Here is a 121,896-nt window from a genome sequence, read left to right on the forward strand (position 1 = left end):
GCAAATGAGATGAGCTATGTGGCAGTTTCATAACATTAAATAACAGTAACCTAATTCAGACATCACCTTCAAAATCTCTTACTAGAGTTACTCCGCAAACAACACGACTAAAGCCAAACTAGCAAGGAGGTGGCAAATCCTCTGCTCTGGTCCCATCCTTTATGTTCAGGAGGTCCCAGACTTGCATGCAGCTATTTCCAGTTTAAACCATTAACAGATAGCTGTATCCCCAGTCAGGCTAACACAATCCAAGCAGCTCTCACACTCCTAATCACCTGGCCTGTGCAGCTGTTAGAGCAGGTGACATTAGCTGCAAAGCTGTGGCAGTGTCACCAGGCCCACTCTGCCCTCTTTGACACCCCAGTGAAATGTGTGGTCCAAGCACCAAGCCCAGCACACGCTAAACTGGCCAGGCTCTGGGGACAATGGGAGCAGGGGTGGTTCAGCCTGGAGGATGGAAGGTTCAGGGGAGACCTTAGTGCTCTCCACAACTACCTGAAAGGAGGTTGTAACCAGCTGGGTTTGGTCTCTTCTTCCAGGCACCCAGGGACAGAACAAGAGGGCAGTCTCAAACTGCACCAGGGCAGGTTTAGGCTGGACACTAGGAAGAAGTTCTTCATGGAAGTAGTGATTGCTCATTGGAGTGGGCTGCCCAGGGAGGTGGTGGAATCCCCATCCCTGGAGGTGTTTAAGGGAAGGCTGGATGAGGCACTTAGTGCCATGAGTTAGTTAATTAGAAGGTTAGATGATAGGTTGGACTTGATGATCTTAGAGGCCTTCCAACTTGGTTAATTCTGTGATTTTGTGCCTCATGCAGGGGTTCAGCAGTGACTAAAACAGCAGCCATGCTCCTCAGACCTGGGCCAGCTCCTCACTGGCAGTGACCATCAAGTCTCAACCTCCCATGAAACAGCACAGGACATGAGATTGTGAGAGCTTGGTCCTCAGGCAGAAGGGGGGGTGGATGAATGTGCAGAAGGCTGCTCACAAGAAGGCAGGATACCTCCAGGCATGAGGAGGTGCACTCTTGGGCTCCTCAATTCAGGAGAGATGTTGAGGTGCTGGAAGGTGTCCACAGGAGGGCGACAAAGCTGGGGAGGGGCCTGGAGCAGAGCCCTGTGAGGAGAGGCTGAGGGAGCTGGGGGTGTGCAGCCTGCAGCAGAGGAGGCTCAGGGCAGAGCTCATTGCTGCCTGCAGCTCCCTGAAGGGAGGCTGTAGCCATTCAAATCTACAGAAATAATGACATTTAACCCCCTTATGCCTCCTATCTAATGCCACCAGGCATTAGCACTTCCCACTGCTCTCCAGAGGCAGTTGAGGAACTGGGTATCTGTGTGTTCCTTCCTACTTCTGTCTTCCCTTGAGACCAGCACCAGTGGAGCTCTGCAGCCTGAATGCAGTGGGTGACAACCTCCAAAGAACAAATTCTTTCAAGATCCTTAAGCACCACTGTGAAATCAAGACTTTGAAAACTCTGACTGCAGCCACAAGCAGCAATCACAATTTTGCCAGGTTGACTACGACCTCCCTTCTGAAGTGTCCTCAGCAGGGACCCCACTGCTGTCTACTGCTACCTGAAGGGAGGCTGTGGCCAGGTGGGGTTGGTCTCTTCTCCCAGGCAAGCAGCAACAGAACAAGGGGACACAGTCTCAAGCTGTGCCAGGGGAGGTCTAGGCTGGATGTTAGGAGGAAGTTGTTGTCAGAGAGAGTGATTGGCATTGGAATGGGCTGCCCAGGGAGGTGGTGGAGTCTGTGTGGCTGGAGGTGTTGAAGCCAATCCTGGCTGGGGCACTTAGTGCCATGGTCTGGTTGGTTGGCCAGGGCTGGGTGCTAGGTTGGGCTGGCTGAGCTTGGAGGTCTCTTTCGACCTGGCTGATTCTATGATTTTGGCTGAAGGGCTGGAAGCCCACATCTCATGTGAGATGCCTTCACACCTCTACCAACCAGCCTGCTGTCCATAGCAAGACCACCTCCTGTTAATCAAAGGAGAATGACACTGGCAAACAGTCAGCTCTGAAATTCCCAAGGTCTGCCATTTATTAAATCCAGGTATTAGAGTGAAACTGTTTAGAATCCTTATTGCAGGTTGCAAACCCAACAAAAAGCCCAAGCTCCATGCAGACAAAACCAGACATATTTCACTTGAACTCTAAAAACAATGGCCCCATCAGCCTCCTGTTCATTCCAGAGGAATGCATCCCATTCCACACAGGTCTCAGTGTTAAACTGGGACTCACTATGGATAAGCATTAAGAAAGACCAGCACCACTTGACTGCAACTTCAGACAGAAGACAACTTCTCTCCTTTCCAGGGAAGGAATCTGCAGAGGGAGGATGATGAAGGTGATCCAAACCTCACAAAAAGCTTTACTTATTTATATGTATAGATATATAAAAGGCATATTTAAAGTCTGTAACTAAATTTGCAGATCAAATGACATGAGGAGATTTCTGGTATATATAGATGGGATCAAAAGGAAAAAGTAAAGTTCTGGTGCTGTCCAAATCAGAGGGAGAAAGGCACTGTGAAAATAAGGAGAAAAGAACACGGAATTATGCTAAAAGGTGCCAATAAGTTGGGCTTGGGGTTTTTTTTTAAGCCATCTCTGAACAACACTGAAACCTGTGACAACCAAACTAGGTTTTAAAATGACTAAGATCAGCCTTAAGTATGCCATAGAGATAACCATTATAAACATCTGGAGAATACTCTCCTTGGGGAATACAACCTCAGGAAAAGGCAAATTCAACTTTTGCATCTTGTGCCTTGGTGTGTTTGGGTTCAAAACCTAACTCCTTGAATTCGAGGTTCAGAGTTAAATACATGGACTGGCACTTCACACTGCACCTGTCTCCACCTCCTAGAGAGTCACACCAGGGCACCAAGCACGGCAAAGCCACTCTACCCAAACGGAGGTGACAACAGCTCAATGTCAGCCTTCAGAACGACCAAGCTGAGGCCCTGAGACATGTCATTGCTGTAGGACAGTGATCCTGCCCAGAGCCCAGCATCAGTGCTGCAAGATACCCGTGTCAAATCTGGATGTCCTACAAAGGAATGCATAAACTGAATTATTTCGACACCAACTGGGTGGCACCTGGAAGAATACAACCTGAAATCACTACTTACTAACCCACCAGAACTAAAACATAACAGAGGCTGGTCTGCCAGATGGGGAACCCAGCACCTCAGTAGAGGAGCAGCAATTTGATACAGCAGTGCTCTTCCTACACGGACAGGAGAGGGGTTCGGGCCAGCAGGGCAGTAGCGGTGTCACCAACGCCAGTTTCCCCAGGGCTGCTGAGTTACACAAAAGACATGAAACATATAGAAATAAATAATCGGTGCGACCGAATGAGCTAACACTGCCTGCCAGGAGACAGGCCTGGGGGAGTGGGCAGCCTCTGCCCGAGGACCCCCAGCCGCAGATGGGAGCAGGCCCTCAGGGGCAGCTCGGGAGAAGGCTCTGCTCTGCTCCACCGAACTGACACTGACTCCGCTACAGCAGCCCCGAGCCGTAACTGGGGTTACCCTAGCAACGACTGCACTTCCAGCAGGGCTCCACAGTGCAACTTCTCCCCATGTGCCCAGCCTCGGGGCCGGCGCAAGGAGGTGAAAACAGTACACAGGAGGCGAAAACACCGCACAGGAGGCGCCGCGGCCGGTACTCACCCCCGGTGCGGCCGCGCTCGGCGCTCCGGGCAGCCCAGGCAGGAGCATCAGGTGCCGGCCCAGTGCAGCGGGCAGGGGCTCAGGGCGGCCGGCGGTGCGGCAACGAGGGCTCTCGGACCGCCTGGCCCCGCCGCGCCTCCTGCCCGAGCCGGGCCGACCCGGCGTAGGGAGCGATCGCATCTCCCGCCAGGCTGAGTCGGACCCGGCCGCGGCAGCTCGGGCCCCGCCGCACCTACTGGCCGAGGACCGGGCGGGAGCGGGACTGCAGCGCCAGCCGAGTGCCCGCTCCTCCGGCCGGCGCCGCGGTGCCGCCGTTCCCTCCTCGGCCGCGAGAGGCCGGGCGGCGCGGGGGGCGGTGCCGGGCCGCGCCCCTCCTCCCTCCGCCCCTCGGCACCGGCAGCGCGGAGGGCTGGGCCGCGCCGCTCGCTGCAGCGCTCGGCACCGCTCCGCCGTCGAGCAGGGAGAGGAGAGAGAGAGGAGAGGGACGGGACCGCCTCGCCCAGCCCCGCCGCCCGCCGCCCGGCCCGCGCCTCGCCGCCCGCCCCGCTCGCCCGCACCGCCGCCCGCGCGAAGATGGCCGGCTGGCAGAGCTACGTGGACAACCTGATGTGCGATGGCTGCTGCCAGGAGGCCGCCATTGTGGGCTACTGCGACGCCAAGTACGTCTGGGCAGCCACGGCCGGCGGCATCTTCCAGAGCATCACGGTGAGGGCGGCGGCGGGGCAGGCGGGGAGACAGCGGGGAAGGGAGGGCGAGCCCGCCCGCCACGCCAACCCGGCCCCGCGGGAGCGGCCCTTAGCGGCGAGGCGAGGCGGCGGGGCCCGGGGGCACCTTGTGGGGCGGCGGGGGAGGGCGGTGGCGGGCCCGGCGCCGGGACTGGCGCGGCGGGGGGGGCGGTGAACACGGGGCAGGACGGCCGCACCGCCTTTTTGTCTGCGGCTGCCGGCCGCGCCGCGGTCGCGGGGGCCCTGGCCGGCGGCGGGGGCGGGAGCGGCGCTGCGGCCCGATGCGGCGGCGCCCGCCTGTGGGGCCGCCGAGGCCGCCGCGCGGGGGCCGCGGGAGCCGAGCGGGCGGCGGGAGAGGCCGCGCGGGGCGTGCGCGGCGGGGCTTGCGTGGGGCCGCCCGCGCCCGGGCCCGGCGCTGCGGCGAGGCTTGCGTGCGCGGCGTAGGAGGCGCTGGTGAATGCCCCGCTCGCCTCGCCGCTGGCTCCATGTTCTCCGCCGCCAAGATGGCGCACTGCCATTGATTCCTCCCTCCCCTCCCCCGCCCTGCCCGTCCTTCGCCGCCGCCCCGCGCCCGCCGGCCCCGCGCCCGCCGCCCGGCCCTGCGGAGCCCGCGCCGCCGTTACATAAGGGCCGTGCGGGGCGGGCAGCGTGCTGCGGCAGTGCGGCCTGCCTCGGCCGAGCGGCCGGCCGGCGCCCCGCCCCGCCCGGGCTGCGGCGGGGCCCGGGCCCGCTCCTAGTCAGGGGGCTGGGGTGGAGCGGGCACGAGTAAGGCCCTGCGTGGCCGGGCGGGCCCGTGGCGGCGGCGGCGGCGGCCGCGCAGTGCAGGGCCGTGATTGGGGCGGCCGGGCCCGCCGTGACGCTGCACTTTGAGGCCGCCGCGTCCGGGCCCGCCTGCCCCTCCCTGCGCCTTCCCGGGGCGCCTCGCCGGCCAGGCCCTTGTGCTCAGCCTCAGCAGGGGCGGATGGCGGCGCGAAGCAGCTGCCCGTTCACCCCAGGGGCCCGAAGGCCGCCGCTGCTCGGCGCGGCGTCGTGCGGAGCCGTGCCGCGGAGGGGCCCGGCGCTGCCGCGGGCGGCTCAGCCACCGCTCGTTGGTGCAGCCTCAGTCGCGGCGGAGGCGCCGCAGCTGCGCTGCCGGAGCGGGGCTCGTGGGCCGCCGCAGTGGGCCGATGCGGCCGGTGGCATCTGCGCTGATCTCTCGGGGACAGGTGCGGGCGGGCTGCTCCCCAAGGCACGGACTTGCGGTGTTTAACGGGCCTGTGTCGTGCAGAGGCCTGCCCGTTAACGAGAGCTCGGCTCCGAGGGGAACCGTAGGCTCGGCTGTGGAGTGTCCTGAGGCAGCGGTTCCGCTGCCGGCAGGGGCAATAAACCGGAGCAGTGTAACGTGACTAACAAAGCCTTGTGTTCTGGAGCACTTCCTGGAGGGGGCAAAGGGAAGTTCTCTGTCTCATCTTCTCCACATGAGACAGGATGCTCATAAAGAGTAATTAAACAGTAAACCACTGCCCTGCTAACTCTGGACTTCTTTTCTTTGACAGCCAGTAGAAATAGATATGATTGTAGGAAAAGACCGAGAGGGTTTTTTCACCAATGGCCTGACCCTTGGTGCAAAGAAGTGCTCTGTGATCAGAGATAGCCTGTACGTGGATGGTGACTGCACAATGGACATCAGGACAAAGAGTCAAGGTGGTGAGCCGACGTACAATGTTGCTGTAGGCAGAGCTGGCCGAGGTAAGCATCGTGTTCCTCACCCTCAGATCACTGAGCTAGGGCTGTGACTCGGGCATCGGCTCAGCTGTGCGGGGAGCCAGACTCCTGAGTGCTATGGCTGATCTCAGGAGGCAGTGTGAGAGGCAAGCTGGCAGTGGTCTGGCTCAGCACCAGCTCTCTGCTTGGGGATCACCCTGGTCCCTGCTACTACCTGAGAGCGCAACTGGGCTGCAGGACAGCATAACAGTGTCTTGGACAGGCAGGCCTATGGGTACCTTCATACCTAAATCTGGGCTCTGCTAGTGACTGGCAGTGAAAGTAGCTCTTTCACTGTGAGCCTCTCATCAGACAGTCTGTTCTGCAGGGATGGGAATTCCTTGTATGAGCTGCTCCTACCTGCCCTCTAGCAAGTCCTGCACTAATTCTCCTCACACTCCTGTTGAGCTCTCTGAAGCCACTCTAGGCAGAAAAGCCTGTCCCATTTGTGTCACTGGGAGACTTGCTGTGTGCTGGGACACCTGTCCCCTGTGCTTCTCTCTTTAGTCAGACCTGTTACAGGGAAGGCACAAGGTTGGAGTACAAAAATCGTACCTCAGACACTGGCTACAAGTAGCCTCTTGTCAAAATATCTGGCCCCACATCTTTTGTCTGAGTGTGTAACAAATTAGTGACCATGGGGCTCTTACTTATAAACCCAAAACCAGAGCAAAATGTCTGGTCAAAGCTGGGTGGCAGTGACACATGAAGAGTGTTTGCAGTGCTGAGGGGAAAGAGCAGAGTTCAGACCTTGCCAGCCAGAGGTGTCTGAAGCATTAGTGAGGAAATGCTCTGAAGATGCAGTCACCTGTAGGCAGGCAGGCAAGCTGGCTGGCTGCAGCGCTCAGCTACAAGCATTGCTGCTGTGCCTGTGGCAGCCGAGCCTCATTGTGTCCATCTACCTGCTGGTGACATCTGCTGGCAACTCACAAGTGAGACCTCTGAACGCTCTTGTTCACCAAAACTGAGGGCCAGCAGTAAAATCTTTCCTGTGTTTTGTCTCTTGTAAGCAGCTTAGTTTGGAGCTGTGCTTTTGCATGGAAACTCCTGGCCCAAGCCTGAGCCCGTGAGGTTTTTCCTAACACCAAGGCTCTGGGTCCTCTGGTTCTTACCCACCAATAGTGACCACTGCACATAAGAGTATTTTGTCTCCTGCTCCTTAGAGTCACAGTCCTGTCACAGAGGACTGCTGCTGTCCCTGAGACACTTCTTTCTTGCCCGAGGCTTCCAAGACACACCAGAATGTCCTCACCGAGCGCTGGCAGCGCAGTGGCCCTGCCATGCTCTCCAGAGCCAGCTGGTGCCATTTGTCCTAGCAGCCAGCTCTCCTGCCCCAGGTGGTTGGGCGGCACACTGAGGATGGCACACGCCTGCTGCAGGCGCTGCGCTGTTGCAGCACGGAGCTGAGCCAGCTCAGTCCCCCAGCAGCCCTGAGTCAGAGTGTTCGTTGCACCGCCTGAAACTTGCATTATGTCCTCGTCTAACACACTCTTGTTAAAACTTCTGTTTTTTTCTTTTCTCTTTCAGTCTTGGTCTTTGTAATGGGCAAAGAAGGGGTCCATGGAGGCGGATTGAATAAGAAGGCATACTCAATGGCAAAATACTTGAGAGACTCTGGGTTCTAGTTGCTAGGCAGACTGTTAAGTATTAGGGGAAGATTGCTATTAAACTTTCCTGGCGGTGAGCTTTAAACCTTACATTCTGGAAACTTTATTAGCAATGCAGGGTGATGGGGTATGAACCTGTGTCTCCTTTGTATCCCTTTGTTGGTGGGGAAAGGTGTTCTCTTTTTTGTTTTCTTTTTTTTTTTTTCCCTTTAATTCTGTTCATTTCTGTTTTGTTTCCTTGTGTACTCCAGCATTGGTTATAGTCATGGGAAAAGAAGGTGTCCATGGAGGGACACTCAACAAGAAAGCTTATGAACTGGCTTTATACCTGAGGAGGTGTGACTTCTGAGCAGCCTCTCCCCATCCACCTAGCAACTGTCTTCACCACCACCCAGTTGTGTTCAGTGCTACCAGACCCTAGGTGGTAGTTTGTGTTTTTTATTTGCCCATCTCCTGACGTTGTAACTCCAGTTCCCCTCCGTTCATCTATGTTAACCACTGTATGTAACCGAGTCCCCTATCTGGCACCACACTGCATCACACAGATGATATGCATGATACCTTGAGAAACTCCTGGGAGGGGGAACATGCCAAGTGTAGGCTTTGCTTTGTCTTAGGGCTTAGTGTGACACTGACAACTAAACCAACTCAAACACTAAACAAGGTGCCGGTGTACAATCGCGTTTGCCCAGCGCCTCTCCAGCACTTTGAGCAGCGACACGGCTCACAGTCTTCCTTCATGAGCATGGTTGGGAGGAAAACAGTGCATGCATATCTTGACTTCTGTCCCTCTCTCTTTGTGGAAACCCACGTGTTTGCTTGCGCCCTTTTTTATAGTGCCTGGTTTAACCAATTTGCCACTCAAAGGCTGTTAAAGTGACATCAGTTTTGTCGTTGCACTTCACTCTAGGCTGAAGTCTTTGTTTTGCTTTGTTTTCCTCATGATGTCTGAAGCTTGTACTGCTTGACAAGTGCAATCACAAAACTATGGAAGGGTACAGATGCACGTCCTCCCATGACCTTAAAGCCACCACCCTGCCCAGCTCCCCACAGACATTCCATCCTTGCAATAGCTCAGGCACCTTTTTTTTTGTTGTTGTTGTTTTTTTCTTCTTATTGCCAGCTCCTGTTCTGTAGTTGCATTGTGAAAGGCTGCCTGCCATTCTGGACATCAGCTAGCCCAACATAACCATCTGGAGTCTTGTCTGCTTTCAGTTTTTCATAGGACCAATTTTAATTTGCAGCTTGAGGGTCGTGGGAGGGGTTTGGGGTTGTTTTTATTTTTGTGAGGGTTTTATGTTGTTGTGTTTTTTTTTTCCTTTTGTTTTTGTTCGTTGTTTTGGGTTTTTTTTTCAATCTGAAACTGCAATGTCATTGTGGAAAACTGCCACCTTCAGCTACACTGGGAGAGCTCTTGACTGATTCCAGTCTTTCTGCCAGCTCACTTCCTGGTAAAGAGTCTCACCGCTCTGAAGCCACTGTTTGGATGAAGGTCAGCAGTTTGAAAGCTTAAAACTGTTCCCCCCAAAACCCCTTAAAACCCACAAAAACGATGCCATTTCAAAAATATCAAATCCTCCTTTGGCCTGTCACCACCCTCGCTGCAGAGTGATGGAGGGAACTGCCTGGTGCCCTAGCCCACACCTTGCCTGTAACCCAGCGCAGCCCAGGCACGGTACTAACCTGTGTGTCCATGTAAACAAAACAAAAAAAGCACTGCAGAACCTGTGTACAAAAGAATAAAATGGGAGATGGTGTTGGTTGGAATAACTGACTTGGCTGTCTTTGTGATGAATTTTTTTAATGATGTATTCTGTGCCATACTATTGTTTAAAAAAGAAAAAAAAAACAAAAAACCCAAAAAAAAAAGAAACTGTTGCTATTGTGAGCTGGGTTTGAACCGACTTGGAGGTCTCTGTCCAACGGCACCACTTAGGGACATTCTAGTATTTGCTTCTATTGTTGGGCCTTGTGGATAATGTACAGATTGAAACATTCTTGTTGCTGATTTGTCCATTTCTTTCCCTGCACTTTGTTACATCTGGGATACAGTCTAACTCATCTGATTTAATATGCATTTCAAAAAATGCCATAACTATTAAAAAAAAAAAACAAAAAAACCAACAAAAAAAAACCAACCACCTTGTTTACAGACAGATGAAATAAATTTATTCCAACCAAACGAAAATCGAGGCTTGTTGAGAATTTTTTACCTCCTCAGGAGTCCAGTTCTGGGCCCCCTTGTTCAGGAGGGACATAGAACTGCTTGAGAGAGTCCAGCACAGAGCTGCAAAGGTGCTGAAGGGAATGGAACAGCTCTGTTAGGAGCAGAGCCTGAGGGAGCTGGGGCTGTGCTGCTCAGAGGAGACTGAGAGGTGACCTCAGCAATGGTTATCAATATGTAGTGCCAGGAGGCTGGAGCCAGGCTCTACTAGGTGATGCCCAATGGGAGAAAGTTGTGTGGCAAGTTCCATGGAAACGAGCAATTTTTTCCCTGTGAAGGTGACACAAACCTGTAACAGGCTGCCCGGGCGGTTGTGGAGCCTCCCTTGAGATAGTCAAAACCTTCCTGAGTGTGTTCCTGTGTGATCTGCTATAGGAGATCTGCTCTGGCAGGGGGGTTGGACTGGATGAGCTTTGGAGGTCCCTTCCAGCCCCTGAGAGTCTGTGCTTCCAGGGGTCTTCCTTACCTGGGCTGACTATGCTGACACCAGACAGAAGCGCAGCTGTATGCTTTGTGGGACAGCAACAGGACGATTGTACGGCTTTGGGGTAGATCTGCTCAGAGTAGGAGGCGATTTATTGTCACTCTGCATTTGTCCTACTCCATGGTGAGGGGTTCCTCTGTTGGGGAACGCCTCACGAGCAATCCTTGAGCCTGGAGCTACAGGAGACCTTTGCCACCAGGTCTGTTTGTTGGGGTGTGGTTGGCTAACTGCAGGATAAGGATGTGCCCTCCCCAGGAGGGAAAGGAGGGACTGAAAAGCCTCTTTCAGTCCAGACGCATTCTCACTGTTGGTGCTTCTGCTGCCCAAGCACTCTGAACACATGGCTCTGCAAACAAACTGATGAACAAAGGGAACTGGGGGATGGGGGAAGGAAAGCTCAAACCAGAGGAGGTTAATCTCTAGCTAAGGCTCTGCTCTTCTTGGCCCTGACAACACCAGGTCTACTAAAATGCCTTTGTTCTCCCCACCCTTCACTTACATCTTAACCATTGCAAGTGTCGTGCCCCCTCTTTTGCCTGTCACCAGGTCCTGGTCCAGCTAAACCTTTGTTTTATTCTCCCTGACTGCTTGCGTTCAGTGCCTGACCTGTGCCTCCCTGCTCAGTGCTCCAGACAGGAGACCAGAACCAGCTGGCAGCAGCACCAGGCAAGGTCACATTTAGCAGTAACTAGTGCCGAGGCTAAAAGCCTCTTGCTGCCCCCATCACGAGGTGTCAGTGTGTGAGCCTGTTTGCTGCATCTAACCCTAACACACAGCTGCACTCACATTCTGCCTGCAGGATTCGCTTGTTTCCCTGGCTGAGGGGATGTGAATCCCTGAAGCCTTTCTGGAGGAAGGCCATCACTGGAATTTGCATCTCCAGAGTCAGGACTGGCCCTTGCCAGTCACACCAAGTCCTCTTCATTCCACTCCTTCTGTAACATCATCTTGTCTGACCAGGTGCCCCCTCAGCAGCTCTCTCTACATCATCACCTTTCTGGGTAAGAATGAGTTGCTTCAACTACTTTTCCAAATGCATTTGTGGTTGGATTTCCACAGCAGAATGGTGCCTGTGGGGCCCTGATTTGCTGCAGCTTACCTAAAATATCTTTCTTGAGTCACCTGGGCTCTCAAAACACTTTGCTCTCTGGAAATGGGAGCTGAATGCAGATGATCCAACCACAAAGGGCTATTTTTCAGCACTAAAGGTCTGGAGGCTGCACTGTGGTAGTGCTCAGCAGCTGTTAGCTTTTGCTTGCAAAGTTACTACAAGGGATACAGTGGAACACTGTAACATCCGACATCAGCTCCACAGTAACACACTTCTGTCTGCCACAGTGGAGGCCCCTGCCGCCCCGGGTAGCTGCTGTTCCCTCCTGCCCCGGGCAGGATCCGATCACTTAAGGCCCCACCTGCCAGCCCTGCCACAGCTCCTCCAGCCATCACGGTCTAGACCCTGTCACCATTTCACCACTCTGAATTCAGTGACAGGATTGGTGAGTGAAGATCCCTGGCCTGTACAGTTCCTGTGCTCACAGGCTGTTCCTTTTCTACCAAAGGAGGTGGGTTTTGGAATGCTCACTTGCACACTACTGTCTCCAGTCCCTGCTGGCTCTTCTGCAGCTCCCAGTGCGCTCGGGGTGGGTCAGAGCCTGCCCTGCTACTGGGGAGCTCCCCCTGTGCTGACAGGCTTTGGAATCTTGTCTCACATCAGCAGTTCCCAGCCACGAGGAAGGCAAGCATCCCACCTCCCTTTCCCTGTTTGTTTGCTTTTGCAGCCAATGTTCTTTGTTTCAAGGCCTGGGTGAAGAACAGAACTGACATTAGCACAGAGCTGACGTTTGTGCCAGAAGCAGAGGTGGAAGGAGCACAGGGAGCAGTGAAGAGGCAGAACTGTGTCAGAGGCTGCTTCTGAGGGTAGTTCTCCAGTTGCTCAGCCCCACTTCCATCTCAGGACAGTTATTCACCACTTGCTAAGCACTCCACCTCCCTTCCTTGCCCAGAAGATTTCAACAGCAGCCCTTCAGAGGGTCTTCCCTCTGCAATGAACCTGTTCTTTAGGACTGTTAAAACTCAGCAGGAACAGCCAATCCTCTGAGCTGCTGACAGCACTGCAGCTGCTTGAGGCCTTAGCTGCTGTTTAACATTCATCTTACTTTGCATGTAGATCCCCATCATTACTGCTGTCCAAACATTGGACCTGGACCTCCCCCAGCAGCGGGGTGAGGAGGATTGTTTGGTTTGCTATTTGTCTGTTCCAGTCCTTCATTATTGACCTGTCAAGAAAAACCCTTGTCAGACCCATCCCTCTCAGTTGCTTTTCCCTGGATTATTCCCACCCCTCCCAACAAATGAAGCCTGCCCTTCCCCCTTGATGAGGGCACATTTGAATTCCTGTCCTCTCAGCTCCTTTTCCCAGCAATCTGCTCTCACTGTGCAGTGGAAGGTCGGGTGCAAGCTGGTCTTGTGAGGAGCTCTTTATACTGGTCACACCAGCACAGCACTTCCTGTAGCTGCCAGCAAGACCCGTGCAGTTCTACGCAGAGATGAAATGCTTCAGAAGGAAATCCTTTTCACTTCAGACACTGCTTACAATTCCTCACTAGAAGAAACTCTTTTCAGCTAGACACTCAAGGAGGAATCTCGTTAAAGCACCAACATCCTTTTGTCAAAGCCACTAGAGATTGATGTGACAACCAGAGAAAGCCCTGGGCAGCAGCTGCTCATGGCACATGGAGAGGGACTGCTGCTGCCTCCCCTGGGTGATGCAGGAGATCAGAGCCCAGAGAAAAATCCCTCCTCACTCTCTACTGTGGATTTGGACAGGTCCTGTCCCTTGAGACCAAACAATTACCCAACAAACTATAGTGAATTCCTCAGAGGGAAGTCTGCTGCCTCACTGGGGCCCGGGCCAGGAAACTCCCTAGGCTGCTGGGGCCCTCTGGTTATTGTCCACTCCTGGTCAAACAGGTTGGAAGTGGTGATGGTCAGTGCAGAACTGCACAAGCAATTAAAACAGACTCCAAGGCGCTGGGGCCACTGGTTGGAGGATGAGGAGCGCAGGTAGTGTTTCCTTCAGCCCCTTCAGTGGCAGGGCAGAGTGCACTGAGCAGAACAGGAAAACATAGCTGAAAACCGTGGCTGAGGGCCTGGTGCCACAAGTGGAACCCTGAGTTCTCTGATCATGGGAACACTGGGAATTTTGTGCACATTTCTGTGGCACTGGGCTTGCTGAGGAGGAGAGTTCAGCTGTGTCAAAAGGGGAAAAGGATTCTTGTGAGTTGGCAAGGGTCCACGACAGGGCTTTAAACTAGGTTCAAAGGCAGAAAGGGATAAAAACCAGAGAGATGAGCCTAGGGATGGTGTGCCCTTGTCAGGGGTGAAATCGATAGCTCAGCTCAAGGGCATCTATGCCAATGCACACAGCATGGACAACAAAGAGGAGGAACTAGAAGGCATAGTGCAGCAGGGCAGCTGTGACATAGTGGCCATCACACACCCATCTACAAAAAAGGCTGAAAGGAGGACCCAGAGAACTCCAGGCTCATCAGCCTGAGCTCGGTACTGGGGAAGATTGCAGAGCATCTATGGGTGTGCTCACATAGCAAGGGCAAGATAGCAGTGGGGTCAGGCCCAGCCAGCATGAGTTCATGAAAAGTGTGGGTCCTGCTTGATCCACATCATCTCTTCTGTGACCAGGTGGATGAGGGAAAGGCTGTGGATGTTGCCTACCTGGACTTAAGTAAAGCCTTTGACACTGCCTCCCACAGCATTCTCCTGGAGACCCTTGTGGCCCATGGCAGAGCCAGGTGCACTCCTTGCTCTGGTGCCAGAGAATGGTTTCTGTGGCCAGGCCGAGGTGAGGGGATGCAGCTGCACTGTCAGGTCAGAAACCACAAGTGGAAGCAGCTCACCTGCAATCACCTCAGCCCAGAATCTGGTGTCTTCATCTTTCCCAGCACTAGTCACAGCTCTGCGGGCACTGCCAGGTGAGCAGAAAACACCAACGGCATCAGCCTTGTCCTTCCCTCTCCCCACCACAAGTCACCTTTCCAAACCCAGACTGGCTCAAACCTCCTCCAAGTGAAGATTTCAGTTTTCCTGTGTACCCTGCTCCTCCAGCACCTCACACACACAGAATCCAGGTCAGCTTTTACTGAGAGGGTCTCACCAGGTCTGCATCCTGATCTTTAAACACACTTGAACCTTGGCAGTGCACCTAGAAGAGCACACAAGGCATGTCAGAGTACAAAAACTCCTTCTGCTAAAGTGGAAAACACGTTTATTAACATTCTTTCAAGCTTTCCTTGTTCAAGGCCATATAAAAAAAACTCTGCATGTTGATGACAGGTCTGTTTGTACTCTGCACAGCCTACAGCTTCGCTCCCCCTCGTCCCCCGGTGAGTACTGAGCTCTGTTAGCAGCTGAAGCATTTGTTGCAGCTCAGCTGTTTGAAAGAACAAATTCTCTATATACATTGTTTAGCAGACGAATGCAGCATCAAATGCTCTTTAGTAAGAGGTATATGAGTTGAGGATCAAGAGAATACTTACCTAAATCATCCCTCTATCTGGAACAACATCTCTGGCTTTGGTCACTGCCTCCCTCCTCCCCCCAACTCCCACAGCATCACTGGAAACCAGACTGCATCCTAGTGGCAAATGGGGATAGTTAATGTGCTCCTGGTGGATCTTAACCTCGTGGGTTGCTCAAAACTAAACATATATATATCCTAAGTTTCCTTACCCTAGGAACTGCTCAATGGAACAGCTGAAACTCTGCTACTGTGACAAACTCCAGAGGATTATTTGGAGTTGCTGCTCTGGGATCCAAGTGGAATTTTTTCTGCTTTGTTTGTCACACCAGCACATGGAATATTGATCTATGTTTGTCTTTTTTCCTTCCAGTAGTGGTGACAGCTTTTAGGAAAGCTCTCTACAAACATGCAAATACAGTTTTTAGTCGGGCTTAAGGGGTAACACATACCATACACATAATAAATATTGCTATCAGTATGACCCCCTCGCAGCTACAACATGGCAAAAAAAGGTACTTCCAGATAACCCCCCCCCGTTCAACAAGATACCTACAGAGTCTGTGATACTTCTATGGACAGAAACTACTAACGTTGTTCATTAGCATGGTGAAGTCCAGTTAACTGTTTTGAGAAGACAGAACGTGTGGCTGAATACCTGAATCGGAAATAAACCTAGCGGCAATGATTTAACCATAGTACTACTACATGAACTGCTGCTCCTACCAAAGAAACCAAAAGGATTACAGGTTAAAATATACTCCCTACGTAAAGGTTTGTGAAGCATAGCCTTAGGAACTCCTGCTCATACACTACTTGTGGTTAGTAGTCTCAGACAGTGTTGGCCACTCGGTACTCCCTGTCGTCGCCGGGCTGCAGCTGCACCACTACGCTCTCCTCGCTGGCTCCGTTCTCTGCGTCGCTGCTGTCGATGTTGTCGTTGTCATCCTCCTCGTACTCTGAGGACTCGGTCATGTTCTGGTGGGAGTGGGACTCTGAGAGAGCCCCGAAGGACTGAGTGCTGACTGAGGCCAAGGGCCTAAGCAGAGGAGTATTTTCAGACACTTCATTCTCTTCCTGGCTGCTGTCCGTCTCCGAGTCGGAGTCCCCCTGAGAAGGGACCACCTTCTGCTTGCACACAGGACAGGTCTTCTTTGTTTTTGTCAGCCAGGGGTCCACACACTTGCAGTGATAGGCTGTCAGAAGGCAAAATGCAAGCACGTCACTATCCCAGTGAGGGGGACAAGGAAACCTGCTAAGTTTTGCTGACCTTTAGCAACACAGGAGAATTTAACTCAGGCAGAGCATTTCAGCGGCAGATTTGCCAGCACTGCGCTGCCTACCCCAGATGGATGTATGCAAGAACCACTCATAGCCTCCCAGGGCACTCCTGCACTGACCACACTGACTCCAACAACTTCTGGAGGAACTACACTCCCCATGCAGCAGTCACACTCACCACCATCACCATCCTCACAGTGCTGCTGACCTCCACCAACACCTTGCTATCAATCAAACTGCCAGATGACTGATTGTGTGGATTTGAAATGAGGTCCAGAGCTGGCACTGCAGCTTACAAATGTCTGAAAGTCTTTCTTATGGCACTGAAAAGTGAGCCCTGCTCATTAACAGAGACTCCTGCCCGGCACAGAGCTAAGTGCAAGGGCAAGCAGGTTGTGGTTAGTGCCTGCTCACCCAGGTCAGCAGCACATTCCCCACAAGGACTGACTGTGGTGGCTCTGGTTTGTTTTCTTTATTTGCCAGCAATCTTTAGCGTGGTGATGCAGTCCCTAGGTGGGCCAGATGCTATGGATCTGTTCTTCCAAGAACACTCTCAACTGTTTTGGGATTGTTTTTAACAACTGAGGATCTGCCAAGCCCAGCACTCATTGGGGCTGTAAGGGTGTAACATCAGCTGCCTCTTCCTCACATCTCTTAGTGATGTGGTGCTTGGTGTTTGCTGCTGCAGTGCCTGGGCAGAGCAGGAATTTGCTGAGAAATACCTGGGTCAAACTGCACCCAGCCAAAATGGCTGTAACACAGTGAATGGACTGGGAGGGAGAGAGGAGGTCTCAGGCCATGAAGGATCAATCCTATTTTTCTTGACAGATTTTAACTGAGCTTTTACAAAACAGACAAAGTTCCAATTTAGAGACACTCTCAGGCCCAGGCTTCTCCCAAATTTCCAAATAGAAGCTCTTAAAATGCTCTCTGTGCTTGCAGGCAGCTAAAAGCAGCCTTGCCTTGGAGGCAGACACAGAGCTGGAGGTTTTGCAGCAGGCTGCACCTGAGAAAGGCCTTCAGGAAGTGCACAACTTGTGGCAGCAACAACATCCCACTATTCATTTCTGCACCCAGAGCACTGCCTATGCAGGGACACAGACCACCTCCCTCTGGGCCCCCCAGTTTAGGAGGGACATTGAGATGCTTGAGCGTGTCCAGAGAAGGGTGACAAGGCTGGGGAGAGGCCTTGAGCACAGCCCTATGAGGAGAGGCTGAGGGAGCTGGGATTGGTTAGCCTGGAGAAGAGGAGGCTCAGGGGTGACCTTATTGCTGTCTGCAGCTACCTGAAGGGTGGTTGTGGCCAGGGGGAGGTTGCTCTCTTCTCTCAGGTGGCCAGCACTAGAACAAGAGGACACAGCCTCAGGCTGCGCCAAGGGAGGCTTAGGCTGGAGGTGAGGAGAAAGTTCTTCACTGAAAGAGTCATTGGACACTGGAATGGGCTGCCCAGGGAGGTGGTGGAGTCGCTGTCCCTGGAGCTGTTCAAGGCAGGATTGGACGTGGCACTTGGTGCCATGATCTAGCCTTGAGCTCTGTGGTAAAGGGTTGGGCTTGATGATCTGTGAGGTCTCTTCCAACCTTGGTGATACTGTGATATACTGTGTGATCCTTACCTCTCTTCACTAATGGCTGAATTACATTCATGGTTTAATGGTCTTGGGAAAAAAGTAAAAGCCCATTTTTCATGCAAAACCAACTTTGGGATGTGTTTCCCTCTTAAATACAGGCATGCAGGGGACAGCCTCAAGCCCAGACTTTTTCTTTCATGTGTTCATCCAAAAAAAAAACCATCAAGTGGGACCTGCCAGCCTTTTGGCTTTTAAAATGAGAAAACCCAAGCCTGCTCTTTTCCCAATCTGTACACAGACTCCTGCGTATCAGCAAGAACAGATGTTAGAAATCAATCCATAAACACATTCACTGTGGGGTTCAGATGTGCTTTGTAGAAAGCTCTTTTAATACAAATACCAAAGCTGAAGCACAGCTGCTTACCATGAGAACATGGAAGGATTCTGAGCTTGTCTCCATCCTCATATTCATCCAGACAAATGGCACACACATCGTATTCATCTCCTGCAGCACAGAAATGACAGCATCACAGATCTGCAGCAGACCTCCAACACACAGAGACAGGTTCTCCTGGGCAGTTTCACAGGCTGAAGCAAACTGCTCTCTCCTCTCCATGCAAGGGACAGGTCCTTCGAAGTTCTACAGCTGACTGCTCCATTTCTCTCCTTGTTAGGACCACAACTCAGTCACCTTCCCTTAAGATTGATAAAAATGCTTTAAACTGCTCTGCAGTGCTGCCTCTGCCACACTCCTCTCCCAAACTGCTCTGCACTGCTGCCTCTGCCACACTCCTCTCCCAAACTGCTCTGCACTGCTGCCTCTGCCACACTCCTCTCCCAAACTGCTCTGCACTGCTGCCTCTGCCACACTCCTCTCCCAAACTGTCTGCAGTGCTGCCTCTGCCACACTCCTCTCCCAGACTGCTCTGCAGTGCTGCCTCTGCCACACTCCTCTCCCAAACTGCTCTGCACTGCTGCCTCTGCCACACTCTACCATTCTTATTAAAAGGATTTAAAAGACAAGATTCACTTTACTATGCAAGTGCTGAAAAAACACAGCTACAGACAACTGGGTAAAAACCAGAATCATCATCAATTATGACAGTCCAGTCTCAGGAGAAAGAGCCCTATTTTGTAACTCAGACCCCACAAATGAAACAGACATCACTGATGGCACTCACATCATGAACACTGTGCTGTGTTATACAGCCAAAATGCAAACATTTCTTATAAGCCAACATATTCCTGTTTAGTTCTTATTAACCATGGCTTCACAACACAGCCCTTTCACCAGCCCAAATAGTTCTTTCTCATCTCCTGGCAGTCACTGACCCACTGTTGGCTAGGGCTGCACAATCTCCTCACCATGAAGTCTTCTTTAGATGCCCAAACTACAGTGTCCCAGGAAAATAAAAACAAAAATCAGTTTGTTTCAGCCAACCTTTCCTCCTATAAAGCCCTCTCTGGCAGCAAACTGAACTGCAAGCCTTCCTATCACTTGACTAACACATGGTTGGGCGAAGGGCTGGAGAGTTAGAGGGTCAAGTGATCCAAAGTGTGTTTGTACATCCTATCATAAGGGCAGTCATCTGCTCAACACATGGTGCTAGGCTGCCTGTGCCCTGGTTACACACTTTGTGATGAGAGAAGTCACCAATGAGAAGTGTCTTAGGAGAAAAGGATGCCATGGGCCACCTGGCCCAAAAGACAGACACCACAGACACAGCCTGCTATGTCCTGGGGGGCTGGAAACAATATCATTCACTCTGCATATTTTGGCTAAGTATCCCTAAAAGCATTCCTGTGTCCAGCCTGCCCCATCTCCACTGCTTCTTCTTGATTTCCCAGCACACAGCAGTTTACATTCTCACCACCTTCAGGGCTAGCTAACATCCTGAAGTTTACAATACAGCAGAGGAGCTAAGGAAATAAGCTGCTGCTGATACCATCAAAAGGATGTTAGGACAAAGTTCCTCTCCATGAGGGTGGTGAGACACTGGAACAGGGAGGTGGTGGAAGGCTCATCCCTGGAGGTCTTTAAGGACAGGCTGAATGTGGCTCTGAGCAACCTGATCTAGTGTGAGGAGTCCCTGCTTATGGCAGGGGGTTTATGAACTAGACGATCCTTCAGGTCCCTTCCTGCCTTGCCAATTCTATGACTCTATGATGTGCAGAGAAATTCACTCTCGTACACCAAATACAAATGGGGAAAGGCTGACAGCACAGGAAGAGTCCATCTTGTTCCTAGTGCCCCTCAGAGAAGCTTTCTCTGTCACCTTCCACTTCTTCCAAAGTCTCCCCACCCCGAGCCCCATCCATCCCACAGGTGCTGCCTCATCAGTCACCCTTGCAACTCAATTCTCTAACCCACTTGAGTAAGGCAGCTGCCTTGCCCCCATTAGTCATTCATCATGTGTTTAGAAAGCCCTCAAGAGTGGCAGCACACTGAGGCAGTGAGGCAGCCCCTGGCAAGTGACCAAAACAACTCAGTGTGAGGCATCACATCCGTTGCTAGGCCAGGTCAGTACAGATCAAGTTCTCAGCGAGGTGGATGCTGAAGCTGTCACATGGAGGCCACAGATCCACCCAGCAGCAGACTGGCTAACAAAGGGATTGTTCTGACTCTGCCAAGGCCACCTCAGCCAGCTCTACAGCTTATCTTCCACTGCACAGTAATTACACAGCAAACCCTCAGCCCAACTGCTTCACCTGCCCCTGCTGGATCCACCAGCTGCAGCCCATCTGCTACCTTTCTCCAACAGGCCACAGCACAAATTAATTAAGGCTACTTCCCAGATTCCTGCTCTCCTGGTGGCTCGGGGAAGGGAGGCAGCCCAGGCAGCAGCCAGGACCAGGAACACAAACCCCCTGAGTGCTGAGACCTGCACAACTTCACCGTGAGCCCCAGAGTTTCCAGGTTAGCTTCACCTCCATGACCACACAGCCATCAATGAACAGGAGACTGAGTTTTTAAAAGGGACACTCTGCAGACATCTTTTTGTCAAATGCCCAGAAGCTGGCCCAGAACCACCAAAAACCAAGGAGGCAAAAAAAGCAAATAGGGAAATGGCTGCAAAACAAAGCATCTTGCTCAACTCCTCTGTGTAGCAAGCAGGATTTCCTCTCTCAACTCAGCACACAGCTGCAGTATTTTCAGAAGCACAGAAATGCCCATCCCCTGTCTGTGTTCTTCTGAACAAAGTAAAAGACAAACATCAACCCAGCAAGACGTGGGCAGACCTCTGTCAGACTGTAAGTGTACTGTGAGGCCAACAGATGGGTCAATAATGAGCAGTGATTAGATCAGTTATAATCTCATTTGCAGGGCAAAAAAAACCCCCAATAAAATAAATAATTACAGAACACATAAAACTGCAGAAGTCCAGAGCAGATTCTGCAGGCACACTGAGCTATTTCCTACTCCTGCTCCATGATGTGGAGGACTCTGCTCATAAAGAGTCAACCACAGAAATTCCATACAGGTGACCAAACAAATGTGTCTGTTTCAATGGACACATCCTCCTGCAGGCCACTCTGGCACACGTGCTGGGGCTTTCTCCCACCTCTACAACAAGCATTTCAAAGCTGGCTGGCCCAAGTTAAGCTCTTCTCTCCTACTTAAAACACATAACCAAACATGGCAATGATCAGGGGGCTGGAGCATCTCTCCTACGAGGACAGGCTGAGGGAGTTGGGGGTGATCAGCCTGAAGAAGAGAAAGCTCCAGGGAGACCTAACAGCAGCCTGCCAGTACCTGAAGGGGGCTGGCAAGAAGGCTGCAGAGAGATTGTTTGCAAAGGCTTGCAGGGACGGGATGAGAGCAGTGGTTTCAAACTAGAGCAGAGCAGATTGAGATTGGATGTTAGGAACAAGTTCTGCACCATGAGGGTAGTGGAGCACTGGAACAGGTTTTCCAGGGAGTTAGTTGGGTTCTATCCCTAGAGATACTGTCAGGCTCAACAAGGCTCTGAGCAGCCTGATCTAGTGGAGAATGTCCCTGCAGAGGGGTTGGACTAGATGATTTTTGGAGGCCCCTTCCAACCCAAACCATTTTTTGGTTCTATATTTTTCAGAAGTCTCATGGATGTAGCAACTCCACAGCTCTGGATTCTTTATCAGGTATCTAACCACTCATTTAGGATCCACACTTTTGACACTCCATGTAGAAAAAAAACCCTGCTCCATTGATTTTTAATTTCTTAATAGCATGCCCACACATCCTTCTTTCACAGCACTCCCTCTTCACTAAATTTAGGATGTTTTCTGCAGGAGTGAGAGCTTACACTGTGATTTTATTGCACTTAAGATCTTTTCAGCCTTGGCCCCAATTCCATTTTAGTCTAGAGTTAAGCTAGCTTGGGAATAATGTTAGACTTCTGCAAAGAAATGCTACAACATGTACCAATTCACAGCATTTCTAAGCTATTATTCCTCAGAGTCCTTGGATTTGCTAATGACCAAGTTCTAGGCACAGTGAATGGATCTGTTGGGGTGGGTTTTTTTCTGCTGTGTTCATTTTTGTTACAGACATCACACAAAAGGTATCAACTCCCACTGGCTGTTGTAAGGAACAACACACCACCTACCCCCAAACTCTGCCAGCCCAGAAAATGGGTATTCACACAGCAGGGTATGCTGCTTTCCGTGGAGTTATTCAAAGGCCAGGCTTGTTGATGAGGACTCTGCAAAGACAGCCACTGCCACAGCCTCTGCTCACCACAGAAACACCAAGTGCCTGATTACAGCCCACTGAGATTACTAACAAATGCCCACACTTTACAGTGGTGTTTGACTCAAATCCTGTTCAGAGCCAATTCAGGTATTTCCTATGTTAACAGCTTCTAGTTACAGAATCACAGAATGGTTTAGGTTGGAAGGAACCTCAAAGATCAGCCAGTTCCAACCCCCTGCCATAGGCAAGGACACCTCCCACTAGACAGGTTGCTCAAGGCATCATTCAACCTGGCCTTGAACACCTCCAGGGAGGTTGTGGAGCACAGAACCACAGAATGTTGTCATCAATCACATTCTGTGCTCCACAACCTCCCTGGGCAACCTGCGCCAGTGTCTCCCCACCCTCACTGCAAAGAACTTCCTAACATCCAGTTTGAATTTCCCCTCTGCCAGGTTAAATCCATTCCTCTTCATCCTGTCACTACCTTGTCAATAGTCCCTCCCCAGCCCTCCTGGAGCCCCCTTCAGATACTGGAAGGCTACTACAAGCTTTCCTCGAAGCCTTCTCTTCTCCAGGCTGCAGAGAACGTGCTTTTTGTTGCCTTTTCACAAGGCACTGAATGCAGAGGACACCTGAATGTTTACAGTCACTGACTGACTGAGGAAAGCAACCACAATATTTCTTCCTACAGTGGCTGCTTAGCCCTGCAGCTCTGGGAGAGTTACTGTAGATGCACAAAATTAACTGGAGAAGACAGTATCTGACTTTCCTGAAGCAGCCTTCCCTTTGCAAACTGCTTTTTCAAGTACAGCATCATTTACTTTGTATTTTTAGTCCGATTAGATTTCATAAGGCATCAATAAGAGGAGAAAAACAAATAATAGCTTTATTAGCTTAAGTTTTTGAGAAGTAATTTTAAATCCATAGCTACAGAAAACAGCAAGGTTCAGTCAACTCTGCAGAGGAAAACATTGCTTTTCCCTGGCCCACACCCCCAGGCTGACTACCACAGCATCAGTGCTGCATCCCCTCAAACTGAACACCTGCTCTGCACGAAGTGAGCAGTGCCATCAATAATGCAGGCTGGCTTTACCAAGGGCAAAGAACAGCAAATGGTCCTAGCCCTGCAGCCAGGCACAGCCCTCAAGGAAGCCTTTGGTCAATACATCCTCTGCTGACACTGTTCTGTAGTCACCAATCATTTCATTTAAATACTTTCCCCATCTGTTCTTCTCATACCTTGCAACAGGTGGGTGAATGAAAAATCAGATGGTAAAATGAAAATGAAAAGTAGATTTTTTCCTACTTATAAGGAGCAAACTACAACAGAGAAGGACTTAAGGCAGCTTTTCCACTCCAGTGAAGAACAGAACTTAATACAGCTTTATTTCTCACCTGTCATTAGATAAAGTTAACCACTACAAAGAATGCAGCAGCATTTTGGCAGTAAATCTGAACTGCTCTTGCCTTCACAGCCACATTGTGATGAATGAAAGGACCACTCCACTGGAGCAGCAGATAAATTACAGCCACAAAACAGTTTTGTTTGTATTGTTTCTACAGGTTCAAGCAACTTACCTGCTGCTAGCAGTCATCAGCTTCCAGACAAAGAACCACAGAATGGCTTGGGTTGGAAAGGACCTTTAAAGGTCACCTAAGCCAAGCACCCTGCAGCGTGCAGGGACACTTGCAATTAGAGTAGGTTGCTCAGAGGCCCAAACAACCTGGCCTGGGGTGCTTCCAGAGATGGGTATCTACCACCTCTCTGGCCAACCTGGGCCAAGGTCTCACCACTCCCTGTGTAAGAAATGTCATCCTTTTATCTAAATCTCCTCTCTTTTAGTTTAACCCATCAGCCCTTGTGCTGTCACAACAGGCCAGGCTCAAAAGTCTGTCCCCAGCTTTCTGCTTGGTCCCTTTAAGGCCTGGAAGCCCACCAGAAGGTCTCCCTGGAGCCATCTCTTCTCCAGGCTGAAAAATCCCAACTCTCTCAGCCTGGCCTCACAGCAGAGGACTTCCAGCCTTCCCATCACTGCTGTGCCCTCCTCTGCCCCCACTCCAACAGGTCCACTTCTCTGCTGTGCCAAGGACTCCAGGGCTGGCCAAAGCACTGCAGGAGGGAGTTCCACATAACAATGCATCCCAGAGACTGGCTGCTGTGGTCACCCTTTGTGCAATTTCTGTACTGATTCAGGGGTACAGCAAGAAACAGTTTAATTCCTAAGCACAGCCTGCTCTGCTGTCACTGAAGTAAGGTCACAACTCCTCTAGTTCAGTGAGGACAGGGTCAAGTCAAGCTTTCTGTGTGCTTTCAGTCCAAGCTCTACCATCTGTTTCAAGTGTACTCAAAAGCATCTGCAGAACTACAGACCTCCAGAGTGTAGAGTTTTTTTGGTCTGAAAACCAGGGGGGAGTAGTTAGACAAAGGATGATCCACTTGCCTTTCTTAAATTTATGTACAGGAAGTTTCTTCAGCTGATCCTTCCTAAGCCGATTCCTTCTTGCTCTGTGCCTGTCCTGCACGAATTTTGTGATCTGAAAACAGATGCAAGACAACCTGAACAGCAAGTTAAAGCAATAACACAACAAGAAAGGGTTTGGCTTACAAGTCTTCACAGTAAGGTAAATCTAAAGGGAACCCCAGCTCAAACTCAGTCACCTCTTCCCTGGTCTGCCCTCAACGATGAAGCCAAACAAGGCTAAAGATGTTCCTGACTTGGAAAATACACAGGATGGTTTTGGGGAAAGAAAATAAGAGAGAGGGGAAAAAATTAATTCTGTCCATACTATCTAAAATATTGGCTACAGCTGCAGTCTGCTCCCAGGGCCCATGCACAATGGGATGGCATGCTGCAGGGCAGAACACAACTTGTCAACTCTGCCTGGGTTTGCTTATTGGTTAGATCATTACAGTGCTGGCAGGATGTAGATGGTTGTCTGGGGAACAGCAACAGGGGTACTTCAAGCCACAGGTACTCTGCTGTCTTCAACTACACCACAGATGCTATTTCCATTTTCTTAATGGGCCCCAATGCTACTCCTGATTGGTTTCTAGTTGTAGTATCTGTGATGCGACTTTTTGTTTTGAATACAGTGACAAACCAGCCCCAAAATGCTCTTAGCCAAAGTACAGACACCAACAAGTCTGAAATTAGCAGAGCTGTTCTACACCTAACTGGGGAGTGGGTAAGGTACCCAGAGACAGTATTAATGTCAGAAACAACATTCATCTGTGCCCCTTGAGGAACCCCTGAAGGGCACTGACCTGCTTCCTAACAGGTTACTTTTTTGGTAAGTATGAATACCTGAATACTACAAATAAACCATCTGAGACTCTAACTGACTCCAGCAAAATAAAACATCTTTCAGCATCACACCTGGCTTCACTTTTTAAGCATCTCTGAATCTAAAAATGCTTGTTCAGGCTCTTTTCACACCAGCTAAGCAAAGAGCTGCATGCACCAGCTGCAGCTTTTCTGATGGGATTCAGTCTCACTTTTCATGCCACCCTACAACTTATCACTAGTGAGCCAAATTTTACCCTGTTCCCTCTTCTTACTTGTACTACTCTGGAAAATGCTTCCAGGTGTCTCTCCTCACTTTCACTCACAGTTTCACATGAGCTGTGTAGATGCAGTCTGAGATTTGCAACATTACACAACCTCTCTCCAAAACCCTCCAAATATCTGTCCCAAGTATCCAGCAGATCTAACTGTGACTTGCAGACATACTGTGCCAGTTCCTGTCTGGCTTTCCTCTACAAAACAACCCTAAGCCATGGAAAGAAGCCCCTCACTTCAGTCCTGACTGCCTACTGACACTAACAGAAGAAAAATTCAGGCATCTCAGAGCCTTTGATTTAATAACTGAGTCACATCTGCAAAAATAAACCCTAAATCCCAGTCCACAGACATGTCCTTTGTCTGTCCTCACAGCGTCCAAGCTCTGTGTTGTGAAAGGTTCTGAGCTTGCTGACTAATGACTGCTGAGACCTGCACTCTGGAACAGGACTACTCTCATTAATCAGAACAAGTTTGCTAAGCTGGGAGATGCTCTCAGTATACAAGAGCACAAGGACAAGTCATCACGGGGTGAGAAGGAGTGAGCTCATGCAACGGAAGAGTAGTAGGGAGGGCAATTCTTTCTAAGGAGTTGTATTGCAGGGAAAACATCCTAAGGGCTTCTGATAGCCTTTTGCCAAAATTCATAGAACCATAGAATCAACCAGGTTGGAAGAGACCTCCAAGCTCATCCAGTCCAACCTAGCACCCAGCCTTATCCAGTCAACCAGACCATGGCACTAAGTGCTTCATCCAGTCTTTTCTTGAACACCTCCAGGGACGGTGCCTCCACCACCTCCCTGGGCAGCCCATTCCAATGCCAATCACTCTCTCTGCCAACAACTTCCTCCTAACATCCAGCCTAGACTTTCCCCAGCACAACTTGAGGCTGTGTCCCCTTGTTCTGTTGCTGGTTGCCTGGGAGAAGAGCCCAACCCCCACCCGGCTACAATGTCCCATCAGTCAGGGTTGGAAGGGAGCACAAGGATCAGCCAGTTCCAACCCCATGCCTTGAACAGGGACACTTCACACTAGAGCAGGCTGTCCACAGCCTCATCCAGCCTGGCCTTAAACACCTCCAGGCATGGGGCCTCAACCACCTCCCTGGGCAACCCATTCCAGCCTCGCACCACCCTCATGCTGAACAACTTCCTCCTCACATCCAGTCTGAATCTCCCCACCTCCAGCTTTGCTCCTTTCCCCCCAGTCCTGTCACTGCCTGAATTCTGCACCTGTTTGCTGAACTGAGACAAAGGATTGCAGGTAAGCAGAGCAGGAGATGTGTACAGTACACAAAGCTTCTGCTGTCCCCTTACTGCATCCTTTCATTTATCAAACTTTGTCTGGAAGAAAAAAAAGGTTATGAAAAGAAGGAACTTACCATAAAGATGACAATGAGAATAAGACAGATGCCCACTATTATTAGGAAAGGGATTAGGTAGTACTCCAAAGGAAGACTGAACTCTGGGATCAACACGACATGGCCACTGTGGGGGAAAAATAAAGCACTTTCTAAACAGGTTAAAGTTTACTGAGCAGTGAATTAAAGGATAAATAGAATGAAATCCAACATTAAAATGAAAGATATTGCTAAAGGAATATAGATTTGGGCACACAACATAGAAACTTCAGCTGACAGCCACATGTGGTAAAGCCAATTAAACAAAAGGACAAAATGATGCCCTTAGAACATCTCTGGAGTTAAAACTACTCTGTGACTTCAATCTTAAGCAAATCTACAGCAACCAGAAAAACAACCTCATAGCTGCTTCCATGGCAGAATTAGAAAAGACCCCAAAATGAACCAGTGGCATCCTGGCCTGGATCAGGAACAGCATGGCCTGTAGGACAAGAGAGGTTATCCTGTCCCTGTACTCAGCACTGGTCAGGTTACACCTTGAGAGCTGTGTCCAGTTCTGGGACACTCAATTCAGGAGCGATGTTGAGGTGCTGGAATGTGTCCAGAAAAGGGCACCAAGGCTGGGGAAAGGCCTGGAGCACAGCCCTGTGAGGAGAGGCTGAGGGAGCTGGGGGTGTGCAGCCTGCAGAAGAGGAGGCTCAGGGCTGACCTCACTGCTGTCTACAACTACCTGAAGGGAGGCTGTAGCCAGATGGGGTTGGGCTCTTCTGCCAGGCACCCAGCAACAGAACAAGGGGACACAGCCTCAAGCTGTGCCAGGGGAGGTCTAGGCTGGATGTTAGGAGGAAGTTGTTGCCAGAAAGAGTGACTGGCATTGGAATGGGCTGCCCAGGGAGGTGGTGGAGTCCTTGGAGGTGTTGAAGCCAAGCCTGGCTGGGGCACTTAGTGCCATGGTCTGGTTGATCGGACAGGGCTGGGTGCTAGGCTGGACTGAATGAGCTTGGAGGTCTCTTCCAACCTGGTTGATTCTGTGACTATCAAGACACCATGATCTCATTCTTGCTTACTACAGCATTACATAGGTGGCTTCGTTTCAAACCACAAAGCATGACAAAGTGCATCCTTTGCACTCTGGGGAGGTGAAACTCCTCTTGAGTTTTTAGGGCATCTATATGGGCTTTAGACTGCTCATAAACCATGAAGCATGACAAAGTGCATCCTTTGCACTCTGGGGAGGTGAAACTCCTCTTGGGTTTTTAGGGCATCTATATGGGCTTTAGACTGCTCATGCATGGTTCCCTATAGACCTTTGCTATGTGCTTTTTCCTCTTTTAATTCCTCCTCCACCAGTCGAATGTTTCCTCCTCCTCCTCCTCCAGCAGTCGAATTTTTCCTCCTCCTCCTCCACCAGTCGAATTTTTTTCCCTCCAAGCATCAAAGTTTGTCCTCCTAAGTTTCAAATTTGACCTGTGCCCAGGCCACCACAGGACCTAAGACTGCTGTAGCCTCATAAAAGGCAGGGTCAAAACCCTCAGCTAATTTTTCTGTAACACTCTTTGGATTTTTACAGCTTTGCTGAGCCCAGATTAAATCAATTCCTGTGATCATGCAGCCCTTCTCAGGGAGAAATTCCCCAACTGAATTAGCCTGCAGTGGCTGTGCCAGAATGAGTTGGTTGTGGCAATTAACAAGGCAGGCATTATAAAACAGTTCCTAGGCAGCTTTCTTTTAACCCTCCTTCAGATACTGGCAGGCCACAACAAGGTCTCCTCAGAGCCTTCTTCCCTTCAGACTGAACAGCCCCAACTCTCTCAGTCAGTCTGCATAGCAAAGCAGCTCCAGCCTTCTGATCATCTTCACAGCCCTTCTCAGGGCACACTCCAGCACATCCAGATCTTTCCTGTAGTAGAGGACCCAGAACTGGACATAGTACTCCAAATAGGATCTCACCAGAGTGGAGTAGAGAGGGAGATCACCTCTCTCGAGCTGCTGCCCACAATTCCCTTGATGCAGCTCAGGACACAGTTGGCTTTCTGGGCTGCAGGTGCAAACTGACAGCTGATATTGAGCTTCTCACACACCAGTACCACCAAATCTTTGTCTTCAGTCTTCCTAAAGAACCTGACACAGAGATCCTGGCAACTGAGTATCTGAACACCAGTATCTGCTGATACTTAAGGAAGTAAACTCCCATTTCCTGCTCTGCTGGCACAAGCAGCCATAAGCATGCGAGTAGATACAACATGTAAAAGTGTTAGTAGCTGCACAACCACCACTCAGGTAGAGACATGTTTTATTTAGCAAGTAGTTTCATCAGCTAGGTGTCTACTTAAGGATGGCACAATCTAGTTCTTCTGGTTAAATCAGTGAAAGAACATCAGGGACCTGAAGAAGCAAGGTCATTAGACTAACAATCCAAAACACTTCCTTCTGTCCTACTCAAGGTAAATATTTTAACTCCCTTTTTCTTGCAGTGTTTTTCTTTCTAAAGCTTTAAACTCAAAATCAGAGCAGCAGCACTTGCAAACCTAACCACACATCCCATCAGAGCCACCATAAGTGCATCCTGTAGATTCATTTAGCACAGGAAGTTATCTCTGACTTCCTCTAGAACTACCAAAACAAATAAAGATTCATTCTTTATTGAAGGCCAGCACCTGACTGTGATAGGAATGGACACAATGCAAAAAGAACACTCTTAGATCTGAAGCACACATCCCCTTGTGCAAGGAATAAGACAGCTGTGACTTACCCCTTTTCATAAGTAAATTCTTCCTTCAGAGAATTGGCTGATGTCTCACCAATGAAGACAGAAGGAATGTCAATCTTCTTCAAAACCTCAACTGCACAAAATAGGCAAGGAAATAAAAATGTTATCATGTGGACACTCCATGGGCACTCTCAAGACATAGGACTTGAACATGATGAGACCATCACAATGCAAAGGCACACTGAAACAAACAGACTGATAAACCTGGGTCACATCATCAAGGTGCATAAGAAGTGGCATTATTTGTCCTATCTGAATACTCAGGGGCTTAATTGCAGGTCTAGAAACAAGTTGCCCAGGGAGGTGGTGGAAGCCTCATCCCTGGAGGTGTTTAAGGCCAGGCTGGATGGGGCTCTGGGCAACCTGATCTAGTGAGAGGTGTCCCTGCCCACGGCAAGGGGATTAGAAGTGGATGATCTTTGAGGTCATTTCCAACCCTGACAATTCTGTGATACCACAAAATAAGTCCTACCAGCACCACAGACCAAAAGCACATACTGTAAACCAGTGCCAACAGTTGGACTTGATACAAGGTGTTCTGAACATACTCACCCCAGGAACGATTAAAATCCTGACAGCATCAGAATCAAGCAGCAAACAGCACACTGGCCTCTACACACCAACTGAGAGTGTCATATGCACCCACAAGAGATGGCAGAGAGGGACCTGGCAGTGCTGGGTGACAGCAGCTGCGTATGAGCCAGCAGCGTTCCTGGGTGGCATGGAAGGCCAAGGGTGTCTTGGCCTGTATGAGGAATAGTGTGGCCAGCAGCACTGTGGATGTCATTCTGTCCTGTACTGGCTCTGCTGAGGCTTCATCTTGAGCACTGTGTGCAGCTCCAGGCCCTTCACTTCAAGGATACTGAGGTGCTGGAGTGGGTCCAGAGGAGAGTGATGAGTCTTGGGAAGGGACTAGAGGGAAAGTGTGATGAGGAGAGGCTGAGGGAGCTGGGGGTGTTTATCTTGTAGGAGACTCAAGAGGGGATCTCATCACAATCTACAACTACCTGGAGGGAAGTTGTAGTAAGGTGGGGGTCAGGCTCTGCTCCCAGGCAACTTGTCATAGGATGAGAGGGCATGGCCTGGAGCTGTAACAGGGGAGAGTTAAATTGGATGTTTGGAAGCACCTCCTCAGGGAAAGGGTAATTAGACACTGGGATGGACTGCCCAGGGAGGTGGTGGAGCTGCCATCCCTGAAGGTGTTTAAGGGAAGGCTGGATGTGGCACTTAGTGTCACAGTCTGGTCAATGTAGTGGTAGTAGGTCACAGGCTGGACTCAATATCAGAGGTCTGTGCCCACTTCAGTAACTCTGATTCTGTGAAACCAGAATCCATGTCCATGAGAACAACAGAATGTGCACAACAGTGCAAGAACAAAACAGAACCACTAACAAATACTAGGAAGTCTTAATTTAAAGCCTTGATTTCCTTCCAAAAGAGTAAGGGTTTTTTTTCCACTTTTCCTGCATTTCTCCTTAGTAACACATCAGCTACTTTGCACATCAACCATGTGAACCTATCTCATGCATTTAACCCCCAACAGCTGAACTCCAATGTAAAGGGAAAAATAAAACAAACCCAAAAGGAACACTCTGGAGAATGTACAAAGTTCACATCCCAAATAACATGGAAGTAGAGATTCATATTCTTCATGAATCTCTCCCACTTTTAACTGTTAAAACAGCAGGAGGATTGCTGGGTTGGGTGGGTGGGGGTTCAGTTTGGGCAGTTTCAAGGAGTGGTTTGGGTTTGTGGTTTTTTGTTTGGTTAGGTTTTGGGGTTTTTTTTTGTTTCATTGTTGGTTTTTGCTTGGTTGGTTTTTCCTGGGGGAGGCTGATGTTTTTCATTTTTAAGTGAGAACTGATTGTACTACTTGATAGTGCTTTCAGTCCTGTGGGTGGAATGGTTTTCAAACAGGAGAGAAGTGATACCTGTACTTACTGTCGTTGGATCCCATGCTTATGAGGTCGTCAGAATCGACATTGTGAACTATAGCTGCCTTGTATCCAGCTCTCTGTGCATTTAAAACCTGCCAGTCACACACAATACTTGTTAGAAAGACTTCTGCTTCAAGATATAGTGACTTCTCTGACCTACCCAAGCCAAGGTATGCTTTCAGAAAGCCATAAGTATTAGCACAACTTAACTTGCACTTGTAAAGCAAGCGTCACCTTTCCAAATAAAATCATCCCTGTACTTACACTCATGTCATTGTGTCATTTTCCCAGAAAAATCATTTAATATCTTCTGCAGACAGACAGCTCTTAGATATATTAAAATCAGAATGAAAAACTTCCCTGTGGCTATAGTTAAAAAATGTAATCCTAACTGAAAATAAAGGCACTGACCTTAGTAAACTAGAAATTACCACTGGCTAGCTCATGAAGTCACACAAGCAGTATCTCTTCTGTGCCTTTAGAGGTGTGTAAGTATCTTACTTGACAGCTCAGGTACCAGAAGCTTTTCCATGGCAAAACCCCACAAAACCAAAGACCTCACCTTGATATCAAAGTTGCACTCAAGCCTTCGGATTAAGACGATAAAAGCACTGGAGGAGTTGTCTTTCAGTGGAGGAGGGGCTATAGGCTCACAGGCATTCTCTGGCTTTGAATTTATTAGGAATCCCTAGAAACAGAACACAAACAGGAGTTTCACTTCTCTCTGCCTTAACAAAAGGCTTGGTAGACAAAGGTAAGGAAGTAAAACTGCACATTTTCTAACAACAAGCATGACAGCAAGGGTCTGCTACATCCCTGATGGTTTATCTTGACACATCAGAATCTTTAGGTCTGGAAGGCATTAAAAAAGTTGAACACTTCATCCAGTTACACCACCTGGAGGTTCTAACTCAGACTCTGCAGTATAACTCAGCTACATGAGCACTGTGGAATCATTGTTCACAGAATTTCATAGAAGCAGCCAGGTTGGAAGAGACCTCTAAGATCATCCCGCCCAACCTAGCACCCAGCCCTATCCAATCAACCAGACCATGGCACTAAGTGCCTCATCCAGGCTTTGCTTGAACACCTCTAGGGATGGTGTTCAGGAGGTTCCACCACCTCTGTAAGCAGCCCATTCCAATGCCAATCACTCTCTCTGCCAACAACTCCCTCCTAACATCCAGCCTAGACCTCCCTTGGCACAACTTAAGACTATGTCCCCTTGTTCTGGTTGCTGCTTGCCTGGGAGAAGAGCCCAACCCCACCTGGCTACAACCTCCCTCCAGGTAGTTGTAGACAGCAATGAGGTCAGCCCTGAACCTCCTCTTCTGCAGGCTGCACACCCCCAGCTCCCTCAGCCTCTCCTCACAGGGCTGTGCTCCAGGCCTTTCCCCAGCCTTGGTGCCCTTTTCTGGACACATTCCAGCACCTCAACATCTCTCCTGAATTGAGTGTCCCAGAACTGGACACAGCACTCAAGGTGGCCTGACCAGTGCTGAGTACAGGGGAAGAATAATCTCCCTTGTCCTGCTGGCCACACTCTTCCTGATCCAGGCCAGGATGCCACTGGTTCCATGTTGCACAAAGCCTATAAAAGAAAGCTGAAGTCTAACAGCCTAAGGAGCACCAACACAAACTTGGCACAAGTCAAAGGGAAAATCAAAGAAAGTGATTTCTGTGCTACCAGCAGTGAGTGAGCACACAAACCAGCTGGTTTGCTATAGTGAGCAAGGACTATACAGATCATCCAATCTGCCACTGGTGAAGGAGTCACAGAAGCAGGAAATTCTGGTGATACCAAACCTTTGGACTCTTTTCAGGTGACTGAGTTAGCACTGCACCACTGAAAATGTTTGGTGCAGAAGCTCTCCTAAGTTAATGCTTTAATATCTGCTGAACAGCTTCACAGCTTCTCTCAGATTACACATGGATGCACCGACACCAGCCCCTCTCCAGGACGTCGTTGCTTCAGAGTTGGCTGCCCCCTGCAGTGCCTTCCCTACCCCTGTGAGTGCTGTGCAAAGGCTGCTGGGACACACATTTATGCAAGGCAAGTGCCAAAAGAACATCATGCCCACTGCACAATGCTCTTTGTTCTGGCTCAGAAGAGAACAGACCTCCCCCTTTTCTTTGACTAGGATATGCCTGCTTCCTTGGTCAAGTCTCTAGACCACCTGAGAAGGAGCTTTGTTATTAATTAGTTAATCATTAGTGGTAATAATTAGTTTCCCTTCTATCAGTCTCCTCACAACAGATTTTCAATACCAAGAGCCAGAAAAATCCAGTCCATACACCCAGAGGAGACTTTTGTCTACCCTTCATCAGAAGTTTCTTCTATGTAAGGCCACAGTACGAGAAGGGCTTCTGGAGAGCAACACTATGGAAAATCATTTGGCATTCCTTTAGGATCCACACTCCTCTGAATCAGTTTTAAAGGTGGAGCACGTGAAAAAAAAGCAAACTGCCAGAAAATATGAACATAAGTAATTGGCTTTGTGCAAATAAAGATCATGAGAGCTGAGGGCTGAAGAAATCATTGCTCCAGTTCTACATCTGTCCTTGAAGCTTTAAAATCTGTTTTCACTGACAACTTTACATAAATAGAAGTCACCACCTGTGTGGAAATTACTACATGTAGCAATTCTATCATATAATTACATCTAAATACACATATAAACTGCCAGTTTAAATACCTATGCAAGCTTATACATGTACAGTTTATAAGCTGACAGTTTAAATGTACTTCATATAAAATCCCATATTTTGTCCCTGTAATAACAGAGAATTGATTCTGTTTTAAGGAACAGGTTTTTGCAGTGATAATATCCCTTTCTGGCAGAGAATCACAGAATCATTTTGGTTGAAGAAGACCTCCAAGATTATTGAGTCAAACTATCAAAGCTGCACCAGCAATCTGCCTTCTTGCCAAGTCTGTGGTGACAAGCAAAATACAGAATCATAGAATCAAGCAGGTTGGAAGAGACCTCCGAGATCAGCCAGCCCAACCTAGCACCCAGCCCTAGCCAGTCAAACAGACCATGGCACTAAGTGCCTGAACACCTCCAGGCACAGTGACTCCACCACCTCCCTGGGCAGCCCATTCCAATGCCAATCACTCTCTCTACCAACAACTTCCTCCTAACATCCAGCCTACACCTCCCTTGGCACAACTTGAGACTATGTCCCCTTGTACTGTTGCTGGTTGTCTGGGAGAAGAGAATAACCCCATCTGGCTACAACCTCCCTTCAGGTAGTAGCAGACAGCAATGAGTTCAGCCCTGAGCCTTCTCTTCTGCAGGCTGCACACCCCCAGCTTCCTCAGCCTCTCCTCATAGGGCTTGTAATATGACATAATCTATAATAATTAAATACAGTAGCCACTGAAAAGTGTGCACTGGTTTGCTGACAGCCCACTGCAGGTCCCTGATGCACAGAGCAATGCTCCTGCTGTTAGGTAGCACCACACAGAGCATCTATTCTTTCCTAACTGAAGTGGTATGTCTGGAGCCAACTGCACCCACAGAGGAGTTCCACACAAATCTCACATGGTCTGGTCATAGATACAGAAACCAAAACACAAGTCTTTAGCCTTTCTCAATGGTACCATATGTTCTTAAATCTCCTGAACTGAGGAGATGTTCTCTCAAGCACACAGACACAGATCACTGACCACTTCATGCTTAGAGAGCACACAAGCCAAAACCAAAAACACAAAAAAAGCAACAACTTTCATGCTTTGGCAGCAACCAGCACAGAATTTGGCAGGTAGTGTTCTAAAAGTTGTATATCAATATATTAATCTATCAAAGTAGTAGATAATTGTCAATCTATCTCAAGCAATATCATTAAACCCCAAGTTATTAAAAGCATAATGCAAGCAAAACCCACTTGCTACCCCATCCAGGACTAAAGATCACTATTATTTCTACATGGGTAATATCTACCCTAGCTAAGACAGAGCTAACAGCTGAAAAGACAGAGCTAACAGCTGAAAAGACAGAGCTAACAGCTGAAAAGACAGAGCTAACAGCTGAAAAGACAGAGCTAACAGCTGAAAAGACAGAGCTAACAGCTGAAAAGACAGAGCTAACAGCTGAAAAGACAGAGCTAACAGCTGAAAAGACAGAGCTAACAGCTGAAAAGACAGAGCTAACAGCTGAAAAGACAGAGCTAACAGCTGAAAAGACAGAGCTAACAGCTGAAAAGACAGAGCTAACAGCTGAAAAGACAGAGCTAACAGCTGAAAAGACAGAGCTAACAGCTGAAAAGACAGAGCTAACAGCTGAAAAGGTTAGAATTAAAGCTCCTTATATCTATTTTTGATGCATTAAACTGGCTCCCTACTTGGACAAATCATTTAATCGCCCTCTGCTTCTCAAAATAATCAGTAAGAAGTGTCCAGCTCCAACACCACTCCTCTCCAGGACAGAGCACACTGGGCAAGGAAATGGATTCCATTATGCAGAGGAATTCTCAGTCACAGGAATTCTTACAGTAGCTTATTTGCCTTTGGGACTGATAACAACAATGCAGTGCAGTCAAAGCTCCAACCTTGCACCTTTGCACCAGGTTCATTTCTTGCATGTTGTTTACTCCCAGGCACTGCAGCATCAGCAGAGCTTCAGAACCAGGCCTGGAGCCAGACAGGCTGCAGCAGAACAAACAGGACAGCTGCTCTCTGCCCCACAAGCTGTTCAGGGCCTCCAGAAGCGTAGGAAGGATTCTGGTATGGCTTACAGCCCTCCAGGTATATATTCAGAATAAATACATATCACTGAAATATTTTTTACCTTCAAGCCTTCTGCTGGCAGTCTGTAGCCAAATCTAGCAGGTAGATCATCGAAGGTCTGTGTTCCATTTTCAAGGTTATACTAAGAGAAATAAATTTTAAAAGCAAACTCAGCTTTGTAACAACAGAGAAAGAGGTCAGAGTCATTTAGGCTGGGAAACATCTTTCACATCATCAAGTCAACAGGTGTGGACAGAAACAAACACCACTACTTTTTAAGGTTAAAAGATTTATCAATGGATTTCTTGTGACTGTGTCAATGAAATCATAAAACTGCTTCTTCCACTCATGGAAAAACATTTTTATCTAGTCAAGCAAGAATTGATCATTTGTTATTTTATCTATATGTTAAAGCTTTCTTTCTGCTGTCTGCAATTCAAAGGTCATTGCATTTGCAGAAAAGTAACTGCAGACACTGGATTCAGTTCTAGAGCCACTGCACCCAGCTCCGGAGCCTATATTACAAGAGAGATGTGGATGTGCTGGAGTGTGTCCAGAGAAGGGCCATGAGGATGTTACTGCACATCTCCTGTGAGGACAGACTGAAAGAGTTGGGGTTGTTCAGTCTGGAGAAGAGGAGGCTCCCAGGTGACCTTATTGTAGCCTTCCAGTATCTGAAGTGGCTTAGAAAAACGCCGGGGAGGGACTTTTTAGGCCATCAGGGGGTGACAGGACTGGAGGGAATGGAGCAAAGTTGGAGGAGGGTAGGCTCAGACTGGACATGAGGAGGAAGTTCTTCACCATGAGAGTGGTGAGAGGCTGGAATGGGTTGCCCAGGGAGGTGGCTGAGGCCCCATTCCTGGAGGTGTTTAAGGCCAGGCTGGATGGGGCTCTGGCCAGACTGCTCTAGGGTAGGGTGTCCCTGCCCATGGCAGGGGGATTGGAACTAAATGATCCTTGTGGTCCCTTAAAAAAAAAAGCAACAATCTGAAGATCTGGGGGGGGTTGGGGATGGTGGTGCTCTTGCTTGTTTTTCTTGCTGTGAATGCACTTGCACACAGGGAAGAACAGCTCTTAACAGGTGGTTTACCACAGGCAAAGAATAGCCTCCACATGTTCTCACTTCTCAATCTCCTCCACCAGCAACTCAGGTTAGCAGCTGAAAACTCTGTGTTGTTTTTGGTTCATGCTGACTATGAGCTTTCATTTCAAAACAAAGGAATACTGTCAAGGTCTTAAATCTGTGGCAGCTTTGTTTGCCTTTTCATGGCTCATTTTTTGTAGCTCTATCATACACCTATGGAATGAAGAATCTATAGAACACAAAGTGAAAATTCGATGTTTGGTTTAATTTAAAAGCAAAATAAGTTGGTTTCTTGCAAAAAATTGTGACTGCCTCAAATCTCATCAACTGGTAAATTTTATCAGTTGAGTGATCAGAAATATTTGTCTATTCTCTGTATCATCCAACTGTCCTACACACTGGGTAAAGGCTGTGTTTATTTCAGAGCAACAGGACATCTCCTCACAGTCAGAATAAGACAGAGGATCTCAAACTCTACTTCAAAGGAAAATATGACCATGATTTATCTCAACCCTTTCAAGACAGCCTCCCTCCCAGGCTTTGGTAAAGTTGAGAGGAAAGAGATAAGACTGGAGCTAAATTCCAAGGAAGTGTTTTTGTTCTGTGCAATCAATCTGCTCCCCACAGCCTCTCCCCCAGTCTTCTACCCTATGGTTAGGCAGCACAGCTGTGGGCCTGTCCTCCTCCATCCTCACTAGTCACCCATCTGCCTGCTTCAAAATGTCCTTCCTCAGGTTCTGGTGCTCTAAGTTTACTTAGCATCACCTACCCAGCCCAAATTTAAGCTAGGAGTCAGACACAAACCTATTTTAGCCTTTATTTTACAAATAACCATCTGTGCTTCACGTATATATGACAGTATTGGCACAAACAATTCTTCACCTGAGGCTGGCACTATGCTAGACCACAGGATAAGACATCTACTTTGGCAGACCCAAAATTTCAGCCAGCATTTTGCTTCCCCAACAGGCAATCATAAAGCCATGAAGTCTCTGCAGACTGTGAGCTATCTGTATGCCTTCAGTTCCATGTGACACTGCACAAACACTCCCTCCTCCTATGCCTATCTCTTAAGCATTCTCCTGGCTCTGCCTCACAACAAAGTTTTAGTGTCTGGCTCATCTCCTCATTCCCTACTCCAAAGACATTCCCAAAACAGATCTGTAACTCTGAAATATCCAAGAATAAAGGACACTTAATGTCTAGATGGAATTATCTCACAATACTGCACATGAGGAGTTTAAACAGAAGAAATAAAACCAAAGCACCACAAAGTTTGTTGTTTGTTTTTTTAATTAAGGTTTGTGAAGTTCATTGGTTTTGTTTTGTATTCATTACCTTTCCTAAAGGAGGAAACCCCAACATAAAAGTAGGGTTTCTTATGTAAAGAGGAAGCACAGGCTTGGTGAAAAAGGGAAGAGAGGATGGGAAATCAGCTGACAGCCACTTTAAAATGTCACAATAGAGTGATTATGTCAGATCCATAATAAAGCAAACCTCTCTCTGCATTAATTGGATCTTCAGGTTGTTGCTATGCTATGCTGTTTACCAAACTGAATTGATTTACCAAAACTGAAACTACTGCCTGAACTAAGCAACAATGGAATTCTTTTCACACAGTTATAACATGCTAAATGATATTTGGTCAGGTTGAAACTTTTTTTTAATGACTAAGAGAATTAATTGCTTTACTGCCATGGTGTCTGAGCACACATCACCTGTAAGCTCACTTCAAAGTGCACTTTTTTACATCACTCAACTAAACATTAAGCCAATTACAGAATCACAGAATCAGTCAGGGTTGGAAGGGATCACAAGGATCAGCGAGTTTCAACCCCACTGCCATGGGCAGGGACACCCTACCCTAGAGCAGGCTGCCCACAGCCTCAGCCAGCCTGGCCTTAAACACCTCCAGGGATGAGGACTCAACCACCTCCCTGGGCAACCCATGCCAGGCTCCCACCACTCTCATGGTGAAGAACTACTCATGTTCAGTCTGAATCTCCCCACTTCCAGCTTTGCTCCATTCCCCCCAGTCCTGTCACTCCCTGATAGCCTAAAAAGTCCACCCCCAGTTTTTTTGTAGGCCTCCTTCAGATACTGGAAGGCCACAAGAAGGTCACCTGGGAGCCTTTTCCTCTCCAGACTGAACAGCCCCAACTCTTTTAGTCTGTCCTCATAGGAGAGGTGCTCAAGCCTTCTGCTCATCCTCATGGCCCTTCTCTGAACAGGCTTCAGCATCTCCACACACCTCTTGTAACATGGGCTCCAGAACTGGACACAGTACTCAGTACTCAATTCCATTTCAAACAACCTGCTACAACATTTATTGCCCTAACAGATTCACTAAGCAGAACAGTATAAAAGAAGATTAAATTATCTGGATATTTCATCTATGTAGAAAAATATACTTACTGCTAAAATATCTGCCTCCACAGGTAAAAGGTTCAGGAAAGCAAATAACTGAACAGTCAGGATAGTGTATATCTGAGTGGCAGACAGCATCAGCATTCCTATTGACAACAGCATATTTTATTGGATACCTGCAACAACAACAAGAAGAAGAAGACAGAGTCAGAGCACACAGCAAACATTTCCCTCTGGCATTTCACTAGGCTCTACCATTTGGCTAAAATCTTTCTTGTAAAGATGCAGACAAAATGTTACTTCATGTCCTCTTTTGAGAAAGAAGTCATTTTTAATTGGTATGATGATGTTAGAGATACAAACCCCTTTTCCTGAGAGCAAGTAGCCTCAACGGGAAGCACACAGAGAACACAAAAATCACAACAGCACTTCACTGATCTAGTGTGAGGTGTCCCTGCCCATGGCAGGGGGGTTGGAAGTACATGATGCTTGTGGTCCCTTCCAGCCCTGATTCTATGACACAGGAATGGGAAGGTACAGAGGAATGAACAGCCACATGGTATTAATCAACCCTAGCTATTCTCAATTTTAATCATCCCATGTTCTAACTTAAAATCTAAATCAGCAAAATTCCTCATGCACATGGAGCAGCTCTACTAAAACGATGTGTTGTAAATATACACTTGCAAACTCGGTGTGCCACCAACAAATACAAAATCGTTCCATCAGCCTCAGTGAAATTCCCAAGTGCTGCCGTGTGACTCATGGTCTGGACAGCAGATTTGGTCTCCTGTGAAGTGAGACCTTCAGAAAAAAAAGACACAAGTACCTCGCAAAGCGTGCTTGTATGCACTTCACAAGCTCCTGTCATTCAAAGGAGGTTAGTTTTGCTTTGTCAGTGAATTTTATTCACAAGCAGCAGCAGAAAGCAACAGCTTGTGTCTGGAAATACAGGAGAGTGTTTTGTAACAGAAACTGGTATTTAAAATAATTTATTTGTCATTAATCAAAGCAAAAAAAGAAACTCAAAGTTAAAAATAAATGTGGAGAGGGGTCAGAAGGAAGCACACCAAATACTTTAATGTTTTTCCTTTGGCACACAGATTTATGGTTTTTAGAATGTGTTAATAACATTAAAGGCCTGGATGCCTCCCTTGTATGAGCAGTGATACCTGCACCCTTACTGAAATCATTCAAAGTATTATGTGACCCTCAAAAACCCCTCAACAATCCCCCCTGCCAGAAATCACCACCGCTCACTCCCACAAAGAGAGACATTAGCATCTGTTTGCATGAGTAGAACTTTGTTCTCCTCTCCCTCCCAAAAGAAACACCTGCATTCACTGCAGTGGTAACAGATTTCACTCCCTAGCCCTCTTATCATAAACTGACCACTTTTACATCACCTATCTCCTGAAACCACAAACTTTCACCCAAATACAAGGCAAATATTAAAGACACAGTGTTTAAACACTGAGTATTTCAATTCTTTCCAGCAAAGACACGAGCTAACACTTAAGATAATAATCAACCCATGGTCCCTCTCATCTGAAACTCAGCATTCTTTGATTCTTACACATCACTTTCCACTTTGGCTCTTCCAGATCATTATTGTTCTGGCACCGATGAGACTCCCAATCTAGACAACAAACCTGACTTGGGTTATAATGTAATTTCCTCAGCTGATGAAGGCTGCTCCTTCAGAACACAGAATTTACTGAATGTCTGTGAAAAGCCAACTTCCCACACATTTTGAGAGGCCTGGAATGGACGCTCTGATGATCCACAAGCACACAAACAACACAGTGCAGATCTGCAGCGTTCACCAAGGGTTGTGTCTGACGTAACGAGAAACAGAGTATGGAAAGATTTAGTCTTTCAGCATTTTAACTTCATACCGTGTGCCACTCTCACTTCATCCAACACAGGTCTTTCAGCTCCTAACTAAAACAAAAGGCAGTTAAATAACACCCACCTACATGAAGGTAAAAGTTCTACTTGCTAAGCAGCAATAAACAGGCAACCAAAAACTTGGGCTGAGCAAGGGAGAGGAATTAGTTCCAGCCTTCTATGTTATTGACTTGTGTCTCCCAGTGCCTGCTACTCATATACTGAGCTAAGAAAGGTTTTTTGGGGGAAAAACATGCTGCCATTGCTAAAGAAATAGGCAAATGGGTAAAACTAAGTTTCATAAATAACCATAAAAGCAGCATTTCATCATTTCTGAGTCCTTGAATTTCCATGTAAACTGTACCTTTTAATGCTTCCTCATGTTTTAAAGGGACTTGAATTTCTGTGTATATATACATACCACAGCTTGTAGTAATGTGAAGGTTTGAGGTTTAGCCTGAATTTAGGCTGCTGAGAAATGAATGCCATCTGAACTGGAGGAATAGCTGGCTGACAGAGGCATAGAGATCTCCAGAGAGGAAAGATGTGGAGCTGGGTAAAAATAGTGGCCAGATGAACATGTCTTTTCTTCTAGCTCTCATGAGATGCATTTAGAAGCTCCTGTCCAGTACGACGTTCCCAAAATACAGTAAGGATTACTGACATGCCTTTGTCCCCCATTCCCTTTCTCTATCAAAACTGAAGTAAAATAAAAAGAAATAATTGCTTGCTGCCTCTACCTCCTCACTGACTTTACCCTTCCAAGAAATCACAGCCAAGACTACCACATGTTCAGAATCAAGAATCATTTAAGAATCCCTCTCTTCCTACCCTATCCTTTGTGAGATCTTTAAGCAGGAGGCACTGTCCCATGAGCTGAGGTCCTCAACAGCAAATGTAGCAAATATTGGGAGAGTTTGATTTGACTTAAACTGACACTAAGATGAAAATAGTTTAAAAATATGATTATTAATTGGAGAAAACAGCTGGAATTTTCAGGAACAGTTCTGATGATTCTGACTTGGTCATTCAGACCAAGTGAAACTTGTGACTGGTCAGCAAAACAGAAGTTACAATCACAGAAATTTCAGATGAATTATAAGATTCATGATTTTTTTACCTCAAGATTGACCAGTTTTTTCTCATGAGTATGCCCTAACAAAGGGGACTGTCAGTGAAACTGGAAGCATAAGGAACAATTGTTCAAAAAAGACAATACTTTTCATGGTGCCAGGAGCAACAACACACTCGAAGCTGCTGCTGTATTGTAGCTAATGGAGTTAATTCAGCACATACCTTACAACACAGAGAAAGCATTAAAATGGTATTGAGCAAGGTTAGAAAAGACCAGAAAAAATGCTGTCCTTGCAAAGAACATGTAGATACAAAGCACTCTTCTCTGTCAGTTACATGCAACCAGACACTTGTGGACCCAAGAATGACTGCCTCAAACACAAGCAAAAATGTCCTGCAATGCCTGAAGTGCCACGGCTCACTTGTAGCCTACCCTCCTCAATGACAAGGCAGCTCACAGCACACAGAAATACAGGCAGGTGTAATTAAAGTCTGCACTGCAAACAACACAAGAGAAGTTAAGCTTGACTTTGCACTCATGTTCAGCACTCTACACCTGATCTTTCAGTGTCTGTAGGTGAAGTTTCCCATAAGTAACTCCAGTCCTTTTGAAAGTCGTAGTTTTTCTTGCTGCTCTGGATCCTAGAGGTCACAAACCAGACTAAGCCTGAAGAACTAGATCCCTCCATCACAGGACTGAACAGGATCACCAGGCCGGAACTGAGGAGGGGAGAAGTTTGGGTGTGCTCTATCACAGCAACCTACAAACAACAAGGCAACCAGGAAGCAAATACACTCATGTACAATATATCAGAGAAGGAACCACCCACGAAGATAAGGCAGCAGTGGTACTGCTGTATCTACATCAGAAAGTGGACTTCTGATTATACTCTTGAAGAGAGCAGTATGTCCCTTCTCAGAGGGAAGATAAGGACAGCTGAATAAGCTTGGTACAAGAACTGACAGGACATGATGGATACATCTATCTGCTGTACCCGGTACCAAGGACACCTTGCTGACCTCTTCATACAGCACTGGCACTGTATCTAAGGTAAGGGTTATGAAACAGTTATTAACACCAACACATTGACCTGATCTGAAAACATCCTTCTGGATACAGTCCCTGCATACTGTCAAAAATACCATTTACAGTATCACAATATCATCAGGGTTGGAAGAGACCTCACAGATCATCAAGTCCAACCCTCCATATTGGACAACGTGCAGAAGCCTTGGGAATGTACTTAAGACAGATCTTGTGAGGAAGTTGTGTGGCCTGGGACACAGGTGAGAACATTCAGAGCTTCTGGCAACTATTCACAAACCAAGCTCCACAAAGTACACATCAGAAGCTTCTATCTCATTCAGTTCAAAACTTATTTGACAGAGGAAAACAACATAAAGCAACTCCTTGTCCATATGGTTATGCTTTGTGCTTCAACTCTCTCAAGGAAACAGCTCCTCCTCTTCCCACTGGAAAAGCAAAAAACAACCCCACACCTAATTTGCACATCTGTATTAAGCTTAAGATCTGTTTTACTGCCAAATAGGAACATGACACTTACAGCAACCATAGAATTCATACAGGCATTCAGAAACTTTGTCCTGACATAAGCTCAGTGACAACCATCTAAACATTTTGGTAGGCTGGGCTCCACTTTCCAAAACTCCACGAGCAAAGGATGAATAAAAGTCACACAGATAATGTCAAAAATTTTCATCCACATGCTCAAAAGCTCCAAAGTGTCCGTTTTTTTCGCACTTTGATGTCACTGTATGATTACTGATCTGAATCTCCTTCTAAGACCTAGCTGCAGAACTGGACAGGCAGTGTTCTCGGATCCGGTAAGATGCAGTAACCATCCCTCTCATTTTGTTTTCATCTTTTTACAAGCAACTTGATGGTCAGGTACAGATTCCACGCTACATATTCGTTTCCAAATATAATCAGTATCTCGGCACACAGCCAGACTCAGAGAGGAATCATCCACAGGCAGAACCGGGAAATACCAGAGCGAGAGTTCAGCTTTCATCAGTCTAAAAAGACGTCAGGAAAGGGTTCAGAGGCCTCTCGCTCCCTCCTGCCGAGGCAGATCTCCGCGCAGGCTGCAGCAAAGACTGCGGAGAAGGGAAGCGCCCAAGCCAGCGGCTGCCGGCAGCCGGGCACCGGGCGCGGGGCCGGCCGTGGCTCCGCCCGAGCCGCACAGGCCGTGCGAGCGGCCCCGCCTAGCTGCTCCGAGGGTGGAGGCAAATTAACGCTACGCAACGCAGCGACGGGCCCAGCGACCCCTTAACCGCCGCCGAGCCTGGGCGCCCGGCAGCAGAGGAGAGCCCCAAGGGAGCCCAGACGCCCGCGCTCCCCGCCCCAGCGGCGCTCACCTGCGGGCCCGGCACAGGGCCCGGCGCGGGGTGCCGAAGGCCGCGCCTACGCCGACTCCATGGCGCGCACGGTCCCCTCAGCCGCCACGGCGGAAGTCCCACCCTGCCGCCGCGCAGCACGGGGCGGAGGTCCGGGACAGGCCATTGGCTTCGCGAGCTGCCACTCAGGCGTGGAGCGTGGCGCGGGGCGGGCCTAGCCGCGCTGAAGGGAGGTGCCAGCCCCGCCCTCGCCAGGCCTCGCCCGCCAGCGGGCGGCGGGTCCCGGTAGTGGGCGGGGGGCGCATATATGCCTCTGCCTCGGCTCTCCGCTGCTGGCGGCTTTATCCGTGCCTCAAGTGCCGAGGCTTGCCGTCGCCTGGAAGCTGACAGCATGAGGGACAGCGGAGCGATCCGCGAATGTACTGGGCAGAAGCCGGTAACGGAGGTTCGTGTAGAAGTGTCCTGCTGCAGGAGTCGGCCCGGTGCTGGGCCGCCCCTCCCCGCCTCGCTGTTACTGCCAGCCCGCTCGTCTGGACTCGGGGTTCGCGGGCGCGGTGGCCGCTGCCCGCCTCCAGGCTGTGCGACAGCGCAGACGGCTACGCGCAGAACCAGGCGGGCTTTACAACGGACACCGAATCCCGGCATCGTGGAGAGAACAAGGGGCTTTTATTCTCCTCCGGTCACTTTAGCCCAGCTCCAGTTAAACCGAAACCAGCCACAACAACACACCAGCACTGCCCCCGAGCCTGCCACGGCCTACTGCTGGGACGGGGACTCCTACCCCCGGCTCTGGGAGCTCCCGCGCAGGCGCCGAGTCGGACCGCCCCTTCCTGGGCGGGCGGCCGCGGAGCGGGCCGGGCCGGCAGGGTGCGGGATGCTGCTGGTGCTGTCGGAGGAGCAGAAGGCGCACCTGGGCTTCCTGCCGCGAGCGGGCGGCGCAGGTCTGGCATCGGGCCCCAGACAGGCACCGGCTGCCCTGCGGCTGGCTCGCCTGGGCCCGCGGGGAGCCGAGGGCGCGTAGCCCGGCTGACGGGAGGGGGTGGCAGTCAGCGGCGGCCGTTCGGGGCCTAAGCGGAGTCCTCTCCTCTCGTTTCAGCCGTCGGCGAGCTGGGCCGTCTGGCGGTGGAGCTGCTGCGGCGGGGCGCGGCGCCGCGGGCCTGCGAGGCGGCCGCCAGTAAGAGCCGCGGCGGGAAGGCTGTCACGGGCCACGGGCGGGGACAGGGCAGTCTGGAGCCCGCGGGGAAGCCGGGAACGGGGGCTGGGCTCAACGACGCCCGTAGCAGTGCGAGAGCGGTGGTCGCGGCGGCGGCCCCCCAAAAGATGTCCCCGGTGCACGGCAGCAGCTGTACGGAGCAGCTTAGGGACTCGTTCCGCCTCAAGCTGCCGGAAGAGCGGAGGCAGCTGGCGGGCAGCATAAAGCCTTCTGAGCAGCTTTTGGTCAGGAGGTGCCGAGATCTGTTCGGTGCTGCCGGCAGGACCCCGCTTTCTGCGTACACGTCTGCAGATTCACCACTTGGCTCCGGGGCGTGGGCGTCCAGCTCCGTGCCGTGCCATAATTAGTCTGGGGTTTTCTTAGGGCTTTTGGATTGTTTGTTTGGGGGACGAGAATCTAACTTGCTGCTTAGTCTCCTCACATTATTATTTGAAGGGTGGCATAGCCCTCTGGTGGGTGTTTTTTTTCTTTTCTATGCTTATATTGCAAGTTAACTCTCTCTAAGTTTGCTGTTGCAGGTTAATATGACAGTAAAAAGTACTTTGTGCTTTCTTTGAAGGAAAACTTAACATCGATGTTGACACCGTTCAGCATGGAGTAGAAGGGCTATCATACCTGCTTACCGAGAGCTCCAAGCTTATGGTAAGGTAGCCTCAAGCTACGCTGGGGGAAATTTAGGCCTGAGGTGAGGAGAAAGTTCTTCACTGAGAGAGTCATTGGTTAGTAGAATGGGCTGTCCAAGGAGGTGGTGGAGTTGCTGTCCCTGGAGCTGTTCAAGGCAGGATTGGACGTGGCACTTGGTGCCATGGTCTGGCCTTGAGCTCTGTGGTAAAGGGTTGGACTTGATGATCTGTGAGGTCTTTTCCAGCCTTGGTGATACTGTGGATGCCTTTGCATCGTGAATTCAAAGACACACTCAAAAGAGGTCTTCTCAGCACTTACAGCTGTGAACATACTGATGAAAGAGGAAAACCTGGTTCCAATCAGAATTTTAAAAGTCTTCTCTTGTGTTATGCTGCTGAAATACTGAGTCTGCCTGCACTGACTGGCATTTGTGCTCAGTGTCTGCAGCCAAGGCTTGACAACGTTTAACAGCACATAGCAAGAACTTGCAGCAGTTTAGTCCATACCTCAGTATTAAGCTCTGTGTAAATAGCAAAGCTAGAGTGAGTGGGGTGTTCAGCTGTAGTATGGAGTGTGGTGCTGTGCTAGCCCTGTTCTATGTTCCTCATGTATGTCTGATAGGGTACATTTGAGAACTCTTTCTGCTCCTGACATCAGAAGTTTGGGTGGGTGTAAGCAGACATTAAATGAAAATGGTTAGATAATAACTGTTTCTATTGGAAGAACTTTTTGCTGTTGATGTAGTAGAATATTTGAGCAGTGAGGACATGGAGAAGGGATAGAGAGGCAAGTAATTTCCAGATGAGCTCAATCAGGAGATGTTCTGAAGGGCAGGAAGGAAGAGATTAAAATACCCCAGAATCTTTCTGTGAAGTAAGGTGACCCAAATGACAGAAATGACTGTGTGTTAGGGTAGAATATGGTGATCAGAGGGTGTGTTTATGGTGTAGATGTATTGGAGTGGTGTCATGTGTTCTGGTGAGTAAACTGTTTCCACAATGAGCCAAGCTCCTCCAGTTCAGGTAAAATCATAGAATCACAGAGTGAGTTGGGTTGGAAGGGATCTTTAAAGATCACATAGTCTAATCCCCTTGCAGTGAGCAGGGAGTTGTAGCACTGACCTACAGGAATCAGCTTCTTGGGGCCACTCTGAGTTACTGTAATGTGTAGTTGTGTCTGGTGCTCGTGTAGATGTGAAGACATTCAGACAGTTCAGAGTATTTATAAGCTGAGTATCAATATTAACGTATTGGTGACTGAATATGTACTTCCTCAAAACAAAGCTCAGATGCTTTCCTGTGCTGCATATTGTTCTCTTATGTGAAGGCTTGAATGTGAAGATGTTGAATGTTTTTGAACCAAGCAATCAAAAGGTGTTCCTGAAGCTCATGCAAGTCAGTGCAGTACCTCATTACCTGTAAATCACTTCAAACCTAGCCAGTTTGTTTCGTTCTAGCTATAGAACTGACCTCACATGTTCCTGCAGGAAAACAACTACCCTATACCACACTTACAGTTTTGTTTACAGCAAATAGTGATTCTTACATGGTTGTATTAAGGCCCAATTTGTTATTCCTAGATTTCTGAGATAGATTTCCAAGAGTCCATTCAAGTTTTGGGATTCTCGGATGAACTGAACCAGTTACTGCTCCAGCTGTACCTTGACAACAGGAAAGAGATCCGCAGCATCCTCAGTGAGCTGGCCCCAAAGCTTCCCAGCTATCACAGCCTGGAATGGAGACTGGATGTGCAGGTGACCTCCTTTACTTTTTCAGTAGCTGGTGTTTTACTCCACGTTTTTAAACATCTGCTAAGCAATTGATTTGTACTATTCCAAGGGAAGCGAGGCAGCACTTTTTCATGTGTTTAAAACTGACATAATTCTGTTACTGCATCAAAGATAGCTAGTTATGAGAAGAGCAGGATGTGTCATGATGCAGAGTAGTGAAAATTGAATTCATAGCTCCATAGGCCTTTTCATATGTGAAAATTGAATTCATAGCTCCATAGGCCTTTTAAAATGTAAGCACAGACTAAGCGTATTTGGTGTTAATTACTATCCAATTTTCAGAATGAAAGTATTGATTAAAGTCCATTAGTATTGCCTAAGGAGAAAAATAAATATGGATTGTGCCTGTCTTTAATGTGAGGGAAAAAAAATAAAAGCTCTTTAAACAGCCCTGCAAACTTGTGAATTGTCAGTGTTGTGAATTGTCCATACCCATCCTTTGTTTTCTGTTCCCATTTCGTTTCCGCTGCCTCACTCAGCTTGCAAGCCGAAGTTTGAGACAACAGATTAAGCCTGCTGTGACTCTAAAGCTACATCTCAATCAGAATGAAGATCAAACTGCTCAGGTGCTGCAAACTGACCCTTCCACTCTCCTCCATCTAATTCAGCAACTGGAGCAAGCACTGGGGGAAATGAAAACAAACCACTGCAGGAGAATAGTGCGCAACATGAAGTAGTGCTGGTGCCAGGCTGGGGGCTCACTTGCCTAAAGCAATGCTCACAAATACATTTTGAGGAGAAATAAACATCTGGATCAGATGAAATGCTTTCCTGTGCCAGGATCTTAAGCCAGTAATGACTGGTTGCATGTTCTCCAGTGCTAACTTTGCACCTCTGCCTGAGAGGAGGTAGGAAACTGGCTTTGCTTTGGTAGTAAATGCAGAAATTCAACATGCTATGCTGAGGGTTTCTTTAACTCGGTACAGTTCCACGTGAAAGCCTTTCCTACAGTAAGTAGAGCTCTCTCAGTATTATATGAGGCTGCACATTATGTTTATCAGGTAGTTTTTTCCCTGGGTTTTAAGGAGGTTTTTCGAAACCAGCTCTGTACTGGTGGGGCATGATAATTTACAGGCTGTTCCCTTCCTCTAGACTCATTAAGAGTACATGTGGGATTCACCCAGCCTGAGCTGGGTGCTGCACTGCCTTCCTACCCTTCTTTCATAAGGAAAGAAAGCCTCAGCATGTTGACATTGCCATTTAATAAAGCTGGGTCTAGCCCCTGCCAGGCAGGCTCAGTGGGCTGCAGGGAGCAGTCACCATAGAAAACCCAAACCCAGTGGCCTAAACATGTCAGCATGCTGATCATGGATAAAGGGGAGCTGGAACAGCACTACAGCCAAGTCATGGACTAGAGGGCAGATTGAGCAGGTAACTTGTGCTAAATCCCATTTTCATCTTGTGCTGGAACAGGTTTTGTTCTCTTCTTTGGATGGTGTGCTCATAAAAGAAAGGCTAGCTAAGAACTGCAGAAAAATCAATGATTCTTTCCCATTTCCTTAATAAAGGTTTTGTCCAAAGCCACTTTTCAATGGTATTTAATGCAATATTTGGTAGCTTTTGTGAATAAGGTTAAATACTTGTACTTGAAGGACATCTAACTCTCACATTTTCTTTTGCTGCAAATGTAACTGTGTTTTGCAGAGCTGCTCTTCCTGTCTATGTCAAGTCACTTTTATGAATTAAGCAGCTTGTAAGTGGCACCTTTTGTGACAGACCACCAAATGCTAATGCAAAGTGCATTAAACAACTAAATATCCACCTGGTTTAAGCATAAACTGGGTTATTTTCTTAGAAGCAGAGTTAGGTTCCTCCCTTAGCTATGCCCTTCTCAACAGATCGTTTCCCTGGTCTAAACAGCAGAGGGCAGAAAGTTTGGTTTTATAATCTACGAAGGAGAAGTTTTGCTGTGCAATCATTTTCAGGGTCTGGCTTCTGGTAAGAATTGTTCATGGTTTCTAGACACAGCCTGGAATGTATTTCACCTTATATTTTCCAAATTCATGATCAACTTTCAACTGAAAACTTCCAGTTTTGAAGCACTCTAAAGCACTGTTTCATGGATCTGCTAGTTAATTTGCTAAGCCACTTAGCAAAACCAGTAATCTAACCCAATTCTTAGAACTGAGTTCCTTTGCTATTGTGAAATGTTTGTATTCTTTTGAGCACTGAGTAAACTCAAGCAGCAGTGTTTTTCTTCCTCCTATTTGTTTTTAAATCCTTTTTGAGTATCTATGATCACTGTCCGTTTTGGAAAGTCTGTTGTTCAAGTTTCTGACCCAAGTTTTAATTCCCCATCTCTGAGGTGTGTTTTAGACTCCTACAGGCTTTATTTTGTTGTACTTTTGCTTGTCCCTGCCGTGCTTTCTTGTAAGCTTTTTTTTAATCTACTCACCTTTTAGCTGGCTAATTAATTAATGTTCCTTAAAATATGTGGGGAAAGTGTCCTCATTAAGCAGCTGTGGAATTATTTTAGATACATGCATAAATCAGTGTCTGAACTTTGGATTAGGCCAACAATTCTCATTCAACAAACTCACTGAACTAGGATTTTAACCTTGTATTTTGCATTTGATCTTAAATGCATTAGACCTGTCTTAATTTTAGTGCTGGTTATCAAATGTGCTTCTGTACAGGCTCAAAGGTGCAAGTGGAGCTTTTGTTCCAGTTGTAATGCCTGTTTGCTATACTGTGACTTTGTAATATTAACAATAGACAGCATGCAGGAAAGGAAGTCCAAGGTTAGGAATAACCTGGCAAAACTCCATGAGTAAAGCTCTGCTGTTTATTACTTGTCTAAGGAAAGGAAGTCTCCTGTCACACTGCTGGGCTTTGTGGTCAGGTACATGACAGCACAGTCACTCTAAATACTAGAGATGTGTAAATTGTGGTAGTTTTGTTACTGCAGTTGTATCAGATTGAGATTCCTCTCACCCATCATTGTATTTGTGTCAATAGAAAATGATGGTATTTGATTTAGGCTTCTGGGGTTTGATGTATTTGACCTGGCAGGTTATAAACCTTGCCAGCAGTTCTGCTAAAGGTGGAGCAGTGAGCAGATGCTCTTCCCTGATGACTGCTGCAAACTTTTGACATGTAATCTGACCTGGTTCTGATGTGGATGTGCAGCAAGTGCTGGCATGGCCCATTCCATGGGCTTTGATGCAAGGGGAATAACGGCTGAGACACAAACACTAGTGGAGTTGTCTGCTCAGCACAGCTGTTCCTGGAATGGATGTCTGAGCAGTCACCTACTCTATCTTCATGTATCTTTCTTGCCAGTAAAGTTACATCAGCTTGAAAAACAACATGAACTAAGCTGACAGAAATTCTTCCTTTTTTTCCTTGGAGATGTTGGCTGGGGAGGTGTGCTGACATAGCTGCTTTGGTGAAACTGCTACACACCAGCTCTTTGTTTGAAGCAAATCACATCACAGCTGGCTGCACAGGATACTCTTGGCACATATTCTGGAGTGCCAGCCAGAGTATAAACAAGAATTACTGATTTGCATTACAAACTAAGTAGTTTTTAAAGTGCAAATGTGTGTGTGATGCACATGCACACCTTTATGTAGTGAAACTCACACGATGTAATTTCATTCTGTTCTTTGCTCTCCCATTATCCTGGAGAAGGACAAGCTTTTGTTTCATACACAGCTCTTCCTCACTGAAGCACAGGAAAACCACCAGGTGTAGTCCATAATTGCTTGAAGTCTCTGCTTGGTACAAACTCAAACAGGACAGGAGCTGTGCTCTCTCTTCCTGATCAGCACATAATTGTGACTCATTTATCCAGAAAGCTGAGATTTTTCCAGGGAATCCTGAATGTTTTATGTTACAACAGGCATCACATGTGCATCTTTGTCACCTAACTGGGACTTCTCAGAAAAACTCTAATGTAGGCAGGGCTTTGGTGCAAAGCAGTGATGGCTCTAGATGAAAAATTACAACATGGGAGCTTGTTTTTTCAAGTCATTGCATGTGCATTGTCTAAGGGTACGTTTGAGAGCACACTTCCTTCTGATCTCTGCTTGGTCTTTCTATTCATTGGACTTCAGCAAGGCCTTTGACACCTTCTGCCACAAGCTCCTGGCAAAGCTGGCAGCTTGTGGCTTGGAGAGATTCACTCTGATCTGGGTCAAGAACTGGCTGGAGGGCTGGGCCCAGAGAGTGGGTGTGAATGGTGCCACATCTGGTCAGCAGCTGTTGCTAGTGGTGTTCCCCAAGGATCAGAAAGGGACCTGGGGGTACTGGTAGATAGTAGCTGAAGATGAGGCAGCAGTGTGCCCAGGTGGGCAGCAGAGCCAATGGCATCCTGGGCTGGCTCAGGAGCAGTGTGGGCAGCAGGACAAGGGAGGTTCTTCTGCCCCTGTGCTCAGCACTGCTCAGGCCACCCCTTGAGTGCTGTGTCCAGCTCTGGGCTCCTCCATTGCAGAGAGATGTTGCAGTGCTGGAAGGTGTCCACAGGAGGGCGACAAAGCTGTGAGGGGCCTGGAGCAGAGCCCTGTGAGGAGAGGCTGAGTGAGCTGGGGGTGTGCAGCCTGCAGCAGAGGAGGCTCAGGGCAGAGCTCATTGCTGTCAATGGCTACCTGAAGGGAGGTTGTAGCCAGGTGGGGTTGGGCTCTGCTGCCAGGCAGCCAGGGACAGAACAAGGAGACACAATCCCAAACTGTGCCAGGGGAGGTCTAGGCTGGATGTTAGGAGGAAGTTGTTGGCAGAGAGAGTGATTGGCATTGGAATGGGCTGCCCAGGGAAGTGGTGGAGTTGATGTCCCTGGAGGCGTTCAGGAAAAGCCTGGCTGGGGCACTTGGTGCCATGGTCTAGCTGATTGGATAGGGCTGAACTGTATGATCTTGGAGGTCTCTTCTAACCTGTTTGATTCTATGATAAGTATGGATTGAATTTGCTGCTAGAAAATGTACCCCACTAATAAACCCATCCCTTGAACAACAGAAATTTGGACTATTGGGCAACATTTGAACAGTACATGATACTGATATAAAATCATGTCACTCCTTTTTTTATAATGTGTTATCTTGCAATTGGAAGAAAGAAAGTAATGATAAAAGGCTTTCCAGGTCAGATGTGTGGTCTAGTTCCTTTATCACTCAGTCCCACCCCCTTGTGAGAAAGTGTCATTGTCTTCCATGGACTGAACATATTGAATCATTGTCTATAATAGCTGCTGGTTGATTAAAAATTTTGCATCCCAAGAAGGAAGTTGTTGTTTTCTAAACAACAAATAACAATACAATTAGACTTTATTCTTACAGTTTTAATCATTTTCAGGTTAGTGGAGAAAGATGCTTTAGCCTGCTGCAAGTGGTACAGCTGATTCCCTGTCACTGAGCAAAAATTGCAGCTGAAGTGTCATCTCACTGGAGAACAGCTCTAGCTGTAATAAATACTGTTTAAATTTAGAACAGATGTGCACATACTCAGGAGATGCCACACTCTCTTACAGAAGTGGTCTAATTGACCTAGAAGAGATGTCACCAATGAATGAGATTAGCAGAGCCTTGCCTTGAATGGACATGTCATGTGGAAAGGAATGTGAGGTAGATGGGTGTGTCGTTGTGGAGCCCTGGAGGAAGCAAAAGAAGCCCTTGTAAAGGCTGTATGGAAAATCACTCTGTTCAGATCATTATCTCTGCAAGAACCACACACAATCACCTAACATCCAAAGGTTTTATACAAGGAGGAATAATAATAAAGGTATGTAATATCTGCACAACTCTGGAGCAGGTGCTGTGTTAGCAGAGCTGTCTGGGCTAGTAAAAATGCTGGTGGGTACCCAGTAAGGAAGCAGGAGGAGAACTGTAGAGAAGACAGAAGCATGGAAAATTCCTGGGGAAGGGAAGCATCAACAAGTCCCCGGAGCACTGGGTTTCCTGACCAGAAGTACAGCAGCTGTGGAGAAAAAAAAAATAAAGGGAAAAAACAAGCAAGGAGATCTGCAGAGCCAGTGGAAACATGGAACAGGAAATGTAAGGAAAAATACATGACAGGGAGCGTTTGTTGAAGCAAGGGCATCAGGAAATACACAAGCAAGATCTGTTCCATGGAGATGCCTGATCCCCATCCAGAGTTCCTGTACAGGCACCAGTACTAAATTAACACTGATCATGCCCAGAGCATTCAAGAGTCAGGCTGAGAATGAAGCTGCAGAAGCCAAATCAAGTTCAGGATATTTCATGCTTCTTCTTAAGAAATAAAGAGTAAGAAGCCAATTAATTCAGCAAAGAAATTTACTTACCAATAGTTTTGTAATGTGGGTCCTGAGCAGGATGTACTCTTACTGACCAGCAGAGCCTGAAGTCTGTCCAAAATGCAAAAAGGAAATGAAGAAATGCATTACTAAAATACAGTTGTGTGTTTGTGTAGCCAATGTGTGGTATCTGTGTGCAGTTGTAACAACACTGCCTGCTTCCTACTTCAAAAGACAGCACTGAAGTTGGAAAGTGAACAAAACAATTCTTCATAGCTACTCAATTTAAGCAAATTCTGGTCACATCACCACTCAAAAGTTGTTCCAACTGCACCAAAAAAGGAGATGAGATTAAAAACCAAATCGTGTATGTGTTACATGTACTTCAGAGAGATTCTCAGGCATGCATTTTGAGGACAGCTCTGCCTTCTAGGATAAAGCACAAGCATCTGTGGAGGGGTGGTCAGGATAGAGCCCAGTGTCACCCCTGAGCAGTGAGCTGGGAAGATTGATGAGCCTGTGCTGCACAGCACTGGCACCTGCCTGCAAAAGGCTGAACCTTGCCCAAAGTGCCACACGGTATCTGCAGTCCATGTCACTGTCAGCGCTGCCTTCCCTTGTTCCCCATCGCTACTGCATCCTTGAACTATGCTGCGAAGCTTGTACGTGAGCTTATTTCAGCCTCGTTCTGCTTAATTGGCAGATCGGCATCACCCGCCAAGTTCCTGCAGCTGCGCCGTGACCGTGAGGTACAGTTGCTCAGTCTGCCCTGCGGCGGGGGCCGGGCCAGGCCCTCCCGGCTGGGAGCGCAGGGGCTCCGCAGCGCCCGTGGCTCCGCGGGCCGGTGAGTGGGGCCGCGGCCGTCGCCCTGCGCCGGGACGCCAGGCACAGCCTCCCTGGTGCCGCCTGCCCAGGCCTCCCGCCAACTTCGAGCGGCATGAGGGTGCGAGGAGAGGCCCTGGTGAGCCCCAAGGGATACCCCGGCGGGCCCGCGCCCGGGCCCAGCCCCGTTGGGTTCCAAGAACACCTCAGCGTGTCCGGACCACAGCCTCGCCGCCCCGAGGAACCCTATGCTGCGGAGAAGGCTACTCCGGCCCCACAACAGGTCCCAACTCTCAAACTTCTAGCGGCAGTTGCATAACTGCCAGTGGGGCGGGGGCGGGGGCAGGGCCTAGGCTGCCGGGGGCGGGCGGGAGGAGCCGGCGCTGCCCTCGTCCCGCCGCTGCCCGGCGCGGCTTGGCCCGGCCCGGGGGAGGGCACGGCGCTGCCCGGGGGTTGACCCGCTCGTCCCTCCGCCGGCCGCCCGGGACACCGACACCGCTGGCAGGGCCGCAGCGGCACTCCTCGCGCCGCCCGCTTCGCCGCCAGCCCCGGCAGAGCGGAGCTGATCGCGGAGAGCCGCCCGCCCGTCCTCGGAGGCGGCTTGCAGAGAGGCCGGCTCCGGCGAGCACCCGTCCTCCCGCTGGGACGTCTGCGCCCGCCGTCGGGGCCGACGAGTAGAAAATGAATCCCGCTCCGGCACCGCCGCCGGGCCAGCAGGTCATCCACGTAACGCAGGACCTGGACACGGAGCTGGAAGCTCTGTTCAACGCGGTGATGAACCCCAAGCCCAGCTCCTGGAGGAAGAAAATCCTGCCTGAGTCGTTCTTCAAGGAACCCGACTCGGGCTCTCACTCGCGGCAGTCGAGCACGGACTCGGGCGGGCCCCCTCCACGGCCCAGCGCCGCGCAACACGTTCGCTCCCACTCCTCGCCCGCTTCGCTACTGGGCACAGCGACCGCTCCTCAGCACGCTCACCTCCGCCAGCGCTCCTACGACGTGACGGACGAGCTGCCACTGCCTCCTGGCTGGGAGATGGCGCTCACGCACACGGGACAGCGCTACTTCCTCAAGTGAGTGCGGCGACGCCGGGGTCCCGGGACGGCAGAGGCTTACCGTGGCTCGCTCCGCACCGGGGCAGGCCAAGCTTGCGGCAGAGCTAGCGTAGAGCAGCGCGGGGTGGGACGGTCCGTCGGGCCGGTCGGGCAGCGCCGTGAGGCGGAGGGCGGCACCGGCGCGGAGGACAGCCGAGGCCGGGGGGCGGCTGGGGCGAGAGGCACTCCGTGAGCGGAGGCGTCCCCGAAGCGGGGAGCAGTATAGTGAACCGAAGGCGGCGGGGGGCACCCACTCGCGGGGAGGCGGCGGCAGGGGCCGCCGAGAGTGTCGCTGAAGCGGAGCTTTCCCGCCTCTGCCTCATAGTTGAGCGGAGTCGAGAGTACGGCGGCGACGCGGGCCGGAGGCCGCCGATGGCTGCGTTCAGCCGTGCCCGGCAGCTGCCGGCTCCGGTGTCCCTGCTGCCGGGTTACACCGCACCGCACCGCGCCGCCGGGGTTCAGGAGCTGCTCTTCACGGAGCAGTCTGATAGCAGCTGTTCCGGGGAGCTTTACAGAACGCGGAGCAGGGCACTGTGTGTCCGTGAGCTGCCGGAACGCGGTCGGTTGGGCTGCGGGCACCGCACAAGCTGGGCTCGCAGCCCGGGCCGTGCGGCTGGGGGCACGCAGGGCAGCGCGGGCCTGTGCGGGTATTTATAGCCCCCCAGGACATGGTGGAGGACGCCTTCGGTTAGTGACAGGTTCGGAGAAGCGTGGCCACACAACTGCCGAGCCTTCCTGGCCGGGAGTTGTGGGCAGGATGTTTTATTTGTGACATTTGGCATTTGACTCAAAGCAGTTGAGTGGGCTACGGGATAGCAGCAATAGGCGGTAAGGCAGCGGTGCCGTGTGTCTGAGCAGCTCCCGTATCTCCCCTCCGATTTACTAAGGATTAAAGGCGCTGTGTGAGCAAGGAATATACAGGGACAAAACATTTGCTAATGACAGTAAGCAGTGACTGAGGATGAGTTCCTGCCTGAGGATGCTGCAGGAGTTAAACTGCCCGGGCTGCAGGAGAGCTCTCAGCCAGGAGAGCTGTGCCGAGAGTTCACACTCGGCCCTGCCTGCGTATTCAACAGTAACAAACGGTGTATAGAGCATGCCTGGTGGGACACGGGACAGAGAGAAGGTTTGCTGTTCAGAAAAATGAATACATGCACAATTTACCTCATTCTCTAGTGACTTCTTGGCATTGTGGCCTTTGGAATCTCCACAGGGCTACTCAAGGGCCAAGTCTTTGGATTGCTCCACAGTTTAGATTATTCCCTCTTGTCCTTCTCTTGAGTTCCTAACAAAGCATGGAAATGGAGTTTGTTTCTTTCTGTCGTTCTGTTTGTAACACTGGGTGGACAAGTACCAGGGCCTAGGTCTGGAGGTTTTCATTAATCTATCACTTGTAAAGTCTGTATCAAAGAGATCTTATTCATACAATTTCTCAACAACAGGACAGAGGCGAAGCAGCTTTGTGGTGACTTTTAACAGTTCCTAAAGAAGTATTTGATGTAAATCTTTGCTAGGGTTTGGCCAGCAGGTGTTTGCAGATACCTCTGGCTAAATATTAGAGAACATAATCTCTGCCTGCTCTTTGGCTTTTGGCTAACATAAAAATGAGCTTTCCCGTCACACATTCCTGACATAGAGACAATTTACCAAGTGCACAGATTCTTGCTGCTTGGGCCAAAACTGCAGGTCCCTTACTTTAAAAATGGATGAAACCCCCAAAGTGTTTTTGTTTCTCCAGATCCTGTCAGCATTAACACTCTGATTATCAGCATCCTTTTTTTATAGATGAAGTTTTCGTTGTGTGTGTAATTTATTACCTGGGTTAGCCTTTGTTTTGTTTCCTGAATTTTAGTCGTCCAACAGAACATTTCTTATTTCTACCAACCCCCCTTATTACTGGAATAATGTATTTACACCTATCATGTATTTCTTTGTATCCTCCTGTTTTGGGGGAGTAATACTCGACTATAAAAGAAGCACATAGGAATTATAATGTTTTGCGAGTGATGTGATGATTTTTCAGGTGAAAATGGAATTTTCTGCATAAACTTGAGATGGTTCATGAGAAGCAGCATTTAAGACTCTGCAATAGTATGCAGGGTTCAGTCAAATGATGCACTTGAATCAAAGCTGTTTGGCCCAAGCAGGCACACAAGGTTATCTTTTCCTGCATTCGAGACCTGTCTCTCAAAAATAATTGGCATTTCTTTTCAGCTTATTGCTAAAGTTTTGTTTATAATCGTTAGCCAAAGAAAACTGAGAAGCAAATGAGGAGCAAATAGCCAAATGATGCCCTCTTGAAGCCCTGATTACCTGTCAAAGTTTCGAATGCAGTTTGTTGTCTTGTAATGTGTTTTCAAGAGTCGCTCAACAGAAGTGGTGATGGGACTGGCAGAGAGCAGTGAGCTAACCTTGCTGACCAGGAACCAGCCATAACTTGAAGCAGTCGCACTCCTGCATGTCAGTTCCTGCAGAAATTTTCTGGCTGTGACTGGAAGAAACATAAGTAGCCTGGGGACCACTCCACCCTGTAATTAAATACCAGACCGCTGGAGTGGGGGATGGAGCAGGGGCTAATGAGCACACAGCGCACTGTTATCGACAGCATTTTTCTCCGTGTGCCTGTGTAGAAAAAAATGTAAGTGTGATTTCTTTCTGATAAAAAGGGTTTGCTGAAAGACGGGCAACCTGCCTGGCGTAGCTCTTGTGCTGCTAAGTGGGGCTATCAGCCGCGTATCGATCCACATGCTGAGCTGTGTACACATGTCCTCCACAAAGAATGTTTCAAGTATTGCTTTCCATCGATGTGCTTTTAGCTTCGTATTTCAGGTGGAAGCCTCAGGTTTTGCTGCTTTCTCGGCGTGGGCAGAGTGCTTCTGCTCAGCCTGACTTGGATGCGGGCGGCAGAGAGCGCAGGCGGCGGGCGGCGTTTGCGCTGCACGGATTGGAGCACGTTGCCGCCGTTATCTCTCTCACACTGGGTTTTGAGAACCTTCCTGTGAAGGTTTGCCATGCCAGGACGTGTTTGCCAGTAAGAGAGAAGGCTAATTGCTCTCAGTGGTGAAACGACACGTTCAGGTGTTTTCCTACAGGTTTCTGGTGGTGAAGAAGCTTGATTTAACAGCTGATGAGTGCCATAGAAGGGCTGTGGTTAGTAGGTCAAGAGATGTTCTCCTGACCTTCTACTCTGCCCTAATGAGGCCATATCTGGAGTACTGTGTTCAGTTCCAGGGCCCCCCGTTCAAGAGGGACACAGAACTGCTTGAGAGGGTCCAGCGCAGATCCACAAAGATGATGAAGGGAATGGAACATCTCTCTTATGAGGAGACATTGAGGGAGCTCGGGCTCTGCTGCTTGGAGAAGGAGGCTGAGAGGTGACCATGGTCTGGTTGACTGGATAGGGCTGGGTGACAGGTTGGACAGGATGATCTTGGAGGTCTCTTCCAACCTGGTTGATTCTATGACCTCATCAATGTTTTTCAATATGTAAAGAGTGAATGCCAGGAGGATGGAGCCAGGCTCTGCTGGGTGATTCCCAATGAAATGACAAGGGGCAATAGGTGGAAGTAGAGGCACAGAATGTTTCATTTAAACATGAGGAGGATTTCTTTCCAATGTGAGTGTGACAGAACACTGGAGCAGGCTGCCATGGGGAGTTGTGGAGTCTCCCTCTTCGGAGATATTCAAAACCTGCCTGGATGTGTTCCTGTGTGATCTGCTCTGGGTGCTCCTGCTCTAGCAGGGCGTTGGACTGGATGAGCTTTCAAGGTCCTTTCCAGCCCCTGACATTCTGTGATGTTAGTGAGCACCTTCAGCAGGGTGACAGGAGAAGAGTCATGGAACTGCTGTGGAAGTAGTCCCTTTCAGAACCTTACAAAGATGGTCATATGGTGACAATTGAAGTGCTCGGACGATCTCCAAATGCAGCCTTTCCCTGGAGCCATTTGTGTTAATTCTGTAGAGATTTTTATTGTTTTATATTGGTGTACTTGGCACTGTGCAGTATTCACAACAGAGTCACATTTCTGCCTCAGGAATGCAGTTACACAACTAGAAATGGGGGACACTGCATCAGACAGTGGCTGTGTGTTAAGTTCTGGTAAAAACGTGGGGAACACCAACACCTTTGTATGACAACTCTGCAGTATTGTTCCACAGTTACTCATGGACATGATGCATGCTCTTTAAGGTGGGGCTTGCATCAATAGAGCCTTCTTTGGTCCTTGCAGAATAATGGTGCCAAGCAAGAGGCTGTGTGTTTTGGCTGTTCTTAGTGTTGTGCCTTTGGAAGAGACCTTGACAAAAGCATGTGGCCTTTGGAGCATCTAATCCATACTTTAAGGGATTTGTTTTGTCTTTATCTCCAGTGATTGTGAGACTTGGTGCTTGAACTCCTCCCTTTGCCAGCATCTCCTTGTTATAAGTAGGGTTTATTATAAGTGGGTAGATTCAGATTGGATGTTAAGGAAAGATTCTTTACTGTGAGGGTGGTGAGATACTGAAACAGGTTGCCCAGGGAGGTGGTGGAGGCCCCATCCTTGGAGGTTTTTAAGGCTAGGTTGGATGGAGCTCTGAGCAGCTTGGTGTAGTGTGAGGTGTCCTTGCCCACAGCAGGTGAGTTGGAACTGGATGGTCTTTGAGGGCCTTTCCAACCCTGACAATTCTGTGGTTCTGTGAAAATAAGTTCTAAGGTACAAGACAGTGTTGAGATGAGATGCTACTGACTTTTAGCTGGAATGAATGCACATATCTACAGGTGCAATACCAAAGCTGAATCAAGAAAAAAAACTCAACCACAAGCTCACCTTCAACTCATTTTACAGATGCAATAGACACATCAAAACTAAATTTGTAGCTGTGATCATCAGCATTAGGAATCTATCTGATTGCTCCTTTGACTGGAGCCTGTAGTTCAGATGCTGGTGGTAATGATGTAAATCCAGAGGTCTTCCTTAACTTTTGTGCAGTTGAAATCTTGGATTTTGGCTTTGCTAATGATTTGGGTGGCTCCAATTAAGGAAAATGAGCAGTGGGATTATTTTTATAATTTTTTGTGAGCTTCTGTAGACAGCTGCTAAGAAATACTGTGCCTGACCATCTTGACTCTGGTTAAGCAGATCATAGAATCAACAGGTTGGAAGAGACCTCCAAGTTCATCCAGTCCAACCTAGCACCCAGCCCTACCCAGTCAACCAGACCATGGCACTCAGTGCCTCATCCAGTCTTCTTTGGACACCTCCAGGGGCAGTGACTCCACCACCTCCCTGGGCAGCCCATTCCAATGCCAATCACTCTCTCTGCCAACAACTTCCTCCTAACATCCAGCCTAGACCTCCCCCGGCACAACTTGAGACTGTGTCCCCTTGTTCTGTTGCTGGCTGCCTGGCAGAAGAGACCAACCCCACCTGGCTACAGCCTCCCTTCAGGTAGTTGTAGACAGCAATGAGCTCTGCCCTGAGCCTCCTCTGCTGCAGGCTGCACACCCCCAGCTCCCTCAGCCTCTCCTCACAGGGCTGTGCTCCAGGCCCCTCACAGCTTTGTCGCCCTCCTGTGGACACCTTCCAGCACTGCAACATCTCTCTTGGATTGAGGAGCCCAGAACTGGACACAGCACTCCAGGGGTGGCCTGAGCAGTGCTGAGCACAGGGGCAGAAGAACCTCCCTTGTCCTGCTGCCCACACTTCTTAAGATGATAAACGTGTCCAGCTCTGAAGAGGTTTGACAAGGGAAGGGTCTGTAAAGCCCACCCAGCTTTTTACTGCTCACCTCTTCACACCACTCTGGAAGAGTCAGTGGTTAGGCTTTGACTTGCTGCTTCTTCAGATGCTTTGGATGAAGCTGAGAATTGTTTTTACCCACAGTTCCATCTCTTTGATTAAGGAGGTTATTGCAGGACAAGAGCTCCTTTGTCCCAGCATATTTCATGCTCTGGGCCCTAGCGTGACTAGCAGATACAAATTGTATGGAAGCAATTAAATCCAAAGGAAATGTCATGTGGGCTGAGTTTCAACATACAGTCCTGTGGCATTTTCCCCTTTTCTTTGAGAGCAAGGGAGCGAGCAGTGGGCGTGATGGAGAGTGGAGGTGGGGTTTTGGTCGGGTTTTTTTTTCACGTTGATTAAATCAAAGTCCAGAGCTAGCAGTGAATGCTAATGCCTGTGACTGCCGCATGAACTCTGCAGGAATGCAGACCTTGGGAGCGCTGCTCTCTGCTGTAGTATTCCCTACCTGTGCCTCTTTTCTTGGGACTGAAGAGACAGATACAGGCTTGCTTAGAGAACTGAGCAGAATGTGTTGTGTTCAGATCATTGCTTACTGTCACCACAAGTGACTGCGGTGTAAGTGGAGGTGTGGGGAAGGCTGTGGCTGTCTTACCGTTTCTCAGGACTGCCAGCATGCATGTGGCAGCTGCAGCCTCAAGCACAGAGCTGCAATTCCAGGGACAGCTTGCCCTCCAGTGACACGTTCCCCACCCATGCCCTGTGCAACCTCTGCTGGCCCCTCACTGTTTTTTCGGTCAGAATGATGGTCTCCGTCAGCAGGCTGGAGCACCTCTGCTATGAGGAGAGGCTGAGAGTTGGGGCTGTTCAGTCTGGAGAGAAGGCTCCCAGGGGACCTTATTGTGACCTTTCAGTATCTGAAGGGGGCTACAAGAAAGCTGGGGAGGGACTTTTTAGGCTGCCAGGTAGTGATAGGACTGGGGGGAATGGAACAAAGCTGGAAGTGGGGAGATTCAGACTGGATGTTAGGAAGAAGTTGTTCAGCATGAGGGTGTTGAGAGCCTGGAATGGGTTGCCCATGGAGGTGGTGGCAGCCTCATCCCTGGAGGTGTTTAAGGCCAGCCTGGATAAGGCTGTGGGCAGCCTGATCTAGTGTGAGGTGTCCCTGGCCATGGCAGGGGGGTTGGAACTGGCTGATCCTTGTGGTCCCTTCTAACCCTGACTGATTCTGTGACTCTAAACGATCTCCAGCCAAGAAATTCTTAACAGCTGTGTCAAGTGTTCCAAAATCACAAATGGTTTGAAACAGGAGAATTCTGTTTATGTGAGATTCCTAAAGGCCATCTCAGAACTTCTGGATTGATGTTTTATGCTTCACCTTCACTGTGACACCCTCAAAAGCAGCAGCAGCAGAGGAAGGGGAAGCACGAGTCACTAGGAAGCTGGCTGAGGTTGCAGGAAACCAGTGCAGGTCCTGCTGAGCTGCAGGGTGACTCTTAGGAAATCATGTCACCTCCCTGCCTTCACTCGTGGTGCATCCAACCAGAGCAGTTTGTTTTCCCACTTTGTAGGAGCTCATGTTGAAATAGCATGTTTAAAATTGAGGCACTGGCATGAAACTTGGAGCTGGGATTGTGCAGCCTGGAGAAGAGGAGGCTCAGGGATGATCTCATTGCTGTCTACAACTACATGAAGGGAGGCTGTAGCCAGGTGGGGTTGGGCTCTGCTGCCAGGCACCCAGCAACAGAACAAGGGGACAGTCTCAAGCTGTGCCAGGGGAGGTCTAGGCTGGATGTTGTTAGGAAGTTGTTGGCAGAGAGAGTGATTGGCATTGGAATGGGCTGCCCGGGGAGGTGGTGGAGTTGCTGTCCCTGGAGATGTTGAAGCAAAGCCTGGATGAGTCACTTAGTGCCATGGTCTGGTTGATTGGACAGGGCTGGGTGCTAGGTTGGACTGGATGAACTTGGAGGTCTCTTCCAACCTGCTTGATTCTATGATTTACCTTGTTACTTGTCTGCAGCCTGTCCCAGTGCCATTGCTCACCTGAGGAAGGTACCAGGGCACTCCAGCAAAGCATCTTTGCCTCAGGAAGTGGATACAGCCTGCACTCTCTGTACAGCTTTGTGGGGAACGGAGTAAAAGGTCAACATTTCTGAGCTTACAAGAGCAGAATTCAGTGTGGGAGTTCTCCACAAAAGGGAGTTTTTAATTTCACATTTGGTTTTGACCCTGCACGTTTCTAGTCACATTTATCATTGTACCCATTCTGCTGTATGTATTTAAAGAGAAATGGAAATGCTTGTGCTTTGAGAAGCTGGAGAGAATAGTTTTTGCTTAATTGCATAGCACATGGCTTAGGGTGATGGGATTGATGTGAAGTTAATGTGAAAGTTGTGGGTTAGATTTTAATGTAGAATAAATGTCTACACACCTCAATGTGTAACTCCTCAAGCAGATGTAACAGCCTTGCTGCCAGGGGAGTGTAGAGATGCCAGTGATTTTTAGCATCCCTTCTTACTGCAGAGGTGGCTCAGTGAGAACTTCCACCAGATGTGCTTGGCTTCTGATGCTGATTAAAATAATCCTCTTGACATGATGGGCTGCCCAGGGAGGTGGTGGAGTCACTGTCCCTAGAGGTGTTGAAGCAAAGCCTGGATGAGGCACTTAGTGCCATGGTCTGGTTGACTGGATAGGGCTGGGTGCTAGGTTGGACTGGATGAGCTTGGAGGTCTCTTCCAACCTGCTTGATTCTACAATTCATCTTGCCCATCCTGTTAAAAAGGCTCTTTTGGGGCAATATCTAGAATGTAGAGTTTTTTTTTTCCCTGGGTTCTCTCTTGTTATGAGAAAATATAATTCTGTTCTGCATGCCTCAGAATTTTCCTTTCTGGGGGGTTCTTATTCCTCAGATTTCCAGTGGATTTTCTTACCAGGGATGGAAAACCTAAACACTCCAAATAAAAAGAGCTGTTTCTTTGAAGTATCTCTGTGAGAACAGCATTCTTAGCTTAGGATATGCAAAGTACTTGGTGTGGTGGAACTGTTAGAATTCATGTAGTTATTCTAGGCCACTGAAAAGGGACTTTGAAAAAAAGCTTGGTCCTTTCCCTAGGTGTATTTAATAAGTAAAGACCAGGCTGAGAGGTGAGGCAGTAGAAAACATGCTCCAGTTGACTTTACCTTATTTTGAGCTTCTTATGGCTGTAAGATAAAGTATAAAGACAGAATAAAAATAGAAGGGAAAAGGAGCTAAAATATGTGTAGGAGTTTTGCTTTTCAGGTTGCAGAGCAAGTACCAGTCTAGTGCTGATAGAAGTGGTGTATGGAGTGTGGAGCCCTGCCAGCAACATCTTGAAACAGCCGTACAGGAATGTGGAGGAGTTTGTAGCAGACCCTGGGCTTGCAGCATGCATGGCCTTGGAAGGGCACCTGCAGGCCACAGGGCAGCCATCATGCTGCTTTTGTGTGAGGAAAAGAGAATAGAGGCTGCTCTGTTACTTAGTGAAAACTGATAAGCAGCAGAATGCAGCAGTTGCTAGTTGGTCTGAGTAACTTTGTGTTGCTGGCCCTGAGATTGGGTGTCCACGCTGTGACCAGGTACTTGCCTTTTCTGTTCAAGTTCTACAAGAAGTGTGAAATGACTGAACTGGGAGATTGAGCCAGCTGGAAAGACAGCTGCTTTTAAAGCAGAAATAATGCAAATGAAGCACAGAATCACAGAAACATGCAGGTTGGCAAAGCCCCTCAGGAGCACCAAGTCCAACCTGTAACTCTACAAGATTCACCATAAACCATATCCCTAAGCACCACATCCAAACCACCCTTAAACACACCTGGGGTTGGTGACTCCACCACCTCCCTGGGCAGCTCATTCCAGTGCCTGACCACTCTCTCAGTGAAAAACCTGTAACTAAAAAGCAGAAATGATCAGGTATATCTGCATGTTCTCTTCTCATGGTTTACTTAGGGCCATGAAGATGCTGAGAGGGCTGCAGCAGCTCTGGGAACAGGGTGAGAGAGTTGGGGCTCTGCAGCCTGGAGAAGAGAAGGCTTCGAGGAGACCTTGGAGTGGCCTTCCAGGATCTGAAGGGGACTACAGGAAGACTGGGGAGGAATTATTGACAAGGTCTTGTAATAACAGGATGAGGAGTAATGGGTTAAAACTAGATGTTAGAAAAGGGTTCCTTACAGTGAGGGTAGTGAGACACTGGCACAGGTTGCCCAGGGAGGTTGTGGATGGCCTCTCCCTGGAGGTGTTCAGGGCCAGGCTAGATGATGCCTTGAGTGACCTGTTCTAGTTGGAGGTGCCTGGCTATGGCAGGGGGTTGGAACTGGATGAGCTTTGAGGCCCCTTCCAACCTAAACCATTTTGTGATTCTGGGTGAGAGGTGCACCCACCAGACACTGAAGGCAGGGCTAAGACAGGAAGGAATTTATAGCTGAGTTTTACACTCATGGTAAAGTATCATCCAACTTCAAGTGAGTAGTTTCTCCCTCAAAAGTAATTGAGATCAGAATGTTGAGAGTCACATTTTTTTGTGTAAGCAAATGACAGGAGAGTGTTGTCACCCTTGTTTGTTTGTGACAGTGTTAGACAACTGAGTCATTGGTGCCTTCATAGTTTGGCCAAACATTTTTTTTGCCATGGGACTTCTTCATGTAAATTTCAGTTCACAGTGGCCTTTGTAGTAGTGGCACTTCATCAAAGATAGAAATTTGGAAGTAATAACATAGAGAAGATTTTGTTCCACTCAAACAGTCACAGACATGTTTTCAAGCATGAGCTTTAGTGGTGACATGAACACTGCCTTGATGAAGCTTATGTCAAAACATAGTTCTCACTTTACAGTGTTGGAATTGCTTTTTTTGTTTGGGTTGGGTTTGGGGTTTTTTTCTTTGGGTTGGGGTTTGGGGTTTGCTTGGTGGTTGTTGTTTTCTAACATATAAATACTGAGAGACCTCCAAGCTCATCCAGTCCAACCTAGCACCCAGCCCTGTCCAATCAACCAGACCATGGCACTAAGTGCCTCATCCAGTCTTTTTTTGGACACTTCCAGGGACAGCGACTCCACCACCTCCCCAGGCAGCCCATTCCAGTGCCAATCACTCTCTCTGCCAAAAACTTCCTCCTAACATCCAGCCTAGACCTCCCCTGGCACAGCTTGAGGCTGTGTCCCCTTGTTCTGTTGCTGGGTGCCTGGCAGCAGAGCCCAACCCCACCTGGCTACAGCCTCCCTGCAGGCAGCTGCAGGCAGCAATGAGCTCTGCCCTGAGCCTCCTCTGCTGCAGGCTGCACACCCCCAGCTCCCTCAGCCTCTTCTCACAGGGCTGTGCTCCAGGCCCCTCCCCAGCCTTGCTGCCCTTCTCTGGACACCTTCCAGCACCTCAACATCTCTCTTGAATTGAGGAGCCCAGAACCGGACACAGTACTCAAGGGGTGGCCTGAACAGTGCTGAGCACAGGGGCACAAGAACCTCCCTTGTCCTGCTGCCCACACTGCTCCTGAGCCAGCCCAGGATGCCATTGGCTCTGCTGCCCACCTGGGCACTGCTGCCTCCTCTGCAGCTTCTCTCTCCCAGCACCCCCAGGTCCCTCTCTGCCTGCCTGCTCTCAGCCACTCTGTCCCCAGCCTGTAGTTTTGGGTTGCTGTCTGGTTTGCTTTGCTGGATGTGTGCCCTTTGCTAGGGTATTGCCTAGGGAAGGTTTCCTTTTTCTGTTGGGATTGCCTCTACTAGAACAATATTTTCAGTAGTCTTTATCTTGCAAAAACAAATGTCTGATTCATGTCCTAGAAGAAAACAGGAAACTGTGGAGAAGACAGGCTGCAAAAGAAAGGCTTACTGGGATTTGCAGTTTCATTTGTAAAGGTATAAACCAAGCTGGAGGTAGCTCTCTGTTAAATACTGAGAGGCTATTACACTTCTCCTGATTTCCTTGCAGTAGCTGAGCTGCATATGAGGAACAATTCATGTTGAGCTTGCTAAAAACAACCTCTCAAAAAACACCTTCACAGTGGTGCATCCAGGTGGATTTTGAATGTCTCCAGAGATGGAGACTCCACAACCTAAGACCATAGAAGGGTTTTAAAGCTTTGACCTCAAATAAAACACAGCCTACCAAAAATATATAGAGTGTGAAATTGTAAAAGAGGGCAAGAGAAGAGGTGAAAGGAGTAGAGGATGTTGTGAGAGGAGTAGAGGAGGTGGTGAAAGGAGAGGATGTGGTGAAAGGAGTAGAGGAGGTGGTGAAAGGAGAGCATGTGGTGAAAGGAGTAGCATCTAAGGAACTTGGAGGATACTGAAGGGTCACCTCCTCATGGAGGGAGCAGAGGGAGGTGCTGATAACCCCCCAGAAGCCTGCACTGATGCTTCCTCCAGCGTAAAGCATCCCACTGCGGGTGGGTGAGAGGCAGCTATGCTGGTGAAGGTCTGATCTTTCTGGATGTGATTCTGCTGGTCTGTATTTGTAGCTGCCTTCCAAAAGGACAGATTTCCTGTCAAGCAGACTCTGTTGGACACTGTAGTAGTTCTCCAGTCAGAAATTCCTGGTGTTCAGCTAAATCTTGCTGAAGTTCTGGCCTCATTTTAAAGCTCTCCAGTTACGTACAGAGAGCACCAATGCAGAACTGTCACCCTGCCTTGCTGAGGTCAACTGTCAGCTACCAGACATTGTTTCTTTATTTTGGAAAGGTTTTGTTTGGGCAAAGAGTTGGTTTTTTAACCAGATCCTGCTTTTCATCTGTTTTCCATGGCAGACGATCACATTTCCCAACCACTTGCAAACAGTGACTGTCTGGCAGGATTTCCTGGATACACAGTAGTTTGAGACTGCAAAAGCCAACTTTCTGAACTCCAGTGATTAGCATGGTTATTTGTACTGCCTTTTCTTCCCTGGGAACTAAGCAGCTCATCATATGGAAGGTAGAAAGAAGGTCCAATGAAAGAAGAAAAAAAACCAAACAATCTTTTTGTCTGCCAGCTAATCACCTCCACCACAAGCTAGCGAGGGGAAAAGTAAGTCAGATATGACACCTCCTGACCTTTGCCTGTTGAAGCATTCTGAGGAGTCAGAACCAGTATTTTGGGTGACAGAAGCTTTGTAAGAAACTCCTGAAGAAAGTTGTTTATGACTTGATCCTGCTTTTGTCTAACAGAGCGAGGTACTTGCTGAGGACTTGTCCTGTGGACAAGTTGTGCATGGCACAGCAATGTGCCCTTGTGGCCAGAAGGGCCAAGGGGATCCTGGGGTGCATTAAGAAGAGGGTGTCCAGCAGATCAAGGGAGGTTCTCCTTCCCTTCTACTCTGCCCTGGTGAGCTCCCATCTTGAATACTGCCTTCAGTTTTGGGCTCCCCAGTTGAAGAGGGACAGGGATCTGCTGGAGAGGGTCCAGCAGAGGGCTATAAGGATGATTACAGGACTGGAGCACTGCCTGATGAGGAGATGCTGAGGGACCTGAGGCTGCTTAGTCTGGAGAAGAGAAGACTGAGAGGGCATCTAATAAATGTTTATCAATATCTGAGGGCTGGGGGTCAGGAGGGGGGGACAGGCTCTGCTCACTGCTCCCTGGGATAGGACAAGCAGCAATGGATGGAAGCTGCAGCACAGGAGGTTCCAGCTCAGCACAAGGGGGAACTTCTTGACTGGAAGGGTCCCAGAGCCCTGGCACAGGCTGCCCAGAGAGGTTGTGCAGTCTCCTTCTCTGGAGCCTTTCAAGGCCTGTCTGGATGTGTTCCTGTGTGCCCTGAGCTAGATTGTATGGTCCTGCTCTAGCAGGGAGGTTGGACTGGATGATCTCTTTGGGTCCCTTCCAATCCCTAACATCCTGTGAACCTGTGACTTTGCAGTTTATAACCTGTGAGCTCAAGTTGTGTGAGCCCAAAGCAGTGGGTATGGTGACTATGAAAATAACAAGGTCTTTATTAAACTGAGTGAGTTCATTGTTTTTGAAGTGTGTATGGATCCTTCACCCCTGGCTATGATCATCTGTGTCTGGTTAGCACTGACTAGAAGGATGGTTAGCACAGCCTCTGCTGTTGGAGGGCAGGGTTCTCCAACCCTGCAGACATACTTGAGCAGTAGAACTCTATCAGTAAAGCAGCCACACATCCACATCCTCACATGCACATTACCCATTATAAAGGAAGTTTACAAGTGTTGGTTTTACTTCAGACACAGAAGTTTGAAGGAATGCTGGAGTACTGTGTACAGTTCTGGAGCCCCCAGCACATGGAACTGTTAGAGCCAGGCCAGAGGAGGCCACGAAGATGCTGAGAGGGCTGCAGCAGCTCTGCTCTGAGGATAGGCTGAGAGAGTTGGGGCTCTGCAGCCTGGAGAAGCGAAGGCTTCCAGGAGACCTTGGAGTAGCCTTCCAGTATCTGAAGGGAGCTTGCAGGCAGGCTGGGGAGGGAGTATTGACAAGGATAAGGGGCAAAGGGTTTAAAGTGGCAGAGGGGAGATTTAAACTGGATGTTAGGAAGAAGTTCTTTCCAGTGAAGGCAGTGAGACACTGGCACAGGTTGCCCAGGGAGATTGTGGCTGCACCCTCTCTGGAAGTGTTCAAGGCCAGGTTGAGTGAAGCCTTGAGTGACCTGTTCTAGTGGGAGGTGTCCCTGCCTGTGGCAGGGGGTTGAAACTAGATGATTTTTGAGGTCCCTTCCAACCTAAACCATTCTATTATTATATACAGCACTGAGAAGAGCAGTGACCAAAAACCCATTTGGTGGTTAGGTAAGCAGCATGAAGCACAGATCCCTTCTCCTCTCTCTGAGTTATTCCATTCTCTTTATATGAGCATCACTCCCAGTGAAATCAACAGATTTGCTTCCCCTGGCAGCAGGGTAGCACAACTGTGAGCTGCCCTTTCTCCTGCATCTGCTTTCCTTATATCTTCAGGTTCAGTGTGATGCTTTGCATCGCAGGCAAGCCAACAGGACTTCAGCACTTGGAGTTAGCAGCCACAAAGTTGTTGCTGACAGTTTTTTTTCAATTAAAAACTCCTCCCCTATTTTCTAAAACTGAGACATTTGAGGGGGTCGAGATTGAAAATGACCCCAGCTACTTCAAAGCCATTGTTGTGGTAGATAAATGTACACCCAAAGTAATTTTACTCACCTAAATACTTCTATCTGGGATGCAATGAGTCAAGCTTGTTGCCTAAACATTATTTTTAGTTGCTTCTGTTGCAACTAAGTCATAGGGGGAAATGCTTTTGCCACAGTAATATTGGCAAAGTGATTCAAGTTTTATTGACAGGATGGAAACCTTGGTCTGAGGAATTGAGGATTTGGGGCTTTGGGGAAAACCAAATAATTCACTTTAGGATCTAGTGGGGCTCTGCATGTCTGTTGTGCTGCAGCCATTGGCATTGAAATATAAAGGTATTGAATGGTGTTGAAGTATAAGTACTCTGAAGTTCAGAGAGCAGAAGCTCTTTTGGCTTTTTGGAGCTTAATAAATGTACTGACCTGAAAGCTGAGATTGTGAGAATGATCTCTGAATGAAGAGTTGCTGTACCAGGAACCTCTTTGCACAAGTGTGTGTGTTTTGAGCCAGAGTGCTCAGTTTTCCAGTGAAGGAGCATCATCTGCTTGGGAAATCTGTTCCTTGAGCCAATTCATGTTATCATTGGAAACTCTGACCAGGCAGAACTGGCAGAAGAGAGCTTGTTGTAGGAAAGAGTTAGAACAACTGCTGTGCATGTGTGAGAAAAAGTTCTAGGAGCTCTGGTAACACCAAAGAATCAGTCAGGGTTGGAAGGGACCACAAGGATCAGCCAGTTCCAACCCCCCCTGCCATGGGCAAGGACACCCTACCCTAGATCAGGCTGTCCAGAGCCTCATCCAGCCTGGCCTTAAACACCTCCTGGGATGGGGCCTCAACCACCTCCCTGGCCAGCCATCTTCTTGTCTTTTTAGGACACAGTCTCAAGCTGTGCCAGGGCAGGTTCAGGCTGGATGTTAGGAGGAAATTGTTGGCAGAGAGAGTGATTGGCATTGGAATGGGCTGCCCAGGGAGGTGGTGGAGTCACCGTGCCTGGAGGTGTTCAGGGCAGGATTGAATGTGGCACTTAGTGTCTAGTTGATTGTTGAGGGCTGGGTGCTAGGTTGGGCTGGATGAGCTTGGAGGTCTCTTCCAACCTGGTTGATTCTGTGATTCTATGGTAGCCCTCTGCTGCAGGTGGAGGACAAAGGGTTATTGCTCATACTGCAAGCTACCAAACAACTTCTGTAACCTCCTTACTCTGCAAATGTCATCTCTCTTTCTCACAAAGGAATATTTTATCTTGAGATAAAGTTTCCCCCCCAAATAAACATTGTTTTAAGAGCACCATTGAGATGTCTCTTTAAATATGGGTGCCACAGGCACTCATCAAGTAGACAAATGCAATTAATGCCATCATTTATGGGATACATTGAAAAATCCCATCAGAATCTTCTATATAATAGTTTTATTCAGTACCTTTTTTTTCCCCCTTCCTTTCTTTCTCTCAGGAACTGGGATTTCATCCAAATTCTAAAGGTTAATTTGTCAATAGAACTCAAAGGCTGTTTTGTTTCCATTTGTGTAACTAGTTTAATGTTTTGGTTTTTAAGTCCTTGGCGTATACCAACAATGGAATCAGTCAGTTACAGGGATGCTTAGCAGGACATTCTCTTCACAGTAGCAAATAATGCTGAAACTAAACCAGGAAAGGAAAAATCCAGCATAATAATAATTAAAAAAGGGCAACTTTTTCACTGGAGAAGTCATTTTAATTAGTACTTAGCACAGGATAATAAATATTCAAATACTTAAGTTCCAGCTTGAAGATTAGAAGCAGTGAGGGATGTGTGGCCAGGGAGCAAAGTTCATGGTGCAATCAGTTTAATAATTACATTGTGTAATTTTCATGAAAGATTTATCTGCAGCAGTGGATTTTATCAGCTCAGCCTGCAGGTTGGAGTGCTGCAGACCCTCACTTGAACCTGCTGCAGGAGAGGAATAGTTGAACTATTGAGGGTTGGTTATTAATTTCTGTGCTTGGAGAGGAGTGATCAAGAGATACTGGGGTTTGTGTTTGCAAGCCTTCAGTGGTGTAATGAGTGACAGGGAACATCTTACTCTTTCCAACTGCTGGGATGAAGAGTGGAAATGAAATCAGTAGCACAGAGTTCTGCTGGAGGGTAGGAGAGCCCTGCAGAGGGTCCTGGCTGGGCTGGATGTGTGGGCAGAGGCCAATGGGATGAGATTGAACAAGGCCAAGTGCAGGGTTCTATGCTTTGACCACGACAACCCCAAGCAGCACTACAGGCTGGGGCCAGAGTGGCTGAGAGCAGGCAGGCAGAGAGGGACCTGGGGGTGCTGGGAGAGAGGAGCTGAAGAGGAGGCAGCAGTGCCCAGGTGGGCAGCAGAGCCAATGGCATCCTGGGCTGGCTCAGGAGCAGTGTGGCCAGCAGGACAAGGGAGGTTCTTCTGCCCCTGTGCTCAGCACTGCTCAGGCCACACCTGGAGTGCTGTGTCCAGTTTTGGGCTCCTCCATTGCAGAGAGATGTTGAGGTGCTGGAAGGTGCCCAGAGAAGGGCAGCAAGGCTGGGGAGGGGCCTGGAGCACAGCCCTGTGAGGAGAGGCTGAGGGAGCTGGGGGGGTGCAGCCTGCAGCAGAGGAGGCTCAGGGCAGACCTCATTGCTGCCTGCAGCTGCCTGCAGGGAGGCTGTAGCCAGGTGGGGTTGGGCTCTGCTGCCAGGCAGCCAGGGATAGAAGAAGGGGACACAGCCTCAAGCTGTGCCAGGGGAGGTCTAGGCTGGATGTTAGGAGGAAGTTGTTGGCAGAGAGAGTGATTGGCATTGGAATGGGCTGCCCAGAGAGGTGGTGGAGTCACTGTCCTTGGATGAGGGATGTCCCTGTTCAAGACAAGCCTGGCTGGGGCACTTAGTGCCATGGTCTGGTTGATTGGCCAGGGCTGAGTGCTAGGTTGGACTGGCTGAGCTTGGAGGTCTCTTCCAACCTGCTTGATTCTGTCATTCCCTGTGAGTCTATAATTTCAGATCTGTGTGCTCTGCTCAGGAGCTCTCCCAAAAGGTTATTAACACTCTGGCTCTGCATAAGGCACAGCTTTTTGTTTTCCTGGTTAACAGTGAATAATGCCAGCAGATAATTAAACTGCTGAAGCTAGAAGATAATACTTAGCAGCTGCTCTGGCTGTCTACCACCAGTTGTTTTAAGGATATCATGGGGGCCACCTGGAGTGCCTTGCAGCACAGCTGCCTTGCAGCACAGCTGTAGCTGTGGATGAGCTCCACTGGCTTACTCTTCAGTGCCATTTGAGTGCCTTAAGGGTGCCCTACAAAGAGGCAAATGGCTTCCATTTACAAGAGGGAAGTTGTGGAAGCTCTTAATACCAAAAATCTGGTAAGGGATGCATTTATTGGTGTCTGGAGTTGGTATAAAATGAAAACATTGCTGCAGATAACCATTAGTCATTCTTTTTCTTTCCTTCTCTGTCAGATATCACTAGACCACAAGGGAATATGCAATAGCCCGAAAGGAAGGCAGCCATCTCAGAGTTGGGCTGCAGGGTGCTGCTGGAAAGAGCAGCCTGAACCTGCTCTCCTGTTTAAAACCTGTTTCCTCTGTTTTGATTCAGCTGGCAGTCCTGGGGCAACAGGGTCAGTCAAACCAATCTGTTAGTCGTAGAATCATGGAATCAACCAGGTTGGAAGAGACCTTCAAGCTCATCCAGTCCAACCTATCAACCAGCCCTGTCCAATCAACTAGACCATGGCCCTAAGTGCCTCATACAGTCTTTGCTTGAATACCTTCAGGGATGGCAACTCCACCACCCCCCTGGGCAGCCCATGCCAATGCCAATCACTCTCTCTGGCAACAGCTTCCTCCTAACATCCAGCCTAGACCTCCCCTGGCAGAACTTGAGACTGTGTACAGCTGAAATGGTCAGCAAGGTTTGTTTCTGTAGCTCAAACAAATTGGCTGAGGTGCTCATTGGTTGAGGTTGGAATTGGTGATCCTGAGGATCTTTTCCAACCTGGATGTTTCAGTGATTCCATGCACTACATGGCTGTGGTGAGATCATGCTGTACCCCAGCCCACCCCTGTCAGCAGTGCTGTGGCCAAAGAGCCACAGGGGTGTTCTGTAGGCCAGGTGGGGGCTACCTACTCATGGGTTTTTAATGCAGTTAGCTGAGACTGAGTTGTGACCTTAAACTGCTTCGTGTAATATCTGTGACTGAGAACCACAGAACAGACTTTAAACCTGAGTTTTGTTTTATTTGTAACAACCCAAGTATTGCATGGTCTGCCTCAGAGGCTTGGAAGCCTCAAGAAGCATCAGTGTTAGTCAGGTCACCTCTGCCAAATAGCAGGAAATGCTCTGCCACTGTTGCATTTTCCTACCTCAAAGTATTGTGCCATGAAATGAGAACCTTACACAAGTTCACCAGCAGGCTGAACCTGTCCCTGCAGTGCTGGACACAGGCCAGTGCCAGACAAATGCTCTCTGTCTGCACTTAGCCAACCATACATTCACCAGCAGATCTAACTCATCCTGTCTAGGTTCTTGTGCAGTGCCACCACTGTGGGTTTTTTTGAAGAACTCACAGATCTTCTCAGAGATGGGAAACATCTGAAAGTAAATGTGCTTCTAATTGCATGTGTGAGAAAAAGGGAGCAGCATTCTGCTGTGTGCACCTGGAAAAGAACCAGACTCATTGGCATGTTATTATGTGATGTTGGAAAATCACAGAACCATGCAAAGCCCAAGGAGCAGTGAGCAAAGCCCCTCAGGATCACCAAGTCCAACCCAGGACCCTACTCTACAAGATTCACCTTAAACCATAGCCCCAAGCACCACATCCAAATGACCCTTAAACACAGCCAGGGTGGGTGACTTTACCACCTCCCTGGGCAGCTCATTCCAGTGCCTGACCACTCTCTCAGTGCTAAGCCTGTAACTAAAATGACACAATACCAGCAGAAATGATCAGGAGTATCTGCATGTTCTCATGGTTTACTTAGGGCCACAAAGATGCTCAGAGGGCTGGAGCACCTCTGCTATGAGGACAGGCTACAAGAGCTGGGCTCTTCAGCCTGGAGAAGACAAGGCTGTGGAAAACTTTTTCTTAGTGGCCAACCTAAACCTCCCCAGCCTCAGCTTGAGGCCATTCCCCCTTGTTCTGTCTCCAGTTACATGTGAGAAGAGCCCAGCAGCAGCCTCTCCACAACTTCCCTTCAGGTAGCTGTAGACAGCATTGAGGTCTTCACTCAGCCTCCTCTTACTCAACAAATGTCAAGCCCAGTGGAGAAATCCTTGTTCTGCAGATAGTGTGCACTGCAAATGTGCTTAGGGGGTAGATGTTACAGGTGGTAGAGCTGCCAGAGAGGGAGGCCATAAATGTTGTCTGTAGGCAATGCTGGTTTTACCCATTCATTGCTAAAAACAATTACAGTATCACAGTATCATCAGGGTTGGAAGAGACCTAATTGTCTTCACAAGACAGCCCAGATGAAGTCTCTACTGCTCCAGCTTCTGTTCATCTGTTTTAGTGTTGGCTGTATGAAAATGGGGTTTGATCTCCATTAACTGCATGAAAGGGTTTATACATTTGAGAGGAAAGCTCCTACCTACACTAACCACTGTTTCTGAATACACCAGCTGCTTGCTGAAGGCACTGCATGCTGTGTTTGAATGCACAAGGGACAGCTCTTTGAGGCTCTAGACATCCTGTGATCAGGCTGTCAGGGGTTGGAAGGGACCCAAAGAGATCCAGTCCAAGCCCCCTGCCAGAGCAGGACCATACAATCTAGCTCAGGGCACACAGGAACACATCCAGACAGGCCTTGAAAGGCTCCAGAGAAGGAGACTCCACAACCTCTCTGGGCAGCCTGTGCCAGGGCTCTGGGACCCTTCCAGTCAAGAAATTCCCCCTTGTGCTGAGCTGGAACCTCCTGTGCTGCAGCTTCCATCCATTGCTGCTTGTCCCATCCCAGGGAGCAGTGAGCAGAGCCTGTCCCCCCCACTCCTGACCCCCAATCCTCAGATATTGATAAACATTTATTAGATCCCCTCTCAGTCTTCTCTTCTCCAGACTAAGCAGCCCCAGGTCCCTCAGCCTCTCCTCACCAGGCAGTTCTACAGTCCCCTACTCATCCTCTTAGCCCTCTGCTGGACCCTCTCCAGCAGATTCCTGTCCCTCTTCAACTGGGGAGCCCAAAACTGAAGGTAGTACTCAAGATGAGATCTTACAGGGCAGAGCAGAGGTGGAGAACCTCCCTTGATCTGCTGGGCACACTCTGCTTAACGCACCCCAGGATCCCTTTGGCCCTTTTGTCTGCCATGGATGTTCTCCACCAGCACTCCCAGGTCCCTCTCCACAGGGCTGCTCTCCAGCAGTCACCTTCCAACCTGTACCACTGCAGTTCATTATTCCTCCCCAGGTGCAGGACTCTGCACTTGTCCTTGTTGAACCTCATTTGCTTCCTCTGTGCCCAGCTCTCAGTCTGTCCAGGTCTCAGCCTTCAGCTGTATCAGCCAAGCCTCCCAATTTTGTGTCATCAGCAAACTTGCTGAGCACTGACCTAGTGTGAGGTGTCCCTGCCCATGGCAGGAGGGTTGGAACTCTATGATCCTTGTCTTCCCTTCCAGCCCTGCCTGATTTCTGTGATTCTATTTTCTGAGTCAGGGCCTAGAGCTTTCAAAGTGCTCCTCGAAATGACTGGATGCTTCTGAATGTGTTGCACTCCTGAACTGTAAGATGGGGACAGCCTGGCAAAGAGGCATGGAAATCTGGGAAGCTGCCTGGTGATGATTTGCTTAGTTTATCTTTTAAAGGCAGTTTGTTACATCTGTCCCTAGAACTGAGTTGCAGAATTTTGCAGTCAGTTGGAGGTGAAGCTGCATAGCAGGTAAAGAAAAGAGTTAATAGCAGGGCAGTAGTGGAGCCCCTGAGTAGTCAGACATGCTTAGTAAGTGAAACAGGCACTGCCTGCAAAAACCAGCCCATCATTGCATAATTGAGAGTGATATTGCAGTGCACCAAGCAGGAGAGGACCAAGGGAAGCTAACACTGAGTATGTTGTTTTGATTCATTGTATTAAAACTTTTCACATTCCTCTTTTTGTCTGTGTAACAAACATAAGCTAAAAGAAAAGCCTAAGACAAGTGCAAAGCTAATGAAACCGATGCTTTGTCTGGGCAGTCTGGCATGTAAACTGTCTATGCCAATAAAGATTTCTCTCCAAACATGTTCTGTGTGGGCTCATGCCAGAGTGAAGCTCATTGTCCTTAACAAGATGTGATTCAGATCTTAATTTAACTCTGTCTCGTTTCCACTTAAGTTGGCATTTAAGGGAGCTGTAAACAAGTGACAAGCCATAAAAACTGGGCTGCTGAAATTGCTGCAGTCTTGAGGCTTTCCAGTTTTAAGAGAAGTGACTCTCTTAGGCCTTCAGAAGGTCATTCCCACATTGCAGGGACTGTTGCAAGTCTGCTTAAGGACTTATGGTCATGAAAAGCAGAGGTGTGCCCAGATGGTCAAGAGAGCCAATGGCATCCTGGGCTGGCTCAGGAGCAGTGTGGGCAGCAGGACAAGGGAGGTTCTTGTGCCCCTGTGCTCAGCACTGCTCAGGCCACCCCTGGAGTGCTGTGTCCAGTTCTGGGCTCCTCCATTGCAGAGAGATGTTGAGGTGCTGGAAGGTGTCCACAGGAGGGCGACAAAGCTGGGGAGGGGCCTGGAGCACAGCCCTGTGAGGAGAGGCTGAGGGAGCTGGGGGTGTGCAGCCTGCAGCAGACGCAGACCTCATTGCTGTCTACAACTACCTGAAGGGAGGTTGTAGCTAGGTGGGGTTGGTCTCTTCTGCCATACAACCAGCAACAGGACAAGGGGACACAGCCTGAAGCTGTGACAGGGGAGGTCTAGACTGAATATTAGGAGGAAGTTATTCACAGAGAGAGAGAGCGATTAGAATTGGAATGGGCTGCCCAGGGAGGTGGTGGAGGCACCATCCCTGGAGGTGTTGAATCAAAGCCTGGCTGGGGCACTTAGTGCCATGGTCTGGTTGATTGGCCAGGGCTGGGTGCTAGGTTGGACTGGATGAGCTTGGACGTCTCTTCCAACCTGGTTGATTCTATGATTCTAGGTGGGTGCACAATGTTAGGCCATGGTGATACAGCCTTTTTAAAGGCTTTCCACGTTGAGATTAAAGGTGGAATGTGGTTCTTGAAATTCTCCTGCCAGTGGTGAGAGGAGGGGAAAAGGATTGTAGCAAAGGAAGAGGAATCCAGCTGCGCACTACAGACAGAACAGTGTATTCTCATGCAGTCACTGAACCACAGCCTGCCCCCCTTTTGGACATAGAGTGGCCATGGAGAAGAGAGATATCTGCAATGAAATACTAAGTTCATTTGTATAAATCCAATATTAAAGGTGCACCTCTTGAAATTAAAGCTACTTGAGGCTGAGAATTAACTGACCCAAAAGAGTGTTTATTGGAGGGTTCTTGCAATGCTGAAACAAATTCACAAGTTCTCTTTCCATACCCAAGGCAGTATGCAGCAGATGTGCAGTTCTCCCCCTGGACTATCTACAGTCACAGGATCACAGGATATGAGAGGTTGGAAGGGACCTCCATAGATCATGGAGTCCAGCCCCCCTGCCACAGCAGGACCATAAAATCTAGCTCGGGTCACACAGGAACACATCCAGATGGGTCTTGAAGATCTCCAGAGGAGGAAACTCCACAACCTCTCTGGGCAGTGTTCCCAGTGCTCCATGAATCATAGATTCAATCAGGGTTGGAAAGGACCAAAAGAATCATCCAGTTCCAACCTCCCTGCCATGAGCAGGGACACCTCACACTACATCAGGCTGTCTACAACCTCATCCAACCTGGCCATAAACACCTCCAGGGATGAGGCTGCCACCACCTCCATGGGCAACCCATTCCAGGCTCTCAACACCCTCATGCTGAAGAACTTCTAACATCCATTCTGAATCTCCCCATTTCCAGCTTTATTCCATTCCCCCCAGCTTGACACTACTTGACAGCCTAAAAAGTCTCTCCCCGGCTTTCATGTAGCCTCCTTAAGATATTGAAAGGTCACAATAAGGTTCCCTGGGAGCCTTCTCTTCTCCAGACTGCACAGCCCCAACTGCCTCAGTCTCTTCTCACAGCAGAGCAGCTCCAGCCCTCTGCTCCTCCTCGTGGCCCTTCTCTGGATACCTTCCAGCACCTCCACAGCCCTCTTGACCCAGGGGCTCCAGAACTGGATGCAGTACTCCAGGTGGACTTTTACAGTAAAGAAGTTCTTAAAATGTTTTTTCACTTAATTTTTAAATGATCAATCATTTCCTCCCCCTTTCAGGCTTAGAAGGATAACAGCAGTAACTTCAGCACACCCCCAGGTCTGCAGAACCAGCAGGCACTGGCGTTAAGGCGACCTTGGTAAGAAGTGGGGCAGGGACAGCGCAGAGTCAGCGTTCAGTCTGGTGAGGAAGAATTCTGCTCCTTGCTGTGGCTCCCCTGCCAGTCCTCCGACAGCTGCCACGAGCTGTGCTGCACAGTATCACTTCATGATAGAATTTCTTTGATCCTCTTCATCCCCTTCCGAGATTCCTGGCCCCACCCGTGGTCAGGCTGCCCCCCATAAGGCAAGGCATTCACGGGGGTGTTCCAGCAGCGTGCCTGCTGCTCTTGCTCTTGCCCTTGCAGGGCTCTGGGTGATGTTGTAGTGAACAGTGGGTTTGGAGGTTTCTAAACAGGCTGGTAAATCTACCTGCTGTTGGTATGCATTCAGAACTACTCCTTTGTGAGTTCGTTTTGGTTCATCTAAACCGGGGGGGGGTTTATTTTTCTGTGTGCTGTGGGTCTCACCCTTCTGTGGATGTTTCCCAGGAACAGGCACTAGGTGTGGAAATCATTCTGAGGAGCCTGAAGGAAATGAGATCAAAGGCTTTTATAAGTCAAAACCCAAGGTATTCTTGTACACACAGTTATGTGTTTTTTTCACCCCCATTGTTAGATGGGACCAAGTTCTTGTGCACTTTTTCCTCCACTGCCTTGAAGTCCTGCTTCTGGGAGTCACTGCCTGTGACTTTTGGTGAGCGAATTGCATCTTGTGACTTACTAATTGGTTTGAATTTGTTAAGTAGATTTCATTCCTTTAGAGTCTAGTGATGGCTTTTGAGGTCTGTGTTTGGTCAGAGGGTAGCTCTGCTCACCCCTGCTTGGGGCAGTGCCCTCGGCTGCGGGAGGGCAGCAAGCCCTGGTTGAGGTCTGCGGGGCAGGAGCAGGGAGCTGCATCTGCAGAGCCTGAGAGCAGCTCTGGCTTCTGTCAGCAGAGTGTTTGACACCCACAGCTTAGACACAGCTCCTCTTGCTGCCGGGTGCTGCCTGGGGCCAGCGCTGCAGCACTGTGCGGCTCGGCTCTGGCCGCAGCCCTGCCAGCACTGGCACTGCGGTGCCGTGAGCGAGGGCGCGCAAGGGGCTGGCCCCAAGGTCGTTTTCTTCAGCTCAAGAACTTTCCATCTGTGTGCAAAGTCTAGCTGCTGCATCAGGCAGCGTCACACCTCGGGGCTGCCCTCAAGGCGAGCTTCCTTTTTGTCCCTTCTGAGTTTCCAAGGCTGGGAGGCAGCGAGAGGCGAAGCCGGGCAGTGGCCTGGCCGCGCTCGCAGGGCCAGGAGGAGGTTCCGCAGTGTTTAGCCATGGTGGTGCTGCCGGAAGGGCCTGGCTGGAGCTGCGCCAGGGCAGTGTGAGCCTGGCCCTGTTCAGAGCAGTTAATGAGTCAGAACATGAGGGCTGGTCGTGCTGATGAGTCATCAGCTTCCCACTTGCCCCGGAGCAGCTTCGCTTTGATGTGGTTCAGTCCAAACTCCACTCTCAGTTCCTGTGTCAAAGCCCCCATCAAGGACCCCATGCAAGTACCGGACCCTTGGCCGAGCTCAAGTCTCTGTTATTTCAGGTGGGAGTGAACTTACAGAATCATCTGTTTCCAATCAGATCTTTCTCCTCAATTCCCCTTAAACCTTTTTAGATGAGTAGATCTGAATTTCCCAATGCTGGAGAATTAAAAAAAACCCAAAGCACCCCACAGTCTGAAAATAGAATTCACTCAGACACTTTTGTTGTTGGAGTTTGTACAGGCAGGAGGAGAACTGGTGAGCTTCGTGCTGCTGCTTACTAATTCGGACTAACTGGTCTTGGCAGGGCTGCAGTGGAAGCTGGGGATTAGAGCCCAGCAGTTCCAAGTGCAGCACCCAGCAGCAGCAGGAGCTGAAGGACGCTGACATTTCCGAGCAGAGAGCAGACACCCAAACAGGAAGCCTTTAACCAAACTCCAAGGTAGAGCAGGGAGAGCAGAATCAAACAGCCCTAGCAAGATACTGAGTTGTTTAGAGCCAAGCTTTGCTTTCCTTTTACTCTAATGAGTGGCTACCATCAGGACACAATTAACCTCTTCGAGTCATACAATCATAGAATTGCTTTAGTTGGAAAAGACCTCTAAGATCATTGACTCCAACCATCAGCCCAGGTGGCCAAGAGAGCCAATGGCATCCTGGCCTGCATCAGGAACAGTGTGGCCAGTAGGACAAGGGAGGTTATTCTTCCCCTGTACTCAGCACTGGTCAGGCCACACCTTGAGTACTGTGTCCAGTTCTGGGCCCCTCAATTCAAGAAAGATGTTGAGGTGCTGGAGCATGTCCAGAGAAGGGCAACGAAGCTGGTGAGGGGCCTGGAACACAAATCCTATGAGGAGAGGTTGAGGGAGCTGGGCCTGTTTAGCCTGGAGAAGAGGAGGCTCAGGGGTGATCTTATTACTGCCTACAACTACCTGAAGGGGCATTGTAGCCAGGTGGGGGTTGGCCTCTTCTCCCAGGTAACCAGCAATAGAACAAGGGGACACAGTCTCAAGTTGTGCCAGGGTAGGTCTAGGCTGGATGTTAGGAAGAAGTTCTTCACAGAGAGAGTGATTTCCCATTGGAATGGGCTGCCCAGGGGGGTGGTGGAGGCACCGTCCCTGGGGGTCTTCAAGAAAAGACTGGATGAGGCACTCAGTGCCATGGTCTGGTTGATTGGCCAGGGCTGGGTGCTAGGTTGGGCTGGATGATCCTGGAGGTCTCTTCCAACCTGGTTGATTCTATGATTCTATGATTCTAAGACCACTGTGCCCATTACACCATGTCCCAGACTGCCACAGCCAAATATTTCTGGAGCATCCCCATGCATGGTGACTCCACCTCCCTGGGCAGCCTGTTCCAATGCCTGACCACTCTTTCAGCAAATCAATTTCCTAATATCCTATGAATTTTCCTAATATTCCTATGAATTTTCTGCCCCTGTGCTCAGCACTGCTCAGGCCACCCCTTGAGTGCTGTGTCCAGTTCTGCACTCCTCAATTCAAGAGAGCTGTTGAGGCACTGGAAGGTGTCCAGAGAAGGGTGACAACTTGAACTGGATGATCTTGTAGGTCTGTTCCAACCTGATTGATTCTCTGATTCTAAGCAGTGTGTGGGCCTGGCACTTAGGGACATGGTTTAATAGAAGAGGAAATAATTAAGAGATTGAGAGTACTCATAAAGTTAGTCCTTATCAGAATTGCTGTGACATTCAGTATCAGTTTCAGCCTTGATTGAGCAATCAGCATAGTCATGCTTTGTTGCAGAAAATGTGTGTGAATGCAATCACAACTGTTCGTTCACACACCATTGCAAACCAACATCGTGTCACTCTTCCACCTCCTGTCTTCCTCTCCCTGCTATTTGTGGGGGGGTAAAAAAAAAAAAGAAGATAAAAGTGACAAGGAAAAGTGAACAATAAAACTTACAAACTGTGCAGCTATTTGAGCAAAGACTTTTGAAACTGAAAGTGTTATCACTTGCTGAAAACTCTGACAAAGTTAAAAGGGGGACACACAACACAGGGGGGAACTTCTTGGCTGGAAGGGTCTCAGAGCACTGGAACAGGCTCCCCAGAGAGGTTGTGGAGTCTCCTTCTCTGGAGCCTGTCTGGATGTGTTCTTCTGTGATCTGTGCTAGATTGTGTGGTCTTGCTCTGGCAGGGAGGTTGGACTGGATGATCTCCTTGGGTCCCTTCCAACCCCTGTGATCCTGTGAGAAGCATAAACTAAGAATTATAGAAAAAATACTTTTATTTTCCTTAAGGAAAGTGGAAGCTTCTTAAAATGTAGAGAAGCAGAATATACCTCTTAGAACTGAATGAAAGCAAAGCAGGTTTGTGGTATTTAGGAAGTGTTACTTTAAACAGATTTGGTGTGCTTCTGCATAGATGCTGCTACACCAGAATTAAGTGGCAGGGGGTTGGAACTAAATGATCTTTGGGGGTCCCTTCCAACCTAAACCAGTCTATGATTCTAAGTGTGTAAAGTGGTTTATAACAAGATGATTCCATTGATGAAGTGGATAAAAGTAGCATAGAGGTCAGTGCCCCAGGGGCCACTGGGGTGCATTAAGAAGAGTGTGTCCAGCAGGTCAAGGGAGGTTCTCCTTCCTCTCTGCTCTGCCCTGGTGAGACTTCACCTGGAACACTGCATCCAGTTCTGGGATCCCCAGTTCAGGAGGGACAGGGATCTACTGGAGAGAGTCCAACAGAGGGCTATGAAGATGATGAAAGGACTAGAGCACTGCCTTGTGAGGAGAGGCTGAAGGACCTGGGGCTTTTTGGTCTGGTGAAGAGAGAACTTAGAGGGGATCTAATTAGTATCTCTAGATATCTGAGGGCTGGAGGTCAAGAGGGAGGGGACAAGCTCTTCTCGGTTGTACCCTGTGACAGCACAAGGGGCAAAGGGTGACAGATGTGATGCCCAATGATAGGACAAAGGGCAATGGGTGGAAGTTGAGGCACAGGAAGTACCACAGAAACATGAGGAGGGATTTGTTTCCCTGTGAGGGTGCCAGAAGCCTGGAACAGGCTGCCCAGGGATATACTCAAAACCTGTCTGGATGTGTTCCTGTGTGATCTATTCTAGGTGATCCTGGTCTGGCAGGGAGGTTGGACTGCATGAGCTTTGGAGGAGGTCCCTTCCAGCCCCTGATGTTCTATGATTCTGTGAGAGGGGATAAACCTCAGCACAGGGAGTTTCACCTCAACATGAGGAAGAATTTCTTTACTGTTAAGGATCACAGAGCACTGAAAAGGATGCCCAGAGAGGTTGTGAAGTCTTCTTCTCTGGAGACCTCCAAGTCTGGATGCATTCTTTTGTGATCTGCACTAGATTATGATCCTGCTCTGACAGGGGTTTGGCCTGGATGATCTTTTGAGGTCCCTTCCAACCCCTGAAATCCTGTCATCCTGTTGTGACACTCAGACCAGGAGTTTAAAGCAGTGGTAGCTGATTGCCTCAGTGACCCTGGGAATTAAATGCTTCATCTGTCTCCAGCAGCAGTGTAAAGCTCAGACGTGGAGAGAAGTAAGAATTTTACTGTCTGCCAAGCAGGTCACCCATGTAGCACAGTTGAGCAATGAAGGCAAGTTTGCTAGCCTGTGTTACTGCCTTTGAAGCTTTGCTTGTTCCCATCTCGCTGTAGGCTGTGTGATGTGTGCCAAGAGAAAAAAAACTCTTTCTGGCATTAGAAGTTTTGGAAATAGGTTGAGGAAGCTGGGGAGGGGCCTGGAGCACAGCCCTGTGAGGAGAGGCTGAGGGAGCTGGGGGTGTGCAGCCTGCAGCAGAGGAGGCTCAGGGCAGAGCTCATTGCTGTCTACAACTACCTGAAGGGAGGCTGTAGGCAGGTGGGGTTGGGCTCTGCTGCCAGGCAAGCAGCAACAGAATGAGGGGACATAATCTGAAGTTGTGCCAGGGCAGGTCTAGGCTGGGTGTTAGGAGGAAGTTGTTGGCAGAGAGAGTGATTGGCATTGGAATGGGCTGCCCAGGGAGGTGGTGGAGGCACCGTCCCTGGAGGTGTTCCAGACAAGACTGGATGAGGCACTTAGTGCCATGGTCTGGTTGATTGGCCAGGGCTGGGTGCTAGGTTGGGCTGGATGATCCTGGAGGTCTCTTCCAACCTGGTTGATTCTATGATTCTAATAGAACATCCCAAATAAGGCTCTTTGGGGTTCTGTCTGTAGCAGTTCTGTTTCTTGTGTGCAGGTACACATGCTCTTCATTGCCATAGAATTTCATAACAAGCAAAAGGATTTTTTCTTTCCAGGGCTGAAATAAGGAAAGCTGAAGGGTGGAAGGGTGGTTAGGAAGAAGTTCTTCATGGAAAGAGTGATTGGCATTGGAATAGACTGCCCTGGGAGGTGGTGGAGCCACCATCCCTGGAGGTGTTTAAGAGGAGGCTGGATGAGGCACTGAGTGCCATGGGTTAGTTCATTAGAAGGGTTAGGTGATAGGTGGGACTCAATGATCTCAGAGGTCTTTTCCATTCTGCTTAATTGTGTGGTTCTGTGAAAATCTGTTACCCCAGTATAAATCAAATGCATTTCAAGTGGAATGAATTTATGCCTATTGCTGCAAAGGTTTAACATAAGGGTTTTTTTATACCTCTGTAGAAATAAAGGAGCAGAACTCTACACAAAAAGTGGAAATCAGGATGGGGGGAGGCTTCTCTGGCCTGAAACCAAGCCTCTTATTTTACCCTCACAGTCTGATTTCAGGGAATTGTTGGGTTTTCAATTCTCTGGAGTTGCTAAATAAGCATTGTCTAATCTTTAACAACCTTTAATAACTGTATAAACCCAAATTGGTTCAGTGATCATAGTAGGAAATTCTAGTAACAACCAGCCATTACTTGCTCTTGAATCATAATCTCACTGCCATAGTTGAGGGTTGTGTTTCAGACACTCTGTCTGCATGCTTTTTAATGAAGGAGATATGTTTGTGCACTGCCAGGATGGCACCAAGAAGGGTAACCAAGGCCACTCCTGGGTCCCGGATATGGCTGCTGAGAAGTTTACACAGAAAATTCCTGTGGTTTGTTTTGTTTTAAATGCAGTTGGAATCCCTGAGATCTGTGATTATTATGGTTTGGGACCAGCTTTTCACTTCTTCTCTGAGTGAAGCAGCAGTGCTAAGTGGTTGGCATTGCCTTGCTGCTCACCTGTCCTTAAAGAACAGAGCATTTTCTCTATAAAGAGGGCAACAGAGATGATGAGCAAAAGCAATATTAGTTTTCATTTGCAGCTGCACAGATGGTTGCTTTGCACAGCAGTTTCAAGAAAACTTTTCTCTTTCCTTATGAAGACTTTGAGCCAGCAGTGTGCCCAGGTGGGCAGGAGAGCCAGTGGCATCCTGGGCTGGCTCAGGAGCAGTGTGGGCAGCAGGACAAGGGAGGTTATTCTGCCCCTGTACTCAGCACTGCTCAGGCCACACCTTGAGGGCTGTGTCCAGTTCTGGGCCCCTCAATTCAAGAGAGATGCTGAGGTGCTGGAAGGTGTTGAGAGAAGGGCAGCAAGGCTGGGGAGGGGCCTGGAGCACAGCCCTGTGAGGAGAGGCTGAGGGAGCTGGGGGTGTGCAGCCTGCAGCAGAGGAGGCTCAGGGCAGACCTCATTGCTGTCTACAACTACCTGAAAAGAGGCTGCAGCCAGCTGGGGTTGGTCTCTTCTGCCAGGCAACCAGCAACAGAGCAAGGGGACACAGCCTCAAGCTGTGCCAGGGCAGGTCTAGGCTGGATGTTAGGAGGAAGTTTTTGGCAGAGAGAGTGATTGGCATTGGAATGGGCTGCCCAGGGAGGTGGTGGAGTCTCTGTGGCTGGAGGTGTTGAAGCCAAGCCTGGCTGAGGCACTTAGTGCCATGGTCTGGTTGACTGGATAGGGCTGGGTGCTAGGGTGGACTGGATGAGCTTGAAGGTCTCTCAGTATTTACATGTTAGAAAACAACAACCACCAAACAAACCACAAACCCCAACCCAAATTAAAAAAAACCCAAACCCAAAATCTAACCAAACCAAAAAGGCAATTCCAGCATTGTAAAGTGAGAACTATGTTTTGACATAAGCTTCATCAAGGCAGTGTTCATGTCACCACTAAAGCTCATGCTTGAAAACATGTCCGTGACTGAGTGGAACAAAATCTTCTCTATTATATTCCTATCTCTGATTAAGTGTAGCTTCTTTATTTGAGTTACAATACCAGAGGAAACAAAGCAGTGGCACTTCAAATAAAAATGCTTTGCATCTCATTTAGGGACAAGTAAGACTCAACAGAAAACATTTCCCAAGTTATTGCTACAGCAACATCTTTCATTCAGAATGCTGTGTCTTAATTTTGGACAAAGATCATTTAGCTGGACTGGATACAAGGATTGTTACACTTGAAACCAAGAGTGAAAAGAAGAAAAGCTAAAATATAATAATGATTTACAGTCACAGGATCACAGAATTGTCAGGGTTGGAAGGGAATTCAAGGATCATCCAGTTCCAACCCCCCAGCCATGGGCAGGGACACCTCACACTAGATCAAGTTGCCCAGAGCCACAATCAGCTTGGCCTTAAAAAGTTCCACGGATGAGGCTTCCATCATCTCCTTGGGCAACCTCTTCCAGTGTCTCACCACCCTCATGCTGAAGAACTTCTTAGAATCATAGAATCACAGAATTGTCAGGGTTGGAAGGGATCTCAAGGATCATCCAGCTCCAACCCCTCTGCCATGGGCAGAGACACTTTCCATGAGATCAGGTTGCCCAGAGACACATCCAACCTGGCCTTAAAAACTTCCAGGGACGAGGCTTCCACCACTTCTCTGGGCAACCTGTTCCAGTGTCTCACCACCCTCATGCTGAAGAACTTCTTCCTAACAGCTAATCTAAATTTATCCTCCTCTACCTTGGATCCATTCCCCCCAGTCCTATCAGTACTCAACACCCTAAACAGTCCCTCAGCAGCCTTCTTTGGACATACACAATCATCTTCCAGAGTGTTTTTTTACCATGTACTCCTACACACCTGTGCATTCACCAAGTGGTCAAGTAAAATGAGTTATTCAGCAGTAGTGCATAAGAAGACAGAATGGCAGGGGTAGAAAGTGAGAGGTAAAAATCAGTGATGAGGTGATGAACAATTTCACTGGGTTAGGATGAGATGAGTAGAGAAATGTGGGATAAGAAAAGCAATCAGGATGCTTAGTCTGGAGAAGAGAAGGCTTAATGGGGGAGATATTATTGCTCTCTACAACTACCTAAAAGGCTGTTGAGTGAGGCTGGTGTTGGTCTCTTCTCCCAAGTATCTAGCAATAGGACTAGAGGATGTAGGCTTAAACTGTGCCAGGAGAGGTTTAGATGGGACATTAGGAAAAGCTTCTTTACTGAGAGAGTGGTGAGGGGTTGGAACCACCCTTCCTGGAGGTGTTCAAGAAGCTGTAGATGTGGTGCTTCAGGACATTGTTTAGTGGTCATGGTAGTTAGGTTACAGTTGGACTCAATGATCTTAAAGGGCTTCTCCAGCCTTAGGGTTTGTATGATCCTGTCCCTTCCATGCCATTCTGCCTAACCATGTGTATAATACTCTTGGGTATTTTGTGTTAAGCCTCTGCTTTGTCTTTTCCTTCTCAGTCACATAGAGAAAATCACAACATGGCAAGATCCTCGCAAAACCATGAACCAGCCTCTGAATCCCATGAGCCACCACCCTGCAGCTACTTCCACAGCACTGCCACAGAGGTCTATGGCAATGTCGCAGCCAAATCTCGGTGAGTACTGGATGCCACCTCTGTGGTGAAGGTGCAGAGGAGAGCCACTCCTGCCTGTGTGTGTATGTGTGTGTGTGCACAAGACTGCAGTAATCTCAACAGCTGCTCAGGCCACACCTGGAGTCCTGGGGCCTGTTCTGGGCCTCTCAATTTAAGAAAGATGTTGAGGTGCTGGAACATAGCCAGAGAAGGGCACCAAGGCTGCTGAGGAGAGGCTGAGGGAGCTGGGGGTGTGCAGCCTGCAGAAGAGGAGGCTCAGGGCAGAGCTCATTGCTGTCTACAACTACCCGAAGGGAGGCTGTAGCCAGGTGGGGTTGGGCTCTGCTGCCAGGCAGCCAGCAACAGAACAAGGGGACACAGCCTCAAGCTGTGGCAGGGGAGGTCTAGGCTGGATGTGAGGAGGAAGTTGTTGTCAGCAAGAGTGATTGGCATTGGAATGGGCTGCCCAGGGAGGTGGTGGAGTCCCCATCCCTGGAGGTGCTCAAGCAAAGCCTGGCTGGGGCACTTAGTGCCATGGTCTGGTTGACTGGCTAGGACTGGGTGCTAGGTTGGACAGGATGAGCTTGGGAAGTCTCTTCCAGTCTGGTTGATTCTATGATTCTATAAGAGGACACAGCCTCAAGCTGTGCCAGGGCAGGTTTAGGCTGGACATTAGAAGAAGTTCTTCCCAGCAAGAGTGATTGGCATAGGAATGGACTGCCCAGGGAGGTGGTGGAGTCCTCATCCCTGGAGGTGTTTGAAAGGAGGCTGGGTGGGGCACTTAGTGCCATGGTTTCATTAGTTAGAAGGGTTAGGTGCTCAGTCTCAGAGCTCTTTTCCAATCTGGTTAATTCAGTGATTCTGTCAATACCTTATGTGACAGTTTCAAATACCTGTGAGTGCAGCTTCCAGGACTGACGTTGGATGCCTCTGTTTTGAAATGATCTTGGCCAAAAGGAAGGCCCTTCCTGCTCTTTTGTGTTCTAACAGTGTTACTGCTAAGCCTGCTTTCTCGGGTCTGCTCAGACACCAAAGAGAGCAATTTGTTGGTCTGGCAGTCAGAGCTCTAAGCCAGAAGTGATTGTGCCAACATCTTACAGACATGAGAGGAGAAATGGAAATTGGATTCCAGGTTAAGCCACTTTTCTGGCCATCATTTTGTGACTTTTTAGCACATGAAGCCTACACATCTGTCTTTTGCCTTAGCTTTTTTTTTTTTGGTACTGCAGGAATTAAAAGAAGTTTTTCTTTTGAAGATGTGCCACTTAAAAGGATCTAAATATCCCAGGTCTGCATACTGGTCTGCACTTCCAATTACTACCACATGTGTTTTCCTTCTTGTGCCTCTTAGCAGAGATGGAAAATATGGTCTGTTCTGTACAGCCTGTTGCTTTGGTTCATAGACCCACTCATCAGTGCTTGCTGGGAAGTGTACAAAGGGACTTGCAAACATTCTGTCAGAAGCACAGAGTGTGACTAAGCAAATCCAAGTCATGGTGTGCCTGTGCTTGAGACTCAGAGAAACATGCACTGGAAGGTGATTGAAACTAGCAGATGAAAAATCAGCTGTGTTTTGCTACCTTTTCTTCCCCCTCACTGTGCTGTTGTCTATTTATGAGCTACACATACTGATTTTCTTAGGACTTCAGCATGTAAAGCATTGCTTTTTTAATGGTATATAACAAAGGCCTCTGAAGCTTTCTCTTCCTTTGATGAATCTGTGTTCTTGGCAGGTTTCTGTGCAGGTTTAGGTGAGTAAAGTTCTAACTGCCTCTTGCCAGTCAGCTCCATTATTGTGGTGGACTCAGACTGCCTGTGGAAGGAGAGGTAGTGGTGCAGCCTTACATTAGGTGCCTGGATTAGGAGTCTGAGCTCCATCTGAATTGAAAGGACAAGGAGAGCAGCTGAGTGCACCTAAGCTAATGGTCAGACTCCTGACTGAAATCATAGAATCATAGAATCAAGCAGGTTGGAAGAGACCTCCAAGCTCATCCTGTCCAACCTAGCACCCAGCCCTGTCCAATCAACCAGACCATGGCACTAAGTGCCTCATCCAGGTTTTGCTTGAACACCTCCAGGAATGGGGACTCCACCACCTCCCTGGGCAGCCCATTCCAATGCCAATCACTCTCTCTGCCAACAACTTCCTCCTAACATCCAGCCTAGACCTGCCCTTGAGGTTGTGTCCCCTTGTTCTGATTGAACTGTTTTCTGGAAGTGTCCAGATCCAAACCAGGGAATCTATTCTGCCTTAATTAAGAAGATTGTGAAGGATGTGTAGCAAGGTCTAGGGGGGAAAATTAGTTGCTTTTAAAAGTTTCTTTTGCAACAATTTTAATTAAATGCTGCTTGCTTTGTAGTCTTTCTCTACATTATGCAACAGTCAAAACCGTTGTTATTTTCATCCTGCTGCCTTCCAACTGTTTTTACAAAGAGATTTCTTCTGTGATTGTACTCTTCATCCAGTTGGTGGGCACAATCTGGTCTTTATTTAAATGCTTTTCCAGTTTAACTTCTTTTTGGCAAAAAATAATAAACCCCTCTGCTAGTATTGCTGTTTTCTACAGAAATGAGCTTGCATTTCTCTCTGTGAGTACCTTGAAAAGCTCATGTGGAAAGAGCAGCCTCTCTCTGCAAAATAAAAACCTCAGAAGACTCTCTGGGCCAAGTGGCAAACATCCCAGCACAGTCACTTGTGGAATTTGGGCCCTAAGGCAAATACAGAATCACAGAATTGTCAGGGCTGGAAGGGACCTCAAAGATTATCCAGTTCTAACCCCCCCTGCCATGGGCAGGGACACCTCACGCTAGATCAGGTTGTCTCTACACATTCAGCCTGACTTTAAAAACCTTCAAGGATGAGGCTTCTGCCACCTCCCTGGGCAGCCTGTTCCAAGGTCTCACCACTCTCATGCTGAAGAACTTTTTCTGAACAGCCAATCTGAATCTACCCACTTCTAGTTTTGCTCCATTCCCCCCAGTCCTATCACTCCCTGGCATCCTACACCAGTCCCTCAGCAGCTTTCTTGTAGCCCCTTCAGACACTGGAAGGCTACAATAAGGTCTCCTCAGAGCCTTCCTTTCTCCAGACTGAAGAACCCCAATTCTCTCAGCCTGTCCTCACACCAATCCTCAATATCAGTTGCAGACTGCAAGGTGCAGGTGTCCCAGGCCCTGTGTGAGTGTCCAAGCTTCTATGTCCTTAGCATAGAAGCTTTCTCTACCAAGATGTGGTGACCCAAAGAGATACCAGCAGGGTGATTTAACTCTTAAAACACACTGGCTCTCTAAGGTGGAAGGCATTCTGTAGTACATAATAGAACCTAACATGAAGAGCCTCTTACACAGGCAACTGTTTGTATTAGAGAAATTAATCTGTGACTCTGGAAAGTTTAATTTTCAGCTCTGTTGCTAATGGTAATTTAATTGGGTCTGGATACAATTGGAACTTATGGCACTTTGTCTCTGCTTCCTCTTCTTTTAATCAGCCAGGAAATCCAACCAATAAAACAATGCAATAATCCTGTCTAGGAGCAATAAACACATGAACCAAAGTTTCCATATCCTGCCATGATAAAAGAGGTGTAGCTGCTATTGTTTGAGGATGATAAAAGGCAGTTTTGGTTAGCCTGTCAAAGCCAGGCCTTGGAGATAAGAAGGCAGAAACTCCCAAAGTGTTTAAAAACAACTGCTATGTGTTTGAGTGATAACCAACTTGCATGAAATGCTCTGGCTTTTGCCTGCCTTGGTTTGCATTGGTTGGGAATTGGGCTACAAATGTGTAAGATTTAAGCTCAGACCCTCACACCACCTGCACTATGGGGAGGCCTCCTGGTTTAGGCCAGTTTTAATTAGTGGATATGCTGAGACAAACAGGCACAGTTTGGTTGTGGTCAGTGTGAATTAATTCTGACACCTGCCCCCCTGCTTAACGAGAGTTGAGAGCACTATGGAGTACTCAGACCTCCTGTGTCAATCAGAGTTGTAAGACAGATCTAGAAAACAACAGGGCTGGCTTGGGTTTTTTTTTCATAGAAGCAGTCAGAGTTGGAAGGGACCACAAGGAGCAGCCAGTTCCAACCCCCTGCTATGCCCAGGGACACCCTACCCTAGAGCAGACTGCCCAGAGCCTCATCCAGCCTGACCTTAAACACGTCCTGGGATGGGGCCTCAACCACCTCCCTGGGCAACCCATTCCAGCCTCTCACCACTCTCATGCTGAACAACCTCCTCCTCATGTCCAGCCTGAACCTACCCATCTCCAGCTTTGCTCCATTCCCCCTAGTCTGTCACTCCCTGACAGCATAAAAAGTCCCTCCCCAGCTTTTTTGTAGCCCCCTTCACATACTGAAAGGCCACAAGAAGGTCACCTCAGAGCCTCCTGCCAACTGCACAGCCCCAACTCTTTCAGTCTGTCCTCACAGCAGAGCTACTGCAGCCCACTGAGCATCCTCATGGCCCTTCTCTGGACACACTCCAGCATTTCCACATCCCTCTTGTAATGGGGGCTCCAGAGCTGGATGCAGTACTCCAGGTGGGGTCTCAGCAGAGCAGAGTGGAGGGGGAGAATCACCTCCCTGGCCCTGCAGCCCAGGCTCTGGTTGGCTTTCTGGGCTGCAAGTGCACACTGCTGGCTCATGTGGAGCTTCTTTTTCACCAGCACCCCAAGTCCCCAAGTTCAGTTATATGCACTTAAAACCTCCAAGAAGTAATTTATCAGGCAGTTTTCAAATGGAATAGTTTATTTCTGTTTTAAGTGGCTGAGAGTTCCAGAGAGTGATAGGAATCATCTTCAGTATCAGGTTAAAATAAATCCAGCTCTCTGGAAGGACACACACCTTGAAGCCAGCAGCTGCCCATCTAGTAAATGTGCAATGTTAAAGGTTCCTGTGTTCAAAAGAGCTGTTGGTATTGTTTCCAAACCTAGTCAGTTTTAATTTTAACACAAAGAAGTTCCTGTTGGTGTAAGCATTTCCCTTCAAGGTCAATCATCCAAACATGTGCTGCCAGGGCAAGTGGGGAGCAAGCCATTTGCATCATTCCCAAGGGAAAGCAGTGCAAAAGCTGAAGATTGGGTGAGCCAAAAGTGAAAATTCGTTAAGAACTGTTTTAAGTGGCCACCAGTAATTGGTCATTAGCTTTAAAGCAGCTTCTCCAGTCAAGCAGCTCTCCTCCATGACTTGTGCTTATTGATTTCTTGCTCACAGTGCTCACAGAGGAAACTTCCAAGCCTTGAACTCTTTTCCTGCTAAATCAGCTTGGATGCTGCACCTGCAGGTTGTTCATTTGAGGTGTTTGGGCCTGGGGGGGGTTGGGTTTTTTAAGCTTGAGTCCCTGAAGGCTGGAAAGATTAGTTACAAGTGACTATCACAGAACTTACAACAGTTGAAAGGGTTGAATTTGCTGTCTGGCTATTTTCAGCCCAGAAATCTGCATAAAGGAGGCTCTGTGCACTGGGATAGTACAACTTTTTGGTTTAATACTTTACAGATTTTTGGAACAAAACACAGCAGAACTGAAAAGCAGCATTTTTTGCTGACCTTGTTGGAAGACTAATGCTGTTTCTGGGAAGTAAGTGAAACAAGCAGTTCTTTGTTGGCAGAGGCAGGGAGAGAAAAGGAGGAGAGCCTGATCTTTTTTTTTTCCCCTTTCAGTGTCGTGACTCAGGCAAAACTGTAACGTGGCTGAGTTCCTGCTCCTCTTTTTTTCACCTCCACAGGCATTTGGTTTTCATGAGGCTCTGTTGCGTGACACCTGATGGCAGCCAGTTCATGCGAATTCAGCTGCTGTGAGCTGCTGTGATGGTTTGGGTGTTACATACCCCCCCACCCCTTGTGAAAGTCACCCAGACTGGACTCAGCCCAGCTGAAAATTAAGATGAAGCTTTATATTTACAGCTTAGCACAATATCCAAGCAGGTATTTACAGTATTTACAGCTATATACAGCAATATACAAGTTAAAAGAGTAATACAGAAACACAGCAGCTTTCCCAGAAACCAGAGTCCCCAGGAGGGGTTCCCAACCACCCTTCCACCTCCCTTCCACCCCTCCACCTTATCCCAGGCTTTGCTTTATGTTCAAGGTGAGTTTGGAGAATCGACCAGGGGGGTTAAGAAGCAGAAGGATTAGTTACACAGACAGCAGGTTAGGGAATGAAGAGAGGCAGCCAGAGAGCAACTCTGTTATCTGTATTTATGTTCTTGGTTTTGTACATCTCAGCAAGCCTATGAATGAAGTAGACATCATCATTGGTTCCTCTTCATGGCCTATAATCTAATTCTTCTCACCAAAATATTCCAGCTAGGTTCAAACTAGCACAGCTGCCTATAAATACAGTAGAGGGAAAGATCCACAGTTGCATACAGACACTTCTGATGCTAAAATAATAGAAGTTGGCTCAAACCATTCAGCCTTTACATCAGAAACAATTTAGAGTTGCCCTTTCTGGCTTCTTGAGTACTTCTTGAGTACCCCTTGAGTGCTGTGTCCTGTTCTGGGCTCCTCCATTGCAGAGAGATGGTGAGGTGCTGGAAGGTGTCCAGAGAAGGGTGATGAAGCTGGGGAGGGGCCTGGAGCACAGCCCTGTGAGGAGAGGCTGAGGGAGATAGGGGTGTGCAGCCTGCAGCAGAGGAGGCTCAGGGCAGAGCTCATTGCTGTCTACAACTACCTGAAGGGAGGCTGTAGGCAGGTGGGGTTGTTTTTTTCTGCCAGGCAAGCAGCAACAGAACAAGGGGACACAGCCTCAAGCTGTGCCAGGGCAGATCTAGGCTGGATGTTAGGAGGAAGTTGTTGTCAGAGAGAGTGATTGGCATTGGAATGGGCTGCCCAGGGAGGTGGTGGAGTCTCTGTCCCTGGAGGTGTTCAAGCCAAGCCTGGCTGAGGCACTTAGTGTCATGGTCTGGTTGACTGGCTAGGGCTGGGTGCTAGGTTGGACTGGATGATCTTGCAAGTCTCTTCCAACCTGACTGATTCTATGATTCTGTAGCTTGCAGAGTCTTGCCCACAGATTAATCCTTGCTTAGTATTTATCACAGAATTTTTAGGGGCTGGAGGGAACCTGGAAAGTTCATCCAGTTCAACCCCCCTGCCAGAGCAGGATCACCTGGGGAAGGTCACACAGGAAAGCATCCAGGTAGGTTTTGAATATCTCCAGAGAGGGAGACTCCACTACGCACCTTGGGCAGCCTGTTCCAGCAAAGTCATCCACAGAAAGGTCTCCTACAAGGTCAAAAATCCTAATTCACTACAATATCATCCTGAATTTAAAACCCAAAAGCAATGAAAGGGTTTGATCTTTTCCTTTGTCATCTGACAATTGCATAGGGCTAACTTGAGATGTGAGCTAAATAGTTGCAATTCCATGGGCTGCAAGGAAGCTGTGGCAACATAGTCCTGGTTTGGAACTCAGCTCTGCATTTTTGCTTGCCTGCAGATGATCTGGAAAATTGTGTAATGGTTGTTTATTGAGGAGACTTACTTCATTTTGCAGAATGAATTTGTTTTTCCCCCAGGGAACTGACCTTAAGGCCACCCTGAGTCTGTCTGCTAGAAGGCTGAATACTTTTTACCTGCTGTGTTATCATAGAATCAACCAGGTTGGAAGAGACCTCCAAGCTCATCCAGTCCAACCTAGCGCCCAGCCCTAGCCAGTCAACCAGACCATGGCACTAAGTGCCCCAGCCAGGCTTTTTTTGAACAGGGACATCCCTCATCCAAGGATGGTGCCTCCACCACCTCCCTGGGCAGCCCATTCCAGTGCCAATCACTCTCTCGGCCAACAACTTCCTCCTAACATCCAGCCTAGACCTCCCCTGGCACAGCTTGAGGCTGTGTCCCCTTGCTCTGTTGCTGGTTGCCTGGCAGAAGAGCCCAACCCCACCTGGCTACAGCCTCCCTTCAGGCAGCTGCAGACAGCAATGAGCTCTGCCCTGAGCCTCCTCTGCTGCAGGCTGCACACCCCCAGCTCCCTCAGCCTCTCCTCACAGGGCTGTGCTCCAGGCCCCTCCCCAGCCTTGCTGCCCTTCTCTGGGCACCTTCCAGCACCTCAACATCTCTCTGCAATGGAGGAGCCCAGAACTGGACACAGCACTCCAGGGGTGGCCTGAGCAGTGCTGAGCACAGGGGCACAAGAACCTCCCTTGTCCTGCTGCCCACACTGCTCCTGAGCCAGCCCAGGATGCCATTGGCTCTCTTGGCCACCTGGGCATATCCAATCTCATGCATGAGATCCAAATCTACCAGAAAAGTGGTGTTGGAGATTTTACTATTTTTATTTAGTTGAGATTAAATTTGAGCTTTTAATAATTTCATTTATTTGATATAAATTTTGGGCTTTTTAATTTTTATTTATTTATTATCATATTTGAGCTTTTAAATAATTTTATTTTAGATTAAATTGGAGCTTTTTTTATTTTTATTGATTTTTACCTTAAATTTGAGAGGGTTACATTTTTATTTATTTGAGATTAAATTGGAGCTTTTAATAATTTCATTTATTTGAGATTAAGTTGGAGCTTTTGATATTTTCATTTATTTGAGATCAATTTGGAGCTTTTGATATTTTCGTTTATTTGAGATTAAATTTGACCTTTTGATAATTATATTAAATTTGAGCTTTTAATAATTTTATTTACTGTAGATTAAATTTGAGCTTTTAATAACTTTATTCATTTTAGATTAAATGGGAGCTCTTGAATTTATTTCACATTAGATTTGAGGGATTTATATTTTCATTTTTTGAGATGAAATTTGAGCTTTTAATAATTTCATTTATTTGAGATGAAATTTGAGCTTTTAATAATTTCATTTATTTGATATTAAATTTGAGCTCTTAATAAGTTTATTTATTTGAGATTAAATTTGAGCTTTTAATAATTTTACTTATTTGAGATGAAATTTGAGCATTGAATAATTTCATTTATTGTAGATTAAATCTGAACTTTTAATAATTTTACTTATTTGAGACTTGAGCATTGAATATTTTCATTTATTGTAGATTAAATTTGAACTTTTAATAATTTTACTTATTTGAGATGAAATTTGAGCTTTTAATAATGTCATTTATTGGAGATTAAATTTGAGCTTTTAATCTTTTTCATTTTTATTTATGTTACATTCAATTGGAGCTTTTTATATTTATATTTATTTTGACATTGAATTTGAGCTTTTAATATTTTTATTTTAGATTAAATTTGAACTTTTAATAATTTTACTTATTTGAGATTAAATTTGAGCTTTTAATAATTTCATTTATTGTAGATTAAATTCGAGCTTGTAAGGACTTTTCTTATTTCAAATTTGTGCTTTTTATCTTTTTCATTTTTATTTATGTTACATTAAATTGGAGCTTTTAATAATTTTACTTATTTGAGATAAAATTTGAGCTTTTAATAATTTCATTTATTGGAGATTAAATTTGAGCTTTTAAGAACTTTTCTTATTTTAGATTAAATTTGAGCTTTTTATCTTTCATTTTTACTTATGTTACATTAAATTGGAGCTTTTAATTTACTTATTTGAGATTAAATTGGAGGGGGTTATGTTTTTATGTTTACATTAAATTTGAGCTTTTAATACTTTGATTTGTTTGAGATGAAATTTGAGCTTTTAATAATTTTATTTATTGTAGATTGAGCTTTTAATTACTCATTTTAGAGTCAATTTGAGCTTTTTATATTTTTCATTTTTATTTGTTACATTAAATTGGAGCTTTTAATAATGTTATTTATTTGAGGTTAAATTTGAGCTTTTAATACTTTTATTTATTGTAGCTTAAATTTGAGCTTTTAATTACTTATTTGAGCTTTTTATATTTTTAATGTTTATTTATGTTACATTCAATTTGACCTTTTAATCATTTTACTTAGTTCAGATTAAATTTGAGCTTTTAATAATGTTATTTGAGATTAAATTTGAGCTTTTAATAGTTTATTTTAGCTTAAATTTGAGCTTTTAATTACTTATTTTAGATTTAATTTGAGCTTTTTATATTTTTAATATTTATTTATGTTACATCCAATTTGACCTTTTAATCATTTCACTTAGTTCAGATTAAATTTGAGCTTTTAATAATGTTATTTGAGATTAAATTTGAGCTTTTAATAGTTTATTTTAGCTTAAATTTGAGCTTTTAATTACTTATTTTAGATTTCATTTGAGCTTTTTATATTTTTAATATTTATTTATGTTACATCCAATTTGACCTTTTAATCATTTCACTTAGTTCAGATTAAATTTGAGCTTTTAATAATGTTATTTGAGATTAAATTTGAGCTTTTAATAGTTTATTTTAGCTTAAATTTGAGCTTTTAATTACTTATTTTAGATTTAATTTGAGCTTTTTATATTTTTAATATTTATTTATGTTGCATTCAATTTGACCTTTTAATCATTTTACTTAGTTCAGATTAAATTTGAGCTTTTAATAATTGTATTTGAGATTAAATTTGCTCTTATAATAATTTTCTTCATTGTAGGATAAATTTGAGCTTTTAATTACTCATTTTAGAGTCAATTTGAGCTTTTTATATTTTTAATGTTTATTGATGTTACATTCAATTTGAGCTTTTAATCATTTTACTTAGTTCAGATTAAATTTGAGCTTTTAATAATTGTATTTATTTGAGATAAAATTTAAGCTTTTAATAATTTCGTTTATTTTAGCTTAAATTTGAGCTTTTAATTACTCATTTTAGATTAAATTTGAGCTTTTTATCTTTTTCATTTGTATTTATGTTACATTCAATTTGAGCTTTTAATAACTTTACTTAGTTCAGATTCAATTTGAGCTTTTAATAATTTTATTTGAGATTAAATTTGAGTTTTCACATTTTTATTTAGTTGACATTAAATTTGAGGGGTTTATATTTGTATTTATTTTTACTTTAAATTTGAGGGTTTAATAATTTTATTTATTTTAGATTAAATTTGAGCTTTGTGTATTTTTCCCCATCCCTGGAGGTGTTGCAGCCAAGCCTGGCTGGGGCACTTAGTGCCATGGTCTGGTTGATTGGCCAGGGCTGGGTGCTAGGTTGGGCTGCATGAGCTTGGAGCTCTCTTCCAACCTGCTTAATTCTGTGATTCTATGACACCAGACTTGCCTTGGGCTTCCCTGGGCTCACTCACACCTTCAGTGACCTAAGACATCAGCCAGATGAAATAAAAAAAGCCTTCCTGAACTGTTTGGGACAGGAGTTCAGCTCTGCTTCAGTGGACTAGTCCTAGTAAAAGCATCTAGGTAGAAGACTTTCTCAGACTGAGCTTAGGGAGACACCACAGGGGTAAGTTTGCCATTGTTGAGATTCTTTTCATTCCAGCTGGAGTGTTTAAGGATTCACTCTTAATTGAAATCTAGACAATATCAGACATATCAAACATGCTTAAAGGTATTCCAGGGACAATATTTTGCTCTCTTCCTCATGCCTATTGTTGTACCTCTGCCCTTGAGAAAAGCAGCTTCCTCTTTCTTCCAAGTTCCCAGCAGCCTCACTGGTGCTGTGCTTTGGGTTTGTGACCCAAGCAGTGCAGATAACAAGGCAGTGTTCAAGCTGTGCCTGAACGCAGCCTGCAGAGTGTTGGAGGCTTTCTGGCTTTCCCCCCCATGTCTGCCCTCCATGCTGCCTGTATGCTGGGGGGTTGCAGGAGACTGGGAGGTGAGAGTGCCCAGAGAGCTGCCTGCTGCTGGGAAGTCATGAATAATCTTACTTCTCCTTTCTTATTGTCTGTGTGCCTCTGGCTTTGTGTGTGACACCACCACCACCTTTCCTTTCTGAGCAGCCTTTGTTTCAAGGACTCCAACTGCCACTGAGTTTGCAGGGAGCTCAGAAAGGTCATTTGTCAGTGGTAGGCTTTCTTTATAATCTTTGACCTGGATACTTCTTGAGAGCTCTTTATTTCCTCAGGTTGGAATTTCTCAGAAGCAATAGCAGCTGTTGGTACAGGAAGCTGCATTATGCAGAGGATCCCAGATGTGACATTGTCTGAAGAGCTAGCACAGGTCCAGTCATGATCCTCTCCAGGCTGGTGCTAATACAGCCTCACAGAGCAGATCTCTCAGCACTGCAGTCTGTGGATTCCAGGAGATCAGATCACAGAATGTCAGAGGTTGGAAGGGACCCAAAGAGATTCATAGAGTCTAAACTCCCCTGTCAGAGCAGGACTATACAATCCAGGATGAACACATCCAGACAGGCCTGGAAAGTCTCCAGGGAAAGAGACTTCACAACCTCTCTGGGCAGCCTGTGCCAGGGCTCTGGGCTCTTACAGGAAAGAAGTTGCCCCTTGTGCTGAGCTGGAACCTCCTGTGCTGCAGCTTCCATCCATTGCTGCTTGTCCTATCCCAGGGAGCAGTGAGCAGAGCCTGTCCCCTACTCCTGTCCCCCAGCCCCCAGATATTTATGAACATTTATTAGATCCTCTCTCAGTCTTCTCTTCTCCAGACTAAGCAGCCCCAGGTCCCTCAGCCTCTCCTCACCAGGCAGTGCTCCAGTCCTGTAATCATCCTCGTAGCCCTCCGCTGGACTCTCTCCAGCAGATCCCTGTCCCTCTTCAACTGGGGAGCCCAAAAGGTCTACGTGCCCCTGGAGAAGCTGTGTTGGATGGCTCAGTGGTATCTCTGTGATGTACTCTCCAGGACACCTGGCTCTGGAAGCAGGTTGCAAAGACAAAATTGAGGTTTTGCTGAGTGCTTTCCACAAGGTCCAGAAGGATGCATCAGTGTGGGCTTTGCTCCACCTACAGGTAAAGCCCCGAGTCTGGCACAGCAGCATTCCATGCCTGTTCCCTGCAGCTAGCACCGGTGTGCCTGAGCAGTGAAGGTGTCCAGAGAAGAGTGACAAAGCTGGTGAAAGGCCTGGAACACAAACCCTATGAGGAGAGGCTGAGGGAGCTAGGGGTGTGCAGCCTGCAGAAGAGGAGGCTCAGGGCAGAGCTCATTGCTGTCTGCAGCTACCTGAAGGGAGGCTGTAGCCAGGTGGGGTTGGGCTCTGCTGCCAGGCACCCAGGGACAGAACAAGGGGACACAGCCTCAAGCTGTGCCAGGGTAGGTCTAGGCTGGATGTTAGGAGGAAGTTGTTGGCAGAGAGAGTGATTGGCATTGGAATGGGCTGCCCAGGGAGGTGGTGGAGTCTCTGTGGCTGGAGGTGTTGAAGCCAAGCCTGGCTGGGGCACTTAGTGCCATGATTCTATGATTCTATGGTCTGCTTGGTTGGGCAGGGCTGGGTGCTAGGTTGGGCTGGATGAGCTTGGAGGTCTCTTCCAACCTGCTTGATTCTATGATTCTGAAAGATTGTTTTGGGCAGAAGAATGTGTAGTTTCATGCCACATGGGTACAGCCCAAGGGATGAAGGAGAATATTTGATAGAGCACAGGCAAAGAGCACTGCAGCTCAGGCCCTAGCCCTGACTCACTTTACAGCTTGGTAGTCTTCACTTTGCCTGCTTCCACAATTTGCATGCACTGCTGGGATTAGAGCAATTTCCTTATGGAGAATTTAGTACATTGTGCTAATCCTTTAGGCAGCCTGGATTCTTAGCATGGTTGTTCTACTCACTCAGCCACTGACATGCCAAAAATTTAAGCATGTGCTTCTGCATAGGAGGAAAGTTCAATTCCTGCCTAAATGCTTATGGTCCAGGCAATTTAACACCAGGTTTACACTGACTTAAATTAGGTTGTTAAAGTCTTTATTTCTTTTAATACTTGACTGAGAGTGGATTTGCTGCACCTTAAAATATGGTTCCATATCTTGTTTTTCCACTATGAATGTGGTTTGATTTCTGTAGCCAGGTCTCAGTTCTCCCTCTCAGCACTGCAGCTTGCTAACTTTGCTGGGTTTTCACCACTGAACAGCTACTGATCAGAGCTGGCTTTGGTCTGTCCTCCCTGCAACCAATTTACTTTTCCCACCTGAACTCCTTTGTTGGTTTTACATAAGCAGTTCCTTCCATGGCTTTCCAGTTCCTTTTGCTGGGAACTGATCTAGCCAGAAAAGATCTTTTTATCCCCAGGCAATTTTTAGCTTGCTGTGTGGCCACAAAAATGCTTTTGCCAGCTCAGTGAAAGGGGTAGCATGTGGGCAGGAACAAGCAGCTGGGTGTGGAAGAGGTGATAAACGGCAACACTCTGGTTTCATGTGGAAGCATGATGTCACTTGTGTGGATACAGCTGTTTGTGGACCACACATACACTGAATCTGTGAAAAGGTTAAATTACTGCAGGGCTGCTTTTAACTTGGATTAGTTCTTGAGGTGGGTTTGTCACCGAAGCTAAAATACCACACAGCTGTGCTCTGAAATGGTTCTGTGGTCTTTACATGCTGGACCTCTGTGATACTGCATCACCTAGAAGAAAACATTTTATTCACACCTGATGTAAGCAGAGAAAAATATTTCTGACAAGTGAAGCAGTGCTGCAGGCTGGGAACAGAGTGGCTGAGAGCAGCCAGGCAGAAAGGGACCTGGGGGTACTGGCAGATAGTAGCTGAAGATGAGGCAGCAGTGCCCAGGTGGCCAAGAGAGCCAAAGCCATCCTGGGCTGGCTCAGGAGCAGTGTGGCCAGCAGGACAAGGGAGGTTCTTCTGCCCCTGTACTCAGCACTGCTCAGGCCACCCCTTGTGTCCAGTTCTGGGCTCCTCAATTCTATGATTCTATGATTTTAAGAGAGTTGTTGAGGTTCTGGAAGGTGTCCACAGGAGGGCGACAAAGCTGTGAGGGGCCTGGAGCACAGCCCTGTGAGGAGAGGCTGAGGGAGCTGGGGGTGTGCAGCCTGCAGCAGAGGAGGCTCAGGGCAGAGCTCATTGCTGTCAATGACTACCTGCAGGGAGGCTGTAGCCAGGTGGGGTTGGGCTCTGCTGCCAGGCAAGCAGCAATAGAACAAGGGGACGCAGTCTCAAGTTGTGCCAGGGGAGGTCTAGGCTGGATGTTAGGAGGAAGTTGTTGGCAGAGAGAGTGATTGGCATTGGAATGGGCTGCCCAGGGAGGTGGTGGAGTCACTGTCCCTGGAGGTGTTTGAGCCAAGCCTGGCTGAGGCACTTAGTGCCATGGTCTGGTTGATTGGCTAGGGCTGGGTGCTAGGTTGGACTGGCTGAGCTTGGTGGTCTCTTCCAACCTGGTTGATTCTATGAAGCAGAGCCAAGTTGATGCTGGGCTAATAATGCCTGTGTGCCTGCAGGATGACATGACAGGGCCTGGTCTGACAGAAAGCTTCCTAGTATAAAGTCAGCTTCTCCATGGGAATTTTACCTTAGAGCTGGCAAAGTCATTTCAGTTTACATTGCATATCATGTGGCTATCGTGCTGAAAACCCATCAGCCCTTTCAGTCCACACTTCTGGCAGTGCCTGTTTGTCCTTCACAGTCAAACAGGCACCCAGCGTAAACGTGCTCAGGGCTGAGAAGCACAGAACAGAGCTGAGATTGCAGTTTCCCTTTGGTAAGAACACTGAGTGAAAGATAAACAGGAAGATACAAATCTCAGTCAGAAAAATACTGTCATCTCTTCTAGAGCATTTTAGTGCCTGAGGTGGTGTTGTGAGAAGGTAGAGCTTTGCCACTTCTGCTGTTTCCTCATTAGTGAAAGAATCCTTGCAAAAAGGTCTCCTTTCAAAGCAGCTCTTGGCTACCCCAGAGTACAGGATGCAAAGGTTTGCTACAAGCATTCATGTTTTATGCACCTATGAAATACTACAATTGATTTGTTAATTAATAGCACCAGGTCTTGCCAGATGGAGTAGTGACCTCAGGCATTTGAAACACAACAGTTCTAATAACTCAGCAACATCTCTCTTAAGCTCTCTGTTATCTCCAAGTCTCCTTAACCAGGCACAATTGGTTTTTTGCCTTGCAGTCATGAACCACCAGCACCAAATCACAGCCAGCACAGCCATGTCACAGCAGAGTCGCCCTCCCCAGACGCCACAGCCAGGGCTGCTCAACCTGCCCAGTGCTCTGACCACGCAGCAGCAGCAGCAGCAGAAGCTGAGGCTGCAGAGAATCCAGATGGAGAGGGAGCGAATTCGGATGCGCCAGGAGGAGTTGCTGCGACAGGTACCACCAAGGATGCTCCTGACTTTGTTCAGGAGCCTTTTATTCAATGCCTTCAGATTTTTACCAGGTGCAATTAGTAGTTGTGCTACTTTATGTCAAGATTAACCATGGGCTTAGGTAAGGGTAACCAAAAAGATCATGGAAATCGTCTCCTGGGCTGCATCAAGAGGAGCGTGGCCAGCAGGTCAAGACAGGGGATTCTGTCTCTTGTGAGACCCCACCTCAAATACTGTGTCTGGTCCTAGTGTCCCCAGCATAAAAAGGACACAGAGAAGTTGAAAAGAGTCCAGAAGAAGGCCACAAAGATCATCCAAGAGCTGGAGTACCTCTGCTATGAGGATAGCCTGAGGGAGCTGGCCTTGTTCAGCCTGAGGAAGAGATGACTCTGGGAGGACCTTAGAGCTGCTCTCCAATACCTGAAGGGATCCTACAGGAATGCTGCAGAGGGACTTTTCATGAGGGTGTGTAGCAGCACAACATGGAGGAATGATTTGAAGCTGAGGGAGAGTAGATTTAGAGTGGACCTTGGGAAGAAGTTCTTCAGTACAAGGGTGGTGAGACTCTGAAATAGGCTGCACAGGGAGGCTGTGGATGCCTCCTCCTTGGGGAGTGTTGAAGGCTAGGCTGGGAGAGGCCACGAGCAGCTGAGTCTAGTTCTGAGGCATCCCTGACCATGGCAGTGAGGTTCAAGTAGATCACACAGAATGTCAGGGGCTGGAAGGGACCTTGAAAGACCATCTAGTCCAACCCATGGATGATCTCTGAGGTCCCTTCCAAGCTAAGCCATTCTGTGCTAAATAGACCATTTAAACGTTTTCTAAACTAGCACTGAGCAGAACCCAAAATGGCCTTCTCTCAGGAGTTACAGACCTGCTGTCTCTCTACATCCTAATGACTTGTAAATACATCCAGGCTCAGCAACTCAAGCACCTCCCTGGGCAGCTCATTCCAGTGCCTGAGCACTCTTGTCCTGAATTTTTTTTCCTGATGTCCAGTTTAAACCTACCCAGTGGCAGCCTGAGGCCATTCCCTCTTGTTCTATCACTGGTTACCTGTGAGAAGAGACCAGCAGCAGCCTCTCCACAACCTCCCTTCAGGTAGCTGCAGTCAGTGAGGAGGTCTCCCCTCAGCCTTCTCTTTTTCACACTACCCATCCCCAGCTCCTTCAGTTGCTCCTCATCAGACTTATTCTCCAGGCCCTTGCCCAGCTTCCTTGCCCTCCTCTGCATTGGCTCCAAGGCTGAATTCAATTCTCATGGTTCTGACTTCTGTCTGGAAACTGTACAGACCCCAACCTCTTCAACTCCCATTGCCTTGGGAGTTAGGGTGTAACACATTACCTGTGTGCACAGAGCTGTGGTCCAGGTGCTGGTCTCTGACCTGAGCTTTTACATACTTTCTCTTTTACTATCCTGAGCTCAAACCATAGAGGTGGCTGTAGGAAGAGAGTGGGGATATCTGGTATGAGCCTAGTCATGATTGCCATCCTGCTAACAACGTCTTTAGCTATTTTTACTCTTTGTCTCTGTTCTTGATTCAGGACAAGAACAAATTAAGCTTCAAAACAGTTGTGCCATTAACACAAGGGTTGGTTTCCTTGCCCTGCTGGCTGTGTTGTGCTTTGAAACTGATACATGCACCACACTCTGCAGCTGTGCTGTACTTAATCAAGCCTCCACCATATGCCCAGTACCACCCTCCACCTATGGGGTTTGTTTGAGCTCTCCATCACATAAAGCAGGGCAATATAATTTTGCATTTGCTCTTCAGTGTTTTCAGAACTCCTGTAGCTCTTAGGAAACAACAGATTCCCACCCAAGGAAAGCAAGTGCAAAATCCATCCTTCCTAACAGAACTTTGTGAACTTCCTGTCGGTAACCTGAGTTCTCCTGAACCCTGGCAGCTGAGAGGAATGCGACAAATCCCTCTGGAGTCGTCAGTGTTCAAGCAGAGCTGCTGCTGCCCTGACCCTCCACTTGGCTGCTGCTTTTGCTTTTCTAGTGTAATCTATCTAGGGGAAAAACGCTGAGTAAGTGTGCACACTGCTGCTAGCAGCTGCGAGGAGGTGCAGGGTTTGAGTGAGAGGGGAGGAATTCTTTTGGTGGGTCACAAACCTCCTTTCAGCCTGGCAGCAGCTGCTGGCTCCCCACAGCCATTCCTGTCTGCAGCTGCTGGGGTGGAGCAGCACACCCAGCTGGGAGGAATACACAGTTCTGGAAGCTCTGCTTAGGGAATTTGTCTCCTTCTTTGTCCTCCTCTTCACTTGGTAAAGCCTCGAGAAATGCAGCCTGAGGACATGCAGGCAGGGCAGCAGTTGAGAAAACCAATCTCCCAGCTTCCATTTCAATGCTTCCTAACTCAGTTTTGTCATTTTGAGTCCATTTTCTTTCCTAGCCATTTGGTTTTCTCAGCTCTCTAGAGGAGAAGGGAGAATCTGTTTGCTGCTGAAGAACCTTTTGGAAATGGAAGTGGTTAGAGGTGATGTGAGTGTGACCTGTCTGAAAAACTCTTCTAGCAAAGCTGTCCCAGCACTCACTTCTCTCTGTGCCTTGTTTGGAAGGGTACAAGCAGTCACAGTAAGGCATCACTTCTCAGAGGTTCCTTTCTGATCCCCTGATCCTCTTCCATGAATTTGTGCTTAGGAAGATAAAGAGGCTCACAAGAGGCTGTAGAAGGAGCATTGTAGGGGGATGCAGAAGAAGATTGGTCACTGTAGATCCTTACAGGCCTGCTATGGCCTGAACAGAAACAAGCCCTGCTGTGCTCTTTGCACTGCACAGACTGGCCCAGAGCCTGCTTTACTGGTGGCACAAGCAGTATCTAAGTAACTCACTTTCCTCCCCAAGTGTGAGAACAGGCAGAAAAGGAATTGCAGTGACTAGCAGTGGAAACTCACTGTACAAAATGCCCTCTCTCACAGAATCACAGAACTGCTGTGGTTGGAAAGGACCTTCAAGATCATCAAGGCCAACCATTATCTAGTTCTGCCAGGGCCACTGCAACATCGTATCCTTGAGCATCCTATCTGGGCAGCTGTTAAACCCCTCCAGGGTGGTGTTTCAGCCACTTCCCAGGGTAGCCTGTGCCAGTCTGGTAACCCTTTTGGGGCAGAAGGTTTTTCTAATGCCCCCTGGCATAACTTGATGTCATTTCCTCTCATCCCATCAGTTGTGACTTTTGAAAAGAGACCAACATCCACCCCTCCACAGCCTCCTGTCAGGTAGCTGTAGAGAGCAAGGAGGAGGTCTCCTCTCAGCATCCTTTTCTCCAGACTAAACCACCCCAGCTCCCTCAGCTGCTCCCCCCCAGCCCTGTTCTCTGGACCCTTCACCAGCTTTGCTGCCCTTCTCTGGACCTGCTCCAGCACCTCAATGACCTTCCTGGAGTGAGTGGTCCAAAACTGAACCCAGGACTCAAGGTGTGGCCTCATTAGTGCCCACTACAGTGGGATAATCACCTCTCTACTCCTGCTGGCCACATTATTCCTGATGCAGGCCAGCATGCTGTTTGCCTTCTTGGCCACCCAGGCACACTGCTGGCTTGTGTTCAGCTGGCTGTCAGTCAGCACCCCCAGGTCCTTTTCTGCCTGGCAGCTCTCTACTTGTCTCCCTCAGCTGGAAATGGCTGTTTGGCAGCGAAGCATGCAGCTCAGTTTGGTTCTGCCAAGGCTGGTTCCAGGAAATGTGACAATGGATTTCTGGATTTGCCTGGCACATCTCTTTCTCACTGACTTTCTGGTATTAGCCTCACTGGTGTTGCTGCAGTTGCTTCTCTTACATATTTAAAAGATCTTTTCAGTGTCTTCATGCAGACAGTTCAAAAGCTGCTCTGAGGCTTCTACACCTTGACAGGCTCCCAGCTGATTCAGCTCTCAACAGAAACAGCACCACTGTTGGTGCAGCACCACTGTTCCATTATCACTCCAAAAACGCAAAGCTAAATAATGTAAGCTGGGAAGAATCTGCAAACTCTTCATTCTTAACCTTAAATTCGTCCCCTGTACTCAACACAGCTCAGGCCATGCCTTGAGTACTGCATCCAATTCTGGGCCCCTCAATTCAAGAGAGATGTTGAGGTGCTGGAATGTGTCCAGAGAAGGGCGACGAAGCTGGTGAGGGGTCTGGAGCACAGCCCTGTGAGGAGAGGCTGAGGGAGCTGGGGGTGTGCAGCCTGCAGAAGAGGAGGCTCAGGGCAGAGCTCATTGCTGCCTGCAGCTCCCTGAAGGGAGCCTGTAGCCAGGTGGGGTTGGGCTCTGCTGCCAGGCAGCCAGGGACAGAACAAGGGGACACAGCCTCAAGCTGTGCCAGGGCAGGTCTAGGCTGGATGTTAGGAGGAAGTTGTTGGCAGAGAGAGTGATTGGCATTGGAATGGGCTGCCCAGGGAGGTGGTGGAGTCTCTGTGCCTGGAGGTGTTGAAGCAAAGCCTGGCTGAGGCACTTAGCGCCATGGTCTGGTTGACTGGCCAGGGCTGGGTGCTAGGTTGGACTGGATGAGCTTGGAGGTCTCTTCCAACCTGCCTGATTCTATGATTCTATCATTCCATGGAGCCTTTGCACAGACCTGTGTGCCACTAGATGTCATGGATGTTCCACAGAGATAATGCTGGAGGAGCTCTGAGAAGAGTTTTGCTGGGCTCTAACTCCTAGAGGCAGCAAGCATGGGGCAGGTCATTGCCACCAGGCAGAGGGTTCATTCTGAAGATAACTAGGTCAGAGTCCTGGTTTCAGTGGTTTTCTTCTAATCTGTGAAGTACTTTGTGGTGCAAGTGATGTCCTTCTGCTTCAGTATAGTAAATGCTTGGGTTTTGCTCTCTTTTGCAACAGCTCAAAGTGAAAGCTTAAGGCAAGCTCTTAGGTATAGAATCACAGAAAGATGCAGGTTGGCAGAGCCCCTCAGGAGCACCAAGTCCAACCCAGGACCTACTCTACAAGATTCACCTTAAGCCATATGCCTAAGCACCACATCCAAATGACTCTTAAACATATTGAGGGTGGGTGACTCCACCACCTCTCTGGGCAGCTCATTCCAGTCCCTGACCACTCTCTCCAGGAAAAAACTTTTTCCTAATGGCCAGTCCTAATGTCTCCCTAGCCTCAGTTTGAGGCCATTCTCCCTTGTTCTGTCTTGTTACCTGTGAGAAGAGCCCAACAGCAGCCTCTCCACAATGTCCCTTCAGGTAGTTGTAGACAGCAAGGTACATGGGAGATTAAATCTGAGTCTGTAGGTTTGAAACAGAATGACAGAATCACAGAACGTTAGGAGGTTGGAAGGTTGTAGAGGAGCAGTTCCTCTGCAGGGAGTTGTGCTTCTTCAAGGTTTGGCTTTCTGCTGGCTGGCTGCCACTGCCCCTCACTAGAGGCTGCCGGTGTGACAGCTGTGCCAGTAAAGCCATTTACATGAGCATTTGCTGATCTGCACCCCACTGGCAAACAGCCTCTCTGGTTCAGGGCAAAGCTGATGAGAAAGTCCTCTAACACACTTGAGTGCTGGCTGAGTTGTGGAACTGACTTCCAGCTGTGGTAGTGACTGAAAGCTGTAAGCCAGCACAGGTAGGTACAAAGACATCTGTCCACATTACGATTTTTTTCACACCTGTGTAAGGAAAGTCATCAGGAACATTGAGGCTTTACTCTGCTACCTAAGATGTGTCTATCTGACACCTTTGCTTGTTGCAAAGTCATCAGGAACATTGAGGCTTTACTCTGCTACCTAAGATGTGTCTATCTGACACCTTTGCTTGTTGCAAAGTCATCAGGAACATTGAGGCTTTACTCTGATACCTAAGATGTGTCTATCTGACACCTTTGCTCCTTGCAAGACTTCTGAGCTATTGGAATAACCTTTCATTTACATTTACTTGCCTTTTCAGGAAGCTGCTCTGTGCAGGCAACTTCCCATGGACTCAGAAAACATGGTTCCAGTTCAGACAGCTGTGAGTACCCCTGCCATGACACAAGACATGAGGCCTATTACGAACAACGGCTCTGATCCCTTCTTAAACAGGCAAGTTCACATCCTCTTCATTAGGCAATTGCCTCTCTTGCCTTCTCTGGGCTTCCAAAGCTGTCTCTCTAAAGTAGTTTCCTATGTCACCCTCTTTTGCACTTGCTGTGAGCAGGGTGTAATGGCCGAGTGGCTGACCTGAGACCCTTTAGGTTTTGCCTAGAGGGTTGCACACATGTGTGTGTAATTCAGATTTTAAGTGTAGCCTCACTTCAGTGGCTTTATGTTTGGGCTGATGTAACATGGCCACATCAGTGGCCAACAGTTGACTTTACTCTCTGACCTACTGTGTTCAAACACCATGACCAGGGACTGTGTCTACCAAAACATCTTCCCTGAGACTTTTGTATGTTTCAATTTACAGTGGGCCCTACCATTCCAGGGAACAGAGCACAGACAGTGGCTTGGGCTTAGGATGCTACAGCATACCAACAACACCTGAAGATTTCCTCAGCAACGTGGATGAGATGGATACAGGTAGAATAGTCTGGTTTAGCTTAAAGCATAATGACATTAACAAGTTTGTGTTATAACCAGCAGTGTTTTGTAATTGCCTGAGTGATAATCTCTCACTTTCCTGTACAAGAAAACAGACTGAGACTCAGAGGGGGGAATGTCTGAACAGTGCTTGGTGCCTAGAAGCTTCTGAGCTTGAACTTAGGTCCAGATTCTACTCTTTTACCTCAGGCTAATATTAAACAAAATAAGTAGAAGTTGGACAATGTCAGCCGTAACTTATACATAATTCACACTGTAGTCCAAGGCAGGAGGAGTGGAACTCTGACCTTGGGTTACTTCCTTGGTATGAATCACTGCATAAGTCACTGGGCAGTGAGTGGCTGGAGAGCAGCCCTGAGGAGAGGGACCTGGGGTTGCTGCTGGATGAGAAGCTCCACATGAGCCAGCAGTGTGTACTTGCAGCCCAGAAAGCCAACCAGAGCCTGGGCTGCAGCAGGAGAAGTGTGGCCAGCAGGGCCAGGGAGGTGATTCTTCCCCTCTGCTCTGCTCTGGTGAGACCCCACCTGCAGTACTGCATCCAGTTCTGGAACCCCTGTTACAAGAGTGATGTGGAGATGCTGGAGTGTGTCCAGAGAAGGGCCATGAGGATGAGCAGAGGGCTGGAGCAGCTCTGCTGTGAGGACAGACTGAAAGAGTTGAGGCTGTTCAGTCTGGAGAAGAGGAGGCTCCCAGGTGACCTTCTTGTGGCCTTCCAGGATCTGAAGTGGGCTACAAAAAAGTTGAGGAGGAACTTTCCAGGCTATCAGAGAGTGACAGGACTGGGAGGAATGGAGCAAAGCTGGAGATGGGTAGGTTCAGACTGGATGTGAGGAGGAAGTTCACCATGAGAGTGGTGAGAGGCTGGAATGGGTTGCCCAGGGAGGTGGTTGAGGCCCCATGGCTGGAGGTGTTTAAGGCCAGGCTGGATGAGGCTGTGGCCAGCCTGCTCTAGGGTAGGGTGTCCCTGCCCATGGCAGGAGGGTTGGAACTGCCTGATCCTTGTGGCCCCTTCCAACCCTGACTGATTCTGTGATTCTATGATTTTTTAGCTCTGAGATACGAGACTCTACTAAGTCTCTTACAATAGCAGAGTTGGATTTGCCTTCAAATGGAATGTATTTAAGTATTGATATATATTTGTTTCTTTTACCAAAGTCCTCATGGTGTTTAAAATACCTTAGCAAATTGCTAAGAGGTCAATCTTTCAGCAGATAATGAAATTCTTCACCATCACTCCTTCACCTAAACTTCCTTTTAAAGTCAGCAGGAGTTCCAGGTGATGCACAGAGTTAATGTTCCTCAGCTAAAGCTTTTCTGTTTGTTATTATTAATGTATGAGAAAAGTAATTCCACACTGCAGAGCTAAACTGCTGTAAAACACTGTTTTCCAACGTGCCCCATGGGCAGCATTCAACCTGGTGCAGAGAGTGGGATCAGGCTCAGCTGCATCACTCCCTGTGCAGACCAAGTGAGCTTTGAACCCTCCTGCTTCCAATGGAAGCTGCTGGAAAGAGCCTTGTGAGAGCAGAATTAACTCTTAGCAGAATATGGACTCTGTAAGCAGGTGTGGTGTTGAGATCATGTTTGTAGGGGAGGGAGTGTAATTTTTATACTGGTTGTGTTGTTTTATGGTAGCTTGTGCTAGTTTGAGGTTAACTGGAATATTTTAATGGGAAAAAATAGATGCTAGGCTGTGAAAATGAACCAATGGTGATGTCTGCTTCACTCATAGGTTTGCTGAGATGTATTAAAAGCAAGAACACAAAACATAGATAAGACAGAGCAGGACAGTCGGAGTGTGTGGGCCTCTGTCACAGTTGGTGCCTGTGCTTTTCTCCCTGGGCTGCTTCTGTGTAACTCATCCTTCTGTTTTCTAACCCCCCATGCTGATCCTCCAAGCTCACCTTGCATGTAAGGCATACACTGGGATAAGTTAGAGGAGTGGAAAGAAGGTGGAGGGGTGGTTGGGAGCCCCTCCTGGGGACTCTGGTTTCTGGGAGGGCTGCTGTGTTTCTGTGTTACCTTTAACTTGTCTATTTCTGTCTGTAGCTGTAAATAATGTAACTATCTGCTTGGACATTGTGCTAAGCTGTGACTATAAAGCTTCACTCCTTAACTTCCAGCTGGCTGAGTCCAGTCTGGGTGATTTCATCAGAGTGAGGGGTGGGGGCAGGTAACTCCCAAAACCATCACCTAGCCACAAAAAGGGTTTGGCCTTTACAAAGTTCTTCTCTACTTTTTTTCTAGGAGAAACTATAGCACAGACAACAATGAGCATCAATCCACAGCAAACACGCTTCCCTGATTTCCTCGACTGCCTCCCAGGAACAAATGTTGACCTTGGCACTCTAGAGTCAGAAGACTTGATCCCTATTCTCAACGATGTGGAGTCAGTACTCAACAAGAATGAGCCCTTCCTTACCTGGCTGTAATCAATCGATGCTGATTTCGCCTACAGTAAACTCAACGTTGCCTTTTTCCTCTTGAGATAGAGGTGGAACAGCTGAAAGTCCTCAAGAGATACAACTTACTGCCTTAATGACTTCTGTTACATCACTTTTATGGTCATTTTAATCTCTGCCTGGATTTGATTGGCACTAATTTAAATATAAAATACCTATATATATATAAACCCCACCATATATGCATATCTATTTCCTCTTCTTTAAGAAACAAAAGCACACTGCTTTACACATCTGTAGACTTCTTTACCTTTTCAGCCCAGGCAGAAATGCTCCATTTTAAGGACAGGAAGTGGGTGATGTTTGTGCATGCCCTTGACTGATCTCCTGGGCGTTGCTTAACATCACAAACCCTTCATGAGTCGTAAAAGCTGGCGCCTAGGTCACTTGTTTCAACAGACGTTCACAGCATCAGACCACGACAGCAATTTTACTACTGTGTTTATGACAACAGCATCAGAAACTGTTTTATCAACTTAGTTAAGCTTTAAAAAGCTTTTCTTTTTTTTTCTCCTCTTTTTTTGCTTTGTTTGTTTTTAACTAACTGTGCTGTGTGGAATAGAGGTAAAACCTGACCCATACCAGCCGTCGTAGTCCTCATTCTGTGTTTCTAAAGGCACAAACAGTACTTAGAGCAGTTTCTTCCTTTTCCTTTTGTAAAGGCACAAACAGTACTTAGAGCAGGTTCTTCTTTTTCCTTTCTTTTTTTCTTTCTGCAGTATATTACTGTATAGTTTTCATCAAAGAAATGCTTCCAATCTGAAAAGACCAGAACTGTTTAGCCCTGTTTTTACACTACAATATTGTTGCAGGATAAAGCAGACTGGTACTGACTGCTGCCTTTTTATTTCTTTTTTTAAAGACCTTAGGTTTTGATGTTTGCTCCATTAAGCACTACAGTTTTGTAACTTAACACAGGAATGAACAATTGTTTTTTATTCTATAAATATATATCAATTCTCTGGCAGTTACCTTAGAGGCAAAACAAAAAAGGCCCAAGTGTGAAACACGTGGCACAAACTGTTTGTGTGATGTGTAGCAGGCAAGCCCCTTGCACCTACTGTGTTGAGTCATGTTTTTAACTGACAGTGTCAGGGTAAATGTAGTTGTGAGCAGGTGGTGATTCTACCAGGGTAAGGTAAAGCAGTGTGGTAGCTCCTCTAGTAGAGCTGCTGAGTTCTCAAGTCTTCCACTGGCTGTAATGGCACACAGGGCACAAGGCACATTCTGTGTGTTTCTACCTATTGTATATCCTGCAGATGCTTCTTTGTCAAGAGCTTTGGGACTGAGGAGGGGTCGAGGACATTAAGCCCTGAAATGCAAATGAAGTCCTAAAATTCTTTAAATATTTTGAAGTTCTGTTATTTATACTCTACGAATTCAAGCTTTTTATACTGAAAAATATGTCCTTTTTATGAAAGGCATTAAAGCTTTTCTCTTAGCTTAGTCTAGGCTGTGTAGAGAGAGGGAGGAGATGTAGCACTCAGCATAACCGTGTGTTTTGGCAGGTCTAGCAACACTTAACAAGATCTTCCTGATGCAGCAGAACATTGATCACTAAAGACTTTTTTTTCCATCTGGTTGGGTGAAGGCAGGTGAAAAGGTCAGAGATGAGGTGATGGGAATCTGGAGTAGGTTTGGAAGAGAAATGATAACGTAACGAATGTAGATCCTTGCTGGGAAGGGTGGCTGCAGAAAGGGATCAGCAGCGTCCAGGAGAAAGAAGAACTTGAGCCAATAAACTACCCTGTCAGTGGGGAGCTGCTGGGTGTGCAGAGTACCAGAAGATGGAGAATGAAAAGCATGCACACACCAGAATTCTGAGTAAAGAGACAGAAGGCAAAGACCTACAGTTGTGAAGTTTTATTACATGGGGAAAAGTAGCTTTTCTGTCTTTTTAATAGAAAATGAGATGTGGCTGCAGGCTTGTGTCTGCACAGAACTTAATTACTGAATGGGCATTGTGTTTCTTTTGTTCTTTTGCAGAGGCTATTTGTTGTTTGTTTTGGGTTTGGGTTTTTTCCTCATTATTTCTGTTAGTACTAAGTGTTGAGATAGCAGAAATTTCTTTTCCACAAACAGGGGACCGGGCTGGCTGACCAATATTACTGTAATTAAGGCTTTCTTCAGGTCATCAGCCTAAAAGCAAACCAGATGGTCCTAAGGCTTTGTTCTTTAGGAAGGTGACTGGCTTGGGTAAAAGAACTGGAGCTTGGTTTTGGTGTCTGGTAGTGATGCCAGTTCATCAGCGCTGCAAGGCTGGCCTAGCAAATGCAAAGCCATTGGTGCTCCAGCAGCTCTGAGCAGCTGCAGATCTGAGCTCTGCGGCGATTCAGCTGGCAGGGCTCAGCATGAGTGCCTGCTTGGAAACTGGAGTTTGTTTGTTTGCTAGGCAGTCTGTACTACTGTGAGTTAGGGTTTGTCACAGTAAAAGCTACTCCAAGCAGAGCTGACTCTGTTGGCTGCTCTTTGGCCATGCTGACGTTCATCTTCATGCTTCTTAGGGGAAAATTGATGCAGTCTTCTAGTGAAGCCATGAAAGATACTCATCGGAATTGTGAAGCTACGAACTGGAGTCCCCTTTCCTGGGTTAAGCATCTTGGTTCAAAGACCTTGGAGAGGTCAGAAACTGTTTCTGTATTACTTCTGCACTAAACCAGCAGCAAATTTGGAACAGGAGGGTGCTATGTGAAGCAATACTTCCAGTGTAAAAAAAACTGCCAAAATATTAGCTCAGGTCTTTGCTCAGTCCTGAACTGACTCATGGTTAAGCTGGAAGTGAGTCTTTACACTGAAAGCTTCTCGATTTTTTTTAATGGGGAGGGTGCAGCAACAACAATGACAAAGAAAATCTAGGGTTTAAAGCTGCCCTTTTGAAAGTTCCCAGCTGTAAAGAGGCTCACTGGCAGAACTCTGTAAGTATCCAAAGCATGACACTAAATTTCTTAGTGACAACAGTTCACTCTACTAGTTCAGGTTTTGAACATTTGCTTCCCTAAATGCACACTGTCTGCTTGTAGTACACAGTGGCTGTGCCAGCTGGACACTCGTGCTGTTGACATGGCTGAGGGTGGCACACACAAATCAAGGTGCCCACAGAAGTCACAGGACACTGTTAATTACAGGTCGTATGCTGGTAATGCTGTTGAGAATGTAGCTCGGGGAGGGTTGGGTTGGACAGTTTGATGATGAGTGCTGTTTTGGGGTGGGGGGGGTGGAAAGGGAGGATTTAGATGTCTATTTGAAATGCAGGAACATATGAGTGTTCAAATAAACCTGTTTCCTAATCCACTGCATCCATCTACATGCTAGTAGTTTAACTTTTTTATCATTACTGTTATTATTATTGGCTTTTTTGGGTCATTTTGTTACGTGACATGCGTGAGGATTCCTTTGTAACCTCGAGTACCTTGCAACGGATTGTATGTATCAAAAGCAGTCAGATCCAACTGTTGTAGCCAGGGTTTGATTCTGGGGGAGGGGTGGGTGGGTTATTTTTTATGTCTTTGATCTTGTACATGAAAAACAAATATAAATGGAATTAAAGATTTTTGGATGCATATTGGTTTATTACATTAATTCCTTTCTTCCTTCCCTGCCCCCTTCCCTTCAGAGGGTTTCAGTCTGTGCTTCCCAGGGAACTGTGGAACAGTGCTTGGGATAAAGGTACAGAGGTACCAGTCTGTGCAAAAGACTTGCATTCTGAACTCTGATAGTCATGGAATGGTTTAGGTTGGAAGAGACCTCAAAGATCATCTGCTTCCAACCCCCTGCTATAGGCAGGGACACCTCCCACTAGAAGGGGTTGCTCAAGACCTCATCCAACCTGGCTCCCTCCAGGGAGGGAGCATCCACAACCTCCCTGGGCAACCTGTGCCAATGTCTCATCGCCCTCACTGCAAAGAACTTCCTCCTAACATTCAGTTTAAGTCTCCCCTCTGCCAGTTTAAACCCATTCCTCCTCGTTCTGTCATGACAAGGCCTTGTCAATAGTCCCTCCCCAGCCATCTTGTAGCCCCCTTCAGATACCAGAAGGCCACTCCAAGGTCTCCTCCAAGCCTTGTTTTCTCCAGGCTGCAGAGCCCCAACTCTCTCAGCCTGTCCTCAATTCCCAAATGAAAGGGTTATGTTCCTTCTCTATTTCAGGTTGTTAGCAGCTGTTACAGCCGTCAGTGGTGGCTATAGTCATGCAAAGCTTGCAACAGCTCCCCACTGCCACCAGCACTTCTCTCCCTGTCATTCATAATTCTCCAACACGAAGTGTGTTAGGATTCCTTTCATGCTGCTGTCTCTGAGCAGGAGAGTTAGCACCAAGCCCATGTGAGGGCTTTAATAGTGCAAAGTTTTCAGTCTGATCCTTTTATCAGGGAGTTTCCTAGTCTGCACTATGGAAATACCTGGCTTCTTTGGTAGGAACTAACCAGCCTGGGCTTGTATTTGAGTGTCTGGACTTCACTGCCACACTGCATGACATGGGTGATTTAAGACCCAGTGCAACCCTTACTACTGGCTTAACACCAAACATTTATTCTAATTAATTGCTAGAATGCTTCTATCTTGTACCTTGCATTTACACTGAAGGGCTCTGGAAGCTCTGCCACACAGAGCGTGCTAGCGTCTGACCTCCTTGGGAGAGCTGTTTGTCAGCTCATGGTTTATTTGCTCAGGAATATTAATGGAGTTCCTCTGGCCAGAAGACGGAGCAGTGTTTGTTTCAAAAGGTCATGCATCCAGCTTGCCCCCAGCGCTGCCAGCTCATGGCCTGGAAGGCTCTTCTCCTTCCTTGCAAGCCTCTCAGCGGTGCTCTGTGCAGATTGCTGCTCCTGTCTATTGTTAGCCAGGAGCTGTCACAAGAGGGTTGGTCGGGGAGGGATTTCCTGAGATTGTGGTGCGCTGCAAAGTTTGGCTCCTGGCAGAGGAAGCCCATCCGTGCTCTGGCTTTCCCAGGCAGCAGCTCCAGGGAGCATCCCACCGAGGAGCCTCCCGAGCTCCTTTCGCTGCAGGAGATCAAGAGGGCTGCGAGGGTCTGATGGACTAGGGCCAGAGGGAGGAGGCCACCATGATGGTCAGAGGGTGGAGAACCTCTCCTGTGAAGCCAGGCTGAAGGAATTGGAGCTGTTCACTCTGGAGCAGAGTAGGCTGCAAGGAGACCTTAGAGCAGCATTTCAGTATCTGTTGGGGACCTACAGATGCTGGGGAGGGACTGCAGTAGGCACCACAAAAACATAGAATGGTTTAGGTTGGAGGGGACCTCAAGGATCATCCAGTTCCAACCCCCGGCCATAGGCAGGGACACCTCCCACTCGAACAGGTCTCTCAGGCCTCATCTAACCTGGAGACATTAGAGATCAGCCTAGGAATGGCCCTGGGTATGCTGATCTTGTCGCTGCTGACTGCAGGGGAATGGACAAGATGCCCTTCGCTGGTCCCCTTCACCTCGACGCAGCCTGTGACTGCGCTCCCGCAGCACGGGGAGCGGGCAGGCGGCAGGGCAGGGCGCAGGTGAGCCCAGGGCCCCGCGCCCCCCGCGCTCTGCCTGCCCCGGCCCGAGCCCCCCGCGGCCGTTCCCGGAGCGTCTGTGGCGCAGTGGGCTCCAGAGCGGCCGCAGCTGCCACCCTCTCCTCAGGACCCAACCATCCCGGCGCGGGCAGGAGCGGCGAGGCCGCCAGCAAGGGTAGGGAGGGCACCGACCCCGGCTTGCAACGCTGGGCCGAGGGCTCCGGCTGCGGTTCGGCGAGCGGCGTCTCCTCTTCCCTGCCGCTCCGACCGCCGCCGGGAGGCCTGGCACCTGCCGACCCCAAAAGGCCGCTCCGGCGGGGCCGTGCCGGTGCCCGGGCCGTGGCGGTGATAGGGCCGTGGCGGTGCTAGAGCTGTGGCGGTGCCCGGGCCGTGGCGGTGATAGAGCTGTGGCGGTGCTCGGGCCGTGGCGGTGCCCGGGCCGTGGCGGTGATAGGGCCGTGGCGGTGCCCGAGCTGTGGCGGTGCTCGGGCTGTGGCGGTGCTAGAACTGTGGCGGTGCCCGGGCTGTGGCGGTGATAGAGCCGTGGCGGTGCTAGAGCTGTGGCAGTGCTCGGGCCGTGGCGGTGCTAGAGCTGTGGCGGTGCTAGAGCTGTGGCGGTGCTAGAGCTGTGGCGGTGCTAGAGCTGTGGCGGTGCTCGGGCCGTG

The 121,896-nt window shown here is 48.1% G+C and overlaps 4 protein-coding genes across 8 annotated transcripts; 3 read left to right on the forward strand and 1 right to left on the reverse strand.

Moving 5' to 3' along the window:
• The first annotated feature begins 4,047 nt into the window (after window positions 1-4,047).
• Window positions 4,048-9,522, forward strand: PFN2 (profilin 2). 2 transcript variants are annotated; one of them, XM_064164893.1, is made up of 3 exons: window positions 4,048-4,378; window positions 5,934-6,126; window positions 8,000-9,522. In XM_064164893.1, the coding sequence occupies exons 1-3, from the start codon at window positions 4,247-4,249 to the stop codon at window positions 8,095-8,097; spliced, it is 423 nt and encodes a 140-aa protein (XP_064020963.1). In that variant the 5' UTR covers window positions 4,048-4,246; the 3' UTR covers window positions 8,098-9,522. The 2 variants fall into 2 exon arrangements, with proteins under 2 accessions (XP_064020963.1, XP_064020962.1); XM_064164892.1 differs by lacking the exon at window positions 8,000-9,522 and adding an exon at window positions 7,669-7,838 and having other exon boundaries at window positions 4,055-4,378.
• A 5,199-nt stretch (window positions 9,523-14,721) lies between these two features.
• On the reverse strand, window positions 14,722-45,768 carry RNF13 (ring finger protein 13). Its single transcript, XM_064164890.1, has 10 exons — window positions 45,668-45,768; window positions 40,373-40,500; window positions 36,935-37,015; window positions 32,704-32,829; window positions 32,146-32,233; window positions 30,187-30,277; window positions 27,456-27,561; window positions 24,956-25,049; window positions 18,264-18,344; window positions 14,722-16,186 (listed from the first exon to the last, which is right to left on the reverse strand). Exons 2-10 carry the CDS (start codon window positions 40,484-40,486, stop codon window positions 15,822-15,824), a joined length of 1,146 nt encoding a protein of 381 aa, XP_064020960.1. The 5' UTR covers window positions 40,487-40,500; window positions 45,668-45,768; the 3' UTR covers window positions 14,722-15,821.
• A 127-nt stretch (window positions 45,769-45,895) lies between these two features.
• On the forward strand, window positions 45,896-50,796 carry COMMD2 (COMM domain containing 2). Of its 4 annotated transcripts, none has more exons than XM_064165503.1 (5): window positions 45,896-46,091; window positions 46,743-46,820; window positions 47,419-47,501; window positions 49,063-49,236; window positions 49,752-50,796. In XM_064165503.1, the coding sequence occupies exons 1-5, from the start codon at window positions 46,064-46,066 to the stop codon at window positions 49,947-49,949; spliced, it is 561 nt and encodes a 186-aa protein (XP_064021573.1). In that variant the 5' UTR covers window positions 45,896-46,063; the 3' UTR covers window positions 49,950-50,796. The 4 variants fall into 4 exon arrangements, with proteins under 4 accessions (XP_064021573.1, XP_064021575.1, XP_064021572.1 ...); XM_064165502.1 differs by lacking the exon at window positions 45,896-46,091 and adding an exon at window positions 46,107-46,587; XM_064165505.1 differs by lacking the exon at window positions 46,743-46,820 and having other exon boundaries at window positions 45,897-46,091.
• A 5,923-nt stretch (window positions 50,797-56,719) lies between these two features.
• On the forward strand, window positions 56,720-119,235 carry WWTR1 (WW domain containing transcription regulator 1). The gene is made up of 6 exons (XM_064165501.1): window positions 56,720-57,372; window positions 90,611-90,747; window positions 106,571-106,770; window positions 112,639-112,772; window positions 113,137-113,249; window positions 115,518-119,235. Exons 1-6 carry the CDS (start codon window positions 56,984-56,986, stop codon window positions 115,700-115,702), a joined length of 1,158 nt encoding a protein of 385 aa, XP_064021571.1. The 5' UTR covers window positions 56,720-56,983; the 3' UTR covers window positions 115,703-119,235.
• The last annotated feature ends 2,661 nt before the right edge of the window (window positions 119,236-121,896 follow it).

This window comes from Pogoniulus pusillus, chromosome 26 (assembly GCF_015220805.1).
Source record: "Pogoniulus pusillus isolate bPogPus1 chromosome 26, bPogPus1.pri, whole genome shotgun sequence".
Taxonomy (NCBI): domain Eukaryota; kingdom Metazoa; phylum Chordata; class Aves; order Piciformes; family Lybiidae; genus Pogoniulus; species Pogoniulus pusillus.

Coding starts and splice junctions, on each gene's coding strand:
- PFN2 (XM_064164893.1), top strand. CDS start 4,247: ATGGCCGGCTGGCAGAGCTACGTGGACAACCTGATGTGCGATGGCTGC. Junction 4,379..5,933: donor GCATCTTCCAGAGCATCACG/GTGAGGGCGGCG, acceptor TTTCTTTGACAG/CCAGTAGAAATAGATATGAT. Junction 6,127..7,999: donor TGTAGGCAGAGCTGGCCGAG/GTAAGCATCGTG, acceptor TGTGTACTCCAG/CATTGGTTATAGTCATGGGA.
- RNF13 (XM_064164890.1), bottom strand. CDS start 40,486: ATGCTGTTGTCAATAGGAATGCTGATGCTGTCTGCCACTCAGATATAC. Junction 30,278..32,145: donor AAGCATGGGATCCAACGACA/GTAAGTACAGGT, acceptor TATTTTGTGCAG/TTGAGGTTTTGAAGAAGATT. Junction 27,562..30,186: donor GAATTTACTTATGAAAAGGG/GTAAGTCACAGC, acceptor TTTCCCCCACAG/TGGCCATGTCGTGTTGATCC.
- COMMD2 (XM_064165502.1), top strand. CDS start 46,521: ATGCTGCTGGTGCTGTCGGAGGAGCAGAAGGCGCACCTGGGCTTCCTG. Junction 46,821..47,418: donor GGCCTGCGAGGCGGCCGCCA/GTAAGAGCCGCG, acceptor CTTTCTTTGAAG/GAAAACTTAACATCGATGTT. Junction 47,502..49,062: donor CCGAGAGCTCCAAGCTTATG/GTAAGGTAGCCT, acceptor TGTTATTCCTAG/ATTTCTGAGATAGATTTCCA.
- WWTR1 (XM_064165501.1), top strand. CDS start 56,984: ATGAATCCCGCTCCGGCACCGCCGCCGGGCCAGCAGGTCATCCACGTA. Junction 90,748..106,570: donor AATGTCGCAGCCAAATCTCG/GTGAGTACTGGA, acceptor TTTGCCTTGCAG/TCATGAACCACCAGCACCAA. Junction 112,773..113,136: donor TCTGATCCCTTCTTAAACAG/GCAAGTTCACAT, acceptor TTCAATTTACAG/TGGGCCCTACCATTCCAGGG.